This window comes from Vigna unguiculata, chromosome 3, assembly GCF_004118075.2.
Source record: "Vigna unguiculata cultivar IT97K-499-35 chromosome 3, ASM411807v1, whole genome shotgun sequence".
In the NCBI taxonomy this organism is placed as follows: Eukaryota; Viridiplantae; Streptophyta; class Magnoliopsida; order Fabales; family Fabaceae; genus Vigna; species Vigna unguiculata.
In genome coordinates, this window is record NC_040281.1 from 12,692,449 (window position 1) to 12,799,231 (window position 106,783).

General features: G+C 31.7%; 10 protein-coding genes and 1 pseudogene across 10 annotated transcripts; 6 read left to right on the forward strand and 5 right to left on the reverse strand.

The window, feature by feature from the left end:
- Positions 1-584: 584 nt before the first annotated feature.
- LOC114175750 (tobamovirus multiplication protein 1-like) lies at positions 585-5,874 on the forward strand. The gene is made up of 11 exons (XM_028060539.1): positions 585-984; positions 1,415-1,505; positions 1,594-1,646; positions 2,291-2,383; positions 2,484-2,555; positions 2,665-2,737; positions 4,897-4,942; positions 5,024-5,087; positions 5,222-5,275; positions 5,360-5,437; positions 5,635-5,874. Exons 1-11 carry the CDS (start codon positions 820-822, stop codon positions 5,725-5,727), a joined length of 882 nt encoding a protein of 293 aa, XP_027916340.1. The 5' UTR covers positions 585-819; the 3' UTR covers positions 5,728-5,874.
- Positions 5,875-10,842: 4,968 nt separating this feature from the next.
- On the reverse strand, positions 10,843-11,689 carry LOC114177054 (pathogenesis-related protein 2-like). The gene is made up of 2 exons (XM_028062281.1): positions 11,415-11,689; positions 10,843-11,327 (listed from the first exon to the last, which is right to left on the reverse strand). Exons 1-2 carry the CDS (start codon positions 11,593-11,595, stop codon positions 11,041-11,043), a joined length of 468 nt encoding a protein of 155 aa, XP_027918082.1. The 5' UTR covers positions 11,596-11,689; the 3' UTR covers positions 10,843-11,040.
- Positions 11,690-15,814: 4,125 nt separating this feature from the next.
- Positions 15,815-16,614, forward strand: LOC114179243 (pathogenesis-related protein 2-like). The gene is made up of 2 exons (XM_028065507.1): positions 15,815-16,059; positions 16,147-16,614. The coding sequence occupies exons 1-2, from the start codon at positions 15,879-15,881 to the stop codon at positions 16,431-16,433; spliced, it is 468 nt and encodes a 155-aa protein (XP_027921308.1). The 5' UTR covers positions 15,815-15,878; the 3' UTR covers positions 16,434-16,614.
- Positions 16,615-27,365: 10,751 nt separating this feature from the next.
- On the reverse strand, positions 27,366-27,925 carry LOC114179745 (annotated as a pseudogene).
- A 12,223-nt stretch (positions 27,926-40,148) lies between these two features.
- Positions 40,149-40,875, reverse strand: LOC114179068 (pathogenesis-related protein 2-like). The gene is made up of 2 exons (XM_028065273.1): positions 40,635-40,875; positions 40,149-40,546 (listed from the first exon to the last, which is right to left on the reverse strand). The coding sequence occupies exons 1-2, from the start codon at positions 40,813-40,815 to the stop codon at positions 40,260-40,262; spliced, it is 468 nt and encodes a 155-aa protein (XP_027921074.1). The 5' UTR covers positions 40,816-40,875; the 3' UTR covers positions 40,149-40,259.
- Positions 40,876-49,658: 8,783 nt separating this feature from the next.
- Positions 49,659-50,429, forward strand: LOC114179279 (pathogenesis-related protein 2-like). The gene is made up of 2 exons (XM_028065549.1): positions 49,659-49,923; positions 50,011-50,429. The coding sequence occupies exons 1-2, from the start codon at positions 49,743-49,745 to the stop codon at positions 50,295-50,297; spliced, it is 468 nt and encodes a 155-aa protein (XP_027921350.1). The 5' UTR covers positions 49,659-49,742; the 3' UTR covers positions 50,298-50,429.
- Positions 50,430-54,745: 4,316 nt separating this feature from the next.
- On the reverse strand, positions 54,746-55,468 carry LOC114179287 (pathogenesis-related protein 2-like). The gene is made up of 2 exons (XM_028065563.1): positions 55,230-55,468; positions 54,746-55,141 (listed from the first exon to the last, which is right to left on the reverse strand). Exons 1-2 carry the CDS (start codon positions 55,408-55,410, stop codon positions 54,855-54,857), a joined length of 468 nt encoding a protein of 155 aa, XP_027921364.1. The 5' UTR covers positions 55,411-55,468; the 3' UTR covers positions 54,746-54,854.
- A 4,155-nt stretch (positions 55,469-59,623) lies between these two features.
- On the forward strand, positions 59,624-60,471 carry LOC114177122 (pathogenesis-related protein 2-like). The gene is made up of 2 exons (XM_028062373.1): positions 59,624-59,899; positions 59,987-60,471. Exons 1-2 carry the CDS (start codon positions 59,719-59,721, stop codon positions 60,271-60,273), a joined length of 468 nt encoding a protein of 155 aa, XP_027918174.1. The 5' UTR covers positions 59,624-59,718; the 3' UTR covers positions 60,274-60,471.
- Positions 60,472-62,532: 2,061 nt separating this feature from the next.
- On the reverse strand, positions 62,533-73,102 carry LOC114178600 (calmodulin-binding transcription activator 2-like). Its single transcript, XM_028064603.1, has 13 exons — positions 72,846-73,102; positions 71,090-71,209; positions 70,486-70,601; positions 70,227-70,315; positions 69,901-69,943; positions 69,079-69,256; positions 68,807-68,932; positions 68,159-68,430; positions 66,820-67,353; positions 65,725-66,416; positions 64,705-65,290; positions 63,041-63,367; positions 62,533-62,955 (listed from the first exon to the last, which is right to left on the reverse strand). The coding sequence occupies exons 1-13, from the start codon at positions 72,883-72,885 to the stop codon at positions 62,842-62,844; spliced, it is 3,237 nt and encodes a 1,078-aa protein (XP_027920404.1). The 5' UTR covers positions 72,886-73,102; the 3' UTR covers positions 62,533-62,841.
- An 11,383-nt stretch (positions 73,103-84,485) lies between these two features.
- On the forward strand, positions 84,486-86,415 carry LOC114179937 (alternative oxidase 3, mitochondrial). Its single transcript, XM_028066450.1, has 4 exons — positions 84,486-84,952; positions 85,122-85,250; positions 85,469-85,957; positions 86,125-86,415. Exons 1-4 carry the CDS (start codon positions 84,632-84,634, stop codon positions 86,182-86,184), a joined length of 999 nt encoding a protein of 332 aa, XP_027922251.1. The 5' UTR covers positions 84,486-84,631; the 3' UTR covers positions 86,185-86,415.
- Positions 86,416-103,415: 17,000 nt separating this feature from the next.
- LOC114176891 (ubiquinol oxidase 2, mitochondrial) lies at positions 103,416-106,403 on the forward strand. Its single transcript, XM_028062079.1, has 4 exons — positions 103,416-103,875; positions 104,401-104,529; positions 104,958-105,446; positions 106,182-106,403. Exons 1-4 carry the CDS (start codon positions 103,564-103,566, stop codon positions 106,239-106,241), a joined length of 990 nt encoding a protein of 329 aa, XP_027917880.1. The 5' UTR covers positions 103,416-103,563; the 3' UTR covers positions 106,242-106,403.
- Positions 106,404-106,783: the final 380 nt, after the last annotated feature.

Here is a 106,783-nt window from a genome sequence, read left to right on the forward strand (position 1 = left end):
AATATTAAAATAATATAAAGCATTGTTACGAGTAATATGAAGTAACTGAAATCATATTGTTTTTAACTGCTCAATATAACACAAAAGTTAAAGCGTTAAATTTTTTATTGAATTTTTACATACAATTATATATATATATATATATATATATATATATATATATATATATATATATATATATATATATAGTATTATTATGATTAGACGATAGTGTATAAACAAATATTAAAACTAATAAATCTTTTTAATTGAGCAACAAAACAATTTTTTATTAACGGCGAAATCACGTATTAAGATTCGTAGAAACTTGTTAACGAAAAACTTACCAAAATTGACCTTATATTGAACACAAAATTATTTAACATCAATAATAATAATAATAATAATAATAATAATAATAATATAATAGCCATAGAAACAATAATAACCATACAAATAATAATAACAAAATAACCTATCTGTGCCCTGATTGATCCGAGGAATATGATAAAGTCAAGTCAAAATATAAACCCTTTTATGTCACAAACCAAAAGTTGTTGTTACCAATCTCGCATCAAATCAATCATCGTCATCATCTTAGTCTAATCCTTCTCCCAAACCAAAGCATAGCATGTCCCCTGAATAATAAACGAATATGCCACCACGCCACACGTGTAACACCTCCACCTACGTGTGCAATTCCGACATAGCCACGTGACATTCTATTAACTTTCCGTGGAGTGCACCGAAAACAACAACCCCTTTTGCTTCCTCTTTCTTTCTTTCTTCTTCTTCTTCTTCTTCCTTGTTATTAACTCATTCGTCATTCCCAATCCTGTTATGGCATTTGGACTCAGAACGAAGAGCTTTGCGTTCATAGAAGGAGAGGCTGAGTTTGTGAGTGCATTACAGTGGTGGAATCGGATCGATGACTCGGATCAATGGCAGAGAGGCACTTACTATGCCCTTTGTGCCGCTTATACGTTGGTCTCCTTTATTGCCCTGGTTAGTCATTTTCTTTCTCTTATTTTATGGGGAAATCGTGAACCTTCAGAAAAAGGTTCAAGTTTTTTCAATTATCGTTTTTTAATTTTGAATCACTTTTTCCTCTTTTTTTGGGTTTGGTCTGAACTTATTTACTACACAACTGACACCCCGTCTCGTCATATCTCAATAAGGTTTAAGCTTTAACCCTTGACCAGATTTTTATGATCCAACACTGATGTTTCTGTATGAGGGTCATTGTTTTGCAACCCCTATGAACCAGTTAACTCTGAATACGTAGGTTTTCTTCATGCAGAATGTGAATGACTTGTCTTTTGCTGCTTTAGATGTGAATTGTGTGGGAATTTGGTAAAATAAGGGCTTGTAGCTGTTTGTGCCCAAGCCATATTTTTTCGAAGGAAGCCATAATTGTAAGCTGTTTATTTCTCAGGTACAACTGGTTCGAATTCAAATGAGGGTACCTGAATATGGGTGGACAACGCAGAAGGTTTTCCACTTGATGAACTTTGTTGTCAATGGATGTATGTGAGTTGTGAATAGTCTATAAACAGCTCTGTTAGCTTATTTGTTTTGATTTTTACGCTTGATGAATGCATATTACGCTTGCAGTGAGGGCTGTCCTTTTCGGTTTATACAAAAGTGTTTTTTCAATAAGACCAAAGGTATTTTTCTGCTCTTAAATCTCAACTACAGTAATTTAAGCATTAATCCCACTTCTTCATTTCTTGCTTTGGTTGGTAGGTTAGGGAAGTAGGATCAAAGTAGAGCACATAGTGTCTTTTGCTAAGCTTGGAATTTGAATGATTGAGTTTACAATGGAATTTGGATTATGTTATGAAAATAGTTTAGTTTCATCGAGATTTTTTAATTTTGTCTGTTAATAAATATCATGACCAAAGAGTTTTCAGTCAATTGTATTTTCTTGGCCCGTTTTAAGAAGTCCATTACACAATTTTAGTTTCTACTATGACTTATAAAACAAGTTCCAAACACCTCCAGTTAGTGTATGGTCATGGCCAATCTGTAGCCTGTGGTTGTAAATTGAAAAACTTAGTTAATAGTTACATGGTCTTAAACACATGATGATCCATGACGTAGGACCATGCAATAATTTTCCCTCCCGGTTAGAATAAATAAAAACCAGTTTCATAAGAAAATTAGCTGAATTACAACTTTACTGCCCTTCTGCTAGGCCTTCATCTATCTGTCTATTATTTCAACCTTTCTTTTTCCCTTTGCCCATTCTGCTTATCCTCCTTAATTGTTTCTGTTCATGTTATGACCTGTTGTCACATTACGCATATAGGCACTAGAGCAGGTGTTAATGGAGCTTCCTGGTCTTCTGTTCTTTTCTACTTATACATTGCTTGTCTTGTTCTGGGCTGAGATATATCACCAGGTATGTTTATGTTTAATAATTTCTTTTGGGAGAACTACATTAACAGTCACTATTTTATGGTATAAATTATATTCCCTTTATCTGTCTCGAATTTATACAGGCAAGAAGTGAACCGGCACAGAAACTTAGACCTGCTTATTTTATTATCAATGGTTTTATTTACTTGGTACAGGCAAGTGCACGGTCTTGATTTCCTTGTCCACCATTCTAGTCCTTAAAATAAGAATTCTTACTAGTTAATGTCATGATTTTATTTTAATCATCTCGCCTGATAATAATAGATCTGCCTCTGGATTTACATGAGTGCAAGCAAAACCGCTACAGGCTTGGAAGCTGCAGAACTCTTCCTTTCAGGTTATTTCTATCAACATGACTTTATTTGATGACTTTTGTGTCAATAATATTTAATTTTCATCTTGCCCCTCAAATAATGTTGTTGAAATTCCTCTTAGATGAAACATTTCTCATAAGAACCACATCTCTTTATGTGAATGACGAAGGGTTTTTTCTTGAATAATGTTTTTTCATCTTCTGTAGGGAGAGTATTTCATTCTATTCAATCATTTCAATCTTCTAAAAAGTAGAAGCACAAATCTTTTACTCAAATACTTTTACATAGTGCCCCTATTTTGCCCTCATCCAGTCTGGAATTTCCTGGAGTTTTAATTCCAGAGTTCTCGGAATATAGGGCTACTAATCTGATCAACATCTCACCTTCAAATAATGGAGTAATGGAGAAGATATAGCGATAAATTATGATATAGAAAGAAAACCTCTTGTGAGGATCTTTGAATGAAAGAGTTTTCTTCATATTCTCATAGGGATGAACTTCGGTTTCAAGTTATGGGTCTCTTCAAACAAGTGAATTGTTCGAGCAAATATATGGTATGTTTGAGGATCAAACAGTTCAAGATATCTGAAAAGCCAAATTTTAAGGTAGTTCGTGACAAACTCCTACTAATTCTGGTAGAGAAAATTTTCATATGGAACAATAAGTAAAACATAATCAAAACAGAGCAAATTAATCAGATGCCAGAAACTTGAAGAAACAAATTACACTCTTGATTAGGTAAATGAAGATCAAGAGGTAGATAACCTTCAAACAGGACAAGATCAAAGCTTTTGATTAGATAAACAACCATAGAGAAGATATTTCTAAAAGAATATGTCAGATGATGAAGGGAAACTTCACAGCTTTGAAGAAGCCATTAAGATCAATGACAAATGGTCGCATGCACATGAATGAAGAAATTCAATCCTTGAAGGAGAACTAGTCCTATGATTTGGGGGGATTTCCAAAAGAGAACGACATGGACATTGCAGAACAAGTGGGTCGGATTGCCAAAAGAAAGAAAACTTTGACATTACAAATTGTTGTGAATATAAAGCACAAATTGTTGTGAAGGGTTACGAAGACAGATTTTGAAGAGATTCTATTTACCAATAGTGAGGATGTTATCTGTTGGTGATAAACTAAACTTGGAGATTGAAGAACTTGATGCTAAAACTAATTTCCTAAAGGGAAGCTTGGAAGAAGAAATACACATGGAGCAAGTTAACCATCTGTTAGTGCTAAACTAAACTTGGAGGATTACATCTCAAGAAGGATTTGAGCAAGTCTTTTCCCATGAAAGATTGGTACAAATCCATATATTGCTTATGTTCTAAGATTATAGATTCTTATCAAATCCTAAAAGCTATGAAATGGACACATGGGTATCTAAGATAAGAGAAACTACTAAATGGAGTTTGTGGTTAGGCAATGGAAATTCCACGCTTAAGATTTAGATATGGCAATGAATAGAAAGGTATCTAAGAGGAACTACCAAAAGGAGTTTGTATTTTGGTGATGGAAATTCCACGCTCGTTGGATATTAAGATTTAAATATGGCCAAAGATGTTTATTTCAAAAAATCTATACTAGGTTATTTTATTACTTTTAAAGCAAAATGCATTTCTACAATAGAAGTGTGCCAAGAAACGCCAGGGATGAAGAATTTCCTAAGTTAATATGGACACAATCAATATGATTATAAGATGAATTGTGTTCATTGAAGTACCGTCTGTCTAGCCAAGAACCCATATTCCATTCACGAATTGTGTTCATAAGATGAATTATAAGATGAATTGTGTTCATACAAACGTTAATTCGTTTGAGATAATGACCAAGACAATGCCAATCCTGAAGGATTGGATATTGGATATGAGAAGCTATGGATGCGAAGAAAGGTGGTTCCTTTTTCACATATTTGTTAAGAATTGAGAGATAGACTCATACAAGAGGGGAGACTCTTCGAGAGATTCTTTGAGAAAGAGAAAATATTTGTATTCTTACGCTTAACTTTTGCTTCTGGTGCTTATTTTGCATTCACAAACAGGGGAATTTGTTCTGTAAATCCCAACGCACAATCTTAAAATAGAAACACGAGAATATATAAATCGATTATTGCTACTAAGAAACTTCATGTACAATTGTTTCGTATTGTGACCTTTGCTTTAATGTTCTTTTGCAGTTTCATCATTCTTTGCTGCTCTTGGATTTTTGTTGTACGGAGGAAGGTAAGCTCACTAAGATGTTGTCTTTCAGATGGCACAATCCTTGGTTGGACATTGTACACTAACCTTCTCAGAATGGCGTAGGTTGTTTTTCTTGTTGAGGCGTTTCCCCATTGAATCAAGAGGCCGTCAAAAGAAACTTTACGAGGTTTGTTTCTAAAGTATTTGTTGCTTCAGGCTTTTCAACCTCAAAGAAAAAAATATCCTTAAATTCAGAGTGCGAGGTAAAAATTGTATGCTTTAAAGCTCTTGCTGTCTGTGACTAACGTTTCACCATGGCAGGTAGGGTCTGTTACTAGTATTTGTTGCACATGTTTTCTGATAAGATGTGCTTTGGTGAGTTCCTTCCCATTTAAAGCTACTGTATTTATTTGAAGTTATTGTTTTCTGACATGATGTTTGTTTTCACCTTTGGTGTAGCTCGCATTTTCTGTATTTGGTAAGAATACAGATCTTGATGTCTTGAACCATCCCATTCTTAACCTGGTTTACTATTTGGTAAGTCAACTTCTTGTATTTCTTAGCAGGGAATCATGTTTAATTGTTGCATTAAAATATCATATGAACGTGTCATTTGACTTCCTCCAAGAACATATTCAGAAGGATTTCATATGCTCAATACAAATATGAACATTTGGTTAAAATTCCCTTGTATTCTGATTCTGAACCTGAATGGATTGTTGTGCACACTGCAGATGGTAGAGATTGTTCCCTCAGCGTTGGTACTCTTCATACTGCGAAAGCTGCCCCCGAGACGAGTTTCTGATCAGTACCACCCCATTAGATGAGTTGTGCATTTAAAATCCTCTCACCATCACTCAATGTCTGTTCATTTACTTTTTTCTTTTCTACATATCTTCAGTCTGAGATGGTCCATAACTGTTCTGTATATTCATAAGTTCATTTTATTCAATTAATGTCGTTTATTCTCTAAACCACATCTCTTTTCTATTTCTGCTATTTCTGCTTTTCTATAGTGAAAACTAGCATTAAAAAACCGTGTCCACTTTAGCTTATGTTTTACTATTACTGTTAATTAAGGTACTTGGAAACTACTGTAAAAATTTTCACTAAAAGTGAAAATAAGGTTAATGTTAATAATAACAGGGATGGTAATGGGTCCAGATAGTATTATAATATTTTTCTCTTGCATTCTTGGATGGAGATATAATATACCAGTATATTTACTGGTTTGCCTTTCTTTCTAAAAATTACATGCAATTATATTTTATTATGATGAAGTTAATCTAATATTAAATTAATGTTACAATATAATTTAAGTAAAATAAAAGTATAAAATATATACACCAAATAAAAACACCTTTTATAATTATTATATTTTCTTTTATCTTTCTTTAATTAAAAAGTAAATTTAAATATAAATATGAATTATATATATCAAATATAGCATCTGTAACGTTCCATTTAATTTATAAACACAATTAAAGGAAACGTCACACATAAAATAGTAAAATCACGCACCCTGGGGTTCCCAACAGCATCCTTACAAAACCAGGCACACCACGATGCCAACAAAAACAAGATAATAGTTTAACTAAGAGTTTACAATTCAAAGACAACGAATACAGGGGCCATAGTCCTAAAGAAGACATCAAGAAGAGAAGTGTAAGATCCAGCCCAGACGGCTAAGCGGTGGAGTCACCATTCCCTTGCTGACCACGAGAATTTCGTCCATCTGCTCCCATCAACCAAGTCGATGATCATCGCAAGAAAGAACAGCCACATACAACATAACCATGCAACGAAACGGGTAAGCTAGAGCCAACAACATATGTATCATACAGTCAAAAGTATTTCCATCATATCACATCCATATAATCAACCAAACATGTCATGACCCTCAATCGATACACTACGACTCGACTCGACTCATCCGGATACGTATAACTTGGTCGGATTCAGCGGATGTTTGCACTTGTGGTGGATACCTCTGCTCAACCCTGAGCTGCTCACCCCCGAGCTATGTGTTACAAGTGTTACGATAAATCAAATTTCTCTCACCATAAGGTTAGTCCTTAATGGATTTCAGGCCTCCTGCTACCCTCACCACAAGAGTCAGTCCGCTCTAGGTGAGACTAACTGGCTCCTCAGAGTGTCAGAATGCAACCTTACCTTGAATCTTTACCTAGTTATACAGATGAGGCACCACCATGGACACCCACTAACATGGGTCATGGGATTACGTCCCGACCACTGAAGCGTAGCCCCGGAGGTCTCATCTAGAGACCCCAAGGAATTACACGCTGACACGGACCAACATTCATAAAACAACATTAGGAGAGCATCAAAGATCATGTTTGCAATTCCATACCCTTTCTTGAGATTTTATTCCTCATACACATCACATTTTTGGATCCATACATCTGATCATCACCACCCCATGAATCTAGGGCCTCATCTCATATCATTAACGTGTTCCTTTAGTTCCAAACCTCTTATTCATTTCACATGCCAATAACATACCCAATCCGTCATACGCAATTCATGAATCATGCCAAACATACCTCATGCTTCATTATATACATAGCACTCATCATACCATCATACTCAACCAAGACAAATCATATAGGAATAAACAAACAGCCAATCGCAGCGCTGTCTCGCCCAGCACCTCGCTCAGGCTGAGGGGTCTCGCTCAGGCGAGTCCCCCTCCGCTCAGGCGAGGGCTCGAAACAAGGAAACAGGAACCACTGCGGGATCTCGCTTAGGCGAGATCCCTCTCGCCTGGGCGAGTGGTTCGCTCGCTCAAAAGGTTGAGCAAGTCGCCTGGGCGACTTATCGCGAAAAGGGGGCGAGACTTCGTCAGACTCGCTTAGGCGAGCCCGACTCGCCTGAGCGAGATTAACAGTTCTCGCCCTAGTTCACCTGCAACAGATGCATTATTCCAAACCAACGAATCGTGCCAAGAGCTCCACACATTCAAAACAATGATTCATCCATCCAACAACAACCAATCTCAAGAAAACAGTACATGAACAATATAATTCGAACCCTAACTTCCCGTACCTGGAAAACAAGTTAGCGGGACGCTCCGACACGCACACAGGAAACCAAACTGTTCTTAGGATGGTCAGCAGCTGGAACGAACGGTAAAACAGAAGAAGGAGGCGGGTTATTACTAAACCCTAACAGTAACAGCAAACCTAGACCATGAAAATAGAAGCATGAGCCAAGGACGACTTACGTGAGTAGAAACTGAGTTTGAGCTTGGATGAAGGGGACCTTAGGGCAAACCCTAGCAGAGCGTTCTGTGAGGGTAGTGAGGGGTGACGGCTGGTTTCTGGAGAAGTGAAAGTGAGTGTGAGATTAGGGCAACATAGTGAGATCTTATACGTTGGGCCAACCCTTAAGCCCACTTATAAGGGCAGTCCTTTAGTTTAGGGCAGAAAAATAAGGTGGATTTCATGGGCCTTACAGCATCCCTTTAATTAAAATAAATAAATAAACCTTTTAATTAAAATAAATAAATAAACGTATAGATACATATCAAATAGAATCCCTTTATATAACCTTTATATAAGCACACAATATAGACTATAGGCTTAAATATTTATGTCTGAATTAAAATTTTTTATTAAATTTTATTAAGTTTATTTAATATTTTAAAAACATTTATAATATTTAAAATATTTAAGTTAATATGAATTGAAAATGTGTCAACGTCATATTAATTTAACAATTTTAAAAAGATTAAATTTATATATTTTTGGTCAAAAATTTTGAGGGACTAATTTTATTCTGGAAAATAATATATTTAAATTTAAATTATATTATAGTTATATAAATAACAATATATAATTTAAATTTACAACATAATTACATTCAAATTTTTAGTTAATGGTAACTTACGTTATAACGATTTAATGTAATTGTAATTATCTTTTATATTAATTCTATATTTATGTAGTTTAAGAATTAAAATTTGGTCTTTGTATAATCTACAAATATTTACAAAATCACCTTTTTCATGTATTCTTCTTATTTTATTAGATTTTTCATAAGCATACGTGTTTAATATCAACATTTAGACGTTTTCAACACTTCAAATTAATTTTTAAAATCTAAATTTAAATTCTTGGAAGAGTTTCTTATCGTTAAGAATTTACCATATAAGCAACATTATATTAGGTACTTACTACTTAGTTAGCTGATAGGGATAGTTTCTAAAGAATCACGTGATCAAAAGTTTACTTAATAAATTAGTTTGGCCTTTATATTTACGAATATTATATAGAATAATAATATTTTGATTTATTTATTTTATTTATTTTAAAATTTATTATTTTAATTATTCTTTAATTATTTATTTTAATTTTTTATAGTAATATGATGTGATGATCTAAAAATCATAAACATAGTGAATTAAAAATAAATAAAAAAATATTTAAAATATTATAATTCTATTATATATATTTTTCAAGATAGACTTATGTTGTGGTACAGAGATATGATTAGAAAAATTTAGTAAGTTAGGAAATGTCAATATTAAAAAATTTTATATTACATGGAATTTTATTACAAATTTATTAAAAAAATTTAAAAAAACATTTTTTTATTATTTTTTCTAAAATTTTAATTAACAGATAATTTTTTTTAGATAATTATTTCTTACAAATTATAAAATTTACAAATATTTTTAAATTTGTTGTGAAAAGTGTTTTATAAAAAATATTTTGTAAAAAAATTGTAAAAAAATTAATAGTAATTTTTTGCAAAATTTTTTTCACCAAGAAATTTATAAGTATTTTTTATAAAATAAATTTTAAAATAAAATTGGCAGTAAGTGTTTTTTAATAGTGTGTAATAAAATCTAAATATGTTGGTTGGTGGGTTAATATGTGCTATCTTTTTCAACAAGTCTAGAAGTCAATATTAAAGAAGTTCTAATGCATACGTACATCTATGATGAGAATATTTGAAATTCAAAAGTTCTTATATTTAGAAAAACATTGTTAAAATAATATACCAACTCAAATAATATCAAATCTAGAATATGTGGAGTATTCAAGATTTTAGTACATAAATTTTCTTATTGGAGTTGAACTCGTTTATGAGATTTATCTTATTGTAGATATTTTTAGTTATGTATATAGACTTAGTAAGTTGGTCTATTCATTTTGTTTTTTATATTTTTTTCTTTTCTACTTAAATTTATATATATATTTTTTATTCAATTGATATCAGAGTTTCTATTTTCTGTAAAAAAAAATTAATATGATCTCTTATACTAATTTGATATTAACATCATTGGAAATTGTTAAGTTTAGATTTGCCATTTATAAAAGTTTAAATTATTTTTTACTTTGAAGCTGTCACAAATCAACATGAGAGAAAATAATCTAAATTTTAACCTATGATGGATTTAAAATTTTGATAGACACATGGCAGTATTAACACCAATGTAACAAAAGTCATCATATCATATGAAGTCTTTTTACAATTCAATTAAGTTAAAAAAAAATAATTAAAAGTCGAAATATGAAATCAAATTATATGAAATAAGTTTTAAGTATAATATTTATTAAACATTTTTTTATCTATTACATTTACCAAATCTTTACAAACTTTTACAAATTTGTTATTAAATCTATCCACTTTCATCTTTCCTAAATAAAAATAGCATCATTTCCCTTCACTTTCTTCTCATATCTGTCGTAATTCATTCCCTAAGTTATCTCCCTAAAACCTAAGGGGAACAAATTGATGTAGTATCAATAAAATCTATTCACTTATACATTAAGATTGACAATGGATCTTGCTGGTTTAGAAAATAAAGATGTTCATGATATTTTTCACATGAAATTATACCTTTTTGACTTAGCCTACCGTTTTAACTCTCATCCAATTCATTCTTTTAAGACAAACAAAAAGTTCAAACTTTATATATGCAAATTCGAATTCCTTTATTATAATTTATGGATGAAAGTGAGATACAATGATATCAGCTCTCACTGGCTGAGGCCAAAGCCAATAAGGAAAACACTCTTACTTTATAAACCAACTTAACTTAAACCATACACTCCACACAAGAAAACTCAATATATAATATCAGAAGGTCCTTGCCCATAACTTAGATGGATTCAAGCATTGGCCAAAAGGTAAGCCTCAATGACCTTGAAAAGAGCATCACTCTTGGCTTTACCAGCTTTGAGTTCATCTTCATTGGGTGGAGCTTCTCCTTTGCTGTGATAATTTATGCGCAGCTTTACCACTGAGCCTCCGTTGGATCCATCACTGAGGATGGAGTCGATGGTGATCTTCTCTGCAGTGTCTGGCAAGGCAGCACCACCAACTATGCTGTAGCTGTATCCCAACTTAGCCTCATCTATTCCTTCTATTTTGTGCAACACGAACTTTGTCTCTCCATCTGTTCATTCATTCACCACATTCACATTAATCACTTCATTTTAATGCATACGCAGAAAATGTAGAGAAAATGAGTGAAGATGTTTACCCTCAAGGAAAGAGATCTTCTTGATGGTTCCGACGCCACCGTTGCCCTCAACGATTTCAACACTCTTGAAGGAATCAACAGCCTTTGGGACGATGTCGTCGGCATCTTTGACAAGAGCCTTGTAAAGGGTAGCAGGAGCCACGGGAGAAGTGGTTTGGTCCTCGAATGTGAAAACGGCCATTATGGATTCTAAATGAGATAACGAAATGGAAGAGAATATAAAATAGGAGAAGAGAAGGAGAAGATGTTTGCTGTGTGAGTTTAGCAGAGGAGAAACCTCTATTTATAACCACAATGCTGTCACTATCTTTGTTCTATGAATAACTCATAACATACCAAAGTGTGAAGCTTCCGACTCCTGATACAACATTATTTGACTATTCATTGGTTCTTTGTTTACCAACATTCTTTTTTCTCTGTAAATCAACAATCTTGTTAGAGATTGTATGTCATCAACCATTATTCTTTCTTATTTTTATATTTTTTAGTGTTTGTCAAATATTGCGATTGGGAAGCTTTCAAATTCAAAGAAGATAAATTGTTTACACGTCGATCTCCGGTTCAACTATGGCAACTGTTTGCTGTAGTCGTGGGAATAAATAATTCCAGAGGAATCTATTAAGGAAAATAATTTTTTCACTACTAAATTTTGACAATTTTCTCTTATAACTTTAGATGTCATCTTCTTGGTAATTTTTCATTTTTCTCATTCTTAATCTTCCAAAACTATTTAAAAGATAATACATCGTGTTCTAAGAAAAAATTGTCAAAATTTAGTAGTCAACGTATCATTGTCCATCTATTACTTCTCTCTCATGTTTTTCGGCTTCCTACAATTTTATATAAATTTTTTAATTTTAAAAACATTACATTGTTATAGTTATATATATTTACACCTTTTTAAATTAAACAAAACATTACCTTCTGGTTATCCGTTATAGGATCAACCAAAAGGCTATATGAATGAAACTATTCATTTGACCGAATGCAGATGGACTGTAATGGCTTTTTTAGACGCCTTCTAGACGCTTTTTTTCTTTTCAAAAATAGTTTTGTAGATGTTGGAGAAATTATTGGACTTTCAGCTTTTAATAACCCGTTTTGTGAAAGTACCCGTTTTAGAAAAATAGTGTTATGTTTATACAAAATATTTTAATTGTTTGAAAACAAATATTGTTGTTATAATTGTATAAAATGAATTATTTTTATTTTAATTTCTAAAATAATTGAATAGTCTTTTAAATTTTTTCCCATATATACTTTCGAACAATGCCACTGTAGGTATTATTACGAACTTTGACATCTAAGTTATGCGAACATCTTAGAATAGATAATCATTTGTCATCACCTTAATATTTATTAAAAAGAAAAAAAAGTATAAGAATCCAAAGCATGGGGGACCATAACAAATCCATAATAAAAGTTATCATTCATGAAACATAGACAAACTATACTTATTATAAAAAAATTCTAAATAAATACTCAGTTAAATCATCAAAGCACTTATATTTATATGTGTGAATCAAAAATAAATTAACTAACATATCGACACAATGATTTCCTTCACAAAAAACATAAAAATTTTTGAACACGTCATCCTTAATTTGAAAATAGTAGAAGGAATTGCAATTGGATTTTGAAATCTATTATGATTTATCATCATCCAAATAACTAAAGTAATGACAACCACTTTAATCACTTTAAGCAAATGAGTACAATGACACTTCATAAACTAAACAACCAAATCCAAAAAAGAAAATTGTAAATTAATCCTAAAATGCTTCCTTCAACAACGCCCACAAACGTATATCAGTATAGAAGAATGAAACAACAAATGAAAGAACGATTCAACATTATTACCACACAAAGAACACATAGAGCATAAAACCACTTTTTATAACCTCCAAATCAATAGGTAAATGATCAAACAACAACTTCCAAAAACCAAAGTTTTAGCTAGTGACACCTCATCCAACCAAATCAAGTTTTCCCAATCCACATATTTCATCCAGAAGAGTAAAACTTTTTTGCAACATTTTGAGAATGCACACTAATATTATCCAGAATCCAATTAGGTACATCATGATCCTCATTAACTATCAAGGAAGAAAAATCACACAAACTAGCAACAAAAGAAGGAAAGTTCTAGTGAGTATCTGTCCATGCCGAACTAACAACATAGTATAATTTTACTGTCAAAATAAGGACTTCTAGCCAATTTAGATATGCAAATGCCAGAACACAAACAATCATTCCAAATATTAATACAATCACCCTTACCTAGTGTCTAAAAAGAATTTTCAAGAACATCATATGCATCCTTTACACCATGTCAAATTGACGACAATTTAAGTAACATATATTTTTGATACTTAGACTTAAGAAATTGAATACGCATGAGTTCAGACCAAGTCATTTTTCCATAAGCAACCTCCCAAGCTAAATGTATAAGATGGGCTTTGTTCTCCAACTGAATATTAGTAACCTACAAACCAACAATCACCTTAGAACCACAAGATATACCATTTAACATTGAGCACTCCTTGCTTTTGTATATTTCCAATCTAAACAAAATTTCAAATCCATTGTTCCACCTCAAAAGTAAGTTTAATAGGTCATTTGTAAATTTGGAAGCTCTAAGTTAAGAAGTCAATAATTACCGAATTTACTAGTTGAAAATTTCCATTATATTAAGCAATTTCCCTTTCCAAGAAGAAATTTTTTTATGAATCTTATCAACCAAAGGTTGAAAAAATTACACCTTAGAAGCCTCCATGAAAATTGCAACTTAGGAACTTGTCGGATATCCGTTTAAAAAATACCTGCAGGTTTTAAAAACACCATGTATCCTTAGATACCTACAAATATTTGTAAAAATATATTTTATAAATTTTTAAAATAAAATCTAAATAAAATTACCAAAAACAAATGTAAAATATAATATGAATTAAATTAAATATAAATTAAAATTACATTTAATTAAATTTAACCTAATAAATATAATTTTAATTTTAATTTTAACTATTTGCAAGTAATAGATTCCGCAAATACGAATAATATGATATTCATACCCGATCTATAAACAAGTATTAATATACCTTCTGTTCGATAAAGGATATATATTTTTTGTCATGTATTACAAGGAGATTGTATCCCTGAAGACAAACCATATAAAGCAAAACTTTTTAGAAATAACCTTTAAGATCCTCTACTCAAAACCTCCTTAGTAAATCAAAAAAGAAAAACAAAAGAGAGAAAAAGTTCTCCTATCTACCTCTTCTACTACAAATGAAATAATCAACCAAACAACTCTTAAACCGATATAAGTAGGTTGCAAGACACCAAGAATATATTTATAAATATAGCTTTTATACAATCAATTTTTTCTATCATGTATTGTTAACCTAATTTTTAGTACGCATTTACAAATGATGCCATGATATTTTAATTAGTGATATATGATTTGATGGTTTAATAGAAATTTTAATATTTAAAAATAACCATCATTAATATTTATAATTTTTTATGCAATGACCACTTGATATTTCATTAAACATATAAATAATTAATAAATGTATCAAATTATAGTAAAGCTTAACATTATTATCTAAAAAATTTTAAAGATAAAAATCAATTTAGATTTTTTATAAAGACAGAAACCGAGATTAGAATTACTCCAAAAGGAATTTTATGATTCAAAATTATTTATTATAAATTTATACATTCATTTATTTAAAGCGTAAACGAAAATAAGATTTATTTAATATAAAAAATAATTCATGCTTACATAGTACACATGTAATTTTATAAAGAGAGAAACCAAGATTAATATTATTCCGAAATGAAATTTAGGATTCAAAATTATTTATAACAAATCTAAACATTTATTTATTTAAAGCGCAAACTAAAATAAGATTTATTTAAATAAAACAGTATTCATTCCTTCCTGCATATACAATACAGTACACATGCAGTCGCCATGGTTGAACGTGATGTGTCTACCATTTAACTTTTTTTATTAAATTTATTTGGAGGAAACTTCTTCTTTGAATTTGAATGATTCAACATCACAAATAAAATAGTATTTAATTGAAAAAATGTTAAAAAATGAAAAATTACTGAAACAGGGGAAAGAGATAGAGAGCATGAAAAATGAAAACAAAAATTCATAAGTTTTGTTATTTATGGAGTATTTGCAAACATATAGATTTAGGTTGTTTAAAAGAAATATCATCTTATGACTTAAGATTAAACTATCTAAGTTGCTTAAAAGAAACGATTTTCATTTAAGAGTGAAAAGAATAAAATGTCACCATAATCTATATTAAACTAATGAATTGGTTCAAGTAGTGAGTGCTATTGCTTCCTTATAAATACATGCCATTCCTCTGCCTAAGAACCACACACAACACAACACAGTACAACAAAAAACATCTTCTCCTTCAATCTCATTTAGAATCCATAATGGCCGTTTTCACATTCGAGGACCAAACCACTTCTCCCGTGGCTCCTGCTACCCTTTACAAAGCTCTTGTCAAAGATGCCGACGACATCGTCCCAAAGGCTGTTGATTCCTTCAAGAGTGTTGAAATCGTTGAGGGCAACGATGGCGTCGGAACCATCAAGAAGATCTCTTTCCTTGAGGGTATTGTCTTCGTTCATTTTCTCTACATTTTGTGTGTATGCATATAAAATGAAGTGATGAATGTGAATGTGGTGAATGAATGAACAGATGGAGAGACAAAGTTCGTGTTGCACAAAATAGAAGGAATAGATGAGGCTAAGTTGGGATACAGCTACAGCATAGTTGGTGGTGTTGCCTTGCCAGACACTGCAGAGAAGATCACCATCGACTCCATCCTCAGTGATGGACCCAACGGAGGCTCAGTAGTAAAGCTGCGCATAAATTATCACAGCAAAGGAGATGCTCCACCCAATGAAGATGAACTCAAAGCTGGCAAAGCCAAGAGTGATGATCTTTTCAAAGTCATCGAGGCTTACCTTTTGGCCAATGCTTGAATTATCACCAACATTCTTAATTACATGTACCAGAGTTTGCTTGTCTTTTGGTCTTAAAGTGGCTTCTAGTGTAACGGTGTTTGCTTTCTTATTTTTATTTTGTCCTATTGGGAAAGACTTTCAATACAATGTATTCTAGTTCATCAATAAATTATAATAAATGAATGACAAAATTTAAACCTTTTTTTTTTTTTAAACCATGAGTTTAATTTAATTTTGTTCAGTACCTTAGATTGAGATTGTGTAGAAATATTTTATATCATAAGCAATATGGGCTTGGTTCCTAAAATGTACAAAAATCTATTTCACAACAATAATCATAAGGGACATTAGTTTCTAATCCAAGTCATATTAAAAAATATTCTACGAAAATTGTACTGATTAATTTCTCTTAGCCCAATTTATATCAGTTAAATTCATGATTAAAATGTTACGTAGGATTTTTTTTTTCTTCATCATTTTATAAAATTTGTTTGAGTTGTAACAAGTTTGTCGTCATAGTATCGAGCTCTGTTTTTGTCATCTTCTTTAGGCATCTATTTTTCCGTATTATATAAAATTTAGAATATAACTTTTTTTTTTTTGGATTATATTGCATGATGTAAAAATAACGATGAAAAAATAATGTACACTTACGTAAACTCGAGTGAAGAGAAACATAGAGAAAAGAGAACGAATGTAAACATTTTATTAGATGATATGAATATATGTTACAAGGAAATTGATATTTTGACAAACAAAGTCTGACAAAGTCTAGTTGGCTCTTAAGTGTCACCTGAATTATTTTATTTTTAATTGTATATTATTTTCTTTGCTGGCAAGGGAAAGAGGGGAAAGTCTCGTTTTTTTGAAATTTTTTATTTTCAACATCAAACTATCTCAGTTTTCATGCTTCGCTCTCTCTCGTCCACATTGTTCTAATGCAAAGATTTCTTTATTTTCGTCCTCACTGTTCCACTTTCGTTGTTCCAACGTTGGAGTTGGGTGACATCGTAGGTAAGTTTTCCTTTGCTTTTATCTGTATTTTGTTATTTTTAAGGTCTTTTTTCAAGTGTTGTTATTTTTCTTTTTCTGGGTTTAGGAGTTTTTTGAAACTTTTGTGTTTACATCCCTACTTTTGGTCTCGTGTTTTGTTGTGCTTTGTACTTTTATATATATATATATATATATATTTCATTTTGTAGGTTCAGGGAAAACAAGTAGAAGTCAAGTGTCATGAGCACAAGAAGGTTCAGACAAATAAATTTACATAATTATGAAATGATTCTTTTGGTTTTGTCAGTGTTAGTCGTAGTCGTTCGACTCTTTGGATGGTTGGATTTATAGTTTTGTGTTGAAATTTATTTAATTCTATGAGTTTTCACCATACATTTTGTGCTACACCAATAAAGAGGAACACATTTGAATCTAATTTTGAAAAGTCATTAAACTTCTTACTCTTTCGACATATTTTCTAGTGCACAATTTAAGGATACCTACAACCCACTCAGTTTTGAAATAACAAGGTGGACATGTGTCCCTGGTGAAATGCAGTATCAAATCAATTGGGCACCTTCATCTGGGATACTTTTCGTTCAAAAACATGTACCGCATTTGCCACTTAATCAGTTAGTGTTTGTTAGTTAAGTATTGAATACATTTTTCCAGCAATTTTTTTTCAACATATTTTCTAGTGCACAATCTGGGATTCGTGATTCATTAGTAATTTTAGAATTGAAGAAATGAGGAAATAGTCTTATATGAGCAAGTATTAAGTAATTATGGTGACATTTACAAGTTTATACTCTTGAATGTAGTGGTTTTGTATCGTTGTCGACATTTGTACAATCAAATTTAGATATACCTCAAACAATTGGGACAAGTCAAGTATTTGGGTTTCCTTGATAAGTAAGTAGGTTTTGCCTTTTGAAAATTGATTTGAAAAACTATGTATCAAACATAGTCTAAATAAGTGGCAAACGTAGTTAAAGTTAAAAATGGAATCAGTGAATTCTTGACAAGGTCTTTCAGTGTGAACTTGGGTTGGCTGAGAAGGGCATGTGCACTTCAACCAAGGGTGTCTGGTGTAGGTTTCCCAATGACTTGAAATAAACATGATCTGTGAAATAAAAGGAATTGAAAATTGATTTTAAAAACGATCTACCAAACGTAGTCAAAATCACTAACACAAAAAAGCCCTATAACGTCACCCATATAACGTCTGTCCAGAAAAAGTCCCACGTTAAAAATGACCGGTGGCATTTTTGTAAATTATTTGACTTTTTTAACGTCTGCCCATTCCAACACAGACGTAATTTAACGTCTGACCCACAGTACCCCGACATTATGTAAAAATTAACGTCTGAGCTCTCTGCCCCCGACTTAATTTAACGTCTGACCCACTCTGCCCTGACTTAATTTAACGTCTGACACCCTCTGCACCGACGTTAAGTAACGTCTGACCACGCAGCTCCGACGTCAATTTTTGGGTTTTCTCTACGCGAAACGCATAAACCCTAATTGTTTCGTCGTGCCACCAATTTTTCGCGAAGCTTCTCCGTCGGCAACCACCATTCCGAGCTCCTCCAAGTAATTTTTGAACGTTTTTCACCACCAAACTTGTTGGGATTTGATTATGGATTGATTTTAGGCATTTTGAACCGAATATTTTTCGTTTTCATCCTCATTTGTAGTGTTTCGCGATCCTTCCCGTCGGTAGTGACCATTATTCCGACCTCCTCTAGGTGAGTTTCGAACATTTTTCACCACCAAACTAGTTGGTATTTGATTGTGGATTGATTTTAGGCGTTTTCAACCGAATATTATGCGTTTTCATCCCCATTTGCATCGTTTTGAGATTATTTTGCTTGTTATTTCTTTTTCGTTGTATGTATGTAATTGCTTGTATTTTTTTATTTGCAATTATAATTTTTATCTTAGACTTTTTTTTTTAGTTTTTTTGGCCTATTTCTTTTTTTAATTGAATTTTTATAATAATATTTGTAAAATTACGAAATAAAATTATATTTATTGTTATTTATAAAATTGGACTAATTGTATTTGATTTTTTAATATTATTGTTGCATTAATTTTTATTTTATCTCCAGGTAATTTTTGAACGTTTTTCACCACCAAACTTGTTGGGATTTGATTATGGATTGATTTTAGGCGTTTTGAACCGAATATTTTCCGTTTTCATCCTCATTTGCAGTGTTTCGCGATCCTTCCCGTCGGTGACCATTATTCCGACCTCCTCTAGGTGAGTTTCGAACATTTTTCACCACCAAACTAGTTGGTATTTGATTGTGGATTGATTTTAGGCGTTTTCAACCGAATATTATGCGTTTTCATCCCCATTTGCATCGTTTTGAGATTATTTTGCTTGTTATCTCTTTTTCATTGTATGTATGTAATTGCTTGTATTTTTTTATTCGCAATTATAATTTTTATCTTAGACTATTTTTTTTTTTTGTTTTTTTGGCCTATTTCTTTTTTTAATTGAATTTTTATAATAATATTTGTAAAATTACGAAATAAAATTATATTTATTGTTATTTGTAAAATTGGACTAATTGTATTTGATTTTTTAATATTATTGTTGCATTAATTTTTATTTTATGTATGTAGATCTATTAAAATTGGACTAATTGTATTTCTTTTTTTAATTGAATTTTTATAATAATATTTGTAAAATTACGAAATAAAATTATATTTATTGTTATTTGTAAAATTGGACTAATTATATTTTAATTTTTAGATTTATTGTTGCATTGTGGACCAAGGTCGATCTTCCGTATATGGATTCATTGAACCTCAAACCATTCAACCTTCGGGAAACTCACATGACCACATCAAACTTTATTTGCAAACATGGATGGTTGAGTCAAATAGAGAGATCTACTTTGCGCCATACATTGATGCTTATGTTTTTTTTCTAGTAATATTTTATGAAGTATTATTAATTATTTCTGCTAAGTACTTGTGATTGACGGTAGGTATCATTGGCAACTATATGTCATCATTCCAAGACAATGCACGGTTGTATGGTTTTATTTATGCCATATGAAGATTCCATCTGCTTTGAAAAACATGTTACAAGAGTAAGTATTAATTTTTTTCAATCATAACCTATATATCTACTTAGTTATAAAAACTAACATATGTTTTATGTTTCCAAAATTTCATTAGAATTGTGAGTAAGCCTAGAGGCCAACAACTTAAAGTATTATATTCAAAGGTTAGAACTCATTTAGTTTAATGTTATTAATTTTTGTATGTCAACTTATGACTTTGATATGTGTTTATTTTATTTGTAATGTTTAGTGTAATAAGCAAGAAGATGAATGAGAATTGTGTATATTAGTTTAGAATATATGTTGAAACTTAAGTGTTATTAGATATAACTATAACTCCATAATTGTGCTGAAATCATTATGAAACTGTTCTGGGAATTTGTTGATTTTCAGGTGTGGGAATGTTGTAAAAACAACAAAATTAAAAAAAAAAAACAGAGCAAATTGACGTCTGGTGGTGCTCTGACAGACGTTATTTAACGTTTGAGCTTACTGTGGCCGATGTTATTTAACGTCTGTCAGAGCCCAACAGAAGTCAAATTGCTCTGTTTTTTGGTTCCATTTAGCGCGAAAATTGGCGTCTGCTGCTTTTGGCCTCGACGTTGGATAACGTCGGACCCCTATTGCCCCGACGTTAAGTGACGTCTGTTTTGTTTTCTGACGTTATTTTAACGTCACCCAGTACGACGTCGGTGTTTGGACAGACGAAAAAGGTCAAAAATATCAGACGTTAAAAGACTTTTTTTGTGTTAGTGAATAAGGGGGCAAACACATTTATAGTTTTTGCACACAAATGGATGTAGTTATTGAACATCTATTATTGTAACCCTATTTACCATAAGATGAAATTATATTTGGTACTTAGTTCTTAGAACACTTTTGGTTTGTTTTTTTAAATTGATATAATACTTTGGAAAAAATATATTAAAGACTTTACTTAGTAACTCTAAATTCAATAATTGTACATATACTTAGGGAGATTTAAGGAGATCCATGAATATTTAATCTACACGTAGTCCATCAGATAAACATTACACCTCCTTAGAGTCTCAGGCACACTATTATTTAAGAATTATGATTTCATTTATTAGATACCAAACATTATTTACATTATTGTAAAATGTACTCACGTTATTCTAATCAATTTCTTGGATTATTTCCTCAAAACATATATACATTTTCAATATGAAATTCTTCACCAGCCTTTTGAAGCTCATCTTGAGTGATGTAGCCGCTTTCACATCTATCAAAAAATGAAAAAGCTGTAACTAAATGATATTCTCTGTGAACCTCTTTTAAATACAATGTTGCAACTATCAATTGTACCACTATTATCAACATCATCCTACAATCAGAAACAAAATTGGGAGATGGATTATAAAGATGTGGTACTAAAAATGTGCAACATCCTATATGTGCAAAGCCACCAAATTTTTTGATTCAAATAATTCAAATAAAAAGTAAAAAGTCACCTTCCATAATTGCTATTAGAGCTCGTGCAGAAGAAATAAATCAAATAATCAAATTACATGGTTGAGGATTTGGAGAATGTCATTTTTCACAATAAAATGAATATAAAAGTATTGAGATTTCTTGAACTTGTAAGCACAGGAAATTAAGCATTTTTAAATCAATGGTCAAAGATGGAGAAGCAAGAGACTACTGCTCTTGGGGTTTCTTGGAATCTCATAGGCCATGAAGGAAACATTTCCAATGTAACTGCATTTCTATTTGTGAATAAAGCTTCAAGAATCACAAAGATAAAATTTCAAGAGGATCACCAAACCAAGGGCTTGAAGGTTATAAAGACTAAAGAAAAATAACAATGCTTGAACAAGGACCTCAACAATAACAAAATACAGAAAAAAAAAGAGAGGAAAACTTACCTACAATGTTGCCCAACTCCAACACTGGAACAACGAAAGTGAAAACAGTAAGGATTGAAAGGATTGAAATAAAGAAACCTTTGCAGTAGAACTATGTGGATAAAAGGCCTAAAGAGAGAGAACATAGCATGAAAACAAGATAGTTTGGTGTTGGAAATAAAAAAAAAACGGAAAGGAACAAGGGTTTTTCCTTTTCCCTCTTTTCCATGTCAACATAGAAAATAATATACAATTAAAAATAAAATAATTCAGGTGAGACATAAAAGTCAGCTAGACTATGTCACAAGTTTGTCCAACTTTTGTTTGTCAAACTATCAATTTCCATGTTACAAACAGTATATACAGCTGTGAGTTACGGAAAGTAACATATTCTTAGAAGAAACATGTCAAGGTAATAATAATAAAGTTATGTTTGTTATTATTTATTTTGTTATCATATTTATTAAATTAATATGATAAAATCATTGATTAAAATTAAAGATTTATTATTAAAATAAAGGTTATTATAATAAAAAATAAGACTTATATAATTTTAATTTAAATTATTTTTAATTAGAGGATTATATAGAATAAGATATTATTAGTATGGAAATATATATATATATATATATATATATATATATATATATATATATATATATAAAGAATAAAATATCTCATTTTTAATCATACTTATAGAGATATTATTATTGAACTGACTTAAAAGACAATTCTTAATTGGTTAATATTAATTTTGAATTGTGAATGAAAAATTCTTTTGAAAAAATATGTAATTTCCTTAAATTTTAGATTATAATAGAAACTAAAATCTATTAATTATACTTTGATACGAGAAATCTAACATTTTTTTTATGTTAGTTAAATGATTATTAAGTATGTGAAATTAGTGATTAATCAAGAGAGAATCTATGAACTTTTGATAATGAGTTTATTTTTCATAATGAGTTTGAGTTCTATATAAATAAAGACCTTGGCAAGGGTATAATGAGTGGAAGAAGAAAAGAGTTCTTAACTCATTCATTATCTATTAACTTATTAGAATTTGACAATAATATCATATTCTAAAGTTAACACCGTGTCAAGATGGAAGAAAATATTATACTGATTTTTTAATGGTTATAAAGTAAAAGATATTCTATGTTTTTTTATCTTTTTGTAGTGTTGCTAAATACCAACTTAATTAATAAATTAATAAGTTAATTTATTATCATATTAGTAATAAACCTATCGGGTCACACACTAAGAGTGTTCTGAGTTTTGTTGGACGAGAAAATATTATTGATTAAATTAAAAAGTTCAATTTTATTGATATATTTCCTTGAAGTGAAATATTATTCTTCTTTTTGCTAAAAAAAATATAATTAATATAAAATTTGAGAATGTGTAAAATTGATCGGATGAGACTTAATCAATCAAGTTACTAACAAAATAAATAATTTTAAATATCCCTTAATATACAATCTGATTTGTTAGTGGAAAAGTAACAAACTTAAGAGATAGATTTTTTTTTGAAATATAACAACAAACATGATTGCACAAGTGCAAATAGGGATAACAACGGGGCGGGGCGGACACGTGTTTCGCTATCCTATACCAATCTTTGTAAAAAAAAATTCATCCCCATCCCCATCCCTATATCCAAATCCAACGGTTATCAAATTTTTGTCTCATTTCCACCGGGTAACAGATATAATCTCGTACCCATACCCATTTTCTTACTACTTCAATATTAATTTTAATTAATTTTTATAAAATAATAAAAAATTATGGTAAAGAAAACATAATATTATCAAATATTCAATATTAGAAGGATGATTGTTTCTTTGATATCAAATAAAATTTAAAATACTTTAAAATAAATTATAACTATTTACATTTTAGATTATAATACCAAGTAAAATTTTATGAGAACCAAAACAATTATTAAATTTGCAAATATTAATGAAACATAGTTGATAAAATTTAAAAATATTTTTTAAACAATATAAAAGGAAAAAAAATATTCAAAATAAAATATATTTTAAATGTTTGTTTACTTCAATATCTTAAATTCTAATGAATCTCTTTTTTATACACTAATAAAAGTTATAATACATCATTTGATCAAAATGATACAAAGAACAAATAATAATCATAACAAAAGTTTAAAATAAATTATAATTGTTTACATTTTAGATTATAATACCAAATAAAATTTCATGAGAACCAACACATTTATTAAATTTACAAACATTAATGAAACCTAGTTGATAAAATTTAAAAATATTTTTTAAAAAAATATAAAAGAAAAAGAAATATTCAAATTAAAATATATTTTAAATGTTTGCTTACTTCAATCTTTTAAATTCTAATAAATCTCTTTTTTATTCACTAATAAAAGTTATAATACATCACTTGATCAAAATGATACAAAGAACAAATAATAATCATAATAATAAAATTTTAACATAGATCTTGTATCTTTTGAACTTCAATTATGTTGGATGATGATAAAAAAATATTCATGACAATTACATTAAAATTTTATATTGTAGTAAATAAAAGTTATTTATACAATTATAGTAAAACAATTACAGTATGATTGATAATGAGTTAGAAAATAAAGAATAATTAGATAAAATATATCGAAATAGTATCTACATAATGAAAATAAACAACAAATAAAAATATTACAAAATTAACAAATGTTTACAAACAATTTGAGAGACTATTGAAAGAAATCGCACAAAGAAAAACAAATGTATAAATAAGGGTATGATAAGTTGAAAAATATCTCAGAGATCTAAGAAAACTATTCAAATATCAACATATATATACTCAATGGTTGAGAAATAACAAAACTTTTTTTAGCGAAATAAAAGAGTTCTTCAAATGAAACAAAAACTAATAATAATAAGTAAATGATTTTTTTTTTATATTACCTAGTAATCGAAAGGTTTGTACTATTAAATACTTAAATTTAGAGTATTAGACATTCTCATTGTGAAAGGAAAATATATAATAAATAAAAATAATAAAAAATAATAAAAATATTCAAATGTGAGACATAAAATTTTTTTAATTGACATACATCTTTTTAACATAATTACATAAAGGTTATGATAAGATGAAAAATATAATTGAGATGCGAATGAGTTTCATGACAAACTAAATAATTAGAAGAAATAAGAAATAATATATATATATATATATATATATATATATATATATATATATATATATATATATATATATATATATATATATATGGTTACTTAATTAATTGTGAATATTTTAATAATTTAAACGGGAATGGGTATTATGGAAGGGATATGTACATCCCCATACTCATCCCCATACCCAATTAAAAAAGTCGGGGATTCCCCATACCCATACCCATTCAATGTGAGGATTTTCCGTCAAAACATGGACGAATTCGAACAATATCCACGAGGACGAGTTTATTTGTCATTTCTAAGTACAAACGACAATTCTACCGCCAATGTATTCAAAATAAACACGATGGTGTGGTTGTAAATAACATAAACTTTATAACTACAGTTTTCTAAATAACCGTCATTATATATCTTGAAAACTTAAACCATGACAATTTAGTTTTATCTGTCGTTAAAAAGTTAAAAGATAAAGATCGTTAAGTGATATAACCATCATAGGTGACAAGGGGTTCAAAAAGTTTCATTCTTTTACTTCACCTCTCGCGCACGTTCATCTTTCCGTCGCTGCACCACCACCCTTGCTTACCTCTCACCTAGAGTTGTCAAAATGGGTTGAAACCCGAGAACCAACCCAGCTCATAATGGGTTCGGGTTGGGTTGAAATTTTTTTACAAATTTCAATACGGATTGATTTTTGACTCAACTCATCGGGTTGAACCCGTGATGAGCCAGGTTGGCTCATCAACTGACAGATAAAAGGGTTACACAAATGTTTTTTATTAAGTTGAACTTTACATTTGGGTCATGTTAGATTTTTTTTAGGCAACACATAAATAATTTATATTTTTTTGATTTTGGTTTGTATTTGGATTGTATTAAAGTTTATTTAGATTTTAATTAGAATTATAATTTAGTTTTGACTGAAAAAATAAATAAAAAAATTGTATTTTTTTTAATTAAGTGAACATGTGAGCCAACCCGTTTAACCCGCCAACCCGTAGTAGGCCAGGCCGGGTTCGAATTTTTTTGGCTCACAAAAAAGTGAGTTAGGTTGGGTTGGCTCACTAAATCATCAACACGTGGTGGGTTGAGCCGGGTCGGACTAGGTTACCCGTTTTGACAGCTCTACTCTCACCGCTCTGCATGCCTTGAAGTTACCGCGAAGTCGTCACCAAGTTATCATCGTTGTTGCTTCTCGTCAAAGTACGAAATGCACCACCACCACCGCACTTTTGTTTTATTAAAACAACTTTGTTATCTCTCAATTGTTCGACATATTAATATTTGATTTTTTTTATATATGTAAGATATTTTTCATCTTATTATATCCTTAATTTTACGTTTTCTTTTACGATTTCATTTAGTGGTCTATAAAATTGTTTTTAAGATACATATTTGATCATATTTTTTAATATTTTGCAAAAAACTTCCCTTCAAAATTAATTGCAAAGTTGCTTAGGATGCCGGGAAGCTACATCCATTGCTCATTGCAGCCCAGACATAATTAATTTACTTAACTCTGTTTTTTCATTTACTAAGCAATCAAATGCCTCAACTTTCTTCTCTCATTGTTGCTTATGTAACTAATTAATGCCTTTAACACTCTCATCCAATTCATTCTTTAAGACAATCAAAAAGTTCAAACTTATATGCAAATTTTCATTCCTTTATTATAATTTATGGATGAAATGAGATACAAAGATATCAGCTCTCACTGTCTGAGGCCAAACCCAATCAGAAATACATTCTTACATTATAAATCGATTTAAAACTTAAACCATACACTCCACACAAGAAAACTCAATATATAATATCAGAAGGCTGATAACTTAGATGAATTCAAGCATTGGCCAAAAGGTAAGCCTCAACTCAATGACCTTGAAAAGAGCATCACTCTTGGCTTTACCAGCTTTGAGTTCATCTTCATTGGGTGGAGCATCTCCTTTGCTGTGATATTTTAAGCTCAGCTTTACGACTGAGCCTCCGTTGGGTCCATCACTGAGGATGGAGTCGATGGTGATCTTCTCTGCAGTGTCTGGCAAGGCAGCACCACCAACTATGTTGTAGCTGTATCCCAACTTAGCCTCATCTATTCCTTCTATTTTGTGCAACACGAACTTTGTCTCTCCATCTGTTCATTCATTCACCACATTCACATTCATCACTTCATTTTAATGCATACGCAGAAAATGTAGAGAAAATGAGTGAAGATGTTTACCCTCAAGGAAAGAGATCTTCTTGATGGTTCCGACACCACCGTTGCCCTCAACGATTTCAACACTCTTGAAGGAATCAACAGCCTTTGGGACGATGTTGTCGGCGTCTTTCACGAGAGCCTTGTAAAGGGTAGCAGGAGTCACCGGAGAAGTGGTTTGGTCCTCGAACGTGAAAACAACCATTATCTTCTAAATGAGATTGAAGGAGAAGATGTTTGTTGTTGTACTGTGTTGTGTTGGTTGTGGTTCTTCTTAGGCAGATGAATGACATGTATTTATAAGGAAGCAATACCACTCGCTGCTTGAACCAATTAATTAGTTTAATATAGATTATGGTGACATTTTATTCTTTTCACTCTTAAATGAAAATTGTTTCTTTTAAGCAACTTAGATAGTTTAATCTTAAGTCATAAGATGATATTTCTTTTAAACAACCTAAATCTATATGTTTGCAAATACTCCATAAATAACAAAACTTATGAATTTTTGTTTTCATTTTTCATGCTCTCTATCTCTTTCCCCTGTTTCAGTAATTTTTCATTTTTTAACATTTTTTCAATTTATTTTTCTTTATTTAATACTAAATACTATTTTATTTGTGATGTTGAATCATTCAAATTCAAAGAAGAAGTTTCCTCTGTTAGGAACAAGGCAATAAAGGAAAGAATAAAGGAGAGAAAAATAGACACAGAGAATTTAACGTGGTTCGGCGTACAATGTGTATGTCTACGTCCACGACTACACTAGGAAGTATTTGTATTTTTGGTGTATCTTAAAGCTTTACATAGAGTCTCTTATATAGTAAAATAGAGAACCACATCTCACTATTCTAAGCGATGTGGGACTAAATCAAGCACCATAATTCTAACAATTCTCCCACTTGGGGTTTGATTTACATTACCACCTAGTGTAGTGCCTTCATCATCAATTTTCTCGAAGGCCAGTCGAGGCAATGCAAAGCCTCAACTTAGTTGTTGTGAGAGTCTTGGTCAACATATCAGTTGGATTCTCTGCACCTGGAATCTTCAACAAAATCAAATCTCCATCATTTATCAAGTTTCTGATAAAATGATACTTCAATTCAATGTGTTTGCATCTGGAGTGAAGAATTGGATTTTTAGCAAGACAAATGGCACTTTTACTGTCACTGAACAATGAAGGTTCATCTTGCCCTTTTCCTAATTCTTTTAGAAGATTCTTCAACCATATCATTTCTTTTGTTGTTTCTGAGATAGCTATATATTCAGCTTCAGTGGTTGAAAGGGAGACTCTTCCTTGAAGTTTGGACTTCCAACTGATAGCTGTGCCACCCAACGTAAAAATATAACCTGTTGTGCTCTTTCTACCATCCAAATCACCTCCCAAATCTGCATCAGAAAACCCCTGTAAAGTGAGATTACTTCTTTTAAAGGACAAATGCATCTTTGAAGTGCCCTTCAAATATCTCAATATCCACTTCACGCCTTCCCAATGCTCTTTTCCGGGATTGGATAGAAACCTGCTCACAACTCCCACTGCATGTGCTATATCAGGTCTGGTGCAAACCATAGCATACATCAAGCTCCCTACTACAGATGCATATGGCACTTTAGACATGTGATTTTCTTCTTCCTCTGTCTGAGAAGATTGCCTTTTTGAGAACTTTAAGTGAGTTCCCAAAGGTGTATTCCTGGTTTTAGCATTTCCAACATTGAACTTGCTAAGTAATTTTTCTATATATTTTTCCTGAGATAAATTTAGAATACCTTTAGATCTATCCCTGGAAATTCTCATACCAAGAATTTGCTTGGCTGGACCAAGATCCTTCATTTCAAAATTTTCTGACAATTGTTTCTTCAACCTGTCCATTTCTGCCATATTAGCACCAGCAATCAACATGTCATCAACATACAAGACAAGAATGATATAATTATCAACATATTTCTTCACGTAACAACAATGATCTTCTTCACATCTGTGAAATCCTGAGTTTCTCATAAACTCATTAAACTTCTTATACCATTGTCGCGGTGCTTGTTTCAACCCATACAAACTTTTATGAAGCTTGCATACAAGATTCTCTTTGCCTTGTACTTCAAAACCTTTTGGTTGTGCCATAAAGATTTCTTCCTCAAGATCTCCATGTAGGAATGCAGTTTTCACATCTAACTGCTCCAGATGAAGATTTTCTGCAGCTACTATACTCAAGATAACTCTGATGGTAGTCATCTTGACAACAGGAGAGAAAATTTCTGTGAAGTCAATTCCTTGTCTCTGTTGGAACCCTTTCACTACGAGTCTGGCCTTATATCGTTTGCTGCCATCTGGTTCTTCTTTTAACCGATAGACCCACCTGTTTTGCAAAACCTTCTTTCCTTCTGGAAGCTTGGTTAAAGACCATGTCTTATTCTTCTGAAGAGACTTTATCTCATCTTCCATTGCTAGCTCCCACTTAATAGATTCATCTCCCTGCATAGCCTCAGCAAAATGCTCTGGCTCACTAGCATCAGTCAACAACAAGTAATGCAATGAAGGGGAGTACCTTTGTGGTGCTACAATTGTTCTGCTAGACCTTCTAGTCGGTAATTCAGGAGTTAATGACTCTACTATCTGTTCAGGTTCTGACTCAAACTCTGACTCGGGCTCTGACTCAGGCTCTACTTCTGTATTCTGCCTTCTGTTGGCTACATCACTTTCTGAAACTTCTTCTAATGATACCTGCTCTGGCTTTTTATTTGCATTTGCAAATTCTGCAGTCCTGTCCTTATAGAACATGTTTTCATTAAAAGTAACATTTCTACTTCTGATAATTTTCTTGTTTTGGTCATCCCAAAACCTGTAGCCATACATGTCAGATCCATAGCCAATGAAATAGCATCGCTTTGCCTTAGGGTCCAATTTATCTCTACTATTAGAGTTCAACAAAATATATGAAGCACAACCAAAAACTTTCAGATGTGAAAGGTTTACCTCATTTCTAGACCATACTTCTTCAGGTAACTGATAGCCTAAAGGAACTGATGGTCCTCTATTTATGAGATAGGCTGCTGTGCTTATTGCATCTGCCCAAAATACCTTGGGTAATCCTGACTGGATTCTCATACATCTTGCTCTCTCATTCAAGGTTCTGTTCATTCTTTCTGCCACACCGTTTTGTTCTGGTGTTCCTGGAACCGTCTTGATCATTCTGATCCCATTCTCTGAACAAAACTCCTTGAATTGATTACTGTCATATTCTCCACCATTATCAGACTTCAAACATTTAATCTTTAAACCTGTTTGAGTCTCAACCTCCTGTTTCCACCTTTTAAACACAGAAAACACATCAGATTTATTTTTAAGAAAATAAACTCATACCTTTCTTGTAGAGTCATCAATGAAGGTTACGTAATACTGTGAACCTCCAAGAGATTTCACTGGAGCTGGCCCCCAAACATCTGTATGCACTAGTGCTAGTCTTTCAACTTTAGACGACTTACTTGTTTTGGAGAAGCTAACCTTTTTCTGCTTTCCAAAGATACAATGTTCGCAAGGTCCAACGTCAACATGCTTCAAGTTAGGTATTTTACCTTTTGAGACCATGAGCTTCATTCCTTTCTCACTCATATGCCTAAGTCTCTGATGCCACAAAGAGGAACTGTTGCCAACTTCTGCAACTGATATCATATCCTCATCTGCAATCATGTAAAGAGATCCCCGCTTCTTTCCACGAGCAACAACAATATTACCTTTCATTACTTTCTAGTGTCCATCTCCAAAGGTGGTGTAATGCCCCTCATCATCCAACTGCCCTATAGATATTAAGTTTCTCTTTAAGGCTGGAATATGTCTGACATTCTTCAAAGTCCACACACTTCCATTAGAGGTTCTGATATTGATATCACCTCTTCCTATAATATCAAGAGATTTTCCATCTGCAAGGTAGACCTTCTCAAACTTTCCTGGAACATAGTTAGATAATAGTTCTAAAGAAGGTGTAGTATGAAATGACGCACCTGAGTCCATAATCCATGAATCAATAGAACTATCTAGACTACATAATAGTGCATCTTCAATTTCATTAGTTGCTGCATTTGCTGATTGATCACTATCTTGCCTCTTGTTGTTCTTCCTTGGAGCCCTACATTGATTTGTAAAGTGACCCCTTTTCTGACAATTCCAACAAGTGATATCATTCCGGAATTTTGGTTTTGATTTCTCTCTAGACTTTGATCTGCCTCGGCCTTGATTACGACCTTTATGGCTACTTCTTCCTCTAGTTTCAGTACTCAATGCTGAACCGGAACTAGAACTGGAAGATTCCCCTGAACTTTTCCTGCGAACATCTTCGCTTAAGATCAAGTCACGGATGTTATCAAGCTTCAACTTACTATTACTTGCAGAATTACTAACTGTAGTAACAGTTGCACTCCAACTTTCCGGAAGAGATGATAATAAAATTAATGCTTTCACCTCATCATCAAATGTTATCTGCACTGATGTCAACTGCGCAATAATTGTATTGAATTCACTAATGATTAGTAATCGAGTTACCTTCACCCATTTTTAGGTTGACTAGCCTGCGAATCAAATACACTTTATTGGCTGCAGATGGCTTCTCATACATATTTGACAATGCCTTCATCAAATCTACGGTTGTGTTCTCGTTCATGATGTTGAACGCAACATTCTTGGCTAATGTCAACCAGATCACACCGAGTGTCTGCCGATCTAACAAATCCCATTATGCCTGCTCCATGTCAGTTGGCTTCTGCCCTGTTAAGGGTAGATACAACTTCTTCTGATACAGGTAGTCCTCTATCTGCATCTTCCAGAACCCGAAGTCACTGCCATCAAACTTCTAAATCCTCACCTTCCCTTCTTCCAATGCCATTGTTCTTGCTGCTTTGACGAAAGCTTTTGCTGCTTTTGACCAAAGCTCTTGTTGCGGCTTTTGACCAAAGCTCTCACTACTTCTCTAAACTGAGATTCCCAAGAAGAAAAAAAGAAACCAAATCTTTTCTGATGTGGAAGATCAGACAATGCTGCAACCATAGAGCATACTAAGAAAAATTGCTTTGATACCAATTGTTAGGAACAAGGCAATAAAGAAAAGAATAAAGGAGAGAAAAATAGACACAGAGAATTTAACGTGGTTCGGCGTACAATGTGTATGCCTACGTCCACGACTACACTAGGAAGTATTTGTATTTTGGGTGTATCTTAAAGCTTTACATAGAGTCTCTTATATAGTAAAATAGAGAACCACATCTCACTATTCTAAGCGATGTGGAACTAAATCAAGCACCATAATTCTAACATCCTCCAAAGAAATATTTAATAAAAAAGTTAAATGGCAGACCCATCACGTTCAACCATGGCGACTGCTGTGTACTGTATATGCTGGGATGAATGAAATATCAAGTGGTCATTACAATGATGCAGTTACTTTTAAATAATAAAAATCCAATTAAACCATCAAAATTATATCTGGCTAATTAAAAAATCATGACATCATTTGTAAATGCGTACTAAACATTAGATTAACAACGTGATACAAATATTGATAGTAAAAATTATCTATAATTATATATAAATATATTTTATTTTGTGTTTACCTCTTATTTTTTTATTTTATTTTTAATTATTATTTTAAAAATTAATTATTTAATAAATATTTTATTTTTAATCATTATTTTAAAAAAATATTTTATTTTTAATAGTTATTTTAAAAATCTCTCTTGAATACATATTTTATTTTTCTAATTTTATATTTAATAATTATTTTAAAAAATAATTATTTATTCTAAAAATAAAAATTATTAATTTTCATGAAAATAAAAAAATGTAAATATAAGCGCTAATTATTATAAAAAATATGAGGAATGAATCTTAGAAATATTAAACAGTTATTTCAGAATATTAATTTAAAAAATAATTAGTAAAAATATATACCTGTGTAAAATTACAAAAGCAATATTTGTTTTCAAACAATTAAAATATTTAGTATAAATATTGAACACTACTTTTCATTAATGGGTACTTTCACTAAACTGGTTATTAAAAACTGAAAGTCCAATTGCTACAACGACATCTACAAAACATTTCTTCTTTTAAATAAAAAGAAAAAGCATCTAGAAGGCGTCAAAAAAAAAAAAAGCACTACAGTCTATCTGCATCCATGTATAGTTCCATATTAACCTTTTGTTTGACCCTAGTGAAGAACAAAAAAAAAGTAGAAATTAAAAGTAAACAAGGTTATAAAAGTATGATTCAGGTAAGGTTTTATTTCATATCTATTAAGCAAAATTTTTAAATATTTAGAAGTGACTATAATTTAAATATTAATTTATAAAATTAAAAATTTAAATATTAATTTATAATTAATAACGATAATATCAATTTAAATATTAATTTATAAAATTAAAAATTAATAAAAATTATAATTAGTTAATAAATTGATCTTTAAAATTATAGTTATCCCGTGAGTTTAGCTATCAAAGAAATTGATGACTAAAAATGACCTACCTAGATTTTGGCTAATAAAATGAATTACTTTCTAAATTAGTCTCTAATTAATTAGTGACCAATTATAATTTTTTATTTATAATAATGACTATTTTTTAATCAATAATTTTATATTTTATAAATTGGTAAATATAGTGACTAACTAGTTTTTGTTTCTAAAATTGATTTTGAATCGATAATTTTCTTGTAGTGTTTACTTTAAAAGTAAGAGTTAAAAGACTATGTGTTTTTACTTCCAATAAAAAAGTGTATTGTAGTGTTATTTATGGTTAACAATTATATTTTTATTACGAATTAATATTTTATTTAATTAAACTTATTACAATCGACTCTTAAATCTCTCTGGTACCTGTAAATATCCCTATTTATAAATGTGTTTTATCTTCATCTTTATACTATCTTTTAAAACAAACAAGTATTCATAAGGTTTAGAGATCCTTCAATGCACTCAATTGATTATCTTGAGAGAGAAACGCATATGATTTTGTTTTGCCTTGTGCAGTAGGAACGTTTTCTCTATAAGGACAACGTTATACTTGCCTCAACCCAGGACACACCCGTGCATGAAAGGGATTTGGCATCGGTTAATTTTGCCATTCTGCCCCGATTTCAGAACCAAGGCATATAAGAGCGAGGCTAAAAAGGTTTAACTTTTGACCTCGAGTGTGAACCGAATCAGAAACCCCCACATTCTGCCTCGGTTCTTTTGAAAACCGAAGTCATATCTCTCTCCCCCATTAGGGTTTCATTCCAACGTTGGTGAGTGACGACAATGGAGGTTTGTGTTCACGTTGCACTTTGCTGCATTTAGGTGACGTGGTTGATAATGGAGCTCGCGGTTTCACTTTTCGTTTTCCAACTTATTGGTTCTTTAAATGGTGTATGTTTTGTCGTTTGCACAAGGCTTGTGACGACCACTACAATGGAGGTTTCACGGTGGCTCGATCTGTTGCACGGTTGCTCACATGGAGGATGTTGATCCATCAAGGCTGAAGGCAGTTAGTTGACGTAGCGATGGTGGCGTGTGAGGCACAACAGCTATTGACGAAGGCACGAATCAAAGGAGAAAAAACAAGGTGCATCATTGTGGAATACAAATCAGAGGAGAAAAAAATGAAGGTGCAACATTGTGGAAGATGAAGAACAATGCACTCACATTTTTGACTCTCTAATTATGTATATGGCCTCAATTCAATTTTTAACCTAGGAAAAATAGGGCTTTGGCACCGGTTCAGTTCCACCTGAGGCCAAATGTCACTATCCTAGTGATATTTTTGAAATATCAACGAACTTTTTTGCTTCGGGTCAGTGAGATTGAAGCCTATAAAGATTTATGACAGTGCGTATTTTGTAACTGAGGTAGAAAACCTAGCAGGAATTGCAAAAATATCACTATGCCATTATATGCTTCAGTATCGTGATAACCAAAGCCTATAATGCGAGGCAAAATCCCAAAACTGCACTAATGATATTTTTACCTTTTTATTCATTTACTTTTTATCTCTTATTATTACAGAAATTGTTGGATTTGATTAATATTCTTTAATATATATATATATATATATATATATATATTAAAATTAGTATTGCTCTAATAATTATTATTATATTATTCTTATTAACATATTTGATTAATCATTTCTAACATTTCCTTCCATGCTACAAGCCTGTAAAAATCATCATAGATGAATCACAAGTAGAGCTGTCAAAATGGGTTGGAATTTGCGAGCCAGCCCGGCTCACCAGGGGTTTGGTTCGGGTTGGGTTGAATTTTTTTTACAAATTTCAATACAGGTTGATTTTTGACCCGGCTCATTTAGAACCCGGCTCATACGGGTTGAACCCGTGGTGAGCCGGGTTGGCTCACCAACCCGCAGATAAAAGGGTCACACAAGTGTTTTTTTTTATTAAGTTGGGCTTTACATCTGGGTCATGTTAGGTTAATTTGTATTTTTTTTTATTTTGGTTTGTATTTGGATTGTATTAAAGTTTATTTAGATTTTAATTAGAATTCGAATTTAGTTTTGACTGGAAAAAAATAAAAAAGTAAAATTTTTTTAATTAAGTGAACCCGTGAGTCAACCCGTTTAACCCGCCAACTCGTGATGAGTCGGGCCAGGTTCGAATTTTCTTGGCTCGCTAAAAAGTGAGCCGGGTTAGGTTGGCTCACTAAATCATCAACCCGTGGTGAGTCGAGTCAGGTCGGACCAAGTTACTCGTTTTGACAGCTCTAATCACAAGCACCCAGCCAAATTAGATAAACTACAAACAGTTAGAACAAAACCAATAAAGAAAAGAGGGTGGCGAGGCGGTGCTTGATGGAATCGACCATGGATGGCAACGGGTGAGGCGGGGACGGGTTTCACTATCCTATACCCATCCCCGTAAAAAAAATGCATCCTCATCCCCATACTCAAATCCAACGGGTATTAAAATTTTATCACATCCCCATCGGGTAACGAGTATAATCTCGTACCCATACCCATACTTGTTTCCTTACTACTTCAATATAAATTTTAATTAATTTTTATAAAACAATAAAAACTTACGATAAATGAAACATAATATTATCAAATATTCAATCTTAGAAAGATGATTGTTTCTTCAATATCAAATATTTTAAAATAAATTATAATTGTTTATATTTTAGATTGGAATACCAAATAAAATTTAAAAATATTTTTAAAAAAATTTAAAAATATTTTTAAAAAAATTTAAAGAAAAATAAATATTCAAATTAAAATATATTTTAAATGTTTTTTTACTTCAATTTTTTAAATTCTAATGAATCTCTTTTTGTATACACTAATAAAAATGATCATACATTACTTAATCAAAATGATGCAAATAAAAATAATAAATATAATAATCTTTTTTAACATGAATATTGTATCTTTTGAACTCCAATATATGTTGGATGGTGATAAAAAATATTCATGGCAATTACATTAAATATTGATATTGTAGTAAACAAAAGTGATTTATAGTGAAAAATTACAGTATGATTAATATAATGAGTTAGAAAATAAAAAATAATTAGATAAAATACACTGAAATAGTATTCTAAATGATGAAAATAAACAACAAATAAAAATATTAAAAAATTAACAAATGTATGTATTAGAAACTATTGAAAGAAATCGCACAAAGGAAAATGAATGTATAATTAAGGGTATGATAAGATGAAAAATACCTTAGACATCTAAAATCACTTTTCAAATATCAACATATATACTCAATGGTTGAGAAATAATTGTTTTAGCAAAACAAAAAAGTTCTTCAAATGAAACAAAAATTAATAAAAATAAGTAAAGAATTTTTTTTATATTACTTAGTAAATGAAATGTTGATGCTATTAAACACTTAAATTGAGAGTATTAAACATACTCATGTGAAAGGAAAATATACAATAAATAAAAATATTAAAAAATAATAGAAATATTCAAATATGAAACATAATTTTTTTTAATTGACATACATCATTTTAACATAATTACATAAATGTTATGATAAGAAGAAAAATATATTGGACATACGAATGAGTTTCATGACAAACCAAATAATTATAAGAAATAAAAAATTGAAAAATAAAATTATATATATATATATATATATATATATATATATATATATATATGGTTACTTAATTAATTGTGAATATTTTAATAATTTAAATGATGGTGGAGATATGCCAGGGACAAGTATTATGGCCGGGATATGTACATCCCCATAACTATCCCCATACCCAATTGAAAAAGTCGAGAATTCCTCATACCCATACCCAGTCAATGCGGGGATTCTCCGTCAAAACGGGGACGGATTCGGGTAATATTCACGAGGGCGGGTTTATTTGCCATCTCTAGAATCGACCATGGCTTCTACGTTCAATATACCAAATATAAAATCCCCTTTAATTAAAATTAATATATATATATATATATATATATATATATATATATATATATATATATAAAATACATATCATATATAGATTGCTTTTATATAACTCATCTCTTTGTATAAACTTTATATAAGCACACACTTTATATTTTTATATATTTATATATTATTATAAATTATATTATAATTTAAATATATAAATTGAAATATATAATCTAAATTTACCACATAATTACATTTAAAATTTTATTTAATTGTAACTTATGTAATAACGATTTAATGTTATATTTAATCATCCTTTATATGTAATTTTTGTATTTTTAATGTTCTTTTTATGTAATTTAAGAATTAAAATTTAGTCTTTGTATAAGAAATTAGAGATACAACAGTTGAACTTACTACAAAAGATAATTTCTAATGATTAATATTACCTTTGAATTGTTAATAGAAATTTTTTGTGAAGAAATATTATTTAATTTTCTTATACTTGAGTAATGGAAATTAACAAATTATTTATTATACTATTATATCGGACATATAATTTTGTCATGTTTGTAGAATGATTATTGGGTATGATTAAATTTTTGTGGAATTAATGATTAATCAAAAAAGAATTCATCAGCTCTTAGTAATGAGTTTGAACTCTATAGAAGTAAAGTAAACATTTGTCTAAGTTCGCATTCATTTAAATTCGTATTTCGTCTAAATCTGCATTTGAAAAGGTAAAATTCTCGAATCAATAATTTTGTAACTTTATTTTCAAAAGAAAAAAAAAATCATGTAAAGTCATTTAATAACTATTTTTGATTCGTTCATGTGTCGTTACCAATATTTTCAATATTTCACCATTTCCAATAAAGAGAAAAGAAGTCGTAGCATTGTTTTCATTGAGACCTTGAAGTTTTACATTGAAATTTCTCATTTTGATGGGTCACATGATTGCTAACTCCACCATCAAAGTACCATTTATAGCCTTGATAGTGGTAGGGGGAGGTTATGAAAGCACTGTGATTTTCTCTCTTGCTATTTTCAGCACTATGATTTGAACCTGACTAATCATAACGAAAACAATTCACTACTATGTACCCAATCTTGTTACATACCCATCATATTGGTTTGAATCTACCTCTTTTGAAGTTAGAGTCCCTACAATTATCTTGTGTCCCTGGTTTATTGCCTCTAAATCAGTTTTGGTTGTAAGGTTTATTGAAGTATTCATCGAGAGATTATTGAAACTTTTCAATCATTCTATTCTGTTTTCAAAAGTCAATAATTGGATTTGTAGATAAATCCTAAACCGTAAATCCTATAACCACCCTAAGAGAGCTTGATCTTGTGATTCACTCTTCATAATTAGGATTGTTTATCCGAATTTTGTCACTTGCATTGACAAACGGTTATATACATTCTTTTATTCCTAGTATATATCCATCAAGTATGCAACTTCCAATTGGTGGAATAACCTGTGACTTAGGAGATAGTTATTCTCTATCAACCTGACAGAGACAATTGTGGATAGATATTTTTGTGATATGTTGACTACAGAAGGACAAAGACAAGATGGGGGAGACGCAAACGAAGATGGAAACGCATACCTAAGATGCAAACGAAGAAGGAAACTCCTGATACCCATGCGAAATGGGAGGGAAACATGAATTGAGATGTGGAAGGAAATCGAAATGGTTAAAGTTTACAAAAGAAGGGGACGGAACCGGTGAAAAACAATTGAGGGAAGGAAAAAAGTAAAATGAAAAGTGTATTATAATTTGTGTATTTTATAAACCTCTTCAAATAACAATAAAACTCCATTATCATTATTTTTTAAACAATCTAGCAGGCCTGTTAATTTGTAGTAGATACTGATGTAACTAAATAATACCTTTAAGACTTTCATCCAATTCATTCTTTAAGACAAACAAAAAGTTCAAACTTTCTATATGCAAATTCGAATTCCTTTAGTATAAGTTATGGATGAAATGAGATACAAAGATATCAGCTATCGCTGTCTGAGGCCAAAACAAATAAGGAAAACACTCTTATTTTATAAACCAACTTAACTTAAACCATACACTCCACACAAGAAAACTCAATATATAATATCAGAAGGTCCTTGCTGATAACTTAGATGAATTCAAGCATTGGCCAAAAGGTAAGCCTCAATGACCTTGAAAAGAGCATCACTCTTGGCTTTACCAGCTTTGAGTTCATCTTCATTGGGTGGAGCTTCTCCTTTGCTGTGATAATTTATGCGCAGCTTTACCACTGAGCCTCCGTTGGATCCATCACTGAGGATGGAGTCGATGGTGATCTTCTCTGCAGTGTCTGGCAAGGCAGCACCACCAACTATGCTGTAGCTGTATCCCAACTTAGCCTCATCTATTCCTTCTATTTTGTGCAACACGAACTTTGTCTCTCCATCTGTTCATTCATTCACCACATTCACATTAATCACTTCACTTTATATGCAGACACAGAAAATGTAGAGAAAATGAGTGAAGATGTTTACCCTCAAGGAAAGAGATCTTCTTGATGGTTCCGACGCCACCGTTGCCCTCAACGATTTCAACACTCTTGAAGGAATCAACAGCCTTTGGGACGATGTTGTCGGCATCTTTGACGAGAGCCTTGTAAAGGGTAGCAGGAGCCACCGGAGAAGTGGTTTGGTCCTCGAATGTGAAAACAGCCATTATGGATTCTAAATGAGATAACGAAATGGAAGATGTTTGTTGCTGTACTGTGTTGTGTTGTGTGTGGTTCTTAGGCAGAGGAATGGCGTGTATTTATAAGGAAGCAATAGCACCCACTGCTTGAACCAACTCATTAGTTTAATACAGATTATGGTCTCATTTTATTCTTTACATTCTTAAATGAAAATCGTTTCTTTTAAGCAACTTTCATATGAAGTACTTTAATCTTAAGTCATAAGACATGATATGAGATGATATTTCTATTTTAAACAGCCTAAATATATATATGTTTGCAAATACTCCATAAATAACAAAACTTATGAATTTTTGTTTTCATTTTTCATGCTGTCTATCTTTCCATTGTTTCACCAATTTTTTATTTTTAACATTTTTTCCTCTAGTATAATCTGTGTAATATTTTTTAATCTATTTTTCTATTGAATATTAAATACTATTTTATTTGATGTTGAATCGTTCAAATTCAAAGAAGTTTCTTCCAAAAAAAAAATGTTAAATGGCAGACACATTACGTTCAACCATGGCGACTGCATGTGTACTGTATTGTATATGCAGGAAGGAATGAATAATGTTTTATATTATATAAATCTTATTTAGTTTGCGCTTTAAATAAATAAATGTTTAGATTTGTAATAAATAATTTTGAATCCTAAATTTCCTTTCAGAATAATGTTAATCTTTTGGTTTATGTCTTTATAAAAAAACCAAATTCATTTTTATCTCTAATATTTTTGAATTAATAATTTTAAGCTTTATTGCAATTTGATACATATATTAATTATTTATATATTCAATGAAATATCAAGTGGTCATTGCATAATATATTTAATGACGCAGTTACTTTTAAATAATAAAAATTCTATTAAACCATCAAAATCATATATGGCTAATTAAAAAATCATGACATCATTTGTAAATGCGTACTAAAATTTAGATTAACAATGTGATGCGAAAAATGATAGTATAAGCTATACTTATGAATAAATATGAGAGAAAAAAAACTAATCAGTGTTTTCAGAATATTAATTTAAAATAAAAATAATTAGTTGTATACAATTATAAAACCAATAACTGTTTTCAAACAATTCAAATATTTAGTATAAATGTATTGAACACTATTTTTCTGAAATGGGTACTTTCACAAAACTTCTTACTAAAAACTAAAAGTGCAATTTCCAACAATCTACAAAACATTTTTTTCAAAAGAAAACGGCGTCTAGAAGACGTCTCAAAAAGCCATTACAGTCTATCTGTATTCAGTCAAATGAATAGTTTCATATTTTTGGTTGATCCTAATGGATAACCAAAAAGTAGAATTTAAAACTAAAAAAAGTATACAAAAATGTGATTCAGATATGTTTTCATTTCAGATCTTAATAATCAATGCCTAAGAATACTAGTCAAGAAATTAAAAACAAAACTTCAAATAATCATATAGAAACCTAATAAAAATTACAGAAAGACGTTTTTATTTCACAAATTATATACTTAACGGATTAACGGAGGTTATTTACTAAGGGTTAATATAACTTTCATAATGAATTTAACTAACAGAGATTTTATTAACCTTGGTAGATTCTAAAGATTTATTTGTGAACCCCGGAAAAATACAAAATATTCTAGGTTTGTTTCAAATCCCAATTTTTTTTTTTATCAACAATGTATATATATCTATATAATGAAGTATTTGGGGATAATCCAATCCTTATACAAAAGATATGTGTAAGAAGACTCATATGTTTGTAATGTTTGTAGATGATGAAGATACTCACCGTAACTATCCAAAATTTATTAAAAAGCACTAAGAAGGGAAAGATTAAGAAATAATGCTTGTGATAAATTTATTTAAAAGAAACTAAATAAAACCTGTTATTCCTAAAAGGTTAAACAAAAATTACGAATAAAACTTAATTTAGGCTGTTACACAAAAGACGAGAATATTTTGATCTATGAATACCTGCAAAACAAAAGTGAGGATAATTTTTTCTTTGGTCAGTTTCTAAATCACTTGTCCCTAGAGATTAGAGATGGCAAATAAATCCGTTTTCGTAGGTATTGTCCGAACCCGTCCCCATTTTGTTGAGAAATCTCCGTATTAATTGGGTATGGGGAATCTCCGATTTTTTCAATTGGGTATGGGGATGAGATGAGGATGAATATATCCCGCCATATCTCCATCCTCATTTAAATTATTAAAATATTCACAATTAATTAAGTAACTCTATATATATATATATATATATATATATATATATATATATATATATATATATTCTTTTTATTTTTTCTAAATATTTTGTTTGTCATGAAACTCATTCGCATTTCCAATATATTTTTTTATCTTATCATAACTTTTATGTAATCATGTTAAAATGATGTATGTCAATTAAAAAAAATTATGTATAACATTTGAATATTTCTATTATTTTTTAATATTTTTATTTATTGTATATTTTCCTTTCACCTGAGAATGTTTAATACTCTCAATTTAAGTGTTTAATAGCATAAACATTTCATTTACTAGGTAATATAATTTTTTTTTACTTATTATATTAATTTTTGTTTCATTTGAAGAACTTTTTTATTTCGCTAAAAATTTTTTTGTTATTTCTGAACCATTGAGTATATATGTTGATATTTGAAAAGTTTTCTTAGATCTCTAAGATGTTTTTCGTCTTATCATACCCTTAATTATACATTTGTTTTTCTTTGTGCAATTCCTTCCAATAGTCTCCAAATTGTTTATAAGACACACATTTGTTAATTTTTTAATATTTTTATTTTTGTTTATTTTCATCATATAGAATACTATTTCGATAAATTTTATCTAATTATTTTTTATTTTCTAACTCATTACAATCATACTTTAATATTTCCAATATAATTGTATAAATAATTTTTATTTACTACAATACAAAAATTTAATGTAATTGCCATGAATATTTTTTTATCACCATCCAACATATATTGGAGTTTAAAAGATATAAGATCTATGATAAAATTTATTATGTTTATTATTTGTTCTTTGCGTCATTTTTTTTATCAACCATTGAGTATATATGTTGATATTTGAAAAGTTTTCTTAGATCTCTAAGATATTTTTCATCTTATCATACTTTTAATTATGTATTTGTTTTCCTTTGTGTGATTCCTTCCAATAGTCTCCAAATTGTTTATAAGACACACATTTGTTAATTTGTTAATTTTTTAATATTTTTATTTTTTGTTTATTTTCATCATGTAGAATACTATTTCGATAAATTGTATCTAATTATTTTTTATTTTCTAACTCATTACAATCATACTTTAATTTTTTCACTATAATTGTATAAATAATTTTTATTTATTACAATATAAAAATTTAATGTAATTGACATGAATATTTTTTTACCACCATCCAACATATATTATGGTTCAAAAGGTACAAGATCTATATTAAAATTTTATTATTATATTTATTATTTGTTCTTTGCGTCATTTTAATCAAGTGATGTATTATAACTTTTATTAGTATATAAAACATAGATTCATTATAATTTAAAATTGAAGTAAACAAACATTTAAAATATATTTTAATTTAAATAATTTTTTCCTTTTATATTTTTTAAAAAATATTTTTTCCTTTTATATTTTTTTAAAAATATTTTTAAAATTTATCAACTAGGTTTCATTAATGTTTGCAAATTTAATAAATGTTTTGGTTCTCATTAAATTTTATTTGGTATTCTAATATAAAATGTAAACAATTATAATTTATTTCAAAATATTTGATATCGAAGAAACAACCATACTCCTAATATTAAATATTTGATAATATTATGTTTCCTTTACCGTAATTTTTTATTATTTTATAAAAATTAATTAAAATTAATATTAAAGTATTAAGAAAACGGGTACGGGTATGGGTACAAGATTATACCCGTCACCCGGTGGGGATAAGGATAGGATAAAAGTTTGATACCCGTTGAATTTGGGTATGGGGATGTGGATGAATATTTTTTACGGGGATGGGTATGGGATAGTGAAACCTGTCCCCGTCCCCGTCCCGCCCCGTTGCCATCCCTACTTGTCCCTCATTAAAGTTGTTATATTTATTCTAAGCTTCTCAACTTATTATTGCTAAGCTCACTTAAACTTTAAATTACCAATCACTCTAGAATGTCCTATAGCTACACATTTATGTGACTAATAATTCAAGCTTGAACTTGATGCAGATCCATCAAAATCAATTCTTTTATACTGAAACAAACGTGTCAATATCATTGAAGGCGTTACTCAGGGTCTTCTTTATCTCCAAGAGTACTCAAATTTTACTATAATTCATCGAGATCTTAAAGCAAGTAATGCTTTACTAGATATCAATATGAGTCCAAAGATATCGGATTTTGGCATGGCTAAAATTTTCAGGAAATATCACCTTGAAGCGATCATAGAAAGGATAGTTGGAACATCGTAAGTGAATTAGGAATGGTCGTGTGTCACGGTTGTTTTTCTCCCTCTAATCACTTCCTGTTGGCTTTGTAATAGGTATATACCTCCTGAGTACGTGAGAAAAGGCATATACTCAACGAAGTACAATTTTAGAGTTCTTCTCTTGCAAATCATAAGTGGAAAGAGTACTTCATGTTATTATGACATGCATGAAAATATGACCGTTTTGGAGTATGTAATTTATCACATTTTTTTCTATGACTATTCTATTTACTCTTTGACTTCTTCTTGATTCGGTTGAAGTTGAAATAACTGTTAATTCAAGCATATGAACTGTGGAAGGAAGGAAGAGGTGTAGAGTTTGTTGACCCTTCATTGAATGATACAACATCTCCTTGTAAAATCATGAGATGCATGCCAACTTCAGAATTAATGTATTCCTTTTAATCTCTAAATAACAGAACACAAAGTAGAATAAGACACCAATGAACCCAATGCAATGACAAGCAAATTAAAATTATTACATTCATCGAGTCATTCTCAATCAAAAAGTGTATAACCAGAGATCCTCTGAGAAACCAAAACCAATAACACACTCATTTAAGACCCTAAAACACAACACATTAAATTCACACTTCATTATTTAAAAATGCAAAATGAACCCGTGAAACTCGATAATACCATGGTTAGGGTTCAAAACGCAAAAGAGAAAGACCACCTATATTGTATGCATAAGAAACATGAAATAAAAATGCAAAATCCTAAATTAAGAAATTTCCAGTGGATGAAAAAGAAACGTGAAATCAAACTACTCAAAGATCAAAACCTAAACTTACCAATGTTTTCAGTTGACGAATGAAGAAAAATGCAAGAGTGATAGTCCGTAGCAAGGTTGAAACACAAAAGTGAGAGTGCAAGCAACAGGGATGAAAGTCGAGAGTGAGAGTGAAGTGTTGAAACGTTTTTTTAGTGAAGAAGCAAGGGAAATTCTCTTAACATAGATAACACTATTACTTAAACGCTATCTATTAATATCATAACTCTACAAACGCTCTTTATAGATTTATCTAAATTTATTATATTTTAAAAAAGTGTAAATCAAATATAGATAGCGCCTTTCAGATATAGTGTTATCTATTTGTAGTCACTTTTATAACGTTTATTTAATAAAGCTCTCTCTTTTGTTTTGTGTTTTGATTTATAGTACTTAATTCAATGAATGTTGTTTAAATGGTGTTGTCTATTGATAATTTTGTGCAATGCCTCAAAATTATGAGTAGGTAGTGTATTTCTATCTTGAAACATTTCATTCAACAAACCAACAATTATGTGAAACTATTATTGTTCCACCCATTGGTCGTCTTCAAATTGATCAGCTTTAACATCGCTAACAACCGTGTGAACTAAGTTGAACCGAGATACATCGGAGTCTCAGCATAGTAGACATCGTCTCATACACACACGATTGGGCAAAAGCTTCTACACAAACATCTTTAATCATGTCTTTTAATTAGTCTTCTTCCAATTGATCTTCCATGATGGAATCAACAACATGTTCAGTTCGAGAAATAGTTGGGAAGTCTATTAATTGGTCCTGCCATGTCCATGTTGTATAACTTCAAAGGAAACCATTATACATACGGTGTTCCCTAATTTCAGTTGTATTCAACTTTCTCCCATTCAAACAATTGACACAAGGATATCTAAGTTTCACTCATCACTGATGCGTGGTGAATTAAATCTCGATCCATACATATACATAATGAAATTGTGAGAAAATTTTCAGTAATCGTTAAGTGAATGTTTAGCTCACTTTTTTATTCAAGGTATGACTCTATCCCATTCAAGAACATTCACTTCTTTAAAAAAACATTTATTAAATGTCACGAAATGTTTTTAGCATTTTGAATTGGTCTTCAAGTTACAAAAATGAAAGTGATTATTAACCCTAATTGAATATGCACCCGAAGATCAATACAAAATAAAGTTGACAAATATTCATGAATTTTAAGATATGTATATTAAAATAAATATAGGGTTAAATATATTTTTGGTTCCCTAGCTTTGAATAAAAATCTCAAATGGTCCCACTTTGAAACTTTGACTTAGTTTAGTTTTTCAACTTTAGAAATGTGTGAGTTTAGTCCTTTTAACCAAAAGTTAAGAGAATAAAAACATATTTAACCCATAAATATATATTTTCACAAATAAACTATATGAAAAAAAAAGGATTAATCTTCTTAAATTGTTCAATCGGGCAATTCAAGATTTAATATATCTAAATTATTAGTACTACCCTTGTATATTAATTTTTACGGGCAATTCAAGATTTAATATATCTAAATTATTAGTACTACCCTTGTATATTAATTTTTACAAAATATAATTTATTTGAAAAACTTGGAGACAATAAATAATTTTTTTTTTGAATCTCAAACGAAAAACTAAGATTAACTAAATGCAACAATATTCTCAAATCACAAAATTTAAACATATAATTAACCGATCTTAACTAAATAAACAATTTAACATATCAAACATAAAAAAATATAAACAACATATTAAGAAAAAGCAAATAAGAACTTGGGAGCACAGATGATAGTAATTGAAACATACGGAACACGTTTTAGGAGCATGGAAACGCAACCTACACAATTCCACAAACATACAGTACCCTGGACACGAATGGCGACACAAAATGCATGCTTTAGGAAGATATTATCAAAACTTGATGAAAAAAAAAAGCAATGGCGAAAAGAACGAACATCACGGTGGTTGAAAAAGGAAAAGAATGAGAAGGAATGGAGCAGTGACAGAATTTGGGACATGTTCGCAATGAGGGAAATGGTGAGGAGTTCCAATGACGGAAATGGAAGAACAAGAGTGTTTGTTTTTGAAATGGTGCGACAACAATGACAGGAATGACGAAGGAACAAGAACATGATAGGAAAGTGAGGAAATAGGAGAAAATCGAAAGTGGAATGACGAAGGAACAAGAAATTGGTGTGGCGGAGGAGAGGAAGCAAGTTTTGCACCGACATATGAAACAAAACCTTGGAGTGTATGTAAAATCTTTCAAAAGTTTACCCTAAGTAGAGCTACAGGCTTTGCTTGTTTGAAAGAATCCAAACCTAGTAGGGTATAGGCTTCAATTTCATTGACGATCGAAGTCTATATCTCTGCCCCTCAAGTAAATTATTTTAAAGTAGCAGTAGCATTTTTCAAATTATTGTTAGGATGTCAGGGAATAACTTTTGATTACTCAGATAATCGAAGCTTACCAGTAACCGAAGCCTATATACTTCTTAAAATTTTTTGAAAAAGTTTAAATTTTGAAATTACTGTGACAATATAGATTTTGATTACTGAAGAACCGAAGTATTCACATTTAGCCTTCAAAAATTAACAGAACCAAAGCCTATATTGTCCTGGTAATTTCAAACACTGTTTTCAAAGACAGTTCTCCTTAAGTATGAGGCATAGGAGAAGTCGTGTGGTCTTTTTTCATTAATTGTTTTTTTTTTTTGTCCAAACAAATAACATTTATTTAGTAGATAAAATACTTTTTTTTAGAATATTACATTAATTTCATTGTAAACACTTATAATTAAAACATGATGACATTTTGTTAATTACATAAACAATGTTAATACATCATGTAGGATAGTAAGAACCGAAAACCGTTATTTCAATTGTACAAGAATGAAATTAATATTATCTCCAGCAAAAATCACAATAAAAATTAATATATAATTTATATATTAAAATATTTCTTTATTAAAAAAGTTTTAAATACGTAAGCCATAAACTAAAATAATAATTATAATAATACAATATACTATAATATAAATTATAAGAGTATGTTACAACAATATACAACTTTTTTTTTTAATTTTACTTACCTACCTCTGTTTTCTTTTTTATCTTTACGTCACCTTATCTTATATCATGGTTTATAAATACTATAAATAACAATGTAATGTTATTAAAATTAAAAATTTATATAAAATTGTAGGAAGCCGAAAAACATTAGAGAGAATTAACGTAGATTCCTCTCAAATTATTTATTCCCACAGCTACAGCAAACCGTCGCCATCGTTGAACTGGAGATTGACGTGTATACAATTTATCTTCTTTGAATTTGAAAGTTTCCCAATCGCAATATTTGACAAAAACTAGAACATATAAAAATAAGAAAGAATTGATGACATAATATCTCTAAGAAGATTATTGATTTAGAGAGAAAAAAATAATGTTGGTAAACAAAGAACCAATGAATAGTTCAATAATGTTGTATCAGGAGTCAGAAGCTTCACACTTTTGTGTTTCATGAGTTACTCATAGAAACAAACATAGAGACACAATTGTGGATATAAATAGAGGTTTCTCCTCTGCTAAACTCACACAGCAAACATCTTCTCTTTCCATTCTCTTATTTTATATTCTCTTCCATTTCCTTATCTCATTTAGAATCCATAATGGCTGTTTTCACATTCGAGGACCAAACCACTTCTCCGGTGGCTCCTGCTACTCTTTACAAGGCTCTCGTCAAAGATGCCGACGACATCGTCCCAAAGGCTGTTGATTCCTTCAAGAGTGTTGAAATCGTTGAGGGCAACGGTGGCGTCGGAACCATCAAGAAGATCTCTTTCCTTGAGGGTACTGTCTTCGTTCATTTTCTCTACATTTTGTGTGTATGCATATAAAATGAAGTGATGAATGTGAATGTGGTGAATGAATGAACAGATGGAGAGACAAAGTTCGTGTTGCACAAAATAGAAGGAATAGATGAGGCTAAGTTGGGATACAGCTACAGCATAGTTGGTGGTGTTGCCTTGCCAGACACTGCAGAGAAGATCACCATCGACTCCATCCTCAGTGATGGACCCAACGGAGGCTCAGTCGTAAAGCTGCGCATAAATTATCACAGCAAAGGAGAAGCTCCACCCAATGAAGATGAACTCAAAGCTGGTAAAGCCAAGAGTGATGCTCTTTTCAAAGTCATCGAGGCTTACCTTTTGGCCAATCCTTGAATTGATCTAAGTTATGGGCAAGAACCTTCTGATATTATATATTGAGTTTTCTTGTGTGGAGTGTATGGTTTAAGTTAAGTTGGTTTATAAAATAAGAGTATTTTCCTTATTGGCTTTGACCTCTGACAGTGAGAGCTGATATCTTTGTATCTCATTTCATCCATAACTTATAATAAAGGAATTCAAATTTGCATATAAGTTTGAACTTTTTGTTTGTCTTAAAGAATGAATTGGATGAGTGTTATCAGCATCAATGAGAGAAGGAAGTTGATGCATTTGATTGCTTAGTAAATGAAAAAACAAATTGAAGTAAATTATGTTTAGGCTTCAAAACCCTAGAATAATGATTAAGATGAATGTATCCCGTTTTCATAATGCACCTCTATCTTCTTTGTCTCTCCTCAAAGGAGTTTTTTCTTTTATCTCTATCAAGCCTCCTCTTTATAGATTTTTTGAATTAGATTGTACCTATAACTTTATACTTGATTTTGTAATTGAATATTCTGAATATATATTTTGTAATTTCCAGAGATTTCATATCTTTGATATATTATTCAAATAATTTGATTTGTTGTTGAAGTAACCAATTCGGTGGATAACTTATTTTGTTAATATATTCAGTAATCTTCACTGATGTTGCTTATAATCTTCTTAAATTTTTAAGATTTCTCTTATCTACATATTATAAACTAAATACTTATTTTAACCTGCAATATCTGAAAAGATAATAATAAAATAACAATAAAAGATAACAAAAATAAAATATAATAATACCATCAAAATATCCCAAACTTTAAACTTTTTCATGTCCTTGGGAAAGTCTAAAACTATAAAGTAAGAAAAACTCAGGTCAACCACCTGAATAAAGCAAGAGAAAATGACATCTCAAATAAATCATAATCATTCAACAAAAGAGAATTTCACTTGGAGCTTTAAAACTTAAGATAGAATGACATGATTATGTTTAATCACTTCAATCCTAAAAATAGTATAAGAGATAATTGTAAGACTCGAGAAATTTAATTAATTAATTAATTAATAAATATGGATAGTAGGAGACTTTATGGCAATTAATGCTAGCTTATATGATATGGAATAGTACTAGCTCAAATGTTTATTATTTTTAATAATAATATGCTTGATCATGATGAGGGATAATATAATCCTAAATTTATAGGAATTATCATGAAAAATGAATTGGTTGAATTGATTGTGTACTTATTTTGAGATGGATGATTATGTGTTTGAACCTTGGTCTATGCGAAATATCTTTCTTTTTGCCAAAACTTCTTTTTGACATAAATGTGAAGGAGCAAACAAACCCTAGCAACCGTTAAAGGGTAGCTAGGAATGCTGGAAAGAATATTCTAAAATAAACCCTAGACGTCAGAGGACAACTGAGAATGCTGGGAAAAATATTCTAAAACAACCATTGATGACATTATGCAGTTTAATGTCTATTTTCGTTTTGGCCATTAAGGTAATTAAAATTAAGGTTGTAAAGTGAGGGTAATAGGGAAATTAAAGAGATATAGTGTCCTTTTGGTACAAGCACACAACTAACATTGAAAACAAAGAGTTAAGGAAATTGGAGGCACATCGAAGAAGGAGATTAGAAGGGGTAAAGGAGGAAGGCATGTTGCTAACACAAAGGACTAAGGTCTTGGCAATTGAGCAACGAATTTAGGTTAGGGGAGTTGGACTCTATGATTTTAAATTTGTATTATTGATTTCGCATGATGTATGTGTATTTGGATGCTTGAGCCTTGTCTGTTCTATTTAATTTCATGGTTTCTAGAAATTTTTCAGAAACCGTCTGATGGACCTTCAAAGCCGCTAGGTGATTCATACTGATTCTACTATTATTTTGGGTTCCTGTGAAGCGACTCATACGCATGCTTTCTAATCTAGATTTTTGGGTTTTTGTATGATCCGTTTGGCGGTGATGAACACCCGCTAGGCGACGCGAGCCATATTGGCTAAATTTTGATGTTTTGGGGGTTTTGGGTTGTTTCTGGCGTTTAATTGTGGATTGATTGATGGAAGGAAGTAATTGTGAAATTGCGATGTGGTTTAAGGAAAAATTGGTTGAATATGGATATATGTGTGAATTTAGGGTATAAACTTTGGGTGTGTTGGGATTGATGATAAATTATGTGGTAAATAGTAATAGGATTACGTATATTTGAAGCTTAATAAATTAACTGTGAACTTAAGCACATGATTGTAGTGTATTAAGTTGAAAATTGATGGAATTCAGAATGTTGGGACTTTTAAGGTTCCCTAGTGCACAGAGAATTTAATAATTAAGCATGTTCACACACAAATTAACAAAAAAAATACATATTTTAAGGAAAAAATTTGATAAAAATACTGGGTTCCCACCAAGCAAGGGCTTGTTTAATATCTTTTAACTCGACGCCTGATATTCATTATGACATTTTTTTTCTTTTTGGTGGGTCGCGTGTTGAACCAATACCATATGCTTTTTTTTGTCTTATCTTCATTTTCATCAATATCTTGCACTTACAAGAACACAAAAGATACTCAAACAAAAAGGTTATCCCAAATTTTATATAAAAATATAGAAACACAGAAACCAAGAAAAAATATTGAAAAACATAAACACACCAACTAAACAATAATTCTAATATGCATAATGATTAAACAAATTTCCAAATAACCTCACTCAAATGTCTCTTGTTGCAAAATCACTCAGTACTCTCATTTGTGATTAATTTCCTTATTCTCTAAGATTAGACACACAAATGTCTATTGTAATATTTGATTAGTTAAGTTGTTGAAATCCCATGTCTAGGACCTTCCAACAACTAGATCATGCTCTAAGGCATATCCCAAGACAAACATTAAGCACAAACCAAATAAGTGGAAATGATAAACATCTATTGACCAACTGCATAAAAGAAAACTCAAAAAAATAAAATAAAACACATAACAAAGTTTAAAAGAGATACAAATGTCCAAATTGCCTTGTGTTTGACCACAAATCCCAGGCAACAACGTGAAAAACTTGTTACGGGATTGGCAAGTGTACCAAATCGTACAAGTAATAAGGTGGAAAGTCTAAGTATCATTTTCCAAGAGACTTGTGAAACACTTGGTAACTCTTGCAATTCATAACTCAATTAGACAACAATTTCACAAAAATAAAACATGAGAGTGGTGAAAAAAAATTACATTGAATAGTAAAATTCACAAAGAGTTAAGAATACATTACACCCCCACCACAAATAAGGGAGTTAACTACTCCTCAACATTCTGAATACTAGAATAATGATGAAGATGAATGCCTTCAACTTTTAGAATACGCCTCTACCTTCTTTCCCTTTCTCCCCGAAGGGAGGTTTTTGCCCCAAGAGGGATTTCTTTTCTGCCTGAATGGTTGTTGTTTTAGACCTTTGTCAAGCCCCTTATTTATAGATTTTTGGAATTGGACTAGGCTTATAACTTTATACTTGATTTTGTAATTGAATTTCATGAATATATATCTTTTAATCTTCGATGATCCCATATCTTTGATATATTTTTCAAATATTTTTATTTGCAATTGAAGTAACCAACTTGGTGGATAGCTGGTTTTGTTGATATATTCTTTTAATAATCGGTAATCTCCACTAATTTTGTTCATAATCTTCTTAAATTTATGAGATTTCCACTTATCTACAAATTATAAACCAGATATTTATTTTTTTCTAAATTTATTAAATAAAATATGAAATTTTTGAAAAGATAATAAAATAACAATAAAATATAAAAACAAACAAAAATAAAACATGATAATGTCAGTTATAAAAAAATTTCAAATATTATTGAGCAACATTCTAATATTAAAAATATCAAATTGTGAACACATATAACTAGAAGTAGTTAATAATTATAATAAAAATTGTAAAAAAATTAGTGGGTTATCCCACCTTCAATCCTGCTCGAACATGTTTAACCCCGTGGATTAAGTGAGTCATGTTAAATTCAACCCACTTTTGACAAAATGTCATTTTCTCAATCCAACCCGGCTTGAACTCGTGGTGATCGAGTTGGCTCACGAGTTGAAACTAATTTTGACATTTCTATTTGATATACTAAATATTATGTTAATATGTAGTATAAGAAAATATTAAGATGTAATGTGTTAATATTTAGTATTAGAACGTCAAACTGATGAGATTATTATGATTATCGTTAATATATGAATATCTTTTTCAATAAATGAATCTGAGAATATTCAATGATCGTGAGGCTAATTGGACCTTATTAGATCGTGTACCATTGGACCGAATAGGTACACTTATCATATAAAATATTTCTTCACAATCTCAATTTAAGGTAAAAAAAATTAAATTAAACTCATGTTTTAACAAAAAAAATAAGTTTCAATTTTGCTTTGATTTATTGATGAACTAGAATACAATGTATTGAAAGTCTTTCCCAATAGGACAAAATAAAAACAAGAAAGCAAACACCGTTACACTAGAAGCCACTTTAAGACCAAAAGACAAGCAAACTCTGGTACATGGAATTATGAATGTTGGTGATAATTCAAGCATTGGCCAAAAGGTAAGCCTCGATGACTTTGAAAAGAGCATCACTCTTGGCTTTGCCAGCTTTGAGTTCATCTTCATTGGGTGGAGCATCTCCTTTGCTGTGATAATTTATGCGCAGCTTTACTACTGAGCCTCCGTTGGGTCCATCACTGAGGATGGAGTCGATGGTGATCTTCTCTGCAGTGTCGGGCAAGGCAGCACCACCAACTATGCTGTAGCTGTATCCCAACTTAGCCTCATCTATTCCTTCTATTTTGTGCAACACGAACTTTGTCTCTCCATCTGTTCATTCATTCACCACATTCACATTCATCACTTCACTTTATATGCAGACACAGAAAATGTAGAGAAAATGAGTGAAGATGTTTACCCTCAAGGAAAGAGATCTTCTTGATGGTTCCGACGCCACCGTTGCCCTCAACGATTTCAACACTCTTGAAGGAATCAACAGCCTTTGGGACGATGTTGTCGGCATCTTTGACAAGAGCCTTGTAAAGGGTAGCAGGAGCCACCGGAGAAGTGGTTTGGTCCTCGAATGTGAAAACAGCCATTATGGATTCTAAATGAGATTGAAGGAGAAGATGTTTTTTGTTGTACTGTGTTGTGTTGTGTGTGGTTCTTCGGGCAGAGGAATGGCATGTATTTATAAGGAAGCAATAGCTCACTACTTGAACCAATTCATTAGTTTAATATAGATTATGGTCTCATTTTATTCTTTTCACTCTTAAATGAAAATCGTTTCTTTTAAGCAACTTAGATAGTTTAATCTTAAGTCATAAGATGATATTTCTTTTAAACAACCTAAATCTATATGTTTGCAAATACTCCATAAATAACAAAACTTATGAATTTTTGTTTTCATTTTTCATGCTCTCTATCTCTTTCCCCTGTTTCAGTAATTTTTCATTTTTTAACATTTTTTCAATTTATTTTTCTTTATTTAATATTAAATACTATTTTATTTGTGATGTTGAATCATTCAAATTCAAAGAAGAAGTTTCCTCCAAATAGATTTAATAAAAAAAGTTAAATGGTAGACACATCACGTTCAACCATGGCGACTGCATGTGTACTGTATATGCAGGAAGGAATGAATACTGTTTTATTTAAATAAATCTTATTTTAGTTTGCGCTTTAAATAAATAAATGTTTAGATTTGTAATAAATAATTTTGAATCCTAAATTTCATTTCGGAATAATATTAATCTTGGTTTCTCTCTTTATAAAATTACATGTGTACTATGTAAGCATGAATGAATTATTTTTTATATTAAATAAATCTTATTTTCGTTTGCGCTTTAAATAAATGAATGTATAAATTTATAAAAAATAATTTTGAATCATAAAATTCATTTTGGAGTAATTCTAATATTGGTTTCTGTCTTTATAAAAAATCTAAATTGATTTTTATCTTTAAAATTTTTTAGATAATAATGTTAAGCTTTACTATAATTTGATACATTTATTAATTATTTATATGTTTAATGAAATATCAAGTGGTCATTACATAAAAAATTATAAATATTAATGATGGTTATTTTTAAATATTAAAATTTCTATTAAACCATCAAATCATATATCACTAATTAAAATATCATGGCATCATTTGTAAATGCGTACTAAAAATTAGGTTAACAATACGTGATAGAAAAAATTGATTGTATAAAAGCTATATTTATAAATATATTCTTGGTGTCTTGCAACCTACTTATATCGGTTTAAGAGTTGTTTGGTTGATTATTTCATTTGTAGTAGAAGAGGTAGATAGGAGAACTTTTTCTCTCTTTTGTTTTTTTTTTTTTTTGATTTACTAAGGAGGTTTTGAGTAGAGGATCTTAAAGGTTATTTCTAAAAAGTTTTGCTTTATATGGTTTGTCTTCAGGGATACAATCTCTTTGTAATACATGACAAAAAATATATATCCCTTATTGAACAGAAGGTATATTAATACTTGTTTATGGATAGGGTATCAATATCATATTATTCGTATTTGCAGTATCTATTATCTGTAAATAGTTAAAATTAAAATTAAAATTATATTTTATTAAGTTAAATTTAATTAAATGTAATTTTAATTTATATTTAATTTAATTTATATTATATTTTACATTTGTTTTTGGTAATTTTATTTAGATTTTATTTTAAAAATTTATAAAATATATTTTTACAAATATTTGTAGGTATCTAAGGATACATGGTGTTTTTAAAACCTGTAGGTATTTTTTAAACGGATATCCGACAGGTTCCTAAGTTGCAATTTTCATGGGGGCTTCTAAGGTGTAATATTTTCAACCTTTGGTTGATAAGATTCATAAAAACCTTTCTTCTTGGAAAGGGAAATTGCTTAGTATAATGGAAATTTTCAACTAGTAAATTAGGTAATTATTGGCTTCTTATCTTAGAGCTTCCAAATTTACAAATGACCTATTAAACTTATTTTTGAGGTGGAACAATGGATTTGAAATTTTGTTTAGATTGGAAATATACAAAAGCAAGAATTGCTCAATGTTAAATGGTATATCTTGTGGTTCTAAGGTGATTGTTGGTTTGTAGGTTACTAATATTCAGTTGGAGAACAAAGCCCATCTTATACATTTAGCTTGGGAGGTTGCTTATGGAAAAATGACTTGGTCTGAACTCATGCGTATTCAATTTCTTAAGTCTAAGTATCAGAAATATATGTTACTTAAATTGTCGTCAATTTGACATGGTGTAAAGGATGCATATGATGTTCTTGAAAAATATTTTTAGACACTAGTTAAGGGTGATTGTATTAATATTTGGAATGATTGTTTGTGTTCTGGCATTTGCATATCTAAATTGGCTAGAAGTCCTTATTTTGACAGAGTAAAATTATACTATGTTGTTAGTTCGGCATGGACAGATACTCACTAGAACTTTCCTTCTTTTGTTGCCAGTTTGTGTGATTTTTCTTCCTTGATGGTTAATGAGGATCATGATGTACCTAATTGGATTCTGGATAATATTAGTGTGCATTCTCAAAATGTTGCAAAAAAGTTTTACTCTTCTGGTTGGAATATGTGGATTGGGAAAACTTGATTTGGTTGGATGAGGTGTCACCAGCTAAAACTTTTGTTTTTGGAAGTTGTTGTTTGATCATTTACCTATTGATTTGGAGGTTATAAAAAGTGGTTTTATGCTCTATGTGTTCTTTGTGTGGTAATAATGTTGAATCGTTCTTTCATTTGTTGTTTCATTCTTCTATACTGCTATACGTTTGTGGGCGTTGTTGAAGGAAGCTTTTTAGGATTAATTTACAATTTTCTTTTTTGGATTTGGTTGTTTAGTTTATGAAGTGTCTTTGTACTCATTTGCTTAAAGTGATTAAAGTGGTTGTCATTACTTTAGTTATTTGGATGATGAGAAATCATAATAGATTTCAAAATCCAATTGCAATTCCTTCTACTATTTTCAGATTAAGGATAACGTGTTCAAAAATTTTTATGTTTTTTTTGAAAGAAATCATTGTGCTGATATGTTAGTTAATTTATTTTTGATTCACACATATAAATATAAGTGCTTTGATGCTTTAACTGTGTATTTATTTAGAATTTTTTTATAATAAGTATAGTTTGTCTATGTTTCATGAATGATAACTTTTATCATAGATTTGTTATGGTCCCCATGCTTTGGATTCTTATACTTTTTTTTTCTTTTTAATAAATATTAAGGTGATGACAAATGATTATCTATTCTAAGATGTTCGCATAACTTAGATGTCAAAGTTCGTAATAATACCTACAGTGGCATTGTTCGAAAGTATATATGGGAAAAAATTTAAAAGACTATTCAATTATTTTAGAAATTAAAATAAAAATAATTCATTTTATACAATTATAACAACAATATTTGTTTTCAAACAATTAAAATATTTTGTATAAACATAACACTATTTTTCTAAAACGGGTACTTTCACAAAACGGGTTATTAAAAGCTGAAAGTCCAATAATTTCTCCAACATCTACAAAACTATTTTTGAAAAGAAAAAAAGCGTCTAGAAGGCGTCTAAAAAAGCCATTACAGTCCATCTGCATTCGGTCAAATGAATAGTTTCATTCATATAGCCTTTTGGTTGATCCTATAACGGATAACCAGAAGGTAATGTTTTGTTTAATTTAAAAAGGTGTAAATATATATAACTATAACAATGTAATGTTTTTAAAATTAAAAAATTTATATAAAATTGTAGGAAGCCGAAAAACATGAGAGAGAAGTAATAGATGGACAATGATACGTTGACTACTAAATTTTGACAATTTTTTCTTAGAACACGATGTATTATCTTTTAAATAGTTTTGGAAGATTAAGAATGAGAAAAATGAAAAATTACCAAGAAGATGACATCTAAAGTTATAAGAGAAAATTGTCAAAATTTAGTAGTGAAAAAATTATTTTCCTTAATAGATTCCTCTGGAATTATTTATTCCCACGACTACAGCAAACAGTTGCCATAGTTGAACCGGAGATCGACGTGTAAACAATTTATCTTCTTTGAATTTGAAAGCTTCCCAATCGCAATATTTGACAAACACTAAAAAATATAAAAATAAGAAAGAATAATGGTTGATGACATACAATCTCTAACAAGATTGTTGATTTACAGAGAAAAAAGAATGTTGGTAAACAAAGAACCAATGAATAGTCAAATAATGTTGTATCAGGAGTCGGAAGCTTCACACTTTGGTATGTTATGAGTTATTCATAGAACAAAGATAGTGACAGCATTGTGGTTATAAATAGAGGTTTCTCCTCTGCTAAACTCACACAGCAAACATCTTCTCCTTCTCTTCTCCTATTTTATATTCTCTTCCATTTCGTTATCTCATTTAGAATCCATAATGGCCGTTTTCACATTCGAGGACCAAACCACTTCTCCCGTGGCTCCTGCTACCCTTTACAAGGCTCTTGTCAAAGATGCCGACGACATCGTCCCAAAGGCTGTTGATTCCTTCAAGAGTGTTGAAATCGTTGAGGGCAACGGTGGCGTCGGAACCATCAAGAAGATCTCTTTCCTTGAGGGTAAACATCTTCACTCATTTTCTCTACATTTTCTGCGTATGCATTAAAATGAAGTGATTAATGTGAATGTGGTGAATGAATGAACAGATGGAGAGACAAAGTTCGTGTTGCACAAAATAGAAGGAATAGATGAGGCTAAGTTGGGATACAGCTACAGCATAGTTGGTGGTGCTGCCTTGCCAGACACTGCAGAGAAGATCACCATCGACTCCATCCTCAGTGATGGATCCAACGGAGGCTCAGTGGTAAAGCTGCGCATAAATTATCACAGCAAAGGAGAAGCTCCACCCAATGAAGATGAACTCAAAGCTGGTAAAGCCAAGAGTGATGCTCTTTTCAAGGTCATTGAGGCTTACCTTTTGGCCAATGCTTGAATTCATCTAAGTTATCAGCAAGGACCTTCTGATATTATATACCGAGTTTTCTTGTGTGGAGTGTATGGTTTAAGTTAAGTTGGTTTATAAAGTAAGAGTATTTTCCTTATTTGCTTTGACCTCTGACAGTGAGAGCTGATATCTTTGTATCTCATTTCATCCATAAATTATAATAAAGGAATGCAAATTTGCATATAAGTTTGAAGTTTTTGTTTGTCTTAAAAGAATGAATTGGATGAGAGTGTTAAAGGCGTTAATTAGTTACATAAGCATCAATGAGAGAAGAAAGTTGATGCATTTGATTGCTTAGTAGATGAAAAAACAGGATTAACTAAATTAATTGTGTCTCGGCTGCAATGAGCAACGCATGTAGCTTCCGGGCATCGTAAACAACTTTGCAATTCGTTTTGAACAGAACTTCTCACTGGTCATAAAAGACACTTTATACTAGTTAAAAGAAGTTTTTTATACCGGTATAGATACATAGAGCACAAAAAATTTCTAACCAAACATATTAAAAAATATTCTACAAAAATTGTACAAATTAATTTCTCTTAACCAAATTTAAACCAGTTAAATTCATGATTAATGTTAGGTAGGATTTTATTTTATTTTCATTATTTTATAAAATCTGTTTGAGTTGTAAAATGTGGTTGACAGAGTTTTAGAACGGAAAATTATGTTTTGACAAAAAAAAATTAAAAAGTTGACAAAATTCCTATAAATGAAATTAAAATGGATTATCTTTTTATTTTTTAACTAAAATAAAATAATAAAATAATACTTTTTTACTTAAATTGGTAATTTGTCAAAGTTTGTCAGAAAAAACTTTTGTAAACTATCACTTCTCTTTTAGAAAACTTGACAACTCTCCCCTCCGCCACTTTGACTGTTTGATGTCACAGTCTCTCGCTTGTTTTGCCATCTTCTTTAAGCATCTTATTTTTGCGTATTAAAATATAGAATTTAGAATATAACTTTTATTTTATTGTGAATTATACATATTAGAATATAAAATAATTTAAATTATATAATTCGAAATGATATCAAATAAAAAAATATATTTTAAATTGTAAAATTTATAAGATACATACTGAATTATGGAAGTGCAGGAAGAAGTCTCTTCTCCCCTCTCCAGGTTTTCCTAACTTCACATCTTCCTTCTTAGCCTGGTTCTTAGTCATTGCTGCGAGTTCAATTTAAATCTATTCAAGCAAAATAATTTTTTTTCGTTGATACTTCGATAAGGAAATCTATTTCAAGAACGCTTGAATATAAAGAAAAAAAAATGGTCTCCTTTATACAAAAAGAACGCTTGAATATAAAGAATCCATTTAATTCTATAATTATTTATATCAACACTAAAAATATGATCTTGCCATTATGAACGACAACACTAGATAAACATGGCTAGGTCCTTCACCTAAAAAAGAATGATTATTTCAAGATCTTTCATAAATATATAAAAGAATTGAAAAATATATATATATTTATCGATCACAAGTGATCATGGGGAGAGTTTCCAAATTAACACTTTCAACAATTTTGTAAAGATAATGGTATTCTTCACATTTTTTCCCTCCGACAAACACATTTTTCATCGTGCAATCCCATAGGCTGAATCACTCAATCTAAAATCTTCCCATTTCACCGTATGAAGATAGGCTGCAGAGAAAAAAAAACCTTACCATGAAAGAGCACAACAACAACCTTACTTTTGACGATATATTTATATTTTTGTATTTAGGACTATTTTTTTACAATAAAAACAATCTAATTTTTTGTAAGATTTATTTTAATCTTTCATGTATCTTTATACTTTTCTATTTAGAACTCTAGAATTACAATAAGAAAATTAATTTTTTTTCTAAAATTCATTTAGTCTCTAAAATCTTCGATACTACCTTATAAAAATTATAAAAATGCAAAGCACAAAAATGGTTATCTTTCACTAATAATCTTATTTATTAGCATTTTAAACAAAACATTTTATCATGATAATTAGTATATAGTAATCTATTACAATAAATTATATGAACTTAAACACAATTTAAATGACAAATAAACTAAAAATAAATAATTAACATGTTGGTTTGAAGTAGTAGTAGACTCGATCGTTCAGGATTCGAAACTTGTGGATGAAAAAATTAAGAAACAAAGATTATATATAAGTCGGTGATACGTACTCTAAACCAATAACATGGTTATCCAAAAATGCAAATGACTAAAATACAAAATTTCTAAAATAGACTGATACAATTTTAAGAATTAAAAACATTTCAATATAAATAAAATCATCATGTCATATACAAATCACCATATATAAAATTAAATCATGTCCATTATATTATTTCAACTGTCAAACCTTTAACGCATTCAAGGTTTCGTAATCTATTTATAATCCACCTTGGATACTAGTTTTTTTCTAGAAAACAGGAAGACCTATGATTCAATATATATTATATATACAGCAGCACGCGATGTTAGGATTCCAATGCCGAATAAAACAAACTGGGCATCATCTATTTACCGGGAGGGAGGGTGAGTGGGTAGAGCCACGGCAGAGAATCAATCGAAAGCAATAGGCAAGAAATTTTCATCATCTAAAAGCATGTCAATATCAATCAAATCCTCCACACCATCAACTGCCTCTTCAGAATTCATCGAATTCAAATTATCTCCCTGGTAGATTTAAAAACGACGTATAATTAAACCTAATATTATTCATGAGTTTATACGTAGGACAAGACAAGCTAGTAGAAAATACCTTGGTTTGACGGAAGTCCTCAACTACATTTAGCACCCGCCGGTATTGAGCCCGTGCCTCTGGATACTGAACCATGGACTTCACCCGTGAAAGGGCCTTTTGGAATCTTGCTTCACTTTGTTTCCTTCCTTCCTTGAGAAAATCATAATCATCCTCTTTCGGAGATTCGCTTGGTTTGTCAGGGATGACCTTGTTCGCAGTATCTGATCGAAATCCACGTAAACCACTGCCCTTGCGCCTCCAGCGTAATATGACCTTTTCCAGGATTCCCACGGACCATATGATTGTTCTATACTGCTTTCTGACCTGGTGACCTCTTACATGGGCCTTCAACACCATGGAATTCAAGTCAGTTGAAGAATGTGTCAAATGTTTAAGGGCACACAACAAAAAACACAAAAAAATAGAGTTCTATGGGTGCTCAATCTCCAGGCTTCTTCAGCAACCAGATTGCAAATACTTTAGGCAGACGAGGTAGAAGATATCAACAACAAATGAAGGGAAGGATAACAGTATTTAACTAAAGCATTTTACTATTCCTCCCTAAGTTTTAGCACCACATAATACTCAAGTCCCTATCATAACACCTTTCCTAAGAGATGACTTCTTGACAACTCACTCTACAACACCTTACTCAACTTCTTCGATGGCTAGAGCCGTTTGCAGTTAGCTTTTTCCGAGATACCAACAACCACCTCTAAAACCAATTGATAAAACGCCTAAACACTTGGGGAATCAACCCGTAAAATTTAGTAGTTAATGGAGATAATCAAATATGCAAATACTTCACCAAACACCAGTCTTAAGCACCCATAATCATCAAGTCCCTCCCTATCACAAAAGTAGTGTTTAGATTCCAGTTTGAGCATTTAAACCAACTTTCAGTTTCAACATGTTTGACATTTTTTTTCTAAATCCAGTTAGAAACAAAATTCACTTCAAACTCTAGTTGACTCTGAAGTAACGAGTTTTTCTTCTTCAACTTAATTTACAAACTAAAATCTACACACCATACTATCAAACTTTCACCTAAATCATATAGTTGATAGGATGTTCAATGTGGTAAATCGAACAACCATAATATTAAAAAAGTAAATTAAAAATAGTTTCTACACTTTACATTATTTCATTTTATTCCCTAGATTCATTAATTCTACATTTTTGCTCCTATTTGAAAATAACACTATGGATTTGATCCTGACATTGGACAACGTCACATTACCATATTAGATTTAGTTCCTTTCTACTTAACACAATAGCACCATTTTTCCACTTTAATCATAAGTAAGAAATTTATATTTTACATTGGTCTCAACATTTACATTTGGTTCCCACATCTAACACACCAGTCCCTCTCTACTAAAAAGAGTTTCCCATTTTTGTCATAAGTGGAAATTTTATACTTAATTGTGGTCTCAATTGTCATATTTTGGTTCCTACACCCAGTCACATGCCTATTAGTTTTGGTTCCATATGGAAAAAATAATCTAACACTGTTTGGACTGTATTAAACTATAGGGACTAATTTCTAATCAACTGTTCGTGCTGGGGAAAAATTGTAGAGTTTTTTCATGTAGAAACTAAAATAAAAACAAAGCGACTAATTGTATAGTTTAACATACTAAAAATAGGAAGACAGGAAAATAAAGAGCAGAACAATGAACCTGGATTTTAACAATTCTTTGACGAATGATCAAGAATTCTTTTCTCTTCTTCCAACCCCGAAACTTTTTCTGTATTTGTATTGCAGCAGCACTGGCTAAACCCTCTCCTTGTCCAGATTTGCTCATCCTAGAAGCTAAAAGGGAAAGAGCTTGTTGATCTGACAATCCAAATTCATCATCATCATCATCTTGCTGAGCTAACTGTTTCCTCTGAAATGACTGCATTCTGTATACTTGATGTATTCGATCAGCAGCTTGAGTAGCATTCCGGACAGCATTGAGAGAATCCTTAAGGCAGATAACATCTGGTATATCCCCATAAAGCACAGGTGTCGCAGTTCGCTCTGAAACTGTTTGCACTGCTTTCATTCCTGAAGTCTCTTTCCTACCATCTTTACTTTCCTCCATTGTGAGTAATTCAAGATGGCTAGTTAATAATGACTCTGCAAGAAAACCGGAAATTCCTTTGTGGCCATTGCTAGAAGCAAGATCTGCAGGTGTTCTACCTTCAGGAAATTCTGGACATGGATCTGTCACTGCTGCAGTGGCTGCACCCATGGACACAAGGACTGCAACTGTTCGCTCCCTGAGCAGATAGACAGATAATAACATAAGGATCCTATTCATATTATGCTGAGTGAAGATAATGCATCTGAGGACACTTTTGAAAAGGGGTACTCTAGTGCTGTATGACAGCATATATCTTTTAAACTTCCCTTTAACTGACCAAAGCAATTGTTCCAAAACAATTTTCAACTAGTTCACATGTATAAACAATCCACCAACATTGGGATCAAAAGAGAATAAATATTAGTAATGGAAAAAAATATTAAAAACAGATTTCCAAAAACGTTAGGAAAGGAGCTAAAATATTCACATCACCTAATGGTTTCATATTCAATCAAATCCAAAATTCTGGATAGTTGGAAATGAACAGGGTAACAAAAGAGTGTTAACCCAGACAAGGTAGTTGTAACATACACAAAATCAAATCAAACAATTAAAAAGAAAAGTCCTTACCGGCCACAGTATGCAGCCCAATGTAGAGCTGTCCATCCACTCACATCACGGAAGTTGATATTTACACCAGCAGTTATGATTGGTTTTATGGCCCAATCGTAACCAAGAGCAGCAACTAAATGTAACACGCCCTGCCCTTCCTCACTTAATACAAGAGGCCCTTTACCAGTTTCAGTTACTTTGTGAAGAAGCCAAGAGTACAACATCTCTTTAACCTGCTTGTGAAACATATGCTCCTTCAACTTGTGTTTTGTGGCATCCATCTCAACAGTTGTCTCTTCTCTACTTGAATATTCTTCTTCCTCTTTCAGTGAAATAAGCTTGAAAATTAAGTTTCTTTTCTCCATATCATCCTCAAGCACTTGATTTGAAGTGTGCACTGAATTTAAAGAAAGTAACCCCACCAGACGCAAATGAAGGACCATTTCAGTTGAACTGGTAAAAAAATCTGTAAAATCTATATTTCTGTTGAAACCTTCTCTGTACTCAAATTCCCGAACTTCACTACAGGCAAACCTATTGGAACACGTCACATAGAAGGGAACCCGTCCAATCTTATGACGTGGAGCTTGACAGCATAGAATTCCATTTGCTAAAACCTCAGCAGGAACCTCCACTTCCCCAAACATACAGGACCAGTTACATGCTGTCACCATAGGTTGACTCTTCAAAAATGTTCCAACAATCAACACCTGTAAGGTTTTGAATAGTATATCAGTCCAATTAAAGTCAATCTCATCATTTTCTTTGTGGTACATAGCAAAATTATTATACCATTAGTCGTGTACAAAACTCAAAAGCAGATAGAGAATATTAACAGGATGCATGATGAAATACAAGAAATATTCTGTAACAAAGAAATAGACACAAGTTGGAAAATATCCAAATAAATAAGGAACAAAGCTATAAGCATCTGACCTGAAAAAGAGCAGTCAACATATGAGACGCAAAAGATGAAAAGATATTAATCTAAAATAAATTATGTGACATACATATTTAATTACTTATTTCCACCATGCACAAGTAAAACAAAGCAAAATCATAAATTTCTGCTAACTATACATATTATAATTCTGTGAGTCTCAATCAAAGTACCTCAATTTCTGATTCAGCATAAGCCCATTTAGGTGAAAAATCATTTATGCTAAACAGCTGGTCTTGAGAAAGGGACAGGTTTAATGATGTATCATCTATCACATCCCCACAATCATCTGTGTTCCATGAAATACCAGGGGAGGACTGCGTATGCAGATCATCCACACCAGCAAATTCTTTAGAAATCCACCTAGAGAAACTATCAACCTTCTTTAAGCTTTCCTCTCTATCCAATAATCCACGCTTCATGGTCAAGGTATAATTAATACTTGCTTCACCAGCCACTTCATAATCAGAATTGGATTTTGTTGCAGGTTGAGACTGTGTATTTGTATACTGCTTTGAGATGTTTTGGTGCAAAGATTTCTCTTTTAACTCGCCATTAAAAGTGAACATCTCAGCAAGAATTTCTGAGCCTGCATTATCAGTTACATCCCCCAGTAAACTAGTGCCATAATCAGATCCAAATTCCAAACCCAATGATTGGGTAAGGCTCCACTTAGGTAATTCTCCTGTATCGTCTCCAAAAGGAATCTGAATAAACAATTAAAACAACAAAAATGAGAATAGCTATATATCATTGCTAAATCTCAGAAACTGGTGCAGATTGAAGATTTTGATGAGAGAAATACAACTAAATGTTAAAAAAAAAAGGAATTAAAAGGGATACATTAGGACAAGCATCAACTGAAACAAAGTTTGTAAGAAAAATGTGACAAACGCTATTTTCAACATTTCTACAAGTTCAGAAGCAATTCAAAACATTCAATGCTAAACAGGTAGATCAGTAACAAGAAGTTATGAATACACTCCCTCCCAATTCATCATTCCAGGCATTGTAACTTACTAAAGCACATGGTTTAATGACAAACTCCCAAGAAAGAAAGTAACTGTATTTTCCCCAGTCACTTTTTACAAAATCTATCTTCTATAATCTCTTAATATTATTTTTGATAAATAGCAACAACTCCCACCAATCCTCACCCTCCCTAGCTTCACTGTCCTCTAGATATTCTTCCTTTTTCAAAAAATACAACAGATGAACCATATAGCCCATGAAACAATCATGTCCATTAGAAACCACATAGAATAATAGAACTTTAAGCATCAAAGTAATGTTTCAAGCATAGTAGTCAACTGCACTGCTCCACCATAATTGCAATAGCATTGATTTCTGGAACCAGACAGAAAATTCAAGACATCATCCGGTACAACAAGATATCACAACTGCTCCAAATCGAACCTCAAATAAAACTCATCTTTGTGCTGAGAAATCAGGTGTATGGACATACAACAGAGTACACTACTAGAAAATATAGGCAGAAGTAACCAAACGTACCTGCCAATTTGAGTGGATAGCCTGAGAGACCCTGTCCTCTTCAATGAGGACATTTTTACGCCCTAAAAGGTTGCCTGGAACAACATTGTTTTCTTCAAGGATGTTTCCCGATGCACTTGATGGAATGGATGTAGATGATACAAGAGAAGGAGAAGTATGGTTTCCTGAAGATTGCTCCATGGCATTGTCCCATGATCCAATGTCGCGTGCTCTATGACCCTGAACAAGTGGGATATATTCTGCTCCAGGAACTGGAAACTGTGCAGGATCACCTGAAAACATTTCAAAACAAACCACAAAAATTCAAACGTCAAATCCCAGAAAAAGATGATAAATTTAGACTTTATTTAAGACATTAAATATGTTAGAATATACCAAAAAAAGTTCAATATCTAGATTGTATCTTAAATTAAGACTAGTTTCCATATTTCCTATTTTTCTTGCAATTTGCTTTCTTGTAGAGAATAGTATTATGTTTTTTGTATTACTTCAGAACAAATGTAAAACATCATGTCAAATAGTCAATAGTATCAGTGTATTCAGTCTCCCGAACTTATTTTCTTCTCTGTACATAAAACTCTTTGAACAAAATAAAAGTAATAAAATGATCATCTAAAGCAAATAAGAAGAAAAGGAAGATAAGATAACCTGAAGATGGATGCATAAGATATGAACTATTTGAACGAGCATCAATCTTATCGATAGGGCAATCATTCCCCAAACTTTTTGATTCATGATAGGATTGTGATCCTGAACTTGCTTGATGAATATCCTCTAGGAAGAAGTTTGATTAAACCATTTAGACCAAATGGACCAAACACTTGTGTAAATATATGGCGTAACAGTAAACCAATGTAAAGCCTTGGCATGTGAATTAAAAGGATTAAGTGCAACAACCATAACATAACTGACAGATTTACCTGAATCAGCATCTTCACATAAAGACGTCAGAGTGCTGGTTGGGCTCATGGAATCTGTACTTCCTGAAGGCACACTGCCATAATTTCTAGGAAAGCCAGATGACAAAGAACTTCCCTTCTGGGAATCTGATGTGGCCTCACCAGAATATGTTTTTCCACCAACATTGGTTTTGTTAACCTGACACAAACCCACAAAACACCTATTAATAATCATTAAGGATAAAAAAGTGAGTCAATATTAGATTCAAAAGTTTTCTTGCAGATTACAAGAATATTATAGAAATAGAGTTCGGGGTCTTTTAAAAGGATTATGCAACTTCCTCAGTATTATCAATAGGGATTTCTAATGGATAAAAATCAACGTGTTCTAATGGTAGAAAGAGAAAAACATAAACTTTAGCAGTGGAAGAGTAAATTACTAAATACTGAATGTTAGATAGATTTCGTAAAGCTTAAATATAGCTACCCAGGCTAACAATTGCTGAAGAAGCACGTTCTCTAATGCATGACGGCAAAAACTTATGAAGGAAATCAGATTGAAGATAGATTTTTTGTTCACATTATATTCAAAATTTAAGGGAAGGAAAATAGTACTTTTACAGTAGTACCCTATTACTGTTTTCCTCCGTCAAGTCTAGAATAAAGTCCTAATGATAAGAAGAAAAAAAACTCAGAACAGACTATGCTTGAGCCACTAGATGTCATACATACTCAGGTCAAAACTGCAACAACAACAAAGTCATGCAATGATACATTTCTTGCTCTAGTAAGGAAGCGGAATGCCCGAGTAAAAGCATGAACTAAAGAAAACAAGTAAAATACCTTAACATCCAAGTAGTGCACAAATACTATATGCATCATATCCCTGCAGCAAAACAAAATCATTTTCTAATTAATTGTAACAATATAAAAAATTTCAGTAGAATATTGGAACTTAAAAATTTGCTGAGAAACCCTAAAAGGGTCATGTATAGTAACATATGCTTATTATAAATACTATTAACTGACTCCAAATGGAAATATAAGTACACTAGGGCTAGTAAGTAATAATGCAGTACTTAGCAAGAAAACTTCCATGAAAAATATAGTACTTCAAGTTTAAAGACAGCAGCAAGCTAATAAAATGTAAACTAGTTCATCACACTCACGGTTCAAGCATCCAATAGCTTCGCCTCTGAAAATTTTCATTTTCTTCTCCATGGGCGTAGTAGCAGTGTAACACATCAACACTTCCCACCTAATTTTGCATAGAGAAGGTAACAATCTAAGCATGTACTTTATTAGTGTATAAAGACTAGTTTTCAATTAGAGAAAAATAAGCTAAAATATTTGTATTATCTTATATATATGCTTCCCTTTCAAATATTTTATTAACCACAAACTGGAAAGTAAAAAATTCATGCTTGCCTTCAACTTTTCATGAGCTTCCTTCACAGTCTTTCCATCTTTTTTCTTTCTCCAATTATGTCCATCTTTTCTGAAGTACCTTAAAACCTTCCGATCAAAGAGAAAAAGGGAGCCACCTGGAATCATCAAATACATGACATGAAGCAATGTTTTTATGAACATAAAGCAATAATAAGAGTTAAAAGATGAAATAAACTTAGAAATGCAGTCAGGTTTTAGCATAAACAACAAAACTATAAATAGCATCCTAGAAACTAGAGACATGATTATGCAAGAATAAAATATCAGGTGCCCTTTGATGTTAAAGCAAACATCTTCTGGGATCTAAAAGGTTGGCATGTACAAGGTTGTAAAACATCTTAAGAAAGACGATTTGTGATGTTTAATAAGCAAGGCTTTAGCTGCAAAAAGAAGACAGATAAGCCCAGCCTCCATAATTGGCATCGATGAGGTTACCGAACAACCTCAGGAATACCCAGCAGCAACAAACCATTCATGATGGATAAGTAATTTTAAGTATTTACACAATTCAATCCACCCATATGCACAAGACTGACATAGGAGGCATTAATAAATTGATCAGTAACATATGCAGAAACCATACTTGGTGGCCTGGTAGGTGGTTCTGATGTGATTTGAAACATCCGATAATTGCAAAGAATTTCACATATTTCGGCGGGGCGCAACCACCTATTCTGGGCTTCAAGTTGTAATTGCTGAAGATCTGCAGGATGATAAATAATAGAGCATGGCATTCACTTAAGCATTTTATTGCTATGTTATCACATTCACAATTTAGCAAACTTTAAGAATCAAACAACAGCCACACTAATCATATCAGCAATATTAATAACTATAATTCTTAAAACCCACATGCATAAGAAATTTGATTTATTAGCTTGTAACTATGACTATTTGCTTTAAGAGATGCCACATAGATTACTGCCACTGCTGCCACCTGTTCAAAAATTTGATAATTTCTGTATTAACCTATTCAATTCCAATGATACAATGGCAAATAGAGGATCTAGCAACCATAGTATCAGCATGCTAAAACAACAACTACCAAAGTATTTTGCTATTAAGAAATTCACAGCTGAAAAGCAAATTCTTGGTATGAGAACTGTTAAGAAGAATGTGGCCAGAAGTTTGAGCTTGAAGTTTTTACAAGTTGGTCAGATTGAAAAGGAGCTGAGAAACTTAACAATGTAAGACTCAAAACATGTTAGCGCTTCTGTGGCAAGAGACTTCAGGATAGGGACTGCACCAAGATGTAAGAACAGTATGATTTCATGTCTCAAGTTTCATTTCGATGCTTCAGCTTTGTAGTCCAAAGCATGCAATTGATTTTACTCAAGTGACTATAGTACAGGAGTTGTAAGCAATATCATAGTCAATTAGGGAAGCAACATCAATAGACTGAGAAATGGATCCTTTGGTAATCAAGAGGTACCAACTAAAAGGGGCACTGGACAAGATTTTATAGAAACATATTTTGATTACAGAAGAGGCACGGTTAGCTATGCTGATAGCTTGGCTGCAAAGGCTTTGCTTGAACATTTCAACTACAGATATTGCTAGTTCTTCCAAGACAGAAGAGGATGTTGGTCTCAGTAAATTGAAAGCAAACAGAGTAGACAAAATGGGTAAAAAACAACTAAGTAGCTTATTCTTCTCTGAAATAGTTGAAGGGCAATTATTATGTAAAGTCAACTTGTCTCTTGCTCGACATACCTCTACTTACAATGAAAATCCAGCAAGGACTTGGCCTAGGAGAATTTCTTTGAGCCTCATAAATTTGTTACCCTAGAGAAAGCAGAGAAATATATAGTTCTCTTTTACCCTTTGAAATACAGATGCAAACTGCTATAATAGAACCCATTTAGCAGCAGACATAAGTTTTCTGCCAATTAGCAGAGAGAACCATATTTTTTTACAGCAACAACAGCATTATAATTTTTCACCAGAGTAACATGCATTCCATCTATTTAATGAAGAACCAATACCAATCCATGGTCCACGCCATTCACACCTAACAGACACAGTGACAGTCACGTAAATTGCAGAAAAACGCTTCTTCATTTTTTTCACCCAAAATCCCTAATTGAACCAACGAGTACATTCTCAAAAAAGTATATACAGATTTTCACGCACAAAAACAGCAGAGAGTTGAAACCCCATCACAATTAACTCATTTCCAGAATTCCACAACAAACAATCGAAATTTGAGGAAGTTATGCTACTCGAAATCATTCCAACACAAATCAAACAACATGATTCAGGCATTCATTTGAACATTAATTTAATCGAAGCATAAGTAATAGAAAATCAATAAGTGAACAATTAAAATAAATCATGACCTAATCGAGGTCCCAATCCGTAAGAACCACGCTCCGCCATGGCGAAGACCAAAGAATCTGAGAGAGATCGACGCGGAAACGTTGAAGCCGTGTATCAGTATCTCTATCAATAAAACACACTTTTTAGCTTTCGTTCGTTCTTTCTTTCTTCGCTTTTCGCTCTTTCCAGTCAGCTTCTTCTCACACACAGTAACGTGACGAAGTGAATAACCAGAACAGGCGGGACATGGGGACAGCTACAACCTTTATTTTTTATCTTTTTCTTCTTCCGTTTTCATTAACTTTTTTATTTTTGTAATTTTTTATATAATATATATTTCCTCTTCCTCAGTTTTTTTTATATTTTTATAATATGTATATTATATATATAATAAATTACAGTTGAAGAGCATGTCTGAACAAAAAAAATAACCATCAGGAAACTGATGTTGACTTCGATGATAGAGGTAAGTTGCTTTTTGTTCATTATTTTTTATTTTGTAATTTTTCGAACAGTTATTTATGTTACCCAAAACATTGATAAGTCTCTATTTGCCCGTAGAAATTTAATACACTTAAAAGAATATTACAATAATGTTTGTTGATCATGTAGCTAATTTTAGTTAAATTTCTTGACGAGTTGTTTGTTTTTGTATTCAATATATGAAAGGTTGAGGAAGTTATTTAATTGATTGTAATGTGCTTTTGATATTTGAATCGTGTTAAAAATATTTATGTGAATGATATGTTATGAATCAGAAGGGTGCTTTTGAAAGAGAAAAATACTTGTACTGCGGTTAATGTTGGCTTCAATGAAACAAGAAAGTTCATTTTGTGTTTGCTGTTTTCGAAATGTTGACAAAGTCATCAGTTCAAATCATGATTTAACTTTATATTTGATGCAAGATTTGATAAATTTAATTATAAGAATATGCTTTAATAGAAGTTTGATAATATAAAACAATAACACATTAAATCATTTGCTGCCATGATATATCAACGATAATCTATTAAATTAAGTAGTATTTAAATAAGTACATCATTATGTTTCTTATATTTTATCATCAATATTTTACAGAAAATAAATCAGTGGATCTATAATCTTATTTATCAAGTTAAAAGATTATATTATTATTATTATTACACAATTGTTTTTAAAGTATAAACATTAAAAATAAAAATAAAAAATGAGATTTATAATGTTTGTGACCCAAAAGTATTAAACTCGAACTTAAAAAGTAACTTAAGATGGTGAGAACAATAATGTTGAAATCACCCGAAACTACTTTCTACTATATAACAACAATTAATAGGATTAATAATGTTGAAATCACCCGAAACTACTTTCTACTGTAAATAAAATAATTTATTTATTCAACCTGATTGGTATATTTTTCAACCTGTTTCATTTCTGCTGTCAACAACCTGATTGGTATCTTTATCTTCTTATTTTGAATTCATTTATTAACATTAATTTATTTCTTTCAAACTTATCTCATTAATAACAAGATCAAAGGATAGATTAACTTTGACAAAAAAGATAAAAAAATATTTCAAACATTAAATGAAATCATTTTTTTAGTAAAAGTTAAATTAGAAATATCAAATTTATAACATACTTCAAATTTTATTGATATGTTAGCATATTAAATGTTTCTTGTGTTGCGTGAAACAAAAGTAAGGAGTTGTTGATGCTTTGGTTAAATTTGGTCCTTTTGATATGTGAATATTTTACAATTGGTAGCTGAAATTTTGGCTAAATTTGGCCTTAGTTTGAGATTCAATGGTCAAATTTCTTCTAGTTTTTTGTCTTTTTCTTTAAACCCATTAAACGAAATGATTTTTTTAATATATAACTTATATGTTATAATTAAAACTTATGATAATTTAATATATCAAAATATATAAATCATCTTTTCATTCATACTGAATGATTTAAATTATGATAAGGAAATTTTGAATTATTAAAAATTTATTAAGAAAAATATCAACTTAATTTAATTACAAAGATTAAAAGAACAGACATATTATAAAGTTAATTAATATAGAGATGAAATGAGTGGTTTAAGATTAGATTATTAACAATAGTGAAGAGGAGATGAAATGAGTGGAATTATTAAAAATTTATTAAGAAAAATATCAACTTAATTTAATTACAAAGATTAAAAGAACAGACATATTATAAAGTTAATTAATATAGAGATGAAATGAGTGGTTTAAGATTAGATTATTAACAATAGTGAAGAGGAGTGGAAGTAGTAAACAGTCTTAGGAGATCGATCGTAATTCCTTTTCATTTTCAATTCTAAGCAAAATTAGTTAATTTTATACCATTTGTGAACGTTAATTAATATTATTTAATTTTACTAACCTCTATGAAAATTCCCATTACATGAAGAATATTTTAGAAAATAATATAGCTTCAGAAAGAGTAGAAATTTTCTCTATAATTAAATCTATTGTACCTGACCAAAATAAATTGTTTATATGTGGGTCTAGAATAATGTGCTATGAATATATTAAAAATTATAAAATCGAGTTTACTTATTAAATAAGAAATAAAACTTACTGAAATCTATAATCTCTAAAAGTAATTAATAATTAAAAATTAATTCAAATTATATTAGAATATAGTTTTAATATATATATATATATATATATATATATATATATATATATATATATATATATATATATATATATATATTGATCGGTTTACTAATACGGTCTAAAAGAGAGACCAAAGAGAAAGGGTTAAAAAATTAACTTCTTTAATTATTATTCATCTGTAATAATGTATAATGACTTTGATTAGGTGTACATATTTTTTTAACTTTAAAAAATAACTGTTTTTTCCGTATATAAGTCATGCAACTGTTTCATTTAATTTTTAGTTTTCAAACAAACATTGTAAAATATTTTTTATTTTTTGTAACTTTTTAATTACAATATTTAGTAATAAGTTATATTATGTTTAAAATTTAAAAATATGCAAACAGACTGTCATTTTGCTAATAAATAATGAAAAAATTAAGATTATTTTATTTGATAATACATTTTACAAAATATTTTAACATTTTAATGAAAATTTGTTTTTTTTTTTTTGGCTGTACAAGTTTTAAAAAAATATTACAAGATCAAAGAGATGTAATGCAGCAAGATAATTTTTTCAAATTTGAAGTTAGCTTTTGTTCTTACGGTACCAGTGAATTAAGTGGATTTTAATTTATCGCATTAAAAATTGAAATATTAAAACTTCGATGGAATGCACGCACGTGCTTGTCTTGTTCATTTTTGTCAAAATGAAAAACACTACAAAAATTAAAAGGGACTCAATTTGCATCCTAGCCTCCGAATCTCCATACCGCATCAATTCCGCAGTCTACACAGTTTTTTACTCCCGTCGATTCCGTTATACTATGGACATTTACAATAGGTGCTTCATGCTCTTCTGCAATGGAGTGTAATATAGATGAATGATAAGTTTTTTAGAAAAATTTGTCGGAGAAAATAACACTAGAAGAAATATGAATGCAATTTATATAAGAGATCGATATTATTTTAATTTAAAATTTTTAAATAATATGTTTGTAGGTATTTTTTTAAATAAGAAAAAGTAATAGTGATTTTAAAAGGTAACACTCATTTATTTTATAAAAGTCATTATCTTTTTAATTTATTTTTTTTACAACCTCATTTTTACTTCTCTCTAAATTTTGAACATCATCATTCATCGGTTTGAAGATAAGAGATTGTAAGAGGATCTTGCAAAGAGCTCTACACATTCGACCAATTATAAATAAAAATAGAGTAAGTTTATTTTTTGCTCCTTTTGTGTTTTTAGTTTATGTGGCTCTCTAGTTCATATATGTGACTTCAAATAACTCAAAGTGAATCTCTATTTGTTTGTTATTGTGAGGATGTGTTATGGTTTTAGTTACTTGGTTTATAAAATTTGTGAACATCGTGATTAATTGAATATGTTGTGTATGTTTAATTGTTATGTGAAACTATGAGATGTTTGAATGTAAATATTTGAGTTTGAGCAATTGGCTTCTATGATACATTTTAACTTTGATTTGGCACCAATTGCAATAGGTAAAAAGGGTAAAGGTGCCAATTAGAGTCAATTCGACAAGTTGAGGTACTCACATTTAATGGTACTTTGACAGGTCGTTGGGTGGTAGGTTGGTACCGATGGGCGCAATATTTAAATGTGAAGTTAATGAGATCTAGTAGCTATAGCGTTGGGATCCACCTTGAGACCGTCAGACGCTCACTTCACATTGAGTTCCAATGGTCGAGGCATTAGGCACCATGTTATAGCCATTGGACGCTCACCTTACGGTGAGCTCTAAAGGTGATTAACGTTGGGCACTACGTAGATGTCGTTGGGCGCAAAATGAAATTTAAATTCTAGAGAGCTCCAAGGGCTCGAGGCATTAGACGCTTGATCTACCATTGGGCGATGATGATTTTCCGTTGGGTGAAAACATTAAACCGTTAGGCACAAGTTTGCAATCTTCTCCTAGTGAGCCATATGTCTAACCTAGTGTTGGGCGCCCCTCTGTATCCGCTTGACGGTGTATGTTGAATAACTTTAGATTGTTTAAGATGTGATATTTTCATAATAGATATGACCTTTTGAGAAATGCTTTATATAAATGATGTTCAACAAGAGGATACAATGATTGTTTGGATTGAAAAATTATTAAAATTTTGTGTATTGTATGAATATAGTATTCCTAAGGAGAAATGCTATATTGGTTAAGATAGTGTTATGCTTTGAGTAGGGGTCTATATTGTGAAGTTATCCTAACTTTATTAAACTTACTGACTCATGGAGTTTAGGTGGTGAAAGTTGAAAAACGATCTTATAATGGGTTTTGGGGTGAGGGACCCTTTTTTGGCAATGCTATAAGTGAACTAACATTGTCATGAGGGATGGAGACCTAGTAAATTTGGATCAGTCGTGACATTTATTTCATAATTACATGATAAGTGCATGACTTCACGAGTATTTAATTCAATGCATAAATAATCTGGAATTGAGTCTATAATAAGTATGTTTGGAGTCTATAACAATGTGTATGATATGGAATAAAAAAGCTTAATAGCTTGAATGTTAGTAAATTATATAGTTTATAAATGATATATTTTGGTATTAGAAACTATCCCTAGCTTACTCTTTTCTAGTTGTTGTTATGTTTTTCTTTTATTATGATCACAATTGTTGCGTGAGCATATGAGAATGCAGGTGACAATGAGACTAGACCTTAGGAGAGTAGTTTGGAGTTGAAGCTAGGAACAATAGATATATGTTTATAATATATATATATATATATATATATATATATATATATATATATATATATATATATATATATATATATATATTATGTGTTTTGGGATGACCAAGTTTGCATAATGGCAATAATATAGTAATCTTAAAGATAGTTTTTCACTATTTTCTATGATGCTATATTTTATGCTTCAATAGATCCAATTTTACACTTTTGTCAATTCATGTTTTTTTTATAAGATTAAAACTAATTAACTATAAATATTTTTGCAAAATTAAGTACTAATATTTATATTAAAATTTAATGGTAAAAATCATAATTAACAAAACATGGGTTAATCATTAAGAAAAATGTAACATGTTAAAACATCATTTTTAACAAAAAGTATCAATATAACATCTATGTAGGGAAAGACATAACATTGCTTTATTTTGAAAAAACTTGAGACTAAAATGAATCAAAAAGACATAGGTATGGATTAAATTGAATCAGAGGCATATACATGAACTAAATTGAAATTAAGACAATGACACTTAGTAATAACACTATCACGTGACATTGTCCTGCCACATGGCACTACCCGCCATGTGGCACACCAGTGACCTGACACATGGCAACTGTCAGGTTTTACAGAGGGGGTTTCACTGGGGAGAACAACACCAATGAGATCTGAGCCTAACCACATAAGACACTAACACCACTCTCAACCCATAACCTTAAGGCGATGGGTTTATGGGCCTTGATCCTTATATGGTGCTCTACTTTCTCATTTCTGGTCAATGTGGGACTTAGACTCACACTTGGATTCCTAACAATCTCCCCCTCAAGGGTGAGTCCCTTCAACCACATTGGTACATTCCCCCTCCAGCGGAAGCATTCCCAACCACGAGTACTCCTTTTCTGAGCCTAACCACATAAGACACTAACACCACTCTCAACCCAAAACCTTAAGGCAATAGGTTTATGGGCCTTGATCCTTATATGGTGCTCTACTTTCTCATTTCTGGTCAATGTGGGACTTAGACTCACACTTGGATTCCTAACAGCAACAAACATTTTGTGCAAAAAATAATAATTTTTTTAAAAGGAATTAATTGAGGCAAATTTTTAAAAATTGGGATGCAATTGATACTTTTTTAAAAGTGGGGACCAAACCATTCAAGTAATTAATTTAAAAAATAAATCTAGTAGACTAGTTTAGTTTGTCACGCCTTTAGCTTGCTAGTTTGACAAGTTAAAGCAAACAAGCAAGTTGAAAACATCAAGCTAACCAACCAAATTTTGGCGAGTTGGTGAGCTAGCCTGCCGGTCAAGGTTCGTTTATCATACACAAATGAATTGAAAATGAGTCAATTTAATCTAGTTTATTTTTTATTTGAACCATAACTTTTATAACTGAGCTCAATCATGATGTGTTCATAAGTGACTCATTTTTATTTTTATAACTTGTGTCCATATATTTATTATAGTACACTAAAATTTAATTAACTTGATTTACATGTTTATAGTTATAGTTAAAGAATTAGGATGATCACTTATTTCGCTAAACACTAATCATAAATATTGTAAATAAAAATTAACATGTTAACTTATGTAACTAGATAAACGATAATGTTAATTTTTACCATTATCCAAGCTAGATTTTATTAGCAAAATCATCTCTTCCAAAGCTTTTAACTTACTTAATCATCAATTTTAACTTACTTTTGTAAATAAATACATTTTGGGTTACATTGATCTAAATATACCACTAATCCTCATTTTTGTGTCAATTTATAGATTGGAAGTTTTGTTCCAAAAATCCAGACAAATGAATGACCTAGAATAGCTAGGAGAAAAGCAAAAATGTCAATAGGAAGCGCCTGGCGACACAAAGCCAGCGGTAGGCGCAAGAGGCCGTTAGCGCCAGGCGCCAACCAAGCTTCATGCTGCTCACCGCCTAGCGGAACCTAGACACCGTCGGGCGGTAGACGATGGTTTCCAATACTGTTTTGATGGCTCGGGCCTGGTGGTGAGAGGCTAACGTCGAGCGCCAATTTTCGTTGATGTGTCAAGTTGGCCCTTTTTCTTCTGTTTTTGCGAGGGGAAACTCATTTTGGACTGTTTGGAGCTCGAGCAATACGTTTTGGAGCACTTGGAGATCTGTTAGGGCTAGTGGGAACTACCCTTTCTTCCTCTTTGTATATTTTTCCTCTTCCACTTCCATTTTGTAAGCTTAGTTGTCTTAAACCCTAATTTGTAAAGTGGGTTTGCTTATTTAGGGATTCAAGGAATTGATTCTTAATAAGGAAACCTAGGCTCATTTAAGGGATTAGGGTTTGAGTAGACTTGTGGGTTGACATTAGTAATTAATGGAGAATAATTTTATTGTTTTATATACATGAGAGTGAAGTAGGTGAAGTCTAACCCCAACAATATCAATCCATTGCATTTCTAGTCTTTTCCATCTTCTAGAGTTTTCAAATATCCAAGTTCACATTTTACTTGTTTATGAAATATTTACTTTCTTGGACACAAAAACCCAAATTATGGATTTATTCTTTAGTTTAAATTAGTCAATAATTACGCAATTATTTAGTATACACAAGTCTCTTGGGAAACGATATCCCGGTCTTATCAGTTACTACTTGTGCGACTTGGTACACTTGCCAAAGTCTTAACAATAAACAAATAAATTAAGCACCTAAATCATTCAAACATTATTGAATATCATTATAGTATTAAAAATTGCAAAGGGTTGGCCTCCATAGTTAAAGTTATAAATAATCATAATAATAAAGAAATGGTGTTAAAAGTTATAAAGAGTTGTTGTTGGGGGTTACAGGTTAACTCACTCCTAATCCAACTCAAACTCATTTAACACACTCTTGATCTAACTAAAACACATTTAATCCACAAGTTAAGTGAGTTAAATTTAAATTAACCCATATTTAAAAAATATATTTTTCGAACCTAACCTAATTTAAACGTGGTAAGTCAAATTGATTTATACGTTTGAACCTGTTTTGACACTTTTATTAACCAATGGCATAATTTTACTCTTAAGATAACTATTTTTCTATGTGGTTTTAATATCTTAAATAACATACTTTGCATTGATATATATATATATATATATATATATATATATATATATATATATATATATATATATATATATATATATATATATATATATATATATATATATATATATATATATATATATATATATATATATATATATATATATATTCTCTACTCTATCTACAAATAGATTCAAGAACTCGCCTAAATCTATTTTGAAGTACTTTAAGAATGCTTACTTAAGTAATAATTATTGTTTTCCTTCTCTTATTTCTTTATATAACTCTTTTTTTTAAATAAGCTCATAAATTGTATGAGGTGTTCCTTGAGTCTGATGTTGAAAACAAGAAAGGGATTTGAACTTCTTATCAAGTTTTTGTTACAAAGGACTACCATATTTGATTTACTTATTTTTTAATTGCATCTTCATGGGCCTCTTGATTGCTAGAGATGACACTTCTTCGTGGAGGTGGACCAAAGTAATTATGAAGGCCCAAAGAACCAACAATAGTGTGAACACATCGTGGGTGCTCTAGTCTTCATGTGACCATGTCAAAATATCATCTAACCATGAGGAATAAGTGAACCAAGGTGGCTTCCTTATCTAACTATGCAGATTATGAAGTATTTGGCCATCTGATTTCGTGTAAGTAGCCTTTGACATCTCGTAGATGGGAGATAGAGATACAAGGTTAGTAATCTGTTAAATAATGTATGGCATGGATGAAAAAATACATGGATAGACGATATCATGAGTAGTCTAATTATTTGTCCATCAATACAATATTGTCTATGACAACCAATAGTTTTTATGATAACAAAAAATTAGAAAAAAAAATCACTAGTGCATGAAAGAGATTATGTCGCGGATATTTTGGTCTTTTAGCTTCAATTTTACACTCGAGGCATATGCCGGCGAGGTAAAAAGGGGTTATGTTTATGCCTCGGTTATGAATCGAGACATATGCGAGGGTTACTGCTAGGGATGGCAATTAGGGTCTGGCCCGTGGGCCAGGGTAGTAAGCCCACAGGCCCGCACGGGCTCGGCCCGCAAGCCCGCATAAAATTAAAAAAAAAACTTGTACTTGTGTATATTAATTACTTCTTTTATAGAATCTTGCATTAACGTTTCAAATTCTTGTATAACTGGAAAAGACAAGTATTATGTAATTTTTAATGTGCTAAAATTTAAAGAATACATTGTGTATGTCATAGTATGAATATGATGAAAATGTTGAATTATCAATTTATTATCTAATTTCCCAAAGTCTTTACTTAATTTTATGAACTTCTTAAAGTTTCCCAATTTTTAAACATTGAAAGTTTTATCATAAAAATTAAAAAAAATTAAAAAATTAAAAAAAAAAGCGGGCCGACCCGCAGGCCAAGAAGTATGCGGGGCGGGCCAGTGTTTTTAGCCCACATAAAGTATGCGGGGCGGGGCGGGCCAGCCCGCATTGTGCAGGCCTTATGCGGGGCGGGCCGGCCCGCATTGCCACCCCTAGTTACTGCCTCAGTTCTAGAGGGAACCGAGGCCTAATGTGCATCGCAAATTTAAAAAAAAAGGTACTTTTTGACCCAATAGCAGCATGACATGTAGCCATGATCCTTGTACACACACCTGCACCAACCACAATGTGCCACATCATCATCTTCAACCTTCTCCCAAATCAGAAACCCTAGCCACCATTCAAACCCTAAATGTCGCCAGTGTGTCATCACCACCATCTTCGACAACCGCATCACGTCGGAACAGCTTCACAACATCTTCATTCATCTCGCCGGCGACGCAAAACAGCCTCTCTTCACCACCATATATGAATGGAAAATGTGAAACCACCCATGACTGAACCAGCGTGAGCCAAATCGCGACTTCCACACACGCATCTACGTTCGAAACCCACATGAGGGTTTTACGATTAAAAAAAGGAGAAGCACATACCTATAAGCGGGATTGAACAACGACAATGGAGGTTTATGCATTGGTTCTAAGTACAACCGAGGCATAAAAGTTTGAAAAAATTACAAAAGTGCCACTGTGTCTTTATATGTCTTGCTTGCAGGTGAACTGAAGCATATAAGACACTATAAAAAAAAAAAACTCATTATGCACTAGTAAATTATGAGGTTTGGTTGATCTGACCAAGCTACTTAATGTGCATAAAAAAATACATAGTGTAAAAATTTATACTATATAAAACACTAAGTAATACTACATAAAGCACATGACAAAACTATATGAAACCATGTTACTCTTCATAAAAGAATATTTTGAAAATGGCACTTTATTTGGTATAGTCAATGAAAATTAAAATAATAAGCATATTCACTTTTTTTTTTCATCGTTAATTTCTTACTTTTTTTAGACAGAACAAAAAAAATAGTATATCAATATTGAAAATTTAAAATAATTAAAAGTGTTAAGAAAAAAACATGCATTATTAGTGTTAAGAATATTTTCAAAAATATAAATTTAAGACGTATTTAATATTATTAACTAAATTAAATTTTTTTTCTCACATGAATAAGTAATTGAATTCTGTAAAAAATTGAATGAATTGTTATATTCAAATTCGTTCTAATCACTTCTTTCCTTATCTATTATCCATTAATACAATATGATAATTATACATCCACTAATACAATATGATAATGTGATAACAAGATACAATATTTTTAAATATTTTCAAAAAAAAAATTGTATACATCATCAAATATAAACATAAATTAAACTCATAAATAAATAGTTTTATGAACTATTATAACATATACAATTCTTTTGAAGTGGGAAAGTTGGTCATGTTTGACCTGGCTCTCCTTTCTTTGATTTCTTCTCACAGCAGAACATTTTTATTAGACCAGTCCAGGTGCAATTGGTCCCAAAGTAAGTCACCCTTCAACAAAATAATAGTCAACAATGAAGAAAAGTCCAATGTGCTTCCTGTCAGTTTATTATTTTAAGATTACCGATCTCATACTAATAAATTATAAACAATTCATATAACTTTTTTTTACAATATTATCTTAAACCTATAACAAAATTTAGTTGTTAGAAAATTATTTTCCTTTATTCTCCTTTATTCAACATTCAACATAAAAACTTTGAGTTGTAAGAATTGTAAGAACTACTTTAAAACATTTGATTGTACTAGCACAGGTTCATGAAGAAGACCTTTCCAACATAATCGCAAGTAACAGTTGCTGTCAAAAAAGTACTCAATCAAACGGTTCATAACCATCCCAAACCAAATATCAAATCTTTATGGCTATGTTGTCGTGGTTGTGACCTTCCCCAACCCTTTCTTTTCCGGGTCTCCCCAATCATCAGGTGGCAAACACAAAATTGAACACCAAAATAAAATATTTAATATTCAGTGTGTATATAAATCTTCAAATCTCAGCCATTTTCATTCACAGATCAAGAAATAGAAACATTACATGCTGTCAAGATCCACCATGAAGCATACTTTAGTAAGGTCAGCGGCACGAGCTCTGCTTGGCGGCGGCCGTAGCTACTACCGCCACGCCCCAACAGCGGCGATCGTGGAGCCGACACGCCAGCATGGCGGCGGCGCGTTTGGAAGCTTCTATTTGCGGAGGATGTCCACTCTTCCAGACATCAAGGATCACAACTCAGAGGAGAAAAAAAACGAGGTCAAAGACGACAACACCAACGCCGTCATTTCCAGTTACTGGGGGATCTCAAGACCCAAGGTCCGCAGGGAGGACGGAACTGAGTGGCCATGGAACTGTTTCATGGTAAGAATATCTGAACTCTTTGTAAACCGAAAAATTCACCTCTGTTTTACGTTGGTTTGACATCACCATGTTGTAAATTCATGCGATGAACATGTTTTTATGTTTTTTTTTTTTATGATGTCTGAAGTTTGAGCTCTGACCATGTTTATTTCTATGACGTCTCTCGCAGCCATGGGATACTTACCACTCAGATGTGTCAATAGACGTGACCAAGCATCACACACCGAAGTCGTTAACCGACAAGGTTGCTTTTAGGTCTGTCAAGTTTCTAAGGGTTCTCTCTGATTTATACTTCAAGGTATGTGCTAGTGCTACTGCTATGCATAATACGAATTCTTCCTTCAATTTGATACCGATAATGAGTAATTAATGTTCTACCTGGTTAACATCATTAGGATTCAAACAATTTGATAAATAAGTAGTGTTGGTACTGATTGGACATGGGTTTACTTTGTACAAAAATATGGAAGAGATTGAGTTGATGATTTGATTTGATCTGAAATGTTTGACTTTCAGGAACGGTATGGGTGCCATGCCATGATGCTGGAAACAATTGCAGCGGTTCCAGGAATGGTGGGAGGGATGCTGCTGCACCTGAAGTCTCTGAGGAAGTTTCAGCACTCTGGGGGATGGATCAAGGCATTGCTTGAGGAAGCAGAGAACGAGAGGATGCACCTTATGACGATGGTGGAGCTGGTGCAGCCAAAATGGCACGAGAGGCTTCTGATTTTCACTGCACAGGGCGTTTTCTTCAACGCATTCTTCGTCTTTTACCTCCTCTCACCAAAAGCAGCACACAGGTTCGTTGGTTACTTAGAGGAAGAGGCTGTGATTTCATACACACAACATTTGGAAGCAATTGAGAGTGGCAAAGTTGAAAATGTCCCTGCTCCTGCCATTGCCATCGACTACTGGAGGCTCCCCAAGGATGCAACTCTCAAAGACGTTGTCACTGTGATTCGTGCAGATGAGGCTCACCACAGAGATGTCAACCACTTTGCTTCTGTGAGTGCCATTTTTCTCTCGCCTCTTCGTTTGGTTTTGTTATCACATCGGGCACTTGCCCGCTAGACCAAAAACTATAATCACTAATTAGAATACAAATTTCCAAACGTCATAATTCAATTATGTCACTTTCTTCTTCTGAATGCTATGTGTTCTTCTTCCTGCAGGATATTCACCACCAAGGAAAGGAATTAAGAGACGCTCCAGCTCCTATTGGTTACCATTGAGCCATTGTTTGTAAAACCATTTGTAGCTTTTCTCATTTAAAACTTTCTATTAGTGCCTGGAGGTTCAATAAGATGTATTTTCACTCACTTTAAAACAGAAGTTTTATTGAGATCAGTAGTTATATTATACATTGGAGATGTCTATAGTTTAAGATCACAAAAGGGAACAGAAAAAAAAAAAAAAACAGTTAATTTACCTGGCAACTATGGTTAAATAGGTGTAGTTTTAGACATAGGATCTATCTATAGCTGTAACATTACAACCAAGTTTTCCTATGTCTGAACAAATTTTACCAAACATTGTTCGGGATTAATGATAAAACAACTATGGTTTGTAATTGAGATGTGAAACGTTCTATGGTGATAAACAAATTTTTGTTCATTTTAGTAAAAGCTTGTGTTCCTCTGACCTTTATGGAGCCACCATGCTTTACTTTTCTATTAACAATATGTTGGTGGAGACTTTCGAACTTATCTTTGGACGCACTCAACTCTAATAATAATACACTATAATATTTTACACAACCATGTTTTGATTAAAATTGGTAGTTGATAATTTCAAGCCTATAAATTACAAAAGTCCTCGTACCACTTTTAATGCTTTTCTATTTGTCTTTTACAACGGTACAAATCTAGTTTAAATTAAACTTAAAATCTATTTTTAAAAAACTTTTAATTATTTATCTTTATATATATATATATATATATATATATATATATATATATATATATATATATATATATATATATATATATATATATATATATATATATATATGGTTTCAAAAATTATGTTTCTTCGTATAATTGAAGATAAAGAAAAATTAGTCGGTAAGACTTGCATGATACTAGTCTCCCTAACCACATTATATGATAAAAATTGTCATTTATCACACCAATCATACATTCTTGAAGAGAAGAGAATAAGCAAGATATTGATGGATTTTTTTTTTCATTGCAAATGCTAGTAATTTTTATGAACAGTAGTTCAGTCCTCCTATTCATCGACAGCCACATTCAACAAATAGTTAAAAAATATGTTCCTATACAAAGCAAATTCTACTTATAGTTTATGCATAAATTAAATATAAGAGTTTAGAAAAACTAGATGACATGCATATTTGATAAATAAATTTTAGATTAACTAATTTTAATTTATAGAAAATTACTTTTACTTTTTTAGAAACTGTTATAAGAAAGTTTGATACAATAATTTTAAAATTAAAGAGAAAAATATGGTAATCTTTTAATAACAACATTGTAGTGATTACGGAAAAAGGGGGGAAAACAAGAATAACCGGATGAAAAAACATAAAATCACCATGTGTGACAGTACATAGAATATTGGACTATCTTGCATTACTCAAGAAGTGGCGAAGGAAGACAGTTTGTTTGTTTTCAAATACAGGTAACAAATCATTACTAGAGTTGGGGTGATAGTACATGAAACAACGAATAGTGTGGTGAGTAGATATAATAATAGAAGAATGTGGAGAGATAAGAATCTTTAAAGAGATTTATGAGAAATGATTGGATATGGATCGACTTTTTCGATATTGTATTCGTTGTAAAGAGTTAAGGATCAAACACACCCTAAATTCGACTCAAATTGTACCCTACCCAAATCGACTTAACATTGGTTAGCTTGACTCAATTAAGTATGATCTCACCCTAACTCTATTTTACTTGGATCTCGTCAATCATGCTTGATGTGGATCTAGGTCGACTCAACTGGACCAATCCATGTTGACCCAACTTGACAACTCAACTTGAGTTGGGGTAAACTTGACCTGACCTAGGTTAAGACAAATTCATCCTGACTTAGGTAAGGTAGATTCGATTTGACAAGGCTCAGCTTCACCTGGTCTTGAATGGGCTAGGGCCTTCATGGTCTTGATTGAAGTAAGACCCACCCAAGCCTAGCTCAACTTGGTTGAATGTGGGTCGACCACGACTTGAATGAACGTTTATCCACCCCAACTTGGCTTCAGTTAGACATGACAAAGTGAGTCAACCCGACTCACATGGGTTGGTTCACCACGAGCCGGGTTGAAAATGATTGAACCCAACCCAGCTTACTTTATGGTGAGCTAGAAATTTTGCAACCCGGCTCAACTCACCACGGGTTGGTGGGTTAACTAGGTTGGCTCACCAACCCACATAAAAAAATTAATTAGTTATTTTTAAGTATCAAATATTTAAATAATTTTTTAAGCAACCCATAAGATGAAAATCACAGGAAAATCAAAAACCAATGTCTTCATCATGCTTCCCACCAATATATGATGAATTATTTCCAAGAAAGTATTCATATAGTCCAAGAAAATATAGCTAATATTACACATTTGTTGTCATATTATTCAACAAAATATAAATAAAAAACTACACATTTTTGTCATGTTAATTTAGAAAAAAAATGTTTATAAGACGGCTGCTTGAGAAATTTACTATAAAGATTATAATTAAAGATTAAAGTATCAACATATATAACTTGACAATCAAATTAATTAAACATTCAAATTATTCAAATATTATTGAGCAACATTCTAGCATTTTAAAAAATATGAAATTGTGAACCTATATAATTAGGAGTAATAAATAATTATTAAAAAAATATAAAAAAATGTTGGTGGGTTAAGTGGTTCAACCCACCTTTAACCCGGCTCGAACTCGTTTAACCCGTGGGTTAAGTGAGCCGGGTTGAGTTCAACTCACTTTTGAAAAAACTGAATTTTTTTCAACCCAACCCGGCTTGAACCAGTGAGCCAGATTGGCTCACGGGTTAAAACTCATTTTGACATCTCTAGCTTCAGTTAAGCTAAGGACGACTTAACTTGACCTAGACCCAAACCAACTTATGTTGACAAAAGCATAATACAAGCTTAAAGTTAAACAAGATTTTGATGATGACAAAGAATCTCAAAGCCAATTGGAAAATAATCTAAAGACAAGTGTTTTTATGTTTAAAGTCATCTTGTAAATAAGTTAAATATGTTTTAAAGTAGCTTAGACTGACTTAGAATCAACAACATGCTCTTAATCCTTTTGGACTCTCTTATTTTTGTAAAATTCATTGTGGTAATTGATTATCACTTAGGATAATCGATTATCTTAAGTTGTGCTCAATTTTCAAAAACTCACTGGAATAATTGATTATCTCCCTGGATAATCAATTATCTGATCAAACTTTTGATTTTAGAAAACAAACTAGAGTAATTGATTATCATAAGTGATAATCGATTATCCCTGGTAGTTTTGGATTTGTCTTTGTAGCTACTGAACTCGGATTTCGAATGGCTTTAAATAAAACTCTTTTTTCACTTGTAAAACTTCCTTTATGAGAATCAGAGTGATTGCAAAGAGTTTCTATGAGTGTTCTTAAAAGAGCTTTGAAAAACCTAATGTGAGTGGAGCGATAACTTTTCCTAAGAGGGTTCTTGGAAGATTGAGTATTGTTGTTGTTGCTAGGAAAGTTGGTCAGATTCTTTGTATGATTTAGAGGAAGTATTCTTTTATCTCTTTTGTCTTCAAGAGAGGTGTTTTATTTTCCTTAATCTTTTAATTTAATTGTACACTGATTTTTATAGTGATTAAGTTAATCTCTACTCTCGACCTTGGATAAACTGGACCCGGTGCTGTCTTACTTGGGTTTAGTCTTTATTATTTAAAAATAATCTCGTTTAATGTAAATTGAGCAAAAAATTTGAAAATATAAAATGAAAAAATCTTGAAGAACTTTGACAACAAAAAATATCAATTAAGATTGATTACCAAATACTACCCATATTTGATATTTTTTAATTTTAACAATTATGTAATATTTATGTAGTTCTTTAATTTGTGGATAATTGAAATACTTTATCAAAATAAATAAAAAATTAAAATTCATTAAATTTGAATTGTCATAATCAAACAAAACATTTGAAAAACGAAACATTTTGAAATGGGATCATTCAAAATTCAATGTATTAAATTGTGAAACTCCCTTTTATAAACACAAGTAACAATTCTACTTAATCCCTTAAACAAAAATTTTTGGATGTTACATCAAGTATTATCGAGTCTCAAACTCATTTCTAACATGAAGGTGTTACATTAATATGAATAGTTTTTGGTTAGTCATTGTATCCCACAAATATAGGGTGAGTGGAACATGACGCCTTTAACTAAAAGGTACATCGGGAATAGTTTTCGAGGCAATGTGAATTTAACTTTTTTATTCAAACATGCACATCAATCCCTAACAATCTTTCACCACCTTTAATTCTTTTAAGTTTACAAAAAAAATCTCTTAATTGTATATGTACTATTATAACTCATCCATACAAGATTTTATAAGGATTCTCCTAAATTCATCCATACTTCAATGTAGGTCTAGTTCTCCATTAAGTAGGAAACTTAAGAGAGATGTTTCACTAAACAATCAATTGATTAAATCCTAATTACATTAATCACCTGTGCTTCTCTTGAGAATAAGAACACTATCAAAGGGAGAACAATGCAAACTTACTAGGTATACGTCATAATGCGAACAATTATAAAGATTATAACAAACCCACAAAGAACACTATAAGATCACCAAGATAGAAATAATTGTTGATTTCTTTGTGTGTTCTTCATCTTTAGCTTGATCTTATTATGTAGGTTTAAAAGACTATCATTACTTTAATTGTGTTAATGATTGATATTTGCTAATTTTCGATGAAAATCTTCATCTTCCTTAACTTAGACGCTTGATATGAGAAGTTTTGATTTAGATAGTCAAAATGCTTACCTTGGTTATGTTTTTGGAAACAATTCAAACAAGATTTGCACATGTAGAAGCTAATCATAATCGCTCTAATTCGTTTGTTTCCTTAATTATACAATTACTTGACCGTTTATTTTAAATAATTTCTAAACACAAATAATTGTTGATGATCATATTTCAAACAATTGATTTTATTACAACTTATAACTTATTTATAGTGAAATTCATGCTAAGAATTTTCACATACATATTAAAAAAAATATAAGGTACTTAGTGTATTTGGTTATCATCAAAACTCACAAATGACCTATTGATATTTAATTGTCTAGTGAAGCCTTGATGATTATACCGTTTAGGACCTTAACGCCAAATTTGTAAACTAAATACAAAAAACAATAATAATATATTCACAAATTAGTATGAGTAAAATTACATCCTTAAACTTAGTCCAAATCGTTAGATTTCAATCCAATTGGATACAACGATATCTCAAATTTGAGTCATCTAACCTAGAGTTTTTAAAATCCACATACATTCACCAATTAACACTCGTACATAAATAGAACAAAATAAAAAAGGTTATGAAATTACAAAAATAAAGTTCCCCAAAATTAATATTAGAGTGTGGAGTTACCCCCTACCTCTCAAGCCATTTTCTAGCAATATAATTCAAATGAAGAACTCTAGAAAAGTATATTTTCCGATGAGATTAAAAAAAAACTCTTAAAATTAAAGAAACAAGAGAAGGAAAACAAATATTGTAAGATATTGTAAAACTCACTTTAGATTGAAAGAAGGAATAGTAAGAAGAAAATGAAAAAAGGAATAAATAAAACTTGACATGATTCTCTCTTTAGTTGCGAAGTGTCATACAGAAGAAAATGAGAGAATAAGAAGTAGAGTTGTTTGTTTTTATATGTAATTGGGCTTGGAAAATGTAAGACCCATTTTAATTTTGTCCTAAAATTTAAGGGCCTCTCTTAGTCAGTTGGGCCTAAGGCTGGCCTATAAGGCATCCCAAAACCCCTAAACCAGCCTAACCCTCTCATGTTCTGCCCATTTTGCAAAAATCAGTCATCTTACTCCTCTTTTCCCCTCAAACAGTGCTCTGCTAGGGCTCGAAGCTCATTCAGATTCAAGTAAGCTCAACCTCATTCTCTGCTCCACCTCTTGAGTATGCTCCTAAAGCTGTTGGGTTCGTTGTCGTAGGTGCCTGTGCTTTCCACTAGCATCTATCCATGTGAGGGAAGCTAGGATTTTTCATGCTTTTATAAATAATGTGTCTTTTTGTTTCTGTTGGGTGCTCTTGATAATTTCATGTGCTTTTGATGGTGTGAAAATAATCGGTGTATTGTTTCTGGATGGATTTTTGGCTTTGCATGCGTGAGAGCAGGTGAGATCTGTTATGCTCGCCTAAGCGAGTTGTTTCTCGCCCAAACGGGAAGCTCTCGCCTAAGCGAGGAGCTCTTGCCTAAGCGAGAATGACAATAACTCGCACCCTTTTATTTTCGAGTGCTCGCCTGAGCGAAGGCCTCTCGCTTGAGCGAGATGAGCTAGCTTGAGCGAGAACTCGAAGTACTCTCTGTTTTCAATCTCGCTTAAGCGAAAGTTTTTCGCTTGAGCGAGAGACCTTGTTGCCTGAGCGAGAGCTCCTTAGCTTGAGCGAGATTGACAATTGTTAAATGCTTGTATGCTCCCATAATTGATTTGTTTACTCTTTTAAAGCATGAAATATGATGCCAACGTTTTATACAACGTGCTTGTGTTTTCTTAAATTTTTTATGTTTGGGATTTTGTGTTTTTACATGTTGAAATCATTAAAAAGCTGTCAGTTTAGCTTAAGCGAGGGATTTTAGCTTAAGCGAGATCAGTCTCGCTTAAGCGAGAATTTCTAGCTTAAGCGAGATCAGTCTAGCTTAAGCGAGAATTTCTAGCTTAAGCGAGACCAGTCTAGCTTAAGCGAGATCAGTCTAGCTTAAGCGAGAATTGTTGCAGAATTTTAATTCCTTACTTTAACTTGAACTTGTGGATTGATTCAATTACTTTTAAAAGCATGAATTGGGCGAATAGGTATGAGTAGAATGGTTTAAGGTCTGTGATTGATACGTTTAACATGACCTTGGAATGTGACTTGTATGAGATGGTTGGTAATCAAAGTGGCATGGTGTTGGTATGAATTACATTTCTATATTCATGAATTGGGAAGGATGATTTGGAATGGATTCAACATGGAGCATGTATGAGGATGAATTATAAAGGTTGGCATGAGATTTATAAGCATGATAAATATTACTGTTTGTTTGAATATGTATAGTATGTGGTCAGTACGTAATTCCTTGAAATTTCTAGGTGAGATTTCAGGGTTGTGCTTCAGTGGTCGGGACGTAATTCCATGGCCCCTGTTAGTGGGTGTCCATGGTGGTGCTCCATCTATATAATTTGGTAAGGATTCAAGGTAAGGATTGCATCCTGACACTCTAAAGAGTCAGTTAGTCTCACTTAGAGCGGACTGACTCTTGTGGTGAGAGTAGCAGGAGGCCTGAAACTCATTAAGGGCTAACCTTGTGTGTGGGGGATTGATTCATTGTAACACTTGTAACACATAGCTCGGGGGTGAGCAGCTCGGGGGTGAACAGAGGTATCCACCACAAGTGCAAGCATCCGCTGAATCCGACCAGGTTATATGTATCCGGATGAGTCGAGTCGAGTCTTAGTGTATTGATTGGAAGGTCATAACATGCTTGGATGATGTATGCATATTGGACTGTGAAAGTATATCTGATTGCATGATAAAATCTTTTTGGCTCTAGCTTACCCTTGCTTGTTTGATTGCCTTGTATGTTGTTCTTCTACCTTTGCAATGATCATCAATTTATTGATGGGAGCAGATGCGAGAGGTAGTCGAGGTCAACCGGGAAGAGATGATTCTGCTACACAGTCTACCTGGGCTGGACTTCATGTTTTATTTGGGCTTTTCTTTAGGGCTAAGGCCCGTGTATTGTATTACCCCCAAGGCTTTATTTCGAATATCGGCTATTTCTTACTCCTTTTGGGTTGTAGGCTTTGTAATGAGCTTTAGTATTTCCTTTTAAGTACCTTGGATAACTGTAAGGAGTGACTTTATACTCCGCAACTTGGCTTTTTTATATTATCCGGTGTAAGATTTCATTTAATTATGTTATTATTTAAATGGGATGTTACAGAAAACAAGCTTCTCAACACATGGTATAGAAGTAAAAAAAAAATCTCATTAGTTAACATCCAACTATGAACTATAAAAGGGTGAAAAAACTCTTCTCTCTTTTGTTGTTGTGGTAAAAAATGGAAACAAATGGAAACCCATTTGTTTATAATTACTAATTGCACCGCACTGATTGGCATAAAACTTTTGTTGTGTTTGTTTCGGAATTTCTTACCTAAACATGACATAAAGCAAGACAGTTAACATATAGTTTATGAGACTAATACTTTTATTTTTAGTCTCATATATATAATCAAAATATTCAAATCACATATTAATTCACCCAAGTTATTAATACAATTAGATTTTTAATTTGGTAGAGACCTAATTTTACATTATTTATCTTAGAAGAAAACAAAAAGGAATTGCAGGCTATTATAAAATCAACTAAAAAATTTAGTAATTGAAAGTTCTAAACATGTAATTCACATACAAATAGGTAAAGAGTGGCTTTTATTCTACATATTGAAAAAACTCTCATATTAACCTCTAAAAGAATGAGTGCCATAATACTTAGAAAGAAATCAATTTGTATATAAAAGACAATAAAATGTCAACTTATATCGATATATTATTGAAAAAATTCAAATTGATAAAATTACTTCATGAATATAATACTTATTTGCTTGAGACCACGAACACTACAAGAAATATTACTGTTTAACTCCCAAAAATGACGTAAGCCATAATGAGAACGCAAAGAGTGTCAACTAAACCAACGCACAACCCACTTTACACATCATTAAGTGTATTTATTAAAAGAAAATAATTAAAGCGTTGGATGGCCCATGCATTGTCCTTCAATTGATGGGGTCGGATGGCTCACGCATACATCACTTAATTAAAAGAAAAAAAAATATTAGGTTATGTTTTGCGGTCACCTTTCCCCTTCTCCCAAATTCATATTAGCTCCATTTTGTCTTGCAGTAAACTTTGTGCGTCCCTTTTCTACAACAGCGAGTGCCACATCAAATGTCTCTCATATATGAATGTTATACGTCTCATTTCTGCCGCAAGTGCGAGTTCAGGGGTTTGGAATAGGTTAAGCGAAATTAGGACTTTTGCAAAGTGTGAGTTCATTCCCCTTTTTTGCCACAAGTGCGAGAGAAACTTCAATGGCAACGAGTAAGTGAGCAAGCAATGTGTTCCCCCTTTCTCTACGACGAGCTTCAATGGCAGAAGTGAACTTTCAACGTGTTGGGTATTGGGCTCCCTTCCTATGTGGAGAAAAGGCCCAAAATTTGAGAAGCCCATGTCTCACTTAAACCTAGTGGAGAGGAGGCTATAAAATAAAGAGAGAGGCAGAACAATAGAGTCAGAATACACTGAAAGCCCTAACACATAGAGGGAGAGGTAGAGGGAAAATTCTGTTCACGTTTTTCATAGAGTTGTCGCAGTAAATCCGGCGCTGCGGATTCGTTCACCGTTGGATCGGGCTGAAATATTTACAGCAGGTTCGGAACTCATTGCTCTTCATTCTGACCGGTCGGATCTTTGATACGAGGTCTGAGTTGGGAGATATTAATTTCGCACTGCAGCAGTGATTTGTAGAGGTTTTCCCCTCTTGTTCTTCTCTATTTGAAAGCTTTGCTGCTTTGTTATTTGGTTGGGTGTTGACACTAATTTGTGCTATTGATTGAGACTCTTTTGTACTCTTGTTGATCATAGTGGAGCTATTTCTTTGGTCTGGACGACTCGTGGTTTTTACCCTTGATTTGAGGGGTTTTCCACGTTAAAAATCTTGGTGCCTTTATTTGTGCTTTTGGTGATTTATTATTGCTGCTCTTTGATTATTGCTCCTCATAGATTCTTGCAAGTTAGGGGAAATTATATCCGCTACATTCTCTGGTATATTGTTTGTTGTTGTTTTCCCCATCAGAGTGGCATCAGAGCTCTTGGTTGGGCTATATTTACTTGCTTGAATGATGGAGGCAAATGAAAAGATGGTTGCTTTGAATGGTACAAATTATCATTTGTGGAAGGGCAAGATGAAAGATTTATTATTTGTCAAGAAATTGCATCTTCCGATCTTTACTACACAGAAGCCAGATTCTATGTCTGAAGAAGAATGAGACTTTGAGCACCAACAGGTATGTGGTTTTATTCGGCAATATGTTGAAGATAATGTTTATAATCATATTGCTAATGAGACACATGCCAGAGCTTTGTGGGAGAAGATTGAGTCTTTGTATGCTTCTAAGTCGGGCAATAATAAATTGTATTTGTTAAATTGCTTGATGAATTTGAGGTACAGGGAGAATTCTTCTATTTCTGATCACTTAAATGAGTTGCAAGGGCTCCTAGATCAATTGTCAGGAATGGGCATAAAGTTTGATGACGAAGTTATGGGATTATGGTTGCTTAATACTCTACCAGAGTCTTGGGAGGTATTTCGGGTTTCAATTACGAACTCTGCCTCGAATGGTGTTGTTTCTTTTCAGATGGCAAAGAGCGGTGCTCTTAATGAAGAGATGAGAAGGAAGGCACATGGTTCTTCATCTCAGTATGAGATGCTTGTTACAGAAGCTAGGGGGAGAATTCAGAAAAAGGAACATAAAGGTGGTAGAGAGAAGAGTAGGAGCAAGTCCAAGTCAAGATACAAGAATTTAGAGTGCCATTTTTGTCATAAAACTGGGCACATTCAGAAATACTGTTTTAAGTGGAAAAAGGAGAACAAAGACAAGAAGGGCAAACAGAGAGAGAATGATGATGATGATGATCGTGTCACTACTGCTACAGATGGTGATCTTGTTCTTCTTCGTGACTTTGAGTCCATCAATCTTGTATCTGATGAGAGCATGTGGATTATTGATAGTGGTGCTACACTGCATGTTACACCTAGGAAGGAGTTCTTCACATCTTACACTTCTGGTGATTTTGGAGTGTTGAAGATGGGTAATGATGGTGAGTCTAAAGTGATCGGTGTTGGTGATGTTTGCCTGCAAACCAACATGGGAGTGCAGTTGTTGCTTAAAGGAGTCAAACATGCTCCAGATGTTCGTTTTAATTTAATCTCTGTGCAGTTTCTTGATGATTGTGGTTATGACAATCACTTTGGTTCTAGTAAATGGAAGCTCACTAAAGGTAACTTGGTTATGGCCAGAGGGGAGAAACAATCTAAATTGTATTGGACTAAAGCTTTGGTTGCTAAAGACAGTGTGAATGCTATGTATATGGAGGCATCTTTGTGGCACCGAAGGCTTGGTCATATAAGTGAGAAAGGGCTTAACTGCTTAGCTAAAAAGGATGTGCTTATGGGATTGAGAAATGCAGAATTGGAGAAATGTTCTCATTGCATGGCTGGTAAACAAACCAGAGTATCTTTTAAGAAGCATCCACCCTCAAGGAAGTCAGAATTGCTTGAATTGGTGCATTCTGATGTTTGCGGCCCATTAAAGGTAAAATCATTTAATGGTGCACTTTACTTTGTTACTTTTATTGATGATTGTTCCAGGAAGCTATGGGTCTATGCTATTCAGCGAAAAGGTCAAGTACTTGAAAAATTCAAGGAATTTCATGCTATGGTTGAGAGGCAATCAGGCAAGAAGCTGAAATGCATCCGTAGTGATAATGGTGGTGAGTACCGTGGACCTTTTGATGTTTATTGCATGCAGCATGGTATTAGACACGAGAAGACTCCTCCTAAAACTCCTCAGTTGAATGGTCTAGCGGAGAGGATGAACAGGACCTTGGTTGAAAGGGTTACATGTATGCTTTCGGAAGCAAAGTTGCCTAAGCACTTTTGGGGAGAGGCATTGCTTGCAGCTGTGCATGTTATTAATCTCAGTCCCGCAGTTGCTTTGAATACTGAGGTGCCAGACAAAATTTGGTTTGGTAAGAATGTTAGATATGATCATTTGTGTGTCTTTGGTTGCAGGGCATTTGTTCGTTCCTAAGGATGAAAGATCCAAGTTAGATAAAAAGACAAGGCAATGTATCTTTATTGGCTATGGTGAGGATGAATTTGGCTACAGGTTTTATGATCCTGTTGAGAAGAAGCTTGTTAGAAGCCGTGATGTACAATTCATGGAAGACCAGACCATTGAAGACATTGATAAGGTGGAGAAGACCACACCCGAGAAAGATAGTAATCTCACTGATGGTAATCCGATGAGGTTGTCCGCTCACAATTTGGAGAATGTTGAAACAGAAGCTCAAAACAATGAGCAACATGGTGATGTTGATGATCAACAGTTTGGAAGTGGAGTAGAGGTTCCAATTGATGATGCTCAAGAGGAACATGATGATGATGACGATCTTGGTGATATACCTGAATCACCTCAAGTCCAACTCAGGAGGTCTAATAGACAGAAACAACCTTCTACAAGGTATTCCTGTGATGAGTACATAACCTTGACTGACGGTGGAGAACCTGAGTGTTTTGAAGAGGCTTTGGATAGTGAAGAGAAGAAACAGTGGCTGGATGCAATGCAAGATGAGATGAAATCTTTGCATGATAATCACACTTACGACTTGGTGAAATTGCCTAAGGGCAAAAGGGCATTGGAAACTATGTGGATTTTCAGGGTGAAACAAGATTCAAATTCTACGCTTCCAAGGTACAAGGCCAGATTAGTGGTGAAAGGTTTCAGACAGAAAAAGGGTGTTGATTTCAATGAGATTTTCTCACCTGTGGTGAAAATGTCATCCATCAGAACTGTGCTAAGTTTAGCTGCTACTCTTGATTTGGAGGTTGAGCAGATAGATGTGAAGACAACTTTCCTTCATGGTAATTTGGAGGAAGAGATATACATGAAGCAACCTGATGGTTTTCTTGTTGAAGGCAAGGAAGATTATGTGTGTAGGCTAAGGAAGAGTCTATACAGTTTGAAGTAGGCTCCAAGGCAGTGGTATAAGAAGTTTGAGTCTTTTATGTGTGAGCAGGGTTACAAGAAGACTACTTCTGATCATTGTGTCTTTGTTAAAAGTTTTTCTAATGATGACTTTATTATCCTGTTATTATATGTTGATGACATGCTTATTGTTGGGAAAGATATTTCCAGAATTGACAGGTTAAAGAAGACACTTGGCGAGTCTTTTGCCATGAAAGACTTGGGAGCTGCTAAAAGGATTCTTGGCATACATATCTCACGTGATAGGAGAGAAAAGAAGATATATCTATCACAAGAGCAATACATTAGGAAGGTGTTGCAGAGATTCCAGATGGAAAATGCTAAAGCTGTGAGTACTCCTCTTGCTACTCATTTTAAACTGAGTGTTAAATAGAGTTCTTCAAATGAAGTTGAGAAGACCAATATGAGTAGAGTTCCTTATGCATCTGCGGTGGGCAGTTTGATGTATGTGATGGTGTGTACAAGACCAGATATTGCACATGCTGTTGGTACAGTTAGTCGATTTTTGTCAAACCCAGGTAGAGAGCATTGGAATGCTGTGAAATGGATTTTGAGGTATCTTCATGGTACAGTTGATATGAAGTTTTGTTTTGGAGGTGATAAACCTACTTTGATGGGTTACTCAGACTCAGATATGGCTGGGGATATTGATTCCAGAAAGTCCACTTCGGGCTATTTGATAAAGTTTGCAGGAGGAGCTGTGGCTTGGCAATCAAGACTACAGAGGTGTGTAGCGTTGTCTACTACAGAGGCAGAGTTCATTGCTATTACTGAAGCATGCAAGGAGCTGTTATGGTTGAAGAAATTCTTGCAGGAGCTTGGTTTTAGGCAAGATAACTATTCATTGTTTGTTGATAGCCAAAGTGCTATCCATCTTGGTAAGAATCCAACTTTTCATTCTAAATCCAAACATATTGATGTGAGGTATCATTGGATACGTGATGCTTTGGATGCTAAGTTGTTGGAGTTGGAAAAAGTTCATACAGATGATAATGGTGCTGATATGATGACTAAAGCATTGCCAAGAGGAAAGTTTGAAGTTTGTTGTGAGATCGCCGGTTTGGCGGTTATCTCCACATAGTTGTGAGGGGGAGATTTGTTGGGTATTGGGCTCCCTTCCTATGTGGAGAAAAGGCCCAAAATTTGAGAAGCTCATGTCTCACTTAAACCTAGTGGAGAGGAGGCTATAAAATAAAGAGAGAGGCAGAACAATAGAGTCAGAATACACTGAAAGCCCTAACACATAGAGGGAAAATTCTGTTCACGTTTTTCATAGAGCTGTCGTAGTAAATTCGGCGTTGCGGATTCGTTCACCGTTGGATCGGGCTGAAATATTTACAGCAGATTCGGAACTCATTGCTCTTCATTCTGACCGGTCGGATCTTTGATACGAGGTCTGAGTTGGGAGATATTAATTTCGCACTGCAGCAGTGATTTGTAGAGGTTTTCCCCTCTTGTTCTTCTCTATTTGAAAGCTTTGTTGCTTTGTTATTTGGTTGGGTGTTGGCACTAATTTGTGCTATTGATTGAGACTCTTTTGTACTCTTGTTGATCATAGTGGAGCTATTTCTTTGGTCTGGACGACTCGTGGTTTTTACCCTTGATTTGAGGGGTTTTCCACGTTAAAAATCTTGGTGCCTTTATTTGTGCTTTTGGTGATTTATTATTGCTGCTCTTTGATTATTGCTCCTCATAGATTCTTGCAAGTTAGGGGAAATTATATCTGCTGCATTCTCTGGTATATTGTTTGTTGTTGTTTTCCCCATCACAACGAGTCACATTTCCTTTCCCCTTTCTTTGCGATTGCAAACAACACCTGTGAATAACGTCGTGAGTATGATTCTGCATTCACCGTAAGGACTTCTTCAAATCGTTATGCAATGTTCCACGACTTATCGCGCATTGCATTGACTCGAGAGCATAGCTTCCGCGCTCACCTTCAAAGCCCCTTCCAGTGACACTCGCGCTTCTTCTTTCCAACCACCTCACGAACCAACCAGGGAGCAAAGAGGTTTCAATTCTCAATAACTCCTTATCCCTCTATTTCTTATTTCTTATTCATTTTTGTCAGTTTAGCTGACGAGAAATACGTAGCAACCATGCATCCCCATTTATCCGACGCAAACGAACTTTGAATCCAAATAATAGGTGTGGATCACGTTGTCATTGCTGAACTGATGTCATCATCATATTATCGTGGACTTTTCACTAGGTCTTTGGCCGATGAAACAAGATTTGATATTGATAAAAATTTAGCTAAATGAAAAACCACTTAACCAAATTAAAAATAACATATTAACTCTTAAAAAGACTTGAATAAAATTTTAGAAAGTTTAGAAATTTTTTTCATAATGTTATCGAGTGTACAATCTAGAGGATCATTTACTAGTTTAAAAACAATTTCAATTTTTTTAACAATAATCTGTTAAAACTTTGTACAGATAAAATAAATAAAATAAAATAAACTTGATTTTTATTTCAATTCACTTTGTTATCCTTTAAGAGCACATATAAAATAATATTAAGTTAACATAATTTAGTGGTATAATATATGATTTTTCATATTATTTATAAAAAATTAAAAATTTAAAACTAAAATTTTATTTTAAGAAAAAGAATATTAACGTAAATATTCTGTCTTCACATAAAGCATCACCGTAAAATTAAGAAAATAAGTTTAATAAATATTATTCATGAGATAATATTTTTTGGACAAACTTAAACAACACTAAAATAATAATTTTTTTGTGAAGTAAAATTAGTTTATATATAAATTAAAAATAACAATTTAAAAAATTATGAAAGAATTTCTACCAGTCAACTTGTGCTTAAACTAATTTAATTTATATAAAAACTAAAAATATTTTTGAAGACACGTATGCGAATAATTCCCATGAATACGATACAGAACAACCAACCAACCAAAAAATTGTTTGTTGTCCAACTTCCAAGTAATGCCTACACTGCCATAAATATTCTGAATGACTTATATACTTAGGTGTCGCTAAACAGTATTATAAAGAAATTGGTAGAAGATAACTGATATATATTAAATTCTATAAAAATATATAATTAAATATAATATTAAATAAAATCTTATCTAATTATTATTAATATAATTTTATTTTAAATAAAAAATAAAAACACTCATAAATATTATATAAATGTATTAAAAAAATTATTTAATGCTCATAATAAAAATTAGAAATTAATTAAATAATAAAATAATTATATTTTAATATTATTAAAATTTTACATATAATTAAAAATAAAAATATTTAAATTAATAAAAAAAAATAGAATTAAACACCTAAATATTAAAAACAAGATACAGATATTTTTAGTAGAAATCTTAAATATTTTAAAGTTCTTTTTGCATTAAAAAATATTATATAAAATTTGAAAAGATATTTTTATCTTTACAAAATTTTATTATATATATAATATTTAAATTAATGTATTTAATTATTTTGATTTTTAATATAAAAATTATGAAACTAATAAAAATCAAGCATTAATTATTCTTTAATCGGTGTTTTAAGATACTGGATAACATTCTCTCCATTATTATATCTATAGATATAAGCGATGTCCCATTTTGATATTTTTTTATTCTCAATTTTATCTTTTAATAAATAATTACTATTTAATTAAACTAATTATTTTATTTTGAAGTAACCATTTTATTATATTTAAATATTGCATTCATTTAATTATTCTTAAGTCTTTTTAATAAAAAAATTATATCTAAAGTAAATAAATAAATATATTTATATTTATTTTAAAATTAAGAAAATGAAGACAAATGCATATTTGTTTTCATTAGTATATATAATTTTTTTTTATATTTATGTTTTAGTTTTATATTTTAAATAACTTAAATTAAAATAGTTATATTATTAATTTTATCTTTTAAATATCTGGTTCTTTTAATTTGATATTTTTTTATTTAACCAATATTTTAAATTTAATTATGTTTTTAATTATAAAATTATTTACAAAATAAATAAAAAATATTCAAAATAAATTATAAAAATTATTTTTATTTAATTTATAATTATAATAATAATAATTTTATTATCGTAAAAAGAAAATACAAAATAAATAAACTTAATGTTTTTGAAATATGGTTAAATAAATATGTTAATGGTCAAAGTCAGACATTACTTTAGCTATTATTGGTTGAGTCGGAGCACTACGTGTGTTCTGCGTTAGGCATGAATATAACCCAACTCTTACCGCCTTACTCACTCCAAGTAGATGTCATTCTAGTGACAGTTAATGTCCATCAAACACCCTCCACTCCTTTCCCATCATCATCGCAGCCGTTGATTCGTCACCGTCTTTAATCAACGGTCAAGAGCATTCCTAACCTGCCTCATGAGACACACATGGGACCGTAACTAACTTCCCCTTGCTGATTCTTTTCCCTGCTCATGCGAGCTACGTTTCTTCTTCACTAACCGCAACTACACACTTCATGGAATGTCCCTCATAAACGAAGTATCTGGAAAACGCGATTCTTCTCTCGAGAGATGAAGTTCATTGCATTGAGTTGTACGGTTCGGCGAGCTCTGCTCAATGGCCGCAACTGCAACGGCCTCGGTTCGACGGCGGTGATGGCATATGCGGCACCGGAAACGAGGTTTCTCTGTGCCGGCGCCGCTAACGGAGGTCTCTTCTACTGGAGGAGGTCGATGGCTTCGCAGGCGGAAGCTAAGTTGCCGGAGAAGGATAAGGAGAAGGCCGAGGCCGAGAAGAGTGTGGTAGAGTCCAGTTATTGGGGGATTTCGAGGCCGAAGATTATGAGAGAGGACGGAACGGAGTGGCCTTGGAACTGCTTCATGGTGAGGATTCTGTTTCTGATCAGGAACGAAGGTTTAACTGAATATATTTGCGTTTACTAGTTTATCAGATTGATTACTGTGGAGTTCTCTCTGCGGATTTTGTTGTTGATTCCTGACTTCTCGGAGTAGATTTTCGTTGATTGTTGTTTTATGTTGATACAGTAACTGTTGGAATATTTTATTAAACTTATAGGTAAACCGTCCCTCTAAAAAGAATTCATTGTCATGAATTAAAATTAAAAAATGTTACTTGTGTAACTTATGTATCAGGTTAGTCTTGCTGTTAAAAATTCTACGACGTTACACATTTTTGTTATTTTGGTTCTTTAACTTACTGTTTAGTGTTGCTCAGATCTAATCATATTTAATCTGTTAACCTAATGTGTCAGAGAAATTACATTTTCATCATGGACTTTTTAAAATTTTAAGATTTTGGGACATCTACGTAATCTACTTATTATTAAATGATGTGGCTATGATTTTCTTTGAATGCTTACTGGCTTGTGATTTCATTTGCCTATGTAGCCTTGGGAGACTTATCATTCAAACCTGTCGATAGATCTTACTAAACATCATGTGCCAAAGAATTTTCTGGACAAAGTTGCTTACAGGACCGTGAAACTCCTCAGAATTCCTACAGATTTGTTTTTTCAGGTGTGTGAATTGCAATATTTCACTCAATTTTGAAATTTCCTATAGTTTGATCCAAAACAAAAGGAAAAAATAAGTATTTATGGGTTGCTAAAACTACAAGTTCGTAAGTCATGTGGATCTGTTAAGTTTATTTAGAACTGGTTGGCTCAAACTTGATTAGATGATAAAAATTGCATTATTGGTACATTAGAAAGGTTTTTAGTGTTACTTGTATAATTATATTTCGGTTGTGAATTAGATGTTTATTAATAACTTCATTTTTTACTTATTCATGGAAGTGTGAACCATGAATGTTTTATGTTATCTATATTTCTTAGTTTATATTGTTATAAGGACTGCATGATGCAGTTTCATGATATCATTTTACAAGATATTCTTATTCTTGAAGGTGTGATATGTCCTTTATCATTCTCCATACATATTTTCAGAGACGGTATGGTTGCCGCGCAATGATGCTAGAAACAGTTGCAGCTGTACCTGGCATGGTAGGAGGGATGTTGTTGCACCTCAGGTCTCTCCGTAAGTTTCAGCAAAGCGGTGGTTGGATCAAAGCATTGATGGAGGAAGCAGAAAATGAGAGAATGCACCTAATGACTATGGTGGAACTTGTGAAGCCCAAATGGTACGAAAGACTGCTGGTTATTGCTGTACAGGGAGTTTTCTTCAATGCGTTTTTCGTACTTTACATACTCTCCCCCAAGGTGGCTCATAGAATTGTTGGGTACCTTGAGGAGGAGGCTATACATTCTTACACGGAGTATTTAAAGGATATTGAAAGTGGTGCAATCGAAAATGTTCCTGCTCCTGCCATTGCAATAGACTACTGGAGGCTTCCCAAGGATGCCAAATTGAAAGATGTTATAACAGTCATTCGTGCTGACGAGGCTCATCATCGAGATGTGAATCATTTTGCTTCTGTGAGTGTTCTTTATTACTTGCATACCCATCCTTTTTTCTTGTCTTAAAACAAGGATGCTTCTTCAACTTCACGAACTTACCGCTAAAACTGTTCTGTTTTTATGATATATTTGTTTTATACTTATTTCATTTCCAAATTCCTTTGACTTATAATGATTTTTTTTTTTCATGGAGCACAAATCATGAAAAATGTACATTTATGAAAAAGATGAGAATGGTATAAGATAAAATCCACTAAGAATATTAATCTGGCAGACAACTAGATGGACATTCTTCCTCCAATTGCTCACAGTCCCTGCCTAGAATTTCAGTACTAAAGTTATGGAACCGACGAGTGTGTAAGCAGCTTTTGCTGCAGAAGAAACATTCCTACATTATTATTGACATACCTAGTTGAATAGGTTTAACAAAGACCAACAAAAGGAATAAGTTTCACTTTTCCATACTTCGTTTATGAGAGAATTGAGAGGATAGAGACATACAAATTGTAACCACCTAGCTAGTAAGACAGCATATTATAAGTAGTTGTGATATGTCTTCCTTGTCAATCTACTTAGGTTTTGGGTTCCGGACTTCGGAGGTAGTGATATGGTATATATTAGTTTGTTTGAAACTAAGGTTGATTAAATTTACCATGTTTATTTATCATATTAAATGTGTCTCCATGTGGACATTGCTTAAGCATTGCTGATCCATGTTGATTTTTATTTAATACAATAATGTTTTTGATGCAGGATATCCACTTTCAAGGTAAAGAACTGCGGGAAGCACCAGCTCCTATTGGTTATCACTAAGTCTTTGCTGCCACGAAGATGAAGTACGTTTTGCTTAGTACAGTCCTTTACCATGACACCGTTGGATATAGCATTTAAAGTAAATATGTCAATGATTATAGTGCAATATCTCATCTGAGAACCATGTATGTTACCATTACGATATAGATAAGTACTTCTTCCACGAGTATAAAGTTAGAGGACAATGAGATAGAATAATAAATTAATATGCATTTATTATATTTGATGACAGTCAAGTATGAAGGATGAAAATGGAAAGAGTGATGCAGAAAACTTAACTATTGATAAACTGCTTGGTCGAAAAATGATTTGAAAAGATTTGTTGAATATAATAAAGGTTAATCAATTGTTCATACAAAAGTAATATATGACCTATAATTTTATATCAATTCATCCTAACATTAGATTTCATCCATTTATTAATCAGAATTTAATTTAAAATGTTATCATTGTCATTTCTTATTTGTCACCAAATATAAAAAGTTGTCCTTGATTATTCCTCTATCTTCCTTGGATATAAAAAATAAGTATTCTTTAACATT

What these genes read in the sequence shown, in the direction of transcription:
- LOC114175750 (XM_028060539.1), top strand. Translation starts at nt 820, where the DNA reads ATGGCATTTGGACTCAGAACGAAGAGCTTTGCGTTCATAGAAGGAGAG. An exon ending in GTTTTATTTACTTGGTACAG is followed by an intron (nt 2,556 to 2,664) that starts GCAAGTGCACGG and finishes TGATAATAATAG; the next exon opens with ATCTGCCTCTGGATTTACAT. An exon ending in GTCAAAAGAAACTTTACGAG is followed by an intron (nt 5,088 to 5,221) that starts GTTTGTTTCTAA and finishes TCACCATGGCAG; the next exon opens with GTAGGGTCTGTTACTAGTAT.
- LOC114177054 (XM_028062281.1), bottom strand. Translation starts at nt 11,595, where the DNA reads ATGGCCGTTTTCACATTCGAGGACCAAACCACTTCTCCCGTGGCTCCT. An exon ending in GAAGATCTCTTTCCTTGAGG is followed by an intron (nt 11,328 to 11,414) that starts GTAAACATCTTC and finishes ATGAATGAACAG; the next exon opens with ATGGAGAGACAAAGTTCGTG.
- LOC114179243 (XM_028065507.1), top strand. Translation starts at nt 15,879, where the DNA reads ATGGCCGTTTTCACATTCGAGGACCAAACCACTTCTCCCGTGGCTCCT. An exon ending in GAAGATCTCTTTCCTTGAGG is followed by an intron (nt 16,060 to 16,146) that starts GTATTGTCTTCG and finishes ATGAATGAACAG; the next exon opens with ATGGAGAGACAAAGTTCGTG.
- LOC114179068 (XM_028065273.1), bottom strand. Translation starts at nt 40,815, where the DNA reads ATGGCTGTTTTCACATTCGAGGACCAAACCACTTCTCCGGTGGCTCCT. An exon ending in GAAGATCTCTTTCCTTGAGG is followed by an intron (nt 40,547 to 40,634) that starts GTAAACATCTTC and finishes ATGAATGAACAG; the next exon opens with ATGGAGAGACAAAGTTCGTG.
- LOC114179279 (XM_028065549.1), top strand. Translation starts at nt 49,743, where the DNA reads ATGGCTGTTTTCACATTCGAGGACCAAACCACTTCTCCGGTGGCTCCT. An exon ending in GAAGATCTCTTTCCTTGAGG is followed by an intron (nt 49,924 to 50,010) that starts GTACTGTCTTCG and finishes ATGAATGAACAG; the next exon opens with ATGGAGAGACAAAGTTCGTG.
- LOC114179287 (XM_028065563.1), bottom strand. Translation starts at nt 55,410, where the DNA reads ATGGCTGTTTTCACATTCGAGGACCAAACCACTTCTCCGGTGGCTCCT. An exon ending in GAAGATCTCTTTCCTTGAGG is followed by an intron (nt 55,142 to 55,229) that starts GTAAACATCTTC and finishes ATGAATGAACAG; the next exon opens with ATGGAGAGACAAAGTTCGTG.
- LOC114177122 (XM_028062373.1), top strand. Translation starts at nt 59,719, where the DNA reads ATGGCCGTTTTCACATTCGAGGACCAAACCACTTCTCCCGTGGCTCCT. An exon ending in GAAGATCTCTTTCCTTGAGG is followed by an intron (nt 59,900 to 59,986) that starts GTAAACATCTTC and finishes ATGAATGAACAG; the next exon opens with ATGGAGAGACAAAGTTCGTG.
- LOC114178600 (XM_028064603.1), bottom strand. Translation starts at nt 72,885, where the DNA reads ATGGCGGAGCGTGGTTCTTACGGATTGGGACCTCGATTAG. An exon ending in CGGATTGGGACCTCGATTAG is followed by an intron (nt 71,210 to 72,845) that starts GTCATGATTTAT and finishes ATCATCCTGCAG; the next exon opens with ATCTTCAGCAATTACAACTT. An exon ending in AGCTATTGGATGCTTGAACC is followed by an intron (nt 69,944 to 70,226) that starts GTGAGTGTGATG and finishes GTTTTGCTGCAG; the next exon opens with GGATATGATGCATATAGTAT.
- LOC114179937 (XM_028066450.1), top strand. Translation starts at nt 84,632, where the DNA reads ATGCTGTCAAGATCCACCATGAAGCATACTTTAGTAAGGTCAGCGGCA. An exon ending in TCTCTGATTTATACTTCAAG is followed by an intron (nt 85,251 to 85,468) that starts GTATGTGCTAGT and finishes TTTGACTTTCAG; the next exon opens with GAACGGTATGGGTGCCATGC. An exon ending in ATGTCAACCACTTTGCTTCT is followed by an intron (nt 85,958 to 86,124) that starts GTGAGTGCCATT and finishes TTCTTCCTGCAG; the next exon opens with GATATTCACCACCAAGGAAA.
- LOC114176891 (XM_028062079.1), top strand. Translation starts at nt 103,564, where the DNA reads ATGAAGTTCATTGCATTGAGTTGTACGGTTCGGCGAGCTCTGCTCAAT. An exon ending in CTACAGATTTGTTTTTTCAG is followed by an intron (nt 104,530 to 104,957) that starts GTGTGTGAATTG and finishes ACATATTTTCAG; the next exon opens with AGACGGTATGGTTGCCGCGC. An exon ending in ATGTGAATCATTTTGCTTCT is followed by an intron (nt 105,447 to 106,181) that starts GTGAGTGTTCTT and finishes TTTTTGATGCAG; the next exon opens with GATATCCACTTTCAAGGTAA.